The following is a 144,179-nucleotide window of genomic DNA, read 5'->3' on the forward strand; positions in this document are numbered from 1 at the left end:
ATAGAATGGGGAGCAGGAATATATGTGCTAACTTTGAGCCTGGGCCTTAAGACGTAGGACATTTGAGTTTCCATGCTCTCTTTTACTTCCCACAAGGTAGATCATGGAGTTCCTTGACCCAGGTTCAAACATGCAGTTGAGAATAAAGCCATGGTGGATGGTCGAGCGGTAAGATACCAGGCACCTGAGCCCATGGATGATGGCCTCATGGAGTAAAGCCAGTCTGATAACTTGGATTGCTTACTTTGTGCAAGCCTTGTGAGTGAGGGAGGAACACATTTCAGTATTCTTTAAACCATAGTGTTTGGTGTCTGTTTGTTACAAAGGTTTAGCGTTACCCTAATTCAGATAGTAGATATGCATTACTGAATAATAGCAGGGTGTTTAAGAAATGATGGTAGGGAAACCCACCTCCCTGTTGTGCACCTTCCAAACCCTTTAAAATGCTTGGTAGATCAATATTAAACTCTTTGCACCTATTGATTTTTTAATTTTTGTTTTTTGCCATTTTAAAGTTGTGGAAGAGTTTTCCTCTAGAAGAAGCACTAGTAGTAAAATGGTCATGTTTCACATAAACTTTTTCATATCTATATTCTTTTTCTCATTTTGACAAGGACAGCCAAACTTTCTTGTGTACTATACCAATGTTTCACTAGAAAAGCCCAGAAGCTTGTAATTATTTGGGCACAGTTAGTAGATCTTAAATTTTGGAAGCACAGAGCTCACATTCCAATATTTACATGTAGACAAATTGTACCGTCCAGAATCATCAGAGCCTGCCTTCTAGGTTAGGACAGAATTTCTCAAAGAGGGTTCAGGGGGTCTGTAATGTCAAACCTATTTTCATAATAATGTTAAGAAGTGACTTGCCTTTTCCACTCTTATCCTCCCACAGGTATAAGATAGAGTTTTTCAGAGGCTGTGTGACATGGGAAGAGGTCATGACTCTGAGGGCTAATAAAATATGAGTTTGTATATTCTTGAGTTTCAAAAATTCTTCTGTTTTAACTTCTAATACAGTAAACATCAGAAGATATAACCCACATAAATAAAAGTTCTTTGGATTTATAATAATTTTTAAGAGTATCAAGGGATACCAAGGGTTAGAATAAAAAGTTTAACTTCTCAATGGTGGTTAAAACATACTTTCCTTTTATTTATTCCAAATACACAAAATTCAAAATGTTACCGTTGGGGCAGACGGGTGGCTCAGTTGGTTAGAGCGCAAGCTCTGGGCAACAGGGCTGCCGGTTCGATTCCCACATGGGCCAGTGAGCTGCGCCCTCCGCAACTAGAATGAAGTCAATGAGCTGCTGCTCAGCTCCAGGGTGGCCAGATGGCTCAGTTGGTTGGAGCGCAGGCTCTCAACCACAAGGTTGCTGGTGGCCACTGGACCTGGAGCTGAGCTGTGCCCTCTACAACTAAGATTGAAAGGACAACAACTTGACTTGGAAAAGTCCTAGAAGTACACACGGTTCCCCAATAAAGTCCTGTTCCCCTCCCCCCACCCACCTCCCCCCAAAATGTTACCATTCATTTCATGATTATGTACCAAGCTTGGAAAATGGTATTTTTTGGCATCCCTTTCAGGAGAGCATGTATGTTTTGGGGAGAAATTTCCAAACAATCTTCTTTGGAAGAAGGGTTGAGAATCAGAAGAAGCTGACTACAGTCAAACTGTAATAGCCCAGGAAACGAGCAGGATTTTTGCTTGTTAATCTAATGAAGGTGGAAATACAGAGGTAGATTCAGGATAAAAGGCATCGCATGCTATAGTGTGACCACTCCTAAATCTTTGGTACCAAATTAATGAAGTCATAAATGCTTGAGGACAGTTGGTATCGGGGGTAACTGGTCACACGTTGAGCTTCAGGTCTATATCAATATAGGCAGGACCAAGATACACAAGCCATAGGGGAGTGTTTGTGGAAGGAGAGAGAAGTCCAAAAGACTGGGTTGGGGAAACAGAGGCTCTTGACTTTTGAGGCTACAAAACTAGGCATTCAGGGCAAGCTTACCTAATTTTCCAAGGGACAGGGAGTCCCTCGCTGACAGTTATCCTGAAAATGTCTGTAATACATAGAGAAACACACACACAAATAATATCTACTAATAAGAGACACTATACTAGGCCATATAAGATTCATGTACCCTCTCTATTGGCTTTAAGTCTAACAGGAGAACAATACTATGTACAAGACTTCACAAAGAAATACGTACTTGTTGTTTATAATTTGTATATTTGTTGGTGTTAGAATCATTTGGGACTGACAAGTAGACTGGATAGAGAAGGAGTCATTGAAATAGGAAACAGCACTAGTTAGAAATGGTCAAGAGTAGATTGGGGGAGAAAAATTAGAAGATCATGTCCTGGTCCTACCTATTTCTACCCTATTGTCAAAACAGTGGTGTTAGTCTTTCTCTGTTGGTTTTTTACCTGGCTGAATGGCTTACTTGGAGCTGTTTATTTAAGAACATGAACACAAACTAACTCTCTCTCTCTCTCTCTCTCTCTCTCATTCTCTCCGAGATGAGCTTAAGCAAAAAGGGAGACTTCTTAGGGGAACACAGGGAACCTAGGAATAAACAGAGAATAGAGTCGCCGGACTTCGCAGAAGACTGGAACCAGCAAATGGTAAGACATCAGGAACGAGTTCTGCGACATTGCTTCCACCATCCTGGGACCACATAGTTTCTCACCTCTGCTTCTCTTTGTATATCGGTAGATCCTCCTAGCATTTAAATCAACTGGCTTCTCTCCATTTCCAGTGCCATGACCCTAGAGTAAAGTACTATCCCTTTTTGCCCTGAAAACTAAAATGACCTTCTAATTTTTCTCCCCCAATCTATTCTTGACCATTTCTAATCTGTTGTTCTCCTCACCATGTCCAGAGTGATTTGTTAAAAATGGAAAAGGTATTCAATGATTTTCCATGGCTCCTATGGTAAATTCAAAATCTTAAACATAGTGTGGAACTGGATTACTATTCACCTACATTCAGTGCCCTTCATTGTGGTATCCATCTCTGTTGGAGGATTATACAGCCGTGCCTCTTGTTTTCAGGCATGGCAAAGGTTTGGCTGATGAAAAGTGAAATGTGAGCACACGCTTTAAGAAACACCAGGTGATTTACCACTTTTCTTTTCCTTCTGCACTGACAACGGCAATATTCCAGATAGACACTGCTCTGTCAGCCTGAGTCAAGAGGGAACGTGACATGAAGCAAAGCTATGGAGAGCATGTTGCATGAGAGATAAACCTTATTGTAGGCCACTAAGATTTTTGGAACCATTTGTTACTCAGCATAACCTATCCTATCCTAACTGATACACATGGTTTATAGGCTCTTGCTTATTGCTCCACCTCATTGCTATAAGCCCATTGGCCTTTTAGTACTTATACAAGATGCTCTCTTCCATCTTAGAATATTTATCTATGTTATTTTCCCTACTTGGAAAGTTCTTTACACCTGTTTTTGCCTGGTTAACATATACTCACCAGTGAGATCTCAACTTAACTGTAAAGTACTCAGGAAAGGATTACCTGATCTAAGTTCAAAGTACCTGAAATTCAACTTCTTTGTTATTATGTCTCTTTAAACTATATATTTCACTAAGACAGAGACCAGGTGTGCCTTGGTAAGCATTATATTCCCAGTAAGAGGAAGGAAGGACTTCTTTTCCAAAGAGTAGCTTTTTCTGCATCTTTGTCCATTTGGAAGAAAATGGCCATTCTAGCCCTAGAACCACAACAACTCTCCCCTTTAAGGCCACCAACTGATCGGCATTCCAATGTTCTATTTCAGATTCTTGGAATCAGAATCTGGTTGGCTAAACTTGGACATGTTCTATCATGGTCCACCCAGAGTTTACTGAAAGATCTAGGCCAAGCAGAATTAACTTGGCTACAGAGACCTGTTCTCTGGGGAAAGGGACAATTCTCAGAGAAAGGGAGGTGGACTGAGTAGATATCTCAGAAAATATCTGCTACAGTCACTATAACTGAGTTCACTCTTCTGTGTCCTTGACTTTGTTTTAATAATCTTCTCAAAACTATCCTCACACAGTATACAAGGGAACAGTCCCTATAAGCAATTTCTTAAGGAAGAAAAGGGTGGTGATCAAGTAGTTCTGAATCTGTCTCTCTGAGTTTTGCCTCTCCTTTGGTAGCCTGTTACTTTGATGACCACTGCGACTTCACTGTGATCTCTCAGGGGTAAAGGGCTACTCTTTTAACACTAACATTGTGGGGACAGAGCTCCAGAAAGTAGTTTCCAGGCTCTCAGCCTCACATAGACAGGTGCTGGATCAGATAGTAAATGGCCATCAACTGTGATTGGATGGCCATCAGCTGTGGCTAGTTGGCCGTCAGCTGTAACCAGTGAACCATTGGCCACTAATATAACTGCTGTGGCTACGCTAGCAGAAAATGGGGGCTAGCAAGAAGATGCTGGCTGAGCCTGCAAACGGAGCAGTGAGGGTTGCGAACAGTGTGGCTCCTGCTTCCTGTGTCTCGGATCCAGCCGCCAGCGAGAATATAGTGGTATGACTCCCCTACCTATGGCTCCGTGGGTGTTCCTTTTTGGCCTCACCATGTCCTGCATTCTTATGTGGGGAGCGGGAGCAGGGACCCCGCATGACACCCTGCACGACAAATGGCGCAGCGAGCAGGGTCTCCCGCACGACAAACATAAAAACAAAACAAAAAACCCAACCATAACAAAACAAACACAAATAAACAAACCCTTTCCTCAATTCTCCATAATGCTTTTGGGATAAGCTAGAATTAAAAAAAAAAAAAATTACTAATATTAAGGAAGAAAGGAAACAAAAACTGCAAGGCAATAAAAACAGTGAAGTTTTTCACAAAGTGAAGGGTTTTTTTACCGTTTCCCTGGATATATAGTCCTTGTCTCATTTTACTTGGGACCTAGGGGAAAAGAGGAACTTTATCATTTGAAATTGTGAATCTGTTTCTCACCAACAACAGAGAAAACAAAAACAAAAATGAAGTTCAACTCTACCAGGATTTTTTCCTGTAATATTTCTTTGGCTTTAAAAAGGAAAATAGAAGATAACACTGTCCATCTAATTTTTGTTAACATTTTGAAACTATTTCTATATGTTTGGTGATTTCTACTTCTTAAAGACCTTTAAAATATCTATGAAAAAATTTAAAGGTACCTGCATAAACAGTGATACAATCCAGATATTTTTGAGGTCTTTAACTTCTTACATGGACATGTGTAAAAAAAAGGTCTTTCATCTTTTTTATTGTTAATACAAATTAGAACATAACTTCAGGTGAACTATATTTAGGATTCCCTAAAAATATTTGCAAATTGGGACTAAATATAACACATCTGAATCAACATGCTATGGGTTTCCATAAATCTTTTTCAAGTTGCTTCGTTCTGATAAGTATGTTCCATGTTCTATTGCTTTTCACCACCCTAAACAGAGACTATGAGTTCGGTAATTGTTTTTAGCTTAATTAAACTAATTTACTACTTAAACCATCACATTTTCCAGGTTATCATGCAGTTTTTATTTTTTCTTGGTCTCCCTTTTGTATTGTATTACTTTCCCCAGCATAACTAATCTCAGAAATAATTTCTATACCTTTAAAAATGTTTTATGTTTGTTGTTTACACTTATGTATGATATATAAAATCAAAACTATTATCAATATTTTCTTTAGAACTATGTAAAGTTAGAAGTCTTTTTCTAAGGTAAAAAAATTGAGGGACCATATGCTTTGAGTCACTTTAAATGACGATTCTATTTTAAAGTATTTATAGCAGCATGATGTAGGTTAAAACTAGCATGGGGTTGGCAATTAGGAGATTTAGGTTCAAGGCTCTATCTCTGCCACTAAGTTACCATGCTCCTAATTAATTAAGTAAATATGGCTTATTTTTTTCTACTTGCAAGAGTTAGGCTAGATATTTTTAAGTCTCTTCTAGTTCTAAAATTCCATGGTGCTAAAATGTGAATGTTTGTCAGGGAGGGCATTTACATCCTGGCTTTTCTAAGTGTTATTTCATATATTTTAATTGTCATTTTCAACCAAGGCAATGCACTAAACATATAAATAGTTGTAAAACTTTTTGTTATATACACCAGAAAAATTCTTTATCACACATCGTGAGTTGGAGTTCAGAAAATGTGTTCACAGAACTCCAGACCTTCAACAAGTGTTTGTCAAATTAATGCGTAATACTTCAGAAGACAAAAAGATAAACATAAGTGCCGCATCAGCCCAACAGATCTTACATAGAATGTAAGAGAAGTACATAACAGTATACATGCTTTTTATATATGCCAGCTAAGCCACTCTTCGAGTAGCCATCAAACCAGATATTCCCTACCACTTTCTCTTAAGTAGCTCTCAACAAAGTCATTGTATTTCAGCCTCAAATTATCTAAAAGTAGGCAGTTGCCTAGAATATCCATTCACTGCTCAGAAAAAAGAAAAGCTGTACGTTGGAGACTTGATTGGCATTCATGAATACTATAGTGTCAATTTTAAACCTACAGTTACACCACTTAGCTATACGTTCGTTACTAATAGGTTAGCTTGCATGTTGACTACACCAAGCAAAGTTGGCTTTTTTCCGTTAGTGGGGCTGATTCTGCCCCACCTCCTTCAGTTTAAATTCAGCTAAAACAATTCAAGAAGCCAGTTAATTAAATTTTAAACTCTGGAGTTCCATAGACCAAGCCATAGTAGTTCAGCGCTTGGGAAGAGGCATCTCTCAAAGGCTGGGCGTTAAAAGTTACCGGGGATCGTAAGCCGCTTACATTTCTTAAAAAGAACAGACCACACCCCAGTGGAGCCAGCTGTGCACCTTACTGGTCCGAAAGGCGCGCTGGGGGTGGGAGGAAGCAAAGGGCACGATTAGTGTCTTGGGTTGATGGGGGTCAAGGGAATAACTTATAAAAGTCTGAGTTCCGAAACTGTGGGTTGTAGAGGTTAGAAAGGGGCTGGTTTACGTTAGGCCCAAACTTCGGCAAGAAAAGTTTCACTGGGGAGAAAACGAAAACAGCGAGTGGGCTCCCGAGTTCTAGCGTTCACAGCGGGGCCGTTAAACGCAGCAGAAAAGAGGGCGTGTCTTCTTCTTCCTCTTCCCGCCTCCGAGACGCGAGCCTAGTCCTTTCCCCTCATTTTCACTCCAGCCGGGTCCAACCCGCAGGCCCCACCTTAGCCGGGTCGGAAGCCGCCCCGCCCCCCGCCCCTCTCCCTCCTCGGGTCCCCTCCGCCCCAAGTCGCCCGCCCGCCGAGGGGCGGCGACCATGGCTGTCACGTGTCCTGGCAGCCGCCAAGTGAGGCCGCTTTTGCGACGCAGTGACAGCCAAATGGTGCGACAGGAGGAGCCTCAGCAGCGGCCGCTGCGCCCCTCACCGAAAGGCTTGAGGCGGCTCCTGGCGTCGCCCAGAGGGAGCGATTGAGCGAACAGAGTCCCGCGCGGGCGGGCGGGAGGCGGCGGCTGTGGCGGGCGGGCGGCGAGGGGGAGCCCGCTACGAGTACCCTAGCTCCCCGCAGCTCTTCATGAACTGGGCGAAATAAGCCGCGCCTCCAGCAGGGGCTGCGCCTCCATGAATCCCTAGTTTTTTTCTTTCTTTCCCGGCTCCTCACTCGCCTCCCCGGGTCCCGTCCCGCCTTCTCCCTTCGCCAGTGGCGGCCGCGTCCAGGTGCGGAGTCCAGAGCGGAGCGCAATGGCGTCCAATCCCGAACGGGGGGAGATTCTGCTCACGGAGCTCCAGGTAAGGGCCGCGGCCCGGGCGGGAGGATCTGGCAGAGGAGAGAGGGAGAAAGTGGCGCGGGGTCGGGGACCGAGGGAAGCGGTGCGGCCGCCGCGCCCCTAGCCCGCTAAGTGCGGAAACTTGGGGATGTCACTCGGGAGCCGCTTCCTTCGGGAACTGGACCCTCTCCCTCCTCCAGAACCCTGGCCTGCCACTGCTTTAATTACCTACCAGAGGGACCCCAGCTCTGCTTGCAGCCCGACTCTGCTCTCTCCTTGTCCCCGGAGCGGCCAGCTCACCGCCCCCTCCCTGGGTGTCAGAGCCGCCGGCGGACGCCCCTGCTGCCCCCTCTCGGACTGGCCGGGCCCCGCCCCGCCTTCGCTCGTACTCTGCTCCTCTAACTCCTTTGAATGACTCCCAAGTTGTTTTCTCGTTCCTCCCCTTCCCCTCAGACTCCGCACAAAGAGCGCCCCCATAACTTCCAGCCCCCAGACAAGTTTTTTCTTTCTTTTTCTTTTTTTTTAAACGTGTCTCACAAATGCTGGCTTCGCTTCACCAGCCCTCTCCAGGTGACTGCATTTCTTTCCTCTAATGCGAGGGCTACCTTTCTTTTTTTTTCCTTTTTCTTTTTTACCAAGTGATATATATGGTCCCCCTTTTCAGCTACTCCGTGCTCAGATTCGGAAGCTCAGATACTGATGCTTTTCAGACTTTCATTTTCCCTCCCGTTTGAACACCAGAGAAAGCTACAGAAGTTGTTTACAAATGAGAAAGCAGTTGACTGAGGGAAAATGTTGGGCACCACATGCCTGCAGAAGATGAGAACAAATTGGGTTCCTTAATTAGTTAAGCCTATGTCGAGTAGCAATATTATTGTTAACTACTTCCAGCTAAATATTTGATGATGTAGACACGATTTTTGTTTTTAGGTCTCTATGATTTACAGGGGGTACCTGCGCTACCCTTTTGGGTTTATATTTTCATTACTTTGGAGTGTTACACAGATGTTTACATCTGGATTAAAATTTTATACTTGTATTTTGACTTAAACTTAATTTTGATTTTTTTAATATAGTCGTCTCCTACCTTCCTAAGATTGGAGATAGGAATTTAGGAAAAGAAAAAACATACTTACGTTTCTTTAGGTGCGTTAGGGAGTTAATTTTAAAAGAGACTGAAATTAGACACTGAGGTATTGATCCTTGATAATGTCAATAATTTAAGTATTGCCACTGTTTCTAAGTTTTTGCCGTTCAAATGTTCTGTTCGATAGCTCCATATAAAAGATTGCTTTATTGTGCTGTAAACTTGAAGGCATTGTTATAATACGTGATATTTCCTCCACAAAAACAGAGACTTCATCAAGGTGTACCAATGCACTGTTGCAAATTTGAAATCCTTTGGAAGTGCAAAGCTGAATTTCTTATCATTGCACATGTTGCTGTATTTTAATTACTCTTAGCCATATTAGTATTTTAATTACTTTTAGCCTTTTATAAGGAGGTCTTACAGCATACATTTGTTAATGAATGGAATTTATTGTTTTATTAATTTACATGAGCTTTTAAAATGAAGTTTGAGGCGCAATCAGAAATGTTTTCCATTGCTTAGTCTTGAAATATGAAAGACATACTTTGGTTCTGACTGAGAAAAAGCCATGAAAATAGCAGGCGCATTTTCCTTTGAATGGAGTGTCTTCAGAATTAAAAAGATTTGGCATCCTTTTTTGTATTTTATCAAAAGTTGGAATAAAAGACACTTATTTTGGCACTGGACCTGAAAATATATTTTCATGTGTATTAAAATGTAGCATTTAGGGACTTTTAACAACATCAGTTTTGACAATAGCAAGGAAGCAAGTTAGAGAAATAAGGAATTTTAAATATGACTATTTTAAAAATGGGACCCAAGGTAAGGAAACACAATCTAAAGATAGACTTTTAAATAAACTAAAATGTAACCTCTTCCAGAAAAAAAATTGTTTTTATGACGTGTTATCTTATAGCTTGTCACATATATCCAGGGGATTTTTCTTAGTGTTATTTGATCCCCAGTGCTAATAAGTTAATGCATTTGAACTTTATCATGTTTATTAAAATAAGTGAGAATATTATTTGTATCCGTACTTAAGATAAATGGTGATAAAATTTGCCTCGCCGAGCACATCCATCTATTCAAACATTTCATTATTTCATTGGGTCAAGAAACTACTATACAGTAACTAAATATTTATCAAGCTTGCTGGTAGAACCAGTTTTTTTAAAAAACTTCAAAGTTTGGATTTATTTAAATTGAAAAGTTGTTTAATATGAAGTTCTTAATGCTTCTATGCCAAACTATTTTAAATATTTAAATTGTAATTTATGTAGCAAGTTTTAAAACTTGTGTTTAGATATTAACTGTTACTTTCCCATATCTTGTCTCAAGAATACCTGCTTCACTTTGAAAGTTACGTTACCTACTTTTAATGAAATAATGATAATTTATTTAGAAACATTATATGTCCAACATTTTAGAATTATTTTTCAAATTATATCGCAGAATTTGAAATACGTAACTACTTGAGCTGGAATTGGCTTATTGACCTTTAGTTGTGGGGAGACAAAGAAAATTTTAAACCGCAGTACTTTGTCTTGTTTCTTACTGTAATATTTCTATGGAGTAATGTTTAAAGTACACGCAAATATTGATGGCTAGAGGCTTCAAAGTGTAAGGAAGAATATTTACTGTAATTAAAATTAAAATTGGCTGTTTACAAATATCAACTTAATTGGCAATCTTAAATTTTTATCTCTTATAACAAACTTTTTGTGTCCTATTCATTTTATTTATTTGTTTAGTGTGAAACTTAATGAAATACTATTATGAGGCCAAAGAAATTAAAGTTTTTCTTTTTTTTTTAGTTAAATTTATTGGGGTGACAATGGTTAATAATAGTACATACGTTTCAAGTGTATAATTCTATAATACATCATCAATGTATCACATTTTATGTTCACCATCCAGAGTCAGTTCTTCCATCACCATATGTTTGACCCCCTTTACCATCTTCTACAACCCTCTCTCCCCTTACCCTCTGGTAACCACTAAACTGTTGTCTGTGTCTATGAGTTTTTGTTTATTTGTTTGTCTTGTTCCTTTGTTGCTTTCATTTTTGTATCCCACATATCAGTGAAGTCATATGGTTCTCGACTTTTTCTTTCTGACTTACTTCACTTAGCGTGATAATCTCCAGCCGTGAAGATCCAGCCATGTTGTCACCAATGGTAGTATTTCATCTTATGGCACAGTAGTATTCCATTGTGTATATATACCACATTTTCTTTATCCAGTCATCTATCGAAGGACACTTTGGTTGTTTCCATGTCATGGCAAGTTTATTTTCAAGGAAATTGGATTAATGAAAACTATATAAAGAATCTCAAAATGAAAATATTGACTACAACAGAAATTTTATAGACTGCAGACACTAATATTGAGTAGCATACTAATAAAATTACCTTGTCGATTATTACAGATTCTTCTTCATCAAAATGCCTAATAAAGTGTCACGTTGGGAATCTGAAATGCCATTCTCAGCAGAATTTATTTAGGGAGAGGTGATTTGCGTAATTGGAAGGTTGAAGTAGTTAGCCTTAAATTATAGAAACATTTATTTCAAGAAACATTGAGTACCTACTAAAGCTGTATTGGAAGATATAAAGATGAAAGATATAGTTTTCACTTTCTAGACAAGACTACAAATACCATTTATTGACTATTTGCTGTATGTCAAACATGGTCCTTCGTCCTCTACACCTTACTTAATCTTTACAACAATCCACTAAGGTGGGTGGGTGATTATTTCCATTTTACAGATCAAGAAATTAAGTTCAAGAATGTTTAATAAATTGTTCACGGTCGTATTAAGTCAGAGTTTGAATGTTTCCCACTACACCATTCTGTAAGCTACTACAGATCTGTGGACCCATAGATGTTTTGCATTCCAATGTTACAGATGTATGAACTTTCTAAAAATCGGCCAAAAATATAATTAACCAGAGTTAACTTTTAAACATCATATTACTTGTTAGGCTCCTCTGTAACAAGGAAAAATGATTTCCACATTCTATTTGGTAGTCTATAATTTAACAGTGCTTTATTATTGTGAATAAAGTGTAATAGTCTACAAAGAATAACAGTACCAGTAACCTTTTTGCAGGTTTTCTTCATTTAACAGTTATTGTTTCTGATGAAAGTTGTCAGATATTTGCCCAAAACCTTCCAAAAGATTTTACATTTCTCTGTAGAATATCCGTAAAATAAACTTTGCTTTAAAAATTAAAGCTTATGTTGAAACCAAGCTATGTGTTTGGCACTCAGTAGATATTCAATACATTGATGAGAAGTCCCCATTTGTCATCTAGGATTAGAAATGTCTTGACTGTTTTAAGAGAAGTTGGTTATAATCATTGACATAAGAAATTACTTTGTTTTCTTTAACTTACATTTCTAATCTCTTGTCCCAAAAATATTCCCTTCACGAGTTCAAAAGGGATTTCTGTACTAGTTTTGTTAAACCTATATACAGCAGACTGTTATTTTACCCATTTGATGGGAAATTAGGAGGTGGCATCTAATTTTGCAGTGATACTGGAAAGTGAAAGGTCTCTGTATTGGGAGGATTAAAATTTTCGGGTGAGTTGGAAGAATGTAGTATGAGAAAGGCTCATAAGCGGGATGGGTAAGATAGATTTTACAGTTTTTTTGAATTATAAAAGTGATACATGGTCATTGTAGAAAATTTGGAAAATGCAGAAAAGCACAAAAGAAAATAAAAGGTGCTCATAGTTCTGTCACTCGGCTGTAACTGACAAACTTGCCACTCACAAGCTCCATGGTATTTGAGTCTTTTTCCTTCCTTTTTTATTGGGATATATTTCATAAACACATTGTGTAATTTTAAGATGTACAACATACTGATTTGATTTTTTTTTCCTCCCTTTAGCGCATTTTACTTATTAGAGTTTTAGAGAGAAATGAGGTTCGTAGAATTTTAAGCTAGAAATAGCTATAGCTTGAAAAAGAATTTGCCACTAGTTCTAGATAAGTAGGTCTAACTAGTTTTATTGACTTTTATCTCAAAATATTTTGATTTTGAGTCATTACTTTAAGATACAGTTAAGAAGAGAACTGGCGAATACAGTATGGACTTAGTAATTAATAGACAATGATACATAACGTCGACTTTTTGAATAATATATCGATAAAATGCGGCCTTTAGCTTAGATTTGATTATTATAGAAATCTCCATACATTATTAAATAAGGTATATTTTAAATAACTTGCCAAATATTTATTGATGAGGTAAACACATCTGACATGAAACTAGTGTCATATAATAATGGCTCTTAAATGGATCATGTTTTTCTGTCATCTCTAATTTGTATAATAGAGATTAATTCTAATTTCCTACATCTCCTACTACTCATATATGATCAATGTTTAAATAAAGGTAGTAGAGGCACCTTCTAGGCATTGTGTATTTACCCCAGGGCTTTGCATCTGATTCCTTGGGTTATCTTTCTGCTTTTCAAATTTGGCAATGATTAATTTTCCTGCCATTTATCACTTTATGCCTACGTGCCTACTTTTAAACAAATGGGAAAACTGGAGTAGCAGTTTGTAGAGATAAAAATAATGTGACTTCCAGAAGCATACATGATATTTGAATAGAATAGTTAATTCTGCATCATTTCCTAGTAAAATGTATTGTGTTGAACAATTGTCAAATAAATGTCTACTCTATTTCAAAAACCAAGTTTACTCTAACTAGAGTATGAAAACATAATATTTAATATGATTAACTTTTGATATACAGCAGAGTTCAAACTTGGCAGCAGTTAGGAAGTTGAAGACTAGTTTAAAACTTTAAAAAGAATTTTAAAATTTTGAATGGGAAAACATACAAATGAAAAAGTAACTTCTACTATCTTAGAAAAGCAGAATAGAGAACATTTATTTTGATACATGTCTAGTTTTTCTTAATTTTATCTAATGAAATCTTACTTGAAACTAACTCTGTTGTCACATTCAGTTTTTCACAATCTCACAAAAATTAAATTTGTGTAACATTATACACATAAATATTGTCTGTTAAAAATAAAGAACAGGAAAGCCTAGAAGGAGTGTATTGATAATAATAAATGCCTTAGATTGGAAGGTAAATGTTAGCGTCACATTATAAAGATGAATTGAAATACAAGAATTACATAATATATACCATTATTAGTATTTATCTATTTTAGAATCTTGACGTGATTGTTTTTTCTCATTGGTTAATGCTTTACCACCCTTGCTCACAAACACCTTAATTTATTGGAAAGTTGTTATGGCAGCATTTGGAATTTATTTCCGGTTATAGAAGACACATTAACTTGTCTTTTCACTTTTTTTAGGGAGTTTGTGGGAGGGACAATTTTAAATGTTTTACCTTTTTGGCAAATATTCAGAATCATTTATATCCTTGTGATCAGCAAACCTGCACTTAACTATCTATTCTAGATTTGGAATCGAAAGTGGAAAGTTACCGAATTTATGATCCGTGGATTCAGTTATCCCAATGAAAGTTGTATCGCTTAACACATACTAGACACTCAAATTTTAGTTGACTCAATTAAGGAGTGAATTTAGAAGCAAAGAAATAATGAAAATTCTATACATAAATAGTTCATCAACTGCTCATTTTTCTCATTCTGTATCTCTTCAGTGAAAAATAGTATTAGTTATTTTTAATATTTTATTCATTCATTTGAGGGGCAATATATTCCAAGTATAGAATTATATGTGAATCGGGTTTTCAGTTATGTGGATAGCTTATCAGTAAAGCGTTGATTTACTGTTGGATATAAAATAGAAAATATTCTTCTTCTCTTGCAGAATTGACTCATATTGACAAATCTGGAATCCTAAATGCAGTTTTTGTTGTTGCTATGGAACCTTTTTATGAAAAATATTAATTTTAATTTTAGTTAAATTTGTTAATCTAGTTAGAATACTTTTGGTTTTTAGTACAGAAATATTTATGAATAGCCTTATTTAATTTTTCCAAGTTAGAAGTTAAGGTTGCACCATACTAGGTTATGTAATAAACTATACCTGAAGTTATTTTTGCTTAAATCATTAATAGTGCATTTTCCCCATATAGTACCAGTTTGTGATTATTCTCTTTTTTGTTGCATCCCCTGAAGCCTTGGGTCAATAAGAGCCTTGACTTAACCTCTTGTTAACTCCCCTTACATTCCCCAATTGTGGCTCAAACCTTTTCTGTTTTCTTAAGTGGTACAACCTATTCCCCCTCCTTAGTTCTCAGCAAATCACTCACCTACTCACTGCCTCTACTGTATAGTGTTCAATAATGAGAGTTTCCTCAACTTTTCTTCTCTTTAAGATATCTTGGAATTTTAGCCATCTTTTTTTTCTTAATTCCAGTTTTAAGGAAAAATTCTTTGACCTTGCTAAGGCTATACTCTCTTGGACTTCTTTCTTTGGAATATCATTTCATTCTTTTGCAGAATGGGGCTTTCATTCTTCCTTGATTCTGCCTGTTCTCATCTCTCCTTTTTATATTATTATAGTTTTTCTTTAATACTGCTGTCTCGTCAAATTTCTTTCTTTTAATCATCACACTCATTTAAAGAAATTTCTTAGTTGTATTTATTTTCTACCATTTATTTCCTAACTTACTCAAATATGACTTCTATCCCAGTTATTCTGTTGAAATTATTCTCTTAAATGCATCATTGATCTGCTTATAGTCCTTAGAGACAATTTATACCGCTTCAGCTTCCTAAAACTCTCGTTTAAATTAAGCTTCATGGACCCTGCACAGTATTGGTTACTTTTCTTTTATCATACCTGTCTAGATTTGCTACTATTGCTTTTGATAACTCCTTTCCTAGTTTAAATGTTCTATCTTTTTAAGCCTATTTTTCTCTTAATTCTGCAGATTAACCTCCAGAATTAATCACCTTTGTTTTGTCTCAGGGTTGCAGGGAATAGAAACCCATTTAAATTAGCTTAAACAAAAATTAGATTTATTGGAAAGCTACAGGGACATCTCACTTAATCAAAGGTAGAATATATAACCAAGTCCTGTGAGGACTAAATAGAAAGGTAGAGGCTTTCTTTTTCTCTAGGGTTACATGTTCTCATATCCCTTCTTTTAATATGTATACTGCTTTATTTTTTCCTTTGTGTACTGGTTCTCCTTTCATGTGGTCCCCAAGTGGCACTCCTAACTTGTGAATTTACATTAATCTACAACTCTGATGCCCACAGCTAACTTATTCACTTATTCTGTGCCACAATTCTAAATTCTTGGATAAGAAAATCTGGTTGACTCCATGCAGAACATGTACCCCTGATGCAGTCAACTATGGCAATGGAGGGATCGAGTTCTCAAGACCAGTATGTACCAGTATGGCTACAGGGACTCTCCTGTGAGTTAGGGGTGGGGCTGATCTCTGAGAAGGGAATATAGGTTATGAAAGCACTTCTCTACGTAAACCCTTTTAGTAACTTGCCATTTATTATAGGATGAAATACATTAGACCTTCCATCATCCAGTCCTTATCAGTCTTTTCAGATTTTTCTTCCTATGTATCTTACACTGTGATATTAAATTATTTGCAGTTCTTGGAACTACACTGCTTCTTTGTACTTCTGTATCTTTGCATATGCTATTTCTAATTTTAAGAATACTAATACTGATCTTCTGTCTGAAAAGCTTTTGACAAATTGGATACTCCTTAAAATTCCTTCAAGAAAAATGTGTTCATTGAATATATTAATGTATTCACATCATTTAATAAAGAAAAATTTTACTTAATATACATTTTTGATAAATAAGTAAATTTAGTGTTGGTTATATAGCATTTTAATCCATTGACAAATTAGCCTATTTCCCATTTTGCATCTCCTGTTATTAAATAAGTATACCCAGTATGGCAATTACTTGTTCAATTATGTGTATGTCTCCCACTTTCAGAACAGGAAATAGGTCTTACTCATCTTTATATCTCTAGTGCCTGGCATATGGTTTATGCTTGATAAATGCTTGCATAAATAAATGACCAATTTCTATGACCAATTCTATGATTGATTTACTACTTCTGACTTCTTGGATCTCTAAAGGTTATCATTCTATCCCTGGTTGTCAGTGCTAGTAATTTGCTGGTCATTTTTGACTACTGTCTCAGCCTCTTCTGTTGATTCTTCTAATTATGTAAGTTGAATTTATTGCTTTGCCACTGTCCAAGTTTGAGCTGTCATTATCATTTGGATGATTACAATATCTTGATACTCCATCTTTACCTCGTTAGTCTTATTCTGTTTTTATTTGGACTATGTACAACTGTTAGATTCAGAAGTTGTCTCCAGCATTCAGTGATTCCTTACTGCCTGTGAGATACAGTCCTAACTCCTTAACTCAGCACTGAAAGCTGTCATTGTTGTAGCCTCCAAATACCTTTTAATTCTTAGCTCTTTTCATGCAAGCAGACTACATTGTAGTCACACCATGACTGGTAATTTTTCCTCACTATGTATTTTTTCTGTATTCTGTCAACTGGAATGCTTCTTTAAGACCCATTTCAAATTCTGCTTTTTTCCTTATTTTCTCCTAGCCATTATAATCTCAGTCAAAATCTAAGGATATTTTCTATCTCATGACTTTTATCATATATTGCATTGCACTGTAGTTGTTTTTATCCTAGTTCATTTTCACTCCTAGGTTGAATGCTTAAAATCTTTGAGGGAAAGGACTACTCGTATGGGCTATATTCTTCATCTTTTACCCTTTCAGTCCTGAGCACAGCAACTTGTACATAGTAGTTACTTATTAATGTTTGTTGAATAAGTAACAGTCTCATGTCTGAAAATCCCCAGATTTTACATTTATTACTTTAAACTTTTTTTCTGCTTTTTTGGTATTTATGAGGGAACAGAACTGCTTTACGTGGTTTTTCTTTAGGTAGGGCCACTTGACAGTTACATAATTTTAAGTTTATTACCTTCAGTCATATAATTGAATTCCCCATTGCAGGCTGAGAATTTTCTACTGGCAGAAGGAGCTGTGTCTAGATACAGCTGAAGCTAGTAATAATAATAAAAGTAAAAATTTTGTTACTACAAACAAATTATAACCAGGTCATATTAATGTTGTTTCACTTAATCCTTAAAGCAATTCTACTGAAGTAGTGCTATTATCTCTACTTTATAGGAAAGATAGCTAAAATTTAGAGAAAGTAACTTCTCCATGGTCTTATCACTGGCCTGAACCAAGATGCCAATCCAGGTCTCTCTTCCTTGGGAGCACAAATTCTTCTTAACCTGTGTACTCTAGTGCGTCTTTTCTTCTTTCGGCATTTTTCTCTGCTCCTCCATTTCTCAGACTCATCCCCACTCCAATAACCACAGCCTGTCTCCTGTCTGTTCAGGTTCTTACCTTTTACCTTTTGCAGCGTCTCTTATTTTGTATTGTTCCTTCTCCCTCAACAATGCCAGTACTTGCTTTTTCATTAGGATCATTCTTGATAACTAGCTGGTTGATCTGAAGGGCAAATTTATGCTGAAGTCTTACCTTCAAGCTCTAGCTAGGTAAGATAGGCTTGAACCCGCAATCTTATCCCCTGTGGAAATCCCACGTCTATCCATATTTTGCCGGTGGTGGTGGTGGGGGGGGGGGGACTTAAGCTCTCAGGGCAGCCTCTGCTTCCTGCATTTCTGTTTCTACACATGTTTATAGAAATATAACAACTGGTTTCAGCAAGTATATCCATATTTCACTTAGTTCTCTCCCCTCCCCCAGCATTGTATACCTAGTTTCATATCCTGTGGCTGGCTCCTCTCACATCTTCATGTCTGTTCTTCAATCCTTTTTCCTTCTTGTCCATTGAAACTCCAATTCTTCTCTCTCTAAGGAAGAGGGAGAGTTCAGTTCCCTCAAATTGCTCCTGTCGAATGGCACCACCAAATTCCTCAAGTGTTCATCAAATAAAAGGAATATATATATTTAAGCGTGTTACAACCACTGGGTTCTGGACCCATGCTGTTTATGATGATATTTTCAGAAGAAGGAAAATGTTGTAAGAGTATGTATTCTATATACCGTGTTTCCCTGAAAATAAGACCTACCCCGAAAATAAGCCCCAATTAAGATCTCAGCCAGATGGATCTCAGCCAGTACGTTATCACGATGTTCCAGAAGAAGACATGAATGTATTTCAGTAGATGTAGATTGTTGTACATGAAAAAATAAGACATCCCTTGAAAATAAGCCCTAATAGAGCAAAAATTAATATAAGACCTGGCCTTATTTTCGGGGAAACACAGTATGTTGGTATAAAGTTACCAGTATATAGCTAAAGTGGTGGACTCCTCCATTCTGAGATTTTGCCATTACTGCTTCTCTTTACTTTCTTCCTTTCTTGATGTCAAAATGTACTTGCTTTTAAGAAATGATAAGGATAATTGATAGTAATATACTAATTGGCAAAAATAAATCGGTAACCGTGTATGTGTGTGTGTGTGTGTGTGTGTGTTTATAGATGTGCCAAATTTCTTTTTGGAAATTTACTGATCAATAATTTCAAGGCCTAGTTGAAATTACTGGTCTAGTAGATAATTCAAGTTTCGGAATCATATAGACCTACATTTAAATCCCATATTTGGTGCATATTAGCTGTATGACTTTGTGTGGATTATTTAATTCCATGAGACAAGTTTTCTTATAAAAATGGGGATAATTTCTGGCTCAGGGGGCTCTTGTATTTTTTAAATTATGTATATAAAGTGCCTGGTATATACTGTGTTTCCCCAAAAGTAAGACCTAGCCGGACCATCAGCTCTAATACGTCTTGGAGCAAAAATTAATATAGAACCTGGTCTTATTTTAATATAAGACCGGGTATAATATAATATAATATAATATAATATAATATAATATAATATAATATGAGAATATAATATAATACTGTGTCTTACATTAATTTTTGCTCCAAAAGACGCATTAGAGCTGATGGTCCGGCTAGGTCTTATTTTGGGGGAAACACGGTAGTAGGCACTTAGTAACCCTTCCCTCTCAGGTTTACATTTGAGGATTACTTCATTTTTCTTAAAATATTTCAGTTGTACAGTTGATAGGATGGCCAAAGTCGGGCATAAGAGACCTAGAGAACTGATCAAACTTCATAGGTTAATTGTTTGTTCCTTTTCTTTTTTGCTTTCTAATGGGTATAATGAGGATAATTGTCCTAAAGGTGTATATATCTCCATGATTATCTTTATTTAAAATAACACTTGGCTGAGATTGTGTGTAAGAATAATTAAAGAAATCATAGGTTAATATGTGATGAACTTCTAGGATTAAGCTTTCATTTAAGAATCTGGTGTGTCATTTGTTATGAGAAAAAATATACAACTCAGTAACATGGTGAAGCAGTTTAAATTCAGATTCTTATTTTGTCCTTTTCCAGAGGCTTTTGGACTTTTTATAAATTTAAACTCAGATTGTATATCTGCAAAGTCCAAAATGGTCCTGCACATTTCAGCACTAGAGAAACAGATTTTGGTTATATACTTCTGAATATTAATAAATAATATCAACTATATAATTGAATATGCTTGAGCTTTGATATGTGATTATAATAAATGTCAAGGTGTTTGTTGCTTATTGGTTATCATAATTGTCTTTGCATTTTGTTGCTGTGGAAACTATCTTTGCCCTCCATCATCAGGAGAGTGTTCATTTTACTATAAATTTTTATTCTGGTGCATGTTTTCATTGTGTTAGAACCTCATAAAACTGTACAAAATTCTACACTTAGTTTTGATTTGTCCTTTTAAAGATGGTATTATAACCAATGGAAACCTTAAATTCAGATCTAAATTCTTGCTTGACCAAATCCCTAAAAAATACTTTACTAAATCTCTTATATAAAGTAAACCTTTTCTTTTGTTTAGTTTGAGATTGACAAGATGGTGGATAATTCTTTATTACAGTATAGTATAATAATTACAAGAATTGGTATTGATTATAAAGATACCTCATACAAAATAAGAGAACCATGTTAAAAAAATATTAGTAGTATACTGATAGTAATATCACTCTATGTGAAGCATTTTTGACTTATAAAGCTCTTTCACGTGTCTTATTTCATTTGATTCTTAAAATGACCCTTAGAGTTAGGGATGGGGAGGGATTATTGTTCCCAATTTACAGGTGTTCATATTTACTCAGCCAATGTCAACTTGAACCATTATCTTCTCACTTCTGTTTCTCATTTTAGTACTCTCATGATTCTAGTTTTATTAACTTTTAGGATTATATTTTTTTCCTTTAGTGTACCTGAAAATGGTTAACGTTTTCAAAGTTGTGTTAAAAATGAGTGTGAAAAATATCATTTTTTCCCCAAGAGAACTAAGAATAACTGTAAAAGAAAATATATAATTTGCTACCAAGTTGTGAGTATTCATGGTAGTATCAAAATTTTTTGTAGTATTTTTATAACATAAAACATGTAGCTATTAAAATTTAAATTAAATAAAATTTAACATTCTTCAGTTACTCTAGCCACATTTTAAGCACTCAGTAGCCACATGTGTCTAGTGGCTGCCGTATGGGACAGCGTTCATATATGGAACATTTCGATCATTCAAGACAGTTCTATTGAACAGTCCCAGATAATGAGTGCATAAGTCTATTTTTTTTTGGGGGGGGGAAGGGGAACAGGACTTTATTGGGGAACAGTGTGTACTTTCAGGACTTTTTTCCAAGTCAAGTTGTTGTCCTTTCAATCTTAGTTGTGGGGGGTGCCGTTCAGCTTCAAGTTGTTGTCCTTTCAGTCTTAGTTGTGGAGGGCGCAGCTCAGCTTCAGGTCCGGTTGCCATTGCTAGTTGTAGGGGGCACAGCCCACCATCCCTTGCGGGAGTCGAACCTGCAACCTTGTGGTTGAGAGGATGCGCTCCAACCGCCTGAACCACTGGGCCGGCCAAGGTCTATTTTAATACCTTGAATTTAGAGAAGACAGAGAAGCCCCTTATATGGGCTATCGAAATATTTTATTTACATTTGAATAAAGAAATTTATTAATTTGTTTAATAAGTAATTATGTGTATTTATGTGAGTCCAGAGGACTTTGTTCACTTTGACTGGAAGGTGTGAAAATACTTTATAAACTGGGTAAATTTTAAATAAACTGTTTTTCAAGTGAAGTAAATGATAATGTCTTAGAAGTTTAATGTATTAAAAATATGTAAATCTTTGTATGTATTTGTATATATCAAAGATTTACAGAAAAGTAGTTTGAGTTTGAAGTCATAGTTTGTACCCATCGTTCTCTTAGTTATGGGCATATGTGTTAAATTACATTGTTTTTTGGGAGTTGGAGTTTGATCTCAGGTGTAGAAAACAGCAAATGATGATTAGTCGTAATTTGTCCAGTTTTTCTCATGTTGAAATCTTCAAACAACTTATCCTAGGAATGCTACTGGGGGTGCCAAGAAAATGTATACCAGTGAACACTTTGGTCAACATTGTTCAAGCAGTAGTTCGCAGTATCAGAAGTGTCTAGACGCTGATGGCAACCACTTTGAGCACTTCTTGTAATTGCAGAAGTCAGATGTGACTTGTATCCATCATTTGTTATTTTAACTTGCTGAATAATTGCTGGAGTTTGAAAATTCATTTAAATCTATTGGTATATATTGAGTATTACAATTTTAATAGTTTTTTCATTTCTTAAAATATGTATACTTTTTTTGGCATCTATTTTTTTATTTTAATTTTTTTATTGAGATATAATTGACATACAACATTGCATTAGTCTTAGGTATACAACATAATGATTTGAAATGTGTATATATTGTAAAGTGGTTACCACAGTAAGTTCAGTTAACATCACCACAGTTACAAATTTCTTTTAATGAGAACTTTTGAGCTAACTCTCTTAGCTACTTTCAAATTTACTATATCGTATTGTTAACTAGAAATTCTGTATTCTTAATTAAGCATTTTTACTTTCTCTGAGATTAGATGAAGCCTTTTGTTTTTTTTCTGACATCTTCAAATGCCATCTTTAGGGAATGACGGGGCAGGTGGTGGGGTGTGTGTGTGTGTGTGAGAGAGAGATTCCCTTTATCATTTGGGTTGTATGTTTTTATTAATACTAATTTGTTAACCTGTCTTTTAAAATTATTTTTTAAAAGATATCACAAGACATTTTTAATGCTTGGAACAGTTTTGAACCAGCTGACTATGTTTAGAAATTATTTTAACTTGCCGAATAATTGCTGGAGCTTGAGAATTCATTTAAATCTAGTATTTTTAGGTAATAACAAAAGCTATTGATTTTTTGAGTATAGTTTTTGAAAGACTTTAAGTTAAAATAATACCTCATTTCTAAGAATAGTGGTTTATGTAGTTTTCAAAACTGAATAGGAAATTGATCTAATCTCATTTTTAAAAAATCTCATTAATTTTTCCATATCAAAATTTTGACTGTTATTGCACTAATTTAAAAATCAATTTATAGTTAGAACTAATAGTAAGGAATAAAACATTAGGCTGTTTTGATCTTGTGAAAAGAGAAAGGAGTGATATTGATAATAAGCAACTCTGGAATAGGTATCTTTTTAGGCTTAATTATTGGAGTTGAGCTAAGAAAGGATACCATCCAGTTCATACTCCAGCTCTTTGTAAAACAGAAACTTGTTTTTCTGTTACTAGCTTGGCTTACTACAGTTGCAGTTGAAGAGCTGGTGTAATATTGAGAAGTGACTGAAGCTGAGGAAAGTAGATAATTTTTAAAATCTAGTATATATATGTAGATACCATAAAAAACCTTCAGTAACCAAGTAAGGTAGATTTAAATGAAAGGAAAATTGTTCTCTCACTATAGATTTTCTATACCAATAGCAGAAATAAATAAACATTGAGGTTAGGCTTTCCAGGCGGGAATTCCCGCCGGTTCTCAGGTATTTTTTTTGCTTTCCTGTTCCCGAATCCCGAGATATAAACTGTTTTCTGTTCTCCATGATGAATCGTTTCCACAAAGTGATGGCCGATACTACCAACCACCTGCGTTGGGGAAAAAGCAGGGGGAAAAATTCAGGTGGGAATTCCTGCTCAGAAACCCTAGTGAGAAGGAAATAAATAGGAAAAATGTCTAAGAGATACATTGTGAGTAGGATGTTTATTTCCCATTGTGGGTATCACTGGATTCAAGGAGCCGATTTTCCTGATTTTCAAACCAATTTTTCTTGGGGTTTGGGAACGGGAAAGCGAAGAAAATTCATGAGAAACGGGCGGGAATTCCCGCCAGGAAACCCTAATTGAGTTTAGGAAAAAGTTACCAAACCAGAATTTCACAATTTGCTATTTGAATATTAACGTTTTGTCTTTGTCTGATGATACTTGCAGCACATATTTTTTCATATCTAGGTAATGATATAATTCATTAAATTAGTCAATAGGAATTCCTATTGTATACCCACTATTTGTAATCAGATATGAGTAAATAAATTGTGGTAGTATTGTGAAGTTAAAATAGACACATTCTCTTTGTTTCAGTAATCCCTAGAGAAATTTTGTTTAAATTAATTTCAAAAGTCGCATCGAGACTTTTATGAAAGTCACCCTAAAAGGAGATCAGTTCTTATGATACAGGCATTGCCAAGTAGATACCAATGAAAGTTCTCATTCAAAACATTTCATGTGTATAAAAAGAGCAGTTAATTTAAGGGCGTGCATTATTGAAAGGATTCTGTATCAAAATGGAGCCATCTAATTTTAAGCATACTACTTACAGCTTTAGAAAACTGATAAAAAATAATCCTTACAGTACTTAAAAAATAATTTTTAAACATCCATAGAGTATGGAGCAGAGTCACAACTAACATGCCTTCAAGGGTCTAGGCAAGTAATATAAATTAATGAAGCAGGTGAGTGAGTGCAAGAGACATAACGTACGGTGTGGGATTGGCATTGACTGAACAGGTAAGCAGGTATAAAAGCAGCTGGTGGCAACCACTTCTCAGCTGTGGTCATTTGTGTCTATGTGGGGCACTTATTGCCTTTTATTGGGAGGTACGTTCTAAATTTTAAAATGTTTGTTCAAACTCTTAGAAGACTATAAACCAAATAAAACATGTCTGTATAATAGAACCATCTCTGCTACTGCAGTAATTTGTCTTTATTAAATATTGAAGTGCCTACCAAATTCAGTACAACATTGTTCAATAATACTTTCTGGGATGATGGAAATGTTATATATCCTTTCGGTATCTATCCAATATGGTAGCCACTAGCCACATGTGAATTGTGGCTAGTGCAACTGAAGAACTGACTTTTTAGTTTAAATTTAAATATACACAGTCACATGTGGTTAGGTACTACGGAGCTAACAGTGGCATTCTAGAAACTAAATTCAGTTGCTAAGACAATCATGAACAGTTACTAGTTCAAGATTTAAGTTATATTTCAGGATTTCAGTGGAAGAGATAGCTTGAGGTCACGCACAATTTCTAAGTGAATTGTACAGGCAGTTGGTATAGGACTTCAAAGGAGGGAGTGGTCATTTTAAGATAAGCTTTAGAGAGTAGGTAAAATTTAAACTGGCTCGGGGACAGGTGAAATTTTATTAAGTGGAAAAGATGTTCTAGGAGAGTGGGATAATGGGAATCAAATGCATGCAGGCAGGAAAAATTAAAGAAAACTTTTTCATTCATAAGGCTGCCCCAAATTATGTTCTTTCTGTTTTTTCCTATTTTGACAGGCAAATTAATAATTAAGGTGGCCTTGATGTATTGCTGGTTCTAAAGTTTGTTCAACAGAAAAATAAGGCATTGTGCTGTTTTTATTCTTTGAATACATCACCAAAAACGATGTAAAGAATGTAATTTTTTAAAAATAGCTTTATATCATACTTACTCTTTTTACTTGGAATATGCATATTTTACCACTTTGAAGTCTTTTTAGTCAGTTAATGTGTTTTTCTCTCTGTGTGATGAAAGATAACTCAAGAACCTATAGGGGAAAGCAAGTGAAAGCTCTCAACTGTATAGTTTTCATGAAGTATCCTAGTTTCAGTTGAAAACTTTTTCTGTTTAATAGTTGGATCTTTTCTTTGGGGGATTTATTTAATTTGCAGCATGGTGTTTGAAATATTTTGTATTCGGTTCATTCATACACCAATTTAAAGGAATGACTTCTTTATTAGTTTAGCTGGGGAAATCTTTGGCTAATGTTGCAGTGTTAAAAAATATTTTTTTGTGTTAAAAAATATTTATGAATTAAAATACACTAAAGTCCCTGTTAAAATGCTTCCTTATGAGATAAGAACATTTCCTTGATAACCTTGTATAAAAATAGCAGTACCTGTCACCCTATCTTTCAGCATCCCCTATCTCCCCTCTGCCTCCTTGTTTTACTTATGTAGATTAAATGAAATAAAGTGTTTATTTTATGTGGCTAATACTTAATAGGCACTCAAGAAATATTCTTGCCAAACCTTCCTCATTCATGGTGAACAAACAAATTCTTATCTATTAAAATTTATAGTGAGAGATAGTTTTTAAAGTGGTGATTGTTTTTTAACTCATGTTAATAATATGGTACTTATATTCATGTATTACCATGAAGTTTAAAATATGCAAATAGTGTTATAAGCACTATTTTATCATTAGTAGTTATTTTAATTACCACTTGTTGAACATCTGTTACGTGGCAGGCATCTGCTAGACATCTCACCTTTTTTATTTTACTCATCCTCACAGCAGCCCTAAGAGGTATTGGTTTATTTTCTTTATTTACATGTGAAAAACAAAACGAAACAGAGGCATAGAGAGGTGAAATTACTTGTTCATTTTACATAGTAAGTTAGCCTGGAATTTGAAATTAGGTCTGTATAAATCCAAGCCAATGCTCTTTTCACTATATGTTTTATATTTTTATGTTTTAAATGAGTATAGGAGTTTATTGTTGAATTTTGTAGTAAACATTCCCCCGCCCCCCCCATCGCAGAATGTGATTTGATTTACTATGGAGTCCTGGGAACAAATAATGTGATAAAAAGCCAAGGCTACTAGTTTATAGATCCATAAAATATTGAGTTGGACATGAATCAGTTTAGCCTAATCTCATTTTACAGATGAGAAAAATGAGACCCAGAAAGGTTAAGTGATTTGTCTGCCATCACTAAGTAGGGCAACTGGGACTAGAACCAAGATATTCTAACTCTTAATAGAGTATGATTTTTAATGAACAACCTTGAATTTAATAAAAGGAAAATATAACCATGTGTATCATTAGGAAATAAGAGAAAAAAGCTTTTTCTTTAAAAAAAAAAACACCTTTATTGAGACATAATTGTCATACATTGAACTATACATATTTTAAATATGCAATCTGATAAGTTTTGACATACCTCCATACCTGTGAAACCGTCACTGCAGTCAACATGGTGAACATATCTTACTCCAAAAGTTTGTGTCCCTTTGTAACCTCACTCTTGCCATCATTCCTGTCCCCCCAATTCTCAGGCAACTAACTTCTGCTTTCTGTCCCTATAGATTCGTTGTATTCTCTAGAGTTTTACATGGAAAGAATTGTATGGGGTTTTTTGGGGGGTTTTTTGTTTATTTTTTTTTGCATAGCTTCTTTCACTCTACATACTGATTTTGAGATTTCACCATGCTGTTGGATTTATCAATAGTTTGTTCCTTTTTATTGTTGGGTAATAGTCTATCATCTGGCTGTAAGAGTTTGTTTATACATCTAACTTGTTCATGGATATTTGGTTGTTGCCAGGTGTTTTGGCCATTGCAGCAAATACAGCTGCAATGAATGTTTGTGTTGCAAGTTATTTTTAGTGGATTTATGCTTCCATTATTCGATAAATGCTTAGGAGAGAAATAGTTTATTTTGGTATGAAAAGTATCTCATTTTAATTGCATCTTCCTAATTATAACAAAGGGTTGGTATATTTTCATTTGTTTATTGTTCATTCTGAATTCTTTTTCTATTATCTATTCTTTATTATTTTCTATTATCTGTTTTTCTATTATTGTATTTTGCTAACTAAAATATTGAGGGAAAACAACTCTAATATTTCACATTTCTTTATCCTCAAGTGCTCTCTCTAAACTGGCAAAACTAATCCATGTATAATTCATATTTGAATTACTAGGATACTTGGGTCCATAATTATTGTTGTATATTTATTTTGATGCGTTTTTACTTATTTTGTGTATTTGAAGAAAAGCCAGTCTTTTGGGCAGTATTAAATATAATGTAAGAATAAAACTGATTGCCATTTGGTTATGGTCAGTAGCATGATTAACACTAATGCTAGTTGCCAACTTTGGGGGGGACTCAAATTATTCATTATTAAGTGTTTACTTGATACATGATGCCTTAGTGACATTCTGTAGATCTGCAGTGCTAGCCTCCCTGTTATCCTCTAACTATGATTTTTGTGGTTCAACCTGTCTAACCTGTACTTCTTGTGTTAATGTGAATAGAAATAAGGAAACTAGTTATGGGTATTAACTGGTTCTCTGTACGTTTTTGTTATCTAACCCCACCCATAATGAAATGTCATTTTATAAACTTTGTTTCATTTGGTAATAAAGAATAAGATAGCTGAAAATCTTATGTGACTATTTATCTTCCTTTGGGATGCTGCTTATACCAGAGGAAAAGTTGGTTCTTCATTGTGGAGTATGTGACCTGATGTATTGTAATATAATAATAAGTCGTACTTGAAAATTATAGTTCTGAATTGTGATTAATATCTAGTTTTGTTTTATTAAATATTAAACCATATTATGCTTCATCAATGGAGGATGAATTATAGTTTCCAAATAAATTTGCTATGGGTTTTATAGCAAACGTGACAGAACAATGACTAAAATTTAGGTCTTCTTATAGTCTCTTTCTTCCCCTGTCCCCTGCTCCCCTCTCCTTCCCTCCCCTTTAATATGCCACCTTAGCTTAATCATTCTAGATATTATGGGATGTGAAACGTGTTTCTATGTTGGAAGCATGTAAGAGTCTGAAATTTGTACATTCTGTCTATTAAAATAGAGAAAAATTTTAATTATGTTTTTGATTGAGATGTCTTTTTTTACTAATAGTCATTTTAGTAATATTAAATGTGAGATGTGATTCGAGAAAAAATTATATCCATATTAATGAGGTGATTAAATCATAAGCATTTAAATTATTACTTTGGATATATAATGCATTTTAATAAATTACACATTTGGAATCCTTTTACAGGGCTTATAAGGCACTTTACAACTGCAGATAGATCATTTATAATGTGATCATTTATATTGGTTAATAAGTAGATAGAATCTTCACAAGTTTCAAACCTATAAGAGTAAAACGAGGTTTGAGGAATGGTAGTCAAAATTTGAGGAGGAAGGAACTGTATTTTATGTGATATTCTTTTGTTGCCCACTACACTTCTGATATAAAACATATATGATTTGGTTGGTGTATAAAATTATTATACTTGGTATATTTATCTCTGTGTAGGCCTGGTAAGAGAAACAAACAATGTGGAGAAATTATTTTTAACCTTCTTTTTCCTGAGCTTTTATAATACTGCTAAGATGATCAAATTTTGTGATACATGATTGGCTTAAGAGTTATTTCTGTTTTATGTAAATAATATATTTGGTGATACTTTATGGGCTTAAAATTCACGTTCTTCTAACCTGATCTATAATTTTTAAACAAATTATATTAAGTAGATATATAAGTAGGTCTCTGTAGATCTGAGCCATTGGATCTATTGACTTACAAGAAGAGTGGCTTAATCATCCTTATATCATCAGTGTCTGGAAAACAACTTTACACATAGTACGAGGTGTGACAATTAAGTTCGTGAACTCATCCTAGAAAAAGTGCTACATAGCTCATTGCTGAATATAACTATGGTCACCTTCGAAGTGTTCCCCTCGGGAAGCTATGCACTAGGCACTACCCTTCAAAGCAATTTTGGAACTTTTTCTGGAATGGCCATCAGAGCTGTCGTCATATTACCCTTGGTGTCCTGAATTTCATCAAAATGTCTATCATTCAATATTTTCTTTATCTTCGGGGAAAGAAAGAATTAATTGGGGGGCCAGATCAGGTGAGTAGGGAGGGTGTTCCAATACAGTTATTTGTTTACTGTCTAAAAACTCCCTCACAGACAGTGCCATATGAGCTGGTGTATTGTCGTGATGCAAGAGCCATGAATTGTTGGCAAAAAGTTCAGGTCATTTTCGTCTAACTTTTTCACGCAGCCTTTTCAGCACTTCCAAATAGTAAACTTGGTTAACTGTTTGTCCAGTTGGTACAAATTCATAACGAATAATCCCTCTGATATCAAAAAAGGTTAGCAACATTGTTTTTATTCTTGATTTGAACTGATGGAACTTTTTTGGTCGTGGAGAATTAAATTGACTGACTTCCATTGTGCACTTTGATGCTTTGTTTCACGATCTTATTGGTACATCCATGTTTCGTCACCAATTATAACACAGCCCAAAACATGGTCTTGCCTCTCCAAAAGGTCTTGGCAAACTTCGATTCTCCTTTGCTTTTGTTCATCGGTGAGCTCCTTTGGGACCATTATTATACACACCTTTCTCATGCCAAGATTTTCAGTTAAGATTTTCCTGTTTCTCTATCGATGTTTACTTGGTCTGCTATGCTTCTCACAGTCAACAGACAATTTTGACATACAATTCGATGAACTTTTGCAGTGTTTTTGTCAGTTCTACTCGTTACTGGCCGCTCTGACCTCTCTTCATCAGTGACGTGTTCTCTCCCCTCAGAAAAACATTTAACCCATTTGTACACTGCCGTTTGCTTCATGGCATTAGCCCCATAAACTTGGACTAACATGTCCCTGATTTCACTTCCACTCTTGCCGAGTTTAATAAGCAGTTTAATGTTTGTTCATTGTTCTAGTTCAAGCTCAGCATTCTCGCAACAGCACACAGAAACACGCAACAACAATAATGAGTGAGTGCCACTCAGCAAGGCACTGCCACACATCGACACAAACACAAATGTGAGACACTGAAATACCAAGGTTATGAAACCTTACCGAGATGTTTGTACAGTGCTGCCAGTGTAAGCGCACAGTGGCAAGTTCACGAACTTAATTGTTAGACCTCGTAGATATTTAATAAATTGTTGCTGAATAAAACAATTTTTTAAAGCAAACTTGTATGGTAAGTTAGAACAGAAGGTATATCAGAGTCCCTGTATGCCAAAAACTGAATTATTTATATCTGGCCTGACTATTATTGTAGGCTACTACTACCCCTTCCCATAGATATTTTTGTAGTACCTCATGGAATATGACTTTTGTAGAAGGAATGTGCTTGCAATTATGATTATTATATACTAATATAAAAATTTGTCAAGAGAACCAAGCACACCATATGCTGAATAAGAATATAATGTGAATGATTCCTTCAGGTGGGTAATAACCAGGGTTTGTTATAAATTATTTAAAACATTATATTAGCATAATATACCACAAAAAATAAAGGTTGTAAGTCAGAATCCATTAAGATACCAACTTGTGCAAATTTCACTTGACTCTTAATACATTTGTGCCATTTTACTTGTTTTATTCTGATATGTTAATATTTGTGGACACAATTTGAGAAAAAATACGAGGAAAAATAAGTGATCCATTACTAAAATGTAATTAAGTAGAGCTAGAAAAGTTTAATTTTTAGGAATTATAAAAGAAGCTTGTATATTACGTTGAGCGTAATACATACTTAATGTTTCTTATAGTGAAATATACCAAGTAGCATGGCATTTCAACTTAAAAATTCTTAACATATTTTCAAGGAAATATACTCAGAGTAGAACAATTTTAAGAGGTTGAGAGGCCATTACCTTCATCTGTAGTGTGTGTGAAATTCTACACAGAGGCCTGTCCTACATTAGATGACCATCCGTGAATTCTACAGTGTTCCTTAACTATTTCCACTGTAGTGAAATCAAGTGTCTTTGCTGCTAGATAGCTCTCTCCTTTTCTTTATTTTTTGTATCATTCCTTTCTCAATTTATTATATAATAGGCATACCAAATGGTACATAGAGTAATAAAGCCAAACACCACCATATTCACCTAGCTAAAGAAATAAACATTACCAATATAATTGATTGAAGCCTTCTTGATATCTCTCTGACATTTCTTCCCATCCTTATCCCTCCAACCCCAACTACTATACAAAATCTGGTAGTATTTATCATTTCCACACCAGGAATTATTTCTTGATGAAATTTCTAGCTCTGAATGGAACCCTCATGGTAATTATATTTTTCCTTGTGTCATCAGGAGACATGAAAACCAATATGAAGGACAGTAGAAAGGTTGTACTTATTTTTATTCACAGCATTTCTATCAAATCGCCAGTAGTATAATATTTTATCACTCACTCGTCTTTAACTTGTTTCAGCCAAGTCACATGGTTCTCTTATTGTTTGTAAATAGCTATTGTTTTAACTTGACTAATTAGTTTTACTTCCTTGGGGACTTTTTTGTATTGTCTATATAGTTTCATTTTTGCCTTCCCCACCTCCCAGCTCTGAGTAACTTGGCAACTTGCTTTCTATTTCTTCAACTTAACCAGTAAAATAAAACATTTAATAAGGGTCCCAAGCCTGATTCCCTCCTGCCCCCCTTGTTTTTCCCTGTCTGTCCTGTCCCTTCATTTATCTATCTGTAATAATCTTAGGTTGGTTGCCTTTTACTGTATGCTTTCACACAACAACAAAAGCATCCCTCAGCTTTTCCTTTGTGTTCTTTTAATATCTCTTTAAGCACCCAAATTCTTATCATTCATTATGCTTGAAATAGATGCACTACTATGTTGTCTATTCTGTTTATGGTTAGTGTTAAAAAATATTTAATACTTTAGCACATTGGAGGGTTTCGTGATAATCAGATCTCTAAATTAAGCATGACACAAAAGAATTTTAGCCCCATCTTTTCATTTTGATATCCTACTATCCTTTGCCTACTTTTTGACTGTATTTAGTAATAATGATAATGTTGGCTGTCCTGATAACTGAATAAGTGATAAATGCCAGGTACCGTGACAAATATTTTTATATTTTACTAATTTAATCATTTTATAATCTTCTGAGACAAAACCTTTGTTCATAATTGTTCTGATGTACTTTCAGGTTTCGTTATTTTTTTAGCGTATTTTGGCTATTATACAGAGTCTCTGTCTCTGCCTGTCACCTCCCTACCTGTCTTTATGTTATGGTCATCTTCACAATCAGAATTTCCACATATTTCCAAAATGCCCCTAGGAGGTGATAAAGCCCCTATTGAGAAGCTCTGGCTAGGGGAAATGACTTTTAGTTCACATTTAGAGATGATGAAAAATTATAATGTGTAAGTAGACCTTAATAATTTTTTACTCTTTGATTTTAAAAGTGTCAGTTAAAGAATTATGGTCAGTAATACTTAGCTATATGAAACTATTATCGTTATTTCTTGTATTGTTAGGACAAAGAACACGAAACAGGGCTTGTATGTTTTATATTCTGGGGGTTCGGCACTGGGGGAGGTTCAGAATGAAGATCCCCTGCTTTACCTTCAGAAGTATAAGAACAGATAGAATCTAGGCACTGAGGAAAATTTGTTTCATTGATCATCCAGAGCTCTGCTCAATATAATTCTTGAAGTTTTTAAAATTTTTAACATGGTTGATTTTGTATGAAGGAGGTATTCTAGGAAGTCAAGGTCTTATTGTGTGCTTTTTTATGAACATATTTTCTTTAAAAAGTCTTTTTTGCTTAGTTAGGCTCCTAAAAAAGAGCTGATAGCTAGAAGGTAACTGGTTGATGAAAGGCTAGGCTTACATGGGTTCTGAACTTGGGGTGCTTGGATAGCCTTAGGGGGTCTGTGAACCCCCTGCCACTGTGTGTATGTGTGTGTTGCATACATTGAATTTTCTGAGAGTCCATTGTTTGTGTCAGGATCCCAGAGTAGATCTGCAGTCTTTGATCCCACCCCAACCCCAACTCCACAGACACACAAAAAGTTTAAGAACCACTTCTAGAGGAAAATTGATAAAATTGGTCAGTGGAATGGTGATTACATGCTCCTAGAGTTGTTGGTAGTTCTGGTACCTGTTACTTGTTAGTGAGTCCTCTGGTTTAGAATACTGACAAGGTAAAATTACTTCTATTTTAAGCATATAAGTTACTAAGAATTTGGAATGTGATGGTAAAATAACAAAGGAAAATTTAGTCATTAAAAGGACAATTACAAAATTCAGGTTTTACTTACTGTATAATTTTCTCCTGTGACTTAATACAAAATAACAATGACTTGTGACTGAAAGCCCTTTCCATATTATAAATGATTGTCTTGATTTCTGACTCTGGCTATTTGTATTTCCCAGTACCTTCTTTTTCTTTTTGCCTGAAATTTTCTATAACTAGAGCTTTATTTGAGGGGAGGAAGAGTTTGGGGTTTGGATATGGGAGATTGTTCTTCTACCTCTGAATCTTGAAGTAGATTCTTTTCGAAATGATTCCCTTAAAAATATGTATTGATTGACTCCAGTGTGCCAGACATTGTGCTGGAACACAGTAGTGAACTGCCTCTGCTCTCACAGAGTTTGCCTTGTTGTAAAGCAGGGCAGACAAAGTCAAGTACGAAAAGGAACGTGATAGGGAACGTGCACAGGCACCTAAGCAATGATTGTAAATGGTATTGTGTTTTTCACGTCAGTGTCCACGTGGTCATTGTGAGTACATGGACGTGCATTTGTTTTTTGAGTTTTCTGTATCCTGTGATGTTGCTGTACTCTTTTATTCTAGAAGTTTCCGGTAAATTTCTTGGTGTTTTCTCTGTAGATGTCCCTGATAGGGACAGTTTTAGCTCTTCTTTCCTTCCAATTTATATGCCTAATTGTCTTATTGAACTGGTTAAAATGCCTAATACTGTGCGGAATGAGAGTGCTGGGAGCAAACATCCCCATCCTGATCTTAGGGGAAGGCATTTAGTCTTTCATCTCTAGAAATGATTTAGCTCTGAAGCAGATGCTCTTTATCAAGTTGAGGAAGTTCTCCTTTATTCCTAGTTTACTGAGAGCTTTTAATCATGAATGCCTGTTGAATTTTTTCAATTGCTTTTTCTGCATCAGTTGGTATGATCATGTGATTTTTCATCTTTATTCTGTTAACGTGGTAGATTGTATTGGTGGATTTTTGAATATTGAACCAGTCTTCCATACGTGGAATAAACCCTACTGAGTTTTAATGTATAATTTTCTTCGTTACTGGATTCAATTTGCTTATTTTTTGTTGAGGATTTTTATGTCTGAGTTCAGGGGAGAAATTGGTCTTTGTGTTCATTTACTGTATCCAAGTAACATTGATCTTATAAAAGCAGTTGGGAAGTATTCCCTCTTATTTTCTGGAAAAGATTATGTAATAGTTATAGGACTATTCAAATTATGTGTTTCATATTGGGTGAGTTTTGGTGGTTTGTCCTTTTTGAGTTGGTTCATTGATCTAAGTTGTTGATTCATATGTGTAGATTGGTTTTTAGTGTTCCCTTCTTATTCTTTTAATTGCAGTAGTATTTGTAGTCATATCTCCTGTTTTATTCCTGGTACTGTACTTTGTGTCTTTTCTTTCTATCTTTGTCAGTCTTGCTAGGGGTTTATCAATTTTATTGATCTTTTCAGTTTTTTCCTCTGTTATTTTCGATTTCATTGATTTTTGCTGTTATTTTTATTGTTTCCATCCTTGGCCTGCTTTCAGATTTATATTGCTCATCTATTTGTAATTTCTTGAGATGGAAGTTTAGCTACATCCCACAAATTTTGATACATTGTTTTTTCATTTTTATTCAGTTTTATGTATTTATTTTAATTTCCTTGGGGACTTCCCCTTTAAACCATGGATTATTTAGAAGTGTGTTTTTAAGTTTCCAAATGTTTGGAAATTTTCTTACCGACTTTCTGTTATTGACTAGTTTGATTCCTTTATGGTCAGTAAATATATGTTGTATTAATTCTTTTAAATTAATTATTTTAAATTTATATAGTTTTGTTTTATGACCCAGGTTCTGATCTGTCATGGTAAATGTTCCATGAGTGCTTGAAGAGAATATGTATTCTGTTCTTGTTAGATGGAATCTAGTTGTGGAGGGTGCAGCTCAGCTCCAAGTCCAATTACCGTTTTCAATCTTAGTTGCAGGGGGCACAGCCCACCATCCCATGTGGGAATTGAACCGGCAACCTTGTTGTTGAGAGCTCACGCTCTAACCACCTGAGCCATCCAGCCACCCCTCTGGGGACTCAGCAGCAGCTCGTTGTCTTCAATCTAGTTGTGGAGGGCACAGCTCACTGGCCCATGTGGGAATTGAACTGGTAACCCCGCTATTCAGAGCCTGCTCTCTAACCAACTGAACCATCTGACCGCCCAGTAAAGCCTCTTTTTTGATGGTGGTGTTTAGTTTTTAGGTGGTGTTTAGTTATTTTGTCTTCTTGCTGGTTTTCTCTCTGGTAGTTCTGTCTTGCTGAGAGAGGAGTGTTGAAGTCCCCAACTATAATTGTATATTTTTCTGTTTCTCCTCTCAGTTCTATCAGTTTTTGTTTCTTATATTTTGAAACTCAGTTGTTTCTACATTTAGGTTTGCTATGTCTTCTTTTGGATGGATCCTTTTGCCCTCGTTTGCTCTGATTATTTTCTTTGCTTCAAAGTCTATTTTTCCTGATATTAATATAGCCACTCTGCTCTTATTTTTGATTAATGTTTATATAGCATATCCTTTTCTTTCAATCTGCCTGTACCATGCTATTCTAAGTTAGGGTCTTGTAGATTGCATAGAGATAGGTCATATTTTTTTCAATCCATTTCAACCATTTACACCTAAAGTAATTATTGATATGTAAGAGCTTGATTCTGCTAGATTATTATTTGTTTTCTGTTGGTTTCCTCTGTTTCTTTCTCCTCTTTTCCTTTTCTTGCCTACCTGTGGGCTACTTGAATAGTTTTAGAATTCCATTTTGATTAATTTTTAGTGTTTTTTAGTATGTCACCAGTTTTTTTAAATGGTTACTTTGGAGATTACAATATGCACGTGTAACTTATTAGAGACTATTGCTATTGACATTTTGTTACTTCAGGTGACGTATAGAAATCACTTCTGTTCAGGTCCCTTTACTCTCCCCACTTAAAAATTAAAATTGTTTGTTTCCTGTACATTGAGTACATCAGATGATCATATAGAAACTCATGAGGAGAATGTTGTTCATTTTGTCTTCTTTCTTTTTGAAGTTGCAAGCCTACTTCAGTTATCATTTCTTTCTAGTTTTGAGAACTGCTTTTAGCCATCCTTTGAGAATAGGACTGCTGATGACAATTTCTCTTCGTTTTTCTTTGTCTGAGAATGTCTTTGTTTCCCTTTAATTCCTGATGGACATTTTCACTGGGTATAGAATTTGTGATTGATAGTTCTTTTCTATCAGCATTTAAAATGTTGTACTAGTTTTTTTCTGACTTTCATGATTTTTGTTGAGAAATGCATCATTACTCTCTAGCTGCTTTCAAAAATGTTTTCTTTGTTAGTAGTTTTCATAACTTTGATTTAATGCATCTGGGCTTTCTTTTGATGGCTTTGGATTTATCCTTTTGGGGGTTTGCTCAGCTTCTTGAATCCATAGGTTTATGCCTATTGCCAAATTTCAGAAGTTAGCCATTTTTTCAAAAATTTTTAGATACCTATTCCTTCTATTCTCCTTTTGGGACTCCAGTGACACAAATGTCAGATCTTTTGTGAATATCCTATAGCTTCCTGTGGGTTTTTCATTTTTTTAAAGTTGATTTCCTTTGTCTTGTTCAGATTGGTTAAGTTTTACTCATCTGTCTTCAAGTTTAATGATTTTTTCATCTGTTATCGCCAGTCTACTATTGAGCTCATCCAGGGAGCTTTAGTTATTATATTTCCTAGTGCTATAATTGCTTGGCTGTTTTTCATATCTTCTATTATTTGCTAACGTTTTTTTATTTATTTATTTTAAAAATGTTTATAATTGTTTGTTGAAACATTTGTATGATGATTGCTTTATATCCTGGTCAGTTATTTATTTTTAACACTTAAGTCATCTCAATGTTGGCATATAGTTACTGTCTTTTATCATTCAGTTTGTCATTTCCCTGGTTCTTGGGGGAGTGATTTTTTTAAAAAATTACATCCTGGCCATTTTGGCTATTAAGTTATGAGAGCCTGTATCCTATTTAAATCTTCTATTTTAGCAAGTATTCACTCTGTTTAAGTTTAACACACAGATCCTGGCCTACTATTGTGGGCTGTGTTTTCAATGATAACTTACTTTCTAGAGCCTTTGCATTGTTATTCTGGTCTGCTTTGTGTACTACCTGAAAGCCACTCTGAAAACCTGGGTTTCATGGTGTAGTTTATTTCTCAAAACTTTTTATTTATTAGTCAGCTTAATGGATGGGTTGGTTGTGGCAAGTCTGGGTGTTGCCCAGGACTTCTTACACATTTTTAAAGAATTCTTTTCTGCAGTTCTCTCCTCTTCAAGACCTTCCTCCTCTTATTCCACTCTCTTTTTGGGGTAGTGAGGCACACTGCGTTTCCCTGCTGGATAGGAGTAGAATTCTTGATGTGGTCTTCATTGACAACATGCCATTGGAGGAGGGGACTGCCACTTCAGTCAGCCTGACACTGCTAGATGGGGGGGTGGGACAAAAGCCCAGAATTTCATTCATTGTCTGATGACACCATGCAAGTGGGGGATAAGAGTGTCTCCCTGGGTCATGTACTGCTGGATATCGGGGTGGGTCTGCTGACACCACATTGTTGAGGGCAGGGACCATCACCCTGATCTGCTTACTCATGTCAAGTGGGAGTATAGATTCCCCATTTGGTCTCTATGTTGCCCTGGAAGGGAAGGAAAGCCACATACCAGGCCCTATGCTGTCTTAGTGTGGGGCGAAGGAGACCATGCTTCCTATTTGGCCTCTGTTGGTATCTCTTCATTGATAGAGAAGAGGATCCCCATTCTGGGCCCTGCTAGTGTCAGATAAAGAGCAGGAGTTCAGGATGCCCACTTCATCCCTACTGGACCACACTGGCAGGGAAGGAGAGCATTGACCCAGGGTACTACTAGTTGACTCATTACCGTGAAACACCTGATGCTGCCAGATGAGAAGTCCAGACTCTTCGCTCAGTGCCCTGACATGGCAAAATGGGGGAAATCCATGGTGCTTGCTGGGTAGGGTAGATGTTGTTAAAAAGGTTTATTTTTTGGACTTGGCCTTTGGAGGTTCTGGGTTGCAGGCTTCTCTGGCACCCAGTCTGGATAAGTCTGTGATAAAAAGAAAACCCAGAGAATTTGCCATCTTGTCTTCCTCAACCTGAAGTCCCTAACTGGTCTGCTTTCTTTCCACCTTTCAGTCTTATGATTGTCTTTTGTTTCATGCCTAGAGTGTTTAGTTGTAGTTATCGGGCAGGAATAGAGGGAAATGAGCCTATTCATCTTGTCTAGAACCAGAAATTTGACAGGTCTAATTTTTGTTTTAGTTTCTCAATCAGGAACAATTCTTTCTTTTTTCCCTTTTGGATAACTCTTAATCACCTCCTAGGTTTCAGAATAAACATTAACTTCCTCAGAGTCTTAGAGAGGCTTTCCTCAATAATTTCAATTATAGGTAGGTTTTTCATTGTTCTATCTTGTTCTTTTTTTTTATTGCAGTTACCACAATTTTTAATTGTGGTTTACTTGTTTAATATATGTCTTCCCACTAAATAAGTTCCTTGGGTGTAAGGGTCTTGTCTTTTTTTTTAACACGTTGCATACGGCGGGGTTTAAATCCCTCGTGAAAATTCTCGTGATCTGTACGCAACGTGTTAATATTTAACTTTTTTAGAACAGTTTTAGATTTACAGAAAAACTGAGAAGACAGAGGGTTCTTATATGCCATAGAGTTATTTTCTCCTATTATTAATATCATAATATATATATGGTACATTTGGTATAGTTAATGAACCTTATTAGGGACTAAAGTCCATACTTTACTCAGATTTCCGTCTCATTTTTCTGCTCTGGGATCCCATCCAGCATGCCGCCAGATTATATTTAATTGCCATGTCTCCTTAGGCTCTTCTTACAGTCTCTCAGACTTCCCTTGTTTTTTATGAACTTAACAGTTTTGAAGATTATTTGTTAGGTATTTTATAGATGCTCCTCTATTGGAATTTGTCTGGTGTGTTTTTCTTGATCAGACCAGAGTTGTGGGTTTGGGGAAGTACACATATCGAGTGTACATATATCAACATGATTTACCTAGCTGAGGGAGCGTTTGTCAGGTTTCTCCTTACTGTAGTTACTCTTTTTTTTTCTGCTTTTCATACTGTACTCTTTCAAAAGCAGTCACTATGTACAGCCCACACCAAAGGAGGAGGGAGTTATGCCCCTCTTCTTTGAGGGTGGAATATCTACATGAATTATTTTGAATTCTTCTGTACAGAAGATTTGTCTCCTTCACCGTTAATTTATTTACTCATTTATTTATATCAGTATGGACTGATAGGTCTGTATTTTATATTTTGTGTTACTAGGTTTGTGCAAAAGTAATTGCAGTTTTTGCAATTATTTTTAACCTTATAAGCCGCAATTACTTTTGCACCAACTTAATATAATCCAATACTATTTTGTTGCTAAAATTGTTCCAGCGTTGGCTAGTGGAGGCTCTTTCAGATGGCTCTTGGCTCCCTTTGACATATCATATCTCCATCAATGTGACATTTTTTGTTTAGTTTTGAGCACTTCCTTACATTCTTGCATTTTAAGGCTCATTTTGTATATTTCCTGCCCCAGTCCTAAAATGAGACATTTCTTCAAAGAGTCCTGTTTCATTTATTGGAAACTAGTGTTAGAAACCAAGATCTAGGTGCTGGGTGTATTTGTTGCTACTGAGGTATCTTTTCTTTTAGGCTCTCTTATCTGACATAGCAGCAAGATGTGTGTATATTAAGCTGTATATATATATACACATATAAATATTTCTGTATGTAACCTGCATGTGAATGCTCATAGCAGCTTTATTTATAATTGCAACAAGCTGAAAACAACCAAGATGTCTGTCAGTAGATGAATGGATCAATCATGTTTGCCCAGGATATGAGACACTGGTTTAGGTTACGAGGTGTCCATCCTGACATCATTCAACTGCGCTAGGGATATGGGATCATGAAAGAACATTTAAGACCTCATTAGAATCATATGGTTTGAGTGAGATTAGAAACATTTCCCAGAAACTCAAGGAAGAAGAGTGCAAAATAAGACCAAAAATTACTTGCGGCATCCTTTGGAACAAAGATGGAACTCTGACCCATTAGATTCAGTTTTGAGGTATAAAACAAGGTTATTTGCAGTGATATACAAACACTTTAAAAGAACACTGACCTTGATAATGGAAAACAATTATATATAGGGATCTGGAATTGCAGTTTTCATTACTGAATTAGAGAGATAAAATTTCATGTTTCAAAGTAAGAAGCTAGGTGTACCATATTATTTGGAACATTGATTTGTGATAAGAGAAATCTTAAGTCAAACTGAAGCCAAAAGGAAATGGTTGGCCTGTGACTAAAAAGTTTAGGGGTATAGAGTATGTTGGCTTTAAGCATGATTGGGTTTAGATGCTCAACCTGTTTCCTCAGTGATCTTTTTCTCTTTGTGTCTCATCTTTGCTTCTTTCTGGGTTAGCTTTGTTTTCTGGTTATCTAAGATAAGGAAAGCACTTCTCGTCATCAGTAGCTTCAGATTATTATTGTCTTTGCAACTGGTTTCTCAGGAGAAGGATTTCTCTATCAATCTCTGAAAAGGGCAGCTGAATGGACCTACTTTAATCACGTGATTATTCCTACCACTATCACCGAATCAAAGGATTGGGTGCTCTCACCTACATGCAGCTCATTCTTAGTTTTGTGACCGGAATGGGGAGGAAGCAAGACAAATTTTTTTAAAGCAACTATATTTCAGAAAGTAATGACTTTATGTTTTGCTTTTTTTTTAAGATAAAGGTTGTTGTCTCTACCTACATCCTTTTCAAAGTGAGTGTGTTTGGGGAGGGGGTGTGAAAAGTGGGAAAGAAAAGGAAATTGTTTTCTTCTTTTTTAATATAATGGTAATGTTATTAGCATCCCCATCCCTCAAATTAGATTGTTACCCTTTTTGTTTTTTGGGAGTCAACAAAAGGTAATTATTGCAATTGAAGAGAGTGCTTAGAGCTATTATCTCTTGCCTGGGTTACTACAGTAGCCTTTGTTTCACATATCTATTATACTCATAAATGTGTACCAAACTCATCTCTAGATTTTGTGGGTATACTAGTGTCTGTTCTGCTGGTCTTGCCTGCACTCATTTATGCAGCTGCATTCAGCTGGTGGCTGTGCTGGGCTGGAATGTCCACCGTGGCCTCACATCATCCGGTGCTTCCGCTGGAATGGCTGGAACAGCTGCAGTGCTTTGGTTCTCTTCCACATGGTCTCTCATCCTCCAGGGCCTCTCTCTCTAGCAGAATAGTCTGGACTTCTTTAAATAGTAATTCGTTTTTCAAGAGGGAGAACAGAAGCTACTCATATGAGTCCTTTTGAGGCCTGCGCTTGGAACTCCCTACCCATCATCAGAGTGTCACTTCCATCATACTCTCTCTCAGTGAGAATCAGTCCCAGAGCTAGCCTGGAGTCAGTGTGGAAGGGCTACATGATGATGTGAACACACAGGAAGGCAGGATTCATTGAGGCCATTTTGTAACAATCTACCATAGCTTCATAACTGGTTTCCCTGCTTTCCCCTGCCCCTCTTAAATCTGTCTTAACACAGGAGGTCATATCGTATCACTTCTTTGCCTAAGCCCTACCCCATTTCACTCAGAGTAAAAGCCAAAGTCTTTATTTATATTGATCTATAAGGCCCTATATGATCCTTAGTTAAATAGGGATTTATATTTTATCTAAAGCAGGAAATTCAAAGTAGGCAGTCCAGGACTTGTGTAGCAGTTTAGTAAAGCCATCAGGGTCCCAGGCTCTTTCTCTTTTTTTTCCACCCTTAGTGTGTTGGTTTTTGTCCTGCTTGCCCCTTTTTTGTCAGAGGATGGCTCCTGCACCTCTAGACCATGGGTCTGCATTCTAGGCAGAAAGAAAGGGAGAAGTGGAATCTTTTCCCCCAAATCCTGGGCTTCTCTTGGACAAGAATTGTCCTGTGGCTATTTCTAGCTATAATTAAATCTGGTGAAATGAGAATTTTATGTGTGCATTTTGTTGCATCTAACAAAATGGGAGTGTTTTTAGTAAGGATACAGGGAGGATGTATATTATGTAGCACCCAGCACTATCTGCTTCGGTGCTGACAGTGTGTCAGCCACAGAAAGCATACTTTTTGTCCTAGGCAGAGCCGTTAATGAGACTTAGAAATAATGCAGTCAGGGTAATTGTAATAATTCCATTTTACAGGTGAGGAAATTGAAAACTTTAGCAGGTCATAGTATTAGAATTTGTACATGGCAGGTCTGGCTACAAATGCTTGGTTCTTTCTATTCATACTATGTTCTATCTGAACCTTCTGTTAACACACACACACACACAGTATGACCTACATCTGTGTACAACTTTGCTGCTGCTTCAGGTTGTTTGGTTTTCATGTCTGTCTTCCTTAATAAACTGAATACCTGAAAGAAAGCAGGATTGTGTTATTTTGATTGCCTAGCATTCAGTGAATGTTTTGATAAATGAAACTTTAAAAAACTGAAAGTTAGGAAAGCCAAACATCATTTTGCAAATGAGCAAACAGGTACAGAGAGATGGACTAACATTCTTGAGTTGCATAGCTAGTGACAGAGAGCTGGTGTTAGAACTGGTTTCTGGCTTTCTAGTTGAGAACATTCACCCCTGAGACACAGAAGATTGGATTAGGGTAAAGTTAGAGAGTAAGAGGAAATATGTCCTGCCCATATCCCTGCTTTAAGGCTAATTAATGCAAATCTCAGTTGCAGTTGAGGTGTAGTTCAAATGTAGCGAAGTGGATACTGCAGAGGTCTCTTCTAAGAAGGCATTGTGGAGTAAAAACACCAAACTAGGAGTCAGGAGAGGAGTGTGCTAAACTCAGCCAGGTCGCTGACATTTCTTTGTGACCTAAGGCAAGTTGCTTAGCTGCTTTGAACCTGCTTTCCTCAAAACTAACATCAAGGGGGTTAGGCTACATGATCTTTGGAATTCCTTCTAGCTAAAATGGTATGTGATTTACTGTACCTACTGAGTTTTTATGGGTGCTCTAACATTTTTTGGCATCTATCAGGTTAGACTGTTTTATATTTCTATAATATAGAGAAAGTAACAGCTTTTTCACTTCTTCTCTGGGAACTTGGCCAGTGAGAAGTAAACATCCTTTCCTGTCTCTCCCTAAATGAAGTACTGGGTCATAAGTGACAGACTTTTTTCTTCATTTTGTTCTTTGAATCTGATCCTGTTCTTATTTTGGTGTTCTTCATTGTGAGTTTGTTGAAATGTAATAAATTGAAAATTTTAATTTATGTTTTAATCTATAGATCAGAATTTCATATTTCATAAAATAAAAAATAGTTGTACTTCATTATTTCATAAAATAGTTGTATTTAATAAATACGCATTAACACATTCAAATACGTGTATTTGAAATAGTTGGCTGGCATATGATGTGGTCTAGTTAGAGCGAAATGTGTAGTCTAATTCCTTGCAGTAGAATTGTATTGACTCTATAACTTAATCAAATAGCAAATATACTGTAGATTATAAGACCTCAATATAAACTTTCATATTTTCCAAATTGAAATAAAATGAGTTACTTTTGTTTTCCTTTAAATGTCTTTCCTTCCTTAAATAGGTAGGCAGTGTATATGCACTGCTTTAAAACAATCAAAAACTATACAAGACTTTGAAGAACAAATGAAAATTTCTTTTAAATTTTTTACCCAGAGATAATTATTGTTAATACTTTGATCTCTTTCCTTCCAGTCTTTTTTTTCCCCATTCTTATTTTAAACATAATTTGAAAAAAAACTGTGTACATAGCAACAGTACATCAGGCTAGACATCTTGCTGTGGAATAAAAAGGGCATAAATAAGAAAAACCTTTTCTTATTCTCTAGACTATTTAAAATTTTTTTGTAACAACATTTAATTAGCATCCTGAACTTCCTCTTTCTTATAAGTTTAAAGCCCTGCTCTTTCTAAGCTTTATAAGGAAGTCTGTCTCTGCTGAGCACAGTGCCTTCCACATATGAGTTATTAATTTAAAATTTACTGAATTGTCCATTCTATAGAGTAATAATTTCTGCTTATTTTCTTAGGTTATAGTTCTAGAACTAGAGTTACTGAGTCAAAGGGCATCATTATTTTTAAGTTTCTTTTAACATTTTTTACTTTTATAAAGGCTTGTGGCTTATAGCTCAGTTATTATTGAATATTATAAAATCTTTGTCAGTTTAAGAGGTAAAAAATCATGCAATTTCTTTCACCACAGCACCATTTTTCTTTCATGTAAATTAACATACATGATGAGTGAACAGGGGAATGATGTAAGTATAACACGGACTCTGTGTTAGTTCGTCTGTAATTTGCCCCAGAATGTTAATATTTTGAAGCACATTTTTTGTAATTTTAGAGAAAACCTTAGCAATATATGAAAACCATAAGATAAAAGCTGAAAATCCTGTAGAAGTTTGATAGTTTTGGGCCTCAGTTATGACTAAGAAGTCTTCTGTTGATTTGTCATTCATTTGTAGATAAAATGCCTTTTATTTTCTCTCTTTATTTTTCTCTGTTTACTTTTGTTATTGTTATTTTCATTTATCTTATTTGCAACTTGATGTGACCTTCCAGTCTAAGGATTTATATCATTCTTCAGTTCTGGAAAATTTGTGCATATATTTCTCCAAGTAGTGCTTCCTCCCTATCTTCCTTAGTCTTTCACTCTAAAACTCTTACTAGATGTATCTTGGGTCTTCTCATTTTGTCTTCCAATAAGGTAAAATTTAATTTTTCATATCTCTGTGTGATGAGTTCAGAGTACTTTTCTCAGTTATCTGTCTGCCAGTGTATTAATTCATTGTCTTGGTCTAATTTGCTGTTTAAGCTATCCACTGAGTTTTAAATTTATTTTAGTTCCTTTGAAATCCATCTAATTTTTACTCTGTTTCTTATTTATTGAGGTCTCAGTTCCTTCTTTTATTTATTTAACCACTTGAAAACCTAGTTACCGAAAAATAATTTTGATTGTTCTATAAATCCTGAGGGTATTAATTCCACTAATGGTTTCCTTGTGTTTGTATTTGACCTGTTTGATTGAATGATTGCATTAAGGATGTGGATGATATAAAATTTAAAGTACTTTAAAAATAGGTAGATAGGATTAATCATGAAAAACTTGAAATATTTTTTGAACAAGTGTTTTGTGCTCATGAATTTAGATTGACAGTGAAAGGAATAGGACATAAAAAACACGGTAAGAGAATATAAACAGCAAAGTGTTCAATTAATTTGACTAGAATAGAATGGATAAGCTTGTGATCTCAGTGATAAAAGGTATAAGAATTATGGGGTTTCTTTAATATATGGATAATTGATGGAGGAGCATGAATACTCTTAAGAGTTTAATTTTACACTTAGGATTAGTTTTTAAATCTTTTATCTATACTTTCCCAGCATATTAATGAATTTTAAAGGGAGTTTGTGATTAGAGGTTGGATCTAGCTAGCTTTGTTTTAAAAAGATGAAAAGAGTATCTACTGTTTACTTTTGGGGGACGCATGAAATTTTATAGAGTAGAAAAGATTGTGAATGGTAGATGAAAGTGTTAAGCTTGTAAACATAATATAATGTAGATTGTGTAGACAATTACCACAGCCTGTAATAGAACCTATTCAGGCAAAGATTATCTCTGCAGATTTTCACTGGTTACGTAGCTTTTCATTTTCCTGAGGCTAATTTATCTTCTCTATATCAAGAATATTATTTTATTGCCTACTACTGCTTCCTGGCATTTTTGAGAGAGAGAGAAAGAGAAAAATTGATTTTTTTGGGGGGGGGGGTTAGACTTATAATTTAATAGATGGAATATCTCATTTCAATTGTTCCAAATGCAAGAAAATTACATTTTCCAATAACTTTCACAATTTATGGCAACTGAAATGTTCAGGAAAGGAGTAAATAGAAGGTACTGTAACCTTTCCTATCTGCTCCCAAAGGGCATTTGTATATTATCTTAAATTACTGATTATATTGTACTTTAGCTGCTGCTCCTTTCCGAAAGGTGTTAGAGCCATTCCACAACAAAAGATGGGAGTAACATTCAGGAAATGGGAGTAAAAACTAAAAATTCAAGCCTATGAAAAGGGGAAGCAAACATGCTAACCACACTATGGTTCATCCAAGTCAGCTAATATAGTTGATGTGATTGAATATCAATTTTGCCCTTGAACTTTCTGGAATATGAATTCTCTTTATCAGAAATAGGAAAGCATGACTTCCTCAGCAGTGATGAATTCTAAAAGAAGGATATTAAATAGTGTAATAGACAAATCATTAAGAAAACAAATTTGCCCAGGCATCAGCCCTCTCCTCAGGTTGCTCATAGTCTTTGGAGTGGTCAGATAACAAAAGGATCGTCGTTCAGATGGGATCCCTACTGCTATCAGAGCACACAGGAGAAGTATTAATCTAAATTCTAAGAAAGGGCATAGTCTCTTCTTTCCTGAGAAGAACTGGGATGAACTTTGAGCAAAGTGAAAGTTAGCAAAGAAGAGACTAGGAAAGCAGAGTTGAAGAAAGAAGGAAAGTTGGTGGATCCCAAAGGTGCAGCATACATAGTAGCTGAGCCAAGAGAGATCGTCTTTGTCATTAAATTTCTGTAATTTGATTGGAATTTAGGGAGCAAATTGAAAAGAAATGGGAGTTGAAGTAGGCAAGGGCCTTCAAAGTATTCATATAAAAAACAAGCCAATTTCATATACTAGTTTTGTTCGTTTTGTCTTTTGTTTTAACAGCTTTTAAATCTTTATACCATGATTCTCAAATTATGCAGCAGTTCTCTAGGGTGCCTCAGCAAACTCTCAGGATGCTGCAGTGTATTTTAAGTTTTTAGGGAAGCACACAGTAACACCATTTGTTGGACACCATGTGAACTAACTGGAGTCAGTTAGGTTTCAATATGAGATTATTCTACATTCTTTTTGTACAATGAAACAGGAAATGAGGGTGGGAATATACAGTCTGATTTCAAGGTTTGAGAAATTGTGAAGGTACTCAACAGGCAGACACGTCACATTAATAGGTAACTGTGGTTAGTAAAGAATGAAATAAAAATGTAATTTTCTTTCAATTTGTATCATTTCAGACAGCTACTAAGTTGTAAGTATTTTTAGTTATTTGGACCTTACTACTTAATACATGGAATTGTTAGGTATTCCTTGTGGTCTTTGAGGCATAAAGGAAAATTTACTGTGACATTAAATTTAGGGAACCAAGAAATTTAGGGAACTTCTGGCTTAGTACAAAATAATACCGCACAAATTTATGAAAATTCATGCGATGTTTTCTAAATCTATAACGATAGAAATAAAAATATCTAGAGGAATGCGGTTAGCTTGAACGTTTTCGTCTAAGCATTGTTTGCCTCAGTCCACTTTACCTGAAGTTAGACAGCAGAAATTTGGGATTTTATTTGTTGGCAGTAGCCATATTTGCTAAGCCAAAGGTGGATTCATGAACTTTAGAAACTGAATAAATGGATGATAGGACTTATATTCTATTATAGATAGTAAAAAAACCTAGATAATATTTTGGCCCACGTAGAAGCTCTTTGTATATCCGTATAGATAAGAATCAGACATTTTAAATTTAAAAACTTATTTTTGAAATAAATGTTTATATATCAAATTATATATATATATATATATATATATATATATATATATTTTTTTTTTTTTTTTTTTTTTTTTAAGAGAATCAGACGTTTAAGGTCAGTAGATGTAGATCATCTATCCCAGGAATTCTTAATCTAAGATCTATGGAATCTGGAAATTGTACATACAAAGATGAAGTTTTCTTTGTTCTAGTTATTTGTTTGCTTATCAAAGTTTCAAAGGGGTTCTTTGGCCCTGAAAAGGTCAAGAACAAATTTATGGATCAACTACTTCATTTTTTGCTTAGTATGCCTATTAGCACAGGGTAAAGTGATACCAACGTCAAGACTAGATCCTGTATCTTCACATCTGTTAACTCTATTTTGCAAGATACATGTTTTTTAGACGTTAAGCATTAGATGACAAAGTATTTGCACCAAGAATGTAAATAGAACTTATTTATATGGGTGTAATTAATTCCCAAAGAAATTAAAGAAAATCTTTTAATTAGTTAGGTCTGTGGTTCAAAAGGTGCACAGTAAAATATGTCTCTCTTTCCTCTGTGCTTCACAAAATCAGTTGTTCTTCCAAAAGGTAAATGTTATTTCTACTTTCTTGTGTTTCAGAAATTAACAATTTAAAAACCAACAGTATTATAGTAATGGAGTTTAAAATAGTGAATGACATACAAATAACTAAAACATAACTTTGGTTGTTTTAAATGTAGATTAGATGTGCTTACCTGATTTAATTTTCATTTTAAGATGAATTACTTATACAATGTATTACCTTAAATTCTAACAGTAGAACATAATTTAGGTATATTTTCTAGTAATGATGTTTTTGTAGTGAGTCAACCAACTTATCAAGGTGGTTAGTTAGCCATGAAATATATAGAGTTCTGAATGCAGTCTTCCCAAGCCTTAATGCATTTAATCATTAACTAAAAAGTGTTCAAAAGAATATAACTTTATTTTTGCCAATAATTAGTTTATTTTAAGAGGTTTCTTATAGACGATAAAATGAAATTTTATCTTACCTATGGAACTTAATAATTTTCACTTATTAGGTGACAATAATGGGGCAAGAATTGTATTTGGAGCTTCACATATAATATTTTGAATTATCACAATATCTCCGAAAGGTGGCCAATATTATTATTTAAATTTTAAAGATGATTAAACTGAGTATTTGAAAGGTTAAATAACTTGCCCAAGATTCACAGTGTCGGCTTTGGGATCTAACTTGGGTTCATAGAATATCAAAAACCCACTATATACAATCCTAAGATGCCTGTATATGTAGATATGTTGTATTTATTTTAATATAAATTTGTCAGGTAATGCTATTTAGTGAGTGGGCAGAGTATTTGAACTTACAGTTTTGTATGGTTTTAAAGGTAAATAAGTAGTTTGCTGCTTATTAAGGAAAGAATTAAATGTAATGCACTTAATAAAGAATCTTTTTTTGTAGTTTTATTCTTATGCTGCACATTTTACTGAGCAGCTAACTTTCCTAAATTTCCATGTTTCTATGTTTATTTTTTTCTGTAGGGAGATTCCCGAAGTCTTCCATTTTCTGAGAATGTGAGTGCTGTTCAGAAATTAGACTTTTCAGATACAGTGGTGCAGCAGAAGTTGGATGATATCAAGGATCGAATCAAGAGAGAAATAAGGAAAGAACTGAAAATCAAAGAAGGAGCTGAAAATCTGAGGAAAGTCACAACAGATAAAAAAAGTTTGGCTTATGTGGACAACATTTTGAAAAAATCAAATAAAAAATTAGAAGAACTGCATCATAAGCTACAGGAACTAAATGCACATATTGTTGTATCAGATCCAGAAGATGTTACAGGTATGTTGTGTATTTTATTTGATGTTTTTATGGTATACTAATAAGAAATGTATCATTTTTTAAAATGGCAAACTTTGTGATGTATAGTTTTTAGCTTTTCTGAAAGAACAGGGACTGTGTTTTCTCTTACAGTTAAGGTCTTGTTTATATTGTATTCAGAAGTGTGTTGAATTGATGGATATGAAAATTGAAACGTTTACTTAGAGATGAGTAACTCTGCTGTCTACTCTCTTATCCTTTGTCAGTAAGGTATTACTTAGAGTCATTTTCCAATATTAATGTTGTATTGAGTCAACCACATGCTCTTACCTGATTCATCCTTGTGATCAGCAGCAGGAGTTTGCCAGATAACTTGCTAAAGTTAAAAATGCATTCTGTGACCAAGGGCTATTTTTATTCTTTGCAAATATAATTAATCAAACCTATGACCTTTGTGCTTTAAGCAACTGAATTAACAACTAAACCACCAGGCATATTGTTTAAAAAAGAAGATAATTTTTTTTTAAGAAGAAGAAGATAATTTTTAAAAGCCAAACATTACTTGTTTTTCTTAAATATAGAAAATAAAAGGAAAATATAACCTATAAGTCCATTCTAAGAGCATGATTTTTAAACAATAGGATTAACAAAATGTTCATGTTGGAAATTTTTTAGTGGTACAGAAAGTAAAAATGGAAACATTACCTCTCTCCACTCTAGGCCCTTTCCCTAAAGGTAGCATTTACTAACTTTTTCTGCTTATCCTTCCAGAAAAAAATTTCTGCCTTTGTACCAACATTCATATATGTATATATATAGATATAGATATATATAAAATATATACATTCTTTCTAAAGGTTTTTCTTGAAAAAAATCATAATACACATTTGATCTAATACTTTTGTCTTTGCAAAGATTATATTTTGAACAAGGTATTTAATCTCTTTAACCCCTGTTTCTTTATTTGCAAAGAAAAGGAGTGATGTATCGTTGAGTAGTAATGTATCTAGAACTGTAGAAATTGTAGAAGAACTGTGTGACTAGGTAATAAGAAATAACATATAAGTAAAATTAAATTTGATTAAGAAAATACATAGATTTGACTAAGAACCTCAAATTACCAATCTCAAAAGTTGCATAAAATACTTCTGATACTCAGTGTACTTGACAGAACTTCTTTTTAATGCATCAATTTTAACATCTGGGACTTAACTAAGGGATTTCATTTGGAGACACTATGTAGAGATTTCAGCCTTGTAAGAATAATAGAATCTTGAAAATGAAAGAAATAGAGAAACAAGCCTTCGTATTTTAGACCTTAAATAATCCCAAAGATGTGCATTAGTTTGCCCAGAATCACAAAGCTAGCTAAGAAGTCTTCAACTTATTTAGTATTCTCTTACCAACACATTCAATAATTACATTATAAGTAGAAATTTGTATTAAGAAAATGCTTTTTTTAGCAATGTCTTATAAACTTAGAAATAGCCTGTTCTGTTGGAACTCTGCCGAGCTCTACATTTTTTGCCCATTACTTCTTTAAGAGAGATCTAAAATAAGAAATGGCGCTGCAGCTTTAAACTCTGTTTATTTAGAGAAAACATTTTCCTCCTCACAGTACTGATAAGTACCTTGTAATTGGAATATAGAAGAGTTTTTGATACACAGAGTCCATTTGGTTTCCCCAGTCCCTTAAAATATTTTAACTTTACTGAAGTATAAATTACCTATTATAAAATAGACATATTTAAGTGTATGATTTGATGGGTTTTAACTCAGGTAATCAACAATATATCCAGTGGTCCTGAACTTTTCCACCACTTCAGTGTTTCTCTTGTATTCATACTTCTCAATCAGTCTCCAATTCCCATCTCTGGATTTAGGCAACCTTTTCTAACTTCTATCCCTTTAGATTAGATTTGTCTTTCCTAGAGTTTCATATAAAGAAATGACCTTTAAGTCCTATCAAATTCCTTTTCTCCTTCAAAAGCCAATTTGGGTTTTAACTGTGAAAGTTTCCCTGACTTTCTCTGATGATCTTCTTTGTCCATTCATTATTTTATTATGTTGTATTGTACATGTTTAATATCATGTACATGTAAATTGTATGTTGCTCTAGGGCAGGGATATGTTTTTATTCACCTATTTTCAAGGCTTATCATAGAGCCTGGAACACGGGAGGTATTTAGTTGTGAATATTGTATCTCAAAAAAACAAAAAACCCAGCAAATAAAAATCTTGTGTTAGTTGTTGTAATTAATACTAAAGCATAATTTATCAGGGAACTTAAAAAATTTAATGACTTGGAAATTTAGAGAAAGCTGGCAATAGTAAAGCTATGTTACAAGCCTTAAGGACATTGAAGTCATTAAGGTCCCAAAAAATGTTTCCCAGAAATTTTAATGATGGGAACCATTTTCATAATACATGAGCTAATTTTTAAAATCTTTTCTATAACTAATGCTAACAACTTGGTAAAATTTCTAAGTGTTAGTTAAAAAATCCAATATGACTTTTTTCAGGACAAAAATTTAATAACTTGGGGAACAAAGCCTTAAATAAAAGTTTTAAGATAAAGAAATCCAGAAACTTTCTTTACTGATTATTTTTAGTATTGACTTTTCAGATAATTTTGGGGCAAATGTTACATGAAGCAAGCTTTCTTAATACTTCAGCTTGTTTGGAATAAACTTGATAAATTGGTTAAAATTTGAATTTATTTAAAAAAAATACTTCTCTTTGCAAATGGCATATTCACACAGTTTGGTAATAAGGTTTTTTTCTTTTTCCCTCATTATTGATATGACAGCATTAAAACCACAACAGTACAAGATTAGAGGTACCGTGTTTCCCTGAAAATCAGACCTAGCTCGAATGCGTCTTTTGGAGCAAAAATTAATATAAGACCTGGTATTATGTTATATTATATCATATTATATTTTATATTATAAAGACCTGGTCTTTATTATATTAAAATAAGACCAGGTCTTATATTAATTTTTGATCCAAAAGACACATTAGAGCTGATGGTTCAGCTAGGTCTTATTTTCTGGGAAACACAGTAGTTCAATTTTAATTTTAGGTCAGATTACTATAAAATTTTATAGTTTTTTACGTTGTGCACTAAGGTAAACAAAATTATTTATTTTAGATTATATGTGACAAGATTATTCAAGGGTAGTACTTTACTTTTAGTTTTCTAAAGTACAGACATTCCCCAAAATTACAATAGTACAATTTATGTTTTTTTCAACTTTACGATGGTGCAAAAGTAATACAGATTCGATACAAACTGTACTTTAAATTTTGAATTTTGATGTTCTTCCTGAGCTAGTGATATGTGTGGTACGATGCTCCCTTGTGATTCTGGGCCGCGACAGCGAGCCACAGCCCCTAGTCAGCCATGTGATCACAAGGCTAAGCAGCCAATACTTTACAGTGTGTAGTGTTGCAAGCATTCTTTTGGATTTTGTGTTTTTATATCCCATCATGTCTATAAAGCCGCCATCTGAGTCTTCTGCTTCTGATGAGAAGAAGAAGGCAATTACTCTTGATATGAAACTCAAGATAATTGCCCAAATGTAGGCTAATATAAGTGTTACATTTAAGGTAGGCTAGGTTACGCTGTGATGTTTGGCATGTTAGGTGTATTAAATGCATTTTCGATTTAGGATATTTTTCAACTTATGATGGGTTTATCAGGATATGACCCCATTGTAAATTGAGGAGCATCTATATCAGATTAATAACAGAAGTATTTGGCTAATTCCTGTTATCTTGGGTGTATGTAAGCAGAATCAATGACTTAAAGGAAGAGGGACAAATTTTAAGTGCGTATTGTATAAATGATTACAATAAGTAGTAAGTAGTTAGGACGCCTGCTCTTATCACTCTGACAGTGATAATTAACTGTCAATCTTTAGTTTCTTATTTGTGAAATAAGGATTTTTATCAGATGATCTTCAAGACTTTTAACTATAAAACTCTCTGAAATGTTACTTATTATGTCAAGATCTGATGTTTTCGGACTTATTTGTAAAATATGTGTATGTGTTTATTATGAATAGTAAGAAATGATTTTTTTGATGTTCTCTTTATGCCCGTGATACTCTGAGCTTCTTGTTCACTTTCTTATTTCCCTTTCTTGTTAATTCTTCCCATTTCCATCTTCTCAGACCCAACCAAACTTAGACTGATTTTTACCTGTTGAGGTACTGAATATTTTCTTTGGTATCTAGAATACCTAGATGGGAAATATTAATTTAGTATAGAACTAATAGTATTGGGATTTACTTTTTGGAGTTAACCTTGGAAATTCTTCTAAATTCAGAAGATACAACTATATTGAGGGAGTTTTTTCCTTAATGACAAAAGTTCATTTTATGATGTCTGTCTGGAATAAACAGAAGAATTTAATTTTATTTTTTATTTTTCGTCTATCTACCTAAATGTGGCATAGAAATTATAGTTGAATTTTATATGTATTAAAATATAAGTGTGGAATCTGTGACCTGGTTTGTTACGTCATTTCTACGTATTCCTTATTTCTAATTGAATTTCCCATTTTGAGGTTAAATGTTTTGTATTAAGTTGTGAACTCTTAAGGAAAGGATTGCCATTAATTAGCAAGTGACCATTAATTGGCAGATCACTTTTAACACCCCTGGATTCATTTCCTTATCTTTAAAATCATGAGATTAAATGATCTGTAGATCTCTGGCACTTGAATTCTTTGATCATAGACCTTTTTTTTAATGTTAATACACAGTAAAATGGATTCTTTTTTGGGACACCTTCCCATGAATTTTAACATATGTAGAGGTTCCTCTAACCACCACCACAATCTGGCAAAGGAACAGTGCTATCCTTTGGTAGTCACCCTCTCCCCACTTTATATCCCCTGGCTACCACTGGTCTGTTCTGTCACCATAGTTTGCTTTTCATATAAATGGAATCATAAAGTATATAACCTTTTGAGACTGTTTTCATTCAACATATTGCTTTTTGATATTCATCCAGGTTTTCGCACTTACCAATAATTCCTTTTTTTATTGCAGGGGAGTAATACATTGTATAGATGTACCACAGTTTATCCATTCACCAAGGACATTAGGGTTGTTTTCCAGTTTTTGGCAATGTTCAGTACAGCTGCTGTTAACTACCCATGAATAAGTTTTTGTGTGAACATGTTTCGGTTCACTTTCGTGAATACTTAGAAGTGTGATTGCTAATTCATATATGTTAGGGTATGTTTAGCATTACAAGCAACTGACAAAATGTTTTCCAGAGTGACTACTGTTTTTTATTGTCACCAGCAATATGTGAGAGTTCTAGTGTTCCATATCCTCTCCAGCACTCGGTATTGTTAATATATATTTTTAGCCAGTCTAACAGGTGTATAGTGGTTAGTGATATGCATTATTGTAATCGCAGGGAGGAAAGAAGAAAAATAAAGTGGCGTCAGGTTAAGAAGAATTTACAAAAGAACTATGTATGCCCTAGGTACTGAGTTATGTACAGAATGACGAAGTCTTATCTACCATGAGATAGATACAAATGTGTGGTTTTCAAATATTAAGATCTAATATAATAAGTACAAGCAGTTCTGAAATTTTTAATGCCTAAGTTGCTTATTTCACCTTAAACAAAAAATGTTACAGCCAATAATTTTCTCCATGCTTTTTTGGTAAAATATTTAAAAAGCTAAACCAGAGGTTGTACTAGCAATAAAATAGTTCAGCAGAATTGCTTTACTCGGTGACATCTGACAAAGGTCATGCTGATTAATCATCAAAATTACTGATTAAGTATCCATTAATAATAAGTGAGCATTCATTATAATCTGAACAGGTTCCAGATGACTTTATAATGTAAGCATTATCTGTTTAGGATTTCGGGGGAAACATAAACAGTTAATGTAACTGTAACAAATGGCAAGATTCTGGAGTTTATTTTTAAAATACCAACTTTTAAGTACCAAGCGAAAACCAAAATGTTGACCAGTGAGCAGTAACTGAGAGACGTATAGATGAAAGTTTGTGAAGGAGCTAAATAATTAGTACTTCAGCATACTACTACTTTTATTAATTTAGATTTGGCTAGGTTTATTTCAACTTTCTTTATTTGCTTACTTTTAGTGCAGTAAATAGCCTTGATACAGAAGTAAAAATCTGGCTGTTTAAGGTACCACTTTATGAATATTGAACATTGGGAGTCAGCTGGCTATAAAAGAAAAGACCAAAGGTTTTATGATGAGATCTCATTCCAGCTGAACCATTACATAGTTGTGTGGTTGTTCACCTCTTGCAACCCCTTCAGGCCTTATTTTTTGTCATTTGTAAAACAAGGAGGATAGACTATGTATGTCCTTTCTAGACTGTTTTGTGAAAAAAGGTGTTTTAATAGCTTGAGGATAGATCAAGTGTGAGTCATCTAAGCTCTTCCAATTTTGAACAGAAACACCCCTCACCCCCATCACCCCCACCCCGTTGGAAGTAAGTAAAGTCTGAGGAAGGTTTTTTGGGGCTGGGCAATAAAGCCGTTAAGGTCAACTATATTACTAGCCTCCAAGAGAATCAAGGAACCAGTTTAAGGTTGGGCCTTACATAATCAGGAGCCTTTGGAGGACCTTGATTGCTGCTATGTTCTAGAACTAATTCATCTTGAAATCCAGGTAGTCAGTTGTGGTTTTGGAGAAACTACCAAAAGCATCAGAAACATCATATCTGTTGCTCTACAAGGAGACTACTAACTAATTCACATTTTACTCATCATTATGGCCTGGAAAATCTTATCCTAGGGGAGATTTTAAACACATCATATTTTCTGGTACTAACAACATGGTATCTCAAGCCAAGATGGGTTTTCTAGCCTTATAGCCTTACAACCTTCTGGATATTACCTAAATGTTCTATTGGCTTTTCCTCTCATTGTGTTTAAAATTGAACCCTTCTTTCCTGGAAAACAACCTCTAAATCTTTCCCTTTGTTTTCTTTCCTGTCAATGGCATAACCCTAGTAATCCATAACTAAAACCTGACTTTTACTATAGATGCCTTCCTTTCTTTTTGATTTTCACTCTAATGTAAATCTGTATGCCAAGTCACCACGCCCTGTAGATTCTACCTCTGACATAGGTCTCGTATCTCCATCTCTTCTACATTCTTACTGCCAAAGCCTACAAGTCCAGTATTGCTCTAATCCAACCTAAGCACTACTACCAATATTTTTACCTAATATTCAGATTTGATGCTGTTGTTTTCTTGTTTTAAACCTTTCGGTGGCTTTCCATTCCCTGCAAAATACAGTACAAATTTGTAGCGTGACAGAGATGTGCTTCATGTAATCTGACCTCTGACTGTTTCTTCAGCTTCTCCTGCTGCTACTTCCTAATCTAATTTTCTCATTTTTCCTCTTACCATTTGCTCTTTTTTTACCTCTACCTGTGTTTGTGTTTAGTTGGCAGAATGTAGGTGGTGGATATATAGGTATATTGATATATTATTGGTGTGTATATAGTATATTGAAAACTCACCTTTCCAGTGTATTTGAAAATGTTCATGTAGACACACATATACTCTTGAATATATAGACACACATACCCGTGTATACAGGTACATAAAGGTTGCAAACTGTATATGTATATAAATACCTGACTCTAAGCTCTTTGGAAGAATAATTTTGTCACTATTTTGTCCCCAGTCTTGTCCACAATACCTGGATATATGTGATATAATCAATTCCCTGTATTAAATTCCCTCTGTTGAAAATATCTAGTGTGGTTTCTGTTTGTCAACTAGATTCTTCACGCCATACAACAAACTTAGAATACTTTAACTCCAATCTGCTTAACTCCATTTGACTTTTATGCTGTTGCCGTCCATATTTTAGTTCTATTATTTTATCTTCAGTTCCACACATTAGATCTATTATTTTATGTAGTCATTGTTGGTTTATAGTTACTCACACGTTTATCATTTTCTTTGTTCACCGTTTCATCATACCTCTCAGACCTTTCTTCTAGAATCATTTTGGTTTTTCTTTTTTCTTTTTTTTAAGGTATATACTGTAGAAAGATATTTCCCCTGATATACACTTCTAGGTTAATATTTATTTTCTCTCAACACTTGGAAACTGTTATTTCATGGTCTTCTGGTTTCCACTGTTGTTGAGGAGGTAGCTGTCAGTCTAATGGTTGAAGCCATGTAGATAATCTGCCTTTTCTCCCTAGCTTCTTTTAAGATACTCTGCCAGCAGTGTTCTGCTCTTTGAGAATAATTGTATAGATTTCCTTTCATTTGATCTGCTTGGTATTTGCTGGGTTTCCTGAATCTGAGATTTGTATATTTCATTGATTATGGGACATTCTTAGTTTCTATGTCTTTGAGCATTGCACCTTCTGTATTCTCTCCATTCCTTCATTTTGGAACTCTAATTAGATGCATGGTAATTTCTTCAAGTCTGTCTCTATTTTTCTGCTACTCTCTTTGCCTGTGTCCAGTTCGCTCTTGATCACATATATTGTATTTCTAATACAGATGTTTTAATATATGTATTTTAATACAGAGTTCTATTTTGTTAATCTCGGTAATTTTTCATAGTCTCTTACCCCAGTCATTCTTTTGCTACTTCCTGTATTTAGTTTTAAATGTTAAATACGCTTTTTCACATTCTGTATAAGATAATAACAATAGGCAAAATCTTTGCTACGCTACTCCTGTAGTTTTTTTCTCATTCATGGTGATTTTTTTGTTTTTTAACCTGGGCTGTGTTATTTCTACTTGTGTTTATATTTTCACTGGAACTTTTCCTATGGGAATTCTTTTAGGTCTAGATTTAAAGTGCCTTCTTTCAAACAGAATTTGCATTTGTTTTTGTAATATACCTGGAAGCAGTACCAGCCTGAGGTCAATTAAAATAAAATTTAAACTTAAGTTTTGGGGGGCCACATAGGTAGTGTGATTTCCTGCCTCAAACTTGTACGGAAGCAGTAGGAAGTTTTAAAGAACATCCATTCCCACTCCCTCTAGTCATCCTAAGCCAAAGGCAAATCAACAAATAATTCATCCATTATGGATGGCACCTTTTGAGGTTTCTGTCTTTAATTAGGTTTCTCCTGGTCTGATTGTCCACTCTGTAGGAGTCCCTAGGCCTTTTCTTGGGTCCTTATTAGAATCCAAGCTTTACTCCACCAGGATGATTAGAACCTGTCGAGTCTCTTTTTTTAATCAGAAAAGCAAAACGTTCTCAGAAGCACAAAGCTGCAGATGTGTAGTTATATCTTTCCTGGGATTGCGTTACATTCACCATGCACTGCCCTCTCCTAGCCCCAACTGCAAGTGAGACTGAGAAATCTTGTGGGTTTTTGTTTTGTTTTGTTTTCTTTCCCCCATTAACCTGCCTCTTATTTTAAGAAAGAGAATGACATTGAGCATGGGGGTTTTAAGTTAGTCAACCTGTAGTGGCAGGTACTTAAAGATTACAAATATCGTCTACATTCGTCTACAACTCTAATTTTATTTGAGATATCTTGTAACACTTTGAAATTGATTGATAATTGTTATTTTTTCTTTCATTATTGGTGAAATTATAGTTTCTTGGGATGTTCTCCACTTTACATAGTTTTCAATTTATTGACATAATTTATAATATCTGTGTATTATTCATTTAAAGTCGGGATATATCTGTAGTAGCAGCATTCCCTATTTCAGTACTAATATTGGTATGTTCTTCATTTTTCTTCCTTGACCACTTTTCTTGTCATATTATTTTTCTGCATCCTTCATAAAAAGATAGTTTAGCTCTAAAATAACTCTACTAATCCTTTCTTTTGTGCATTTCTATTTTGTTAATCTCTGCCCTAATCTTTATTAATTCCTTTTTCCCATTCTCTTTGGAATTATTTGTTTATTTTTTTAACTAACTGATGTAGATGCTTAGCAATTTACATTTGTTGTCTTCTAATATATTCATTTAAGGTTTATAAATATCCTCTAAGTAATTGCTTTACCTGCATAACAAAAGTTTTCATATGTAAATGTTTTTAAATGTATTTTTATTGAAAATATAAATATGTAACATTGTGTAAGTTTAAGGTATGTAACATACTGGTTTGGTACATTTCTATATTGCAGTGTGATTATCAATAGAGCAAACGCCTCTATCATGCCACATAATTATCATTTCTTTTTTGTGGTGGGAACAATTAACATCTAGTCTCTTAGCAACTTTGAAGTTTATAATACAGTATTGTTGTCTATAAATCACTATGTTTTGCATTAGCTTTCAGCACTTATCCACTAGTTCCAAGTTTGTACCCTTAAACAGCATCTCCCCAATTTCCCTACCCTCTAGCCTCTGGTAACTGCCATTCAACTGTCTGTTTTTACAAGACCTTGGCTTTTTTTAGATTCCTTATATAAGTGGTATAGTACAGTATTTGTCTTTCTCTGTCTGATTTATCTCACTTAGCATAATGTCCTCAAACTCTCCTATTGTTGCAAATAGCAAAATTTCTTTCTTTCTGATTACTAAATAATATTCCCGTGTGTGTGTGTGTGTGTGTGTGTGTGTGTGCATGCGCGTATGCACGTGCACGTGTGGCACATCTTTATTCTTCATCTATTGAGGGGCACTTATGTTGTTTTCCTATCTTAGCTATTGTGAGTAATGCCACAATGAACATGAGGGTGCATGTATCTCTTTGATATCCTGTTTCCATTTCCCTTAGATATATAGATACATACTCAGGTGTGGGACTGCTGGGTCATACGGTAGTGCTACTTTTAATTTTTTGAGGAACCTCCATAGTGGCTGCACCAAATTACATTCTCACCAACTGTATACAAGCTTTCTTTATCTCTGCACCTTTAACAGCACTTGTTATCTTTTCTTGGTGATAACCATTCTAACAGATGTGAGGTGACAAATCATTGTGGTTTTGATTTGCATTTCCCTGATGATTAGTGGTGTGAGCTCTTTTCTTTGGGAAAATGTTTTAGTTCCTCTGCCCATTTTTCAGATTATTTTTTATTATTATTATTGAGCTGTATCAGTTCTTTAATATATTTTGGATATTAATCCCTTATCAGGTAGATAATTGGCAAATATTTTCCTTCATTCTGTACGTTGCTTGTGAATTTTGCTGTCAAGAAGCCTTTTAATCTGATGTAGATAGAGGTTATTTTTGCTTTTATTGCTTGTGCTTTTGGTGTCATATCCAAAAAAACATTACTGAGACCAATGTTGAGGGCTTCTTCCCTACATTTTCTTCTAGGAGTTTTATGGTATCAGGTCTTATTTTTATGTCTTTGATCCATCCTGAGTTATATATATATATATATATATATATATATATCTGCCTGGAATTGGTTGGATATCTTGAATCTATGGATTGGTATCTTGTATAAGTTCTGAAAAAATTGTAGTCATTGTCTCATCACATTCTGTCTTTGCAACATCATTATTCGCTTTGTCTTCCCAAACACAGTAAGATGTAGTTACGATTTTTTTTTTGCCTTCTGTGTCTCTTAATCTCTCATTTTCTGTCTTTCCCCCCTTTCTATACTTAACTATTTTTCAGTACTAATCTTCTATTTTAAACTCATCCATTAAAATAATTAAAAATAAGTCCCAGCACTCAAGATGCTTATAGTCTCAGAGGGAAACTAGATATGAAATACATCATTAAATACTATATGATGGATATTTCAATGGAGGGAGGAAAATGTGTTTTGAAGACATATTAGAAAGGGCACCTGATTAGATTGGGGGATGGTTAGAGGTTTCCTGGAGCAAGTAATGCCTGAGATGAGTTAACAATAGTATGGAGGAGGAAGGCAAGTGCATTGCATTTTTCAGAGGTAGAGAGATACTGATTTTTTTTTTCTTAACCGAATGTAGAATTTGACAGAAAAATAATAATGGAACGTTAGCTTAGAGCAGGGGTGTCAAAACTTTTTTCAACGTTTTTTACCAAGGGCCACTTGCGGTAAACAGCCGGGCCACTCACTCGAGGTAAAGTACGTATTGCCTCACCTGGTTTATTGAGTACGTATTGCCTCACCTGGTTTATTTAAGTAAACTAAATATATTTTTGGAATTTGCTGCGGGCCAATTAACAAAGGATTGCGGACCGCATTTGGCCCGCGGGCTACAGTTTTGACACCCATGGCTTAGAGCTAGTCAGCATAAAGCCTTTAATCCCCAACTATGAAGGTGGGACTTTATTTGAGGCCTCTTTGATATATCCTCTAGGATATAAACAATATATACTGTATTAAAGGCTTTTTATTGAATTTGTGTAACATACATTTTGGAATTGTATAATAATGTTTAGAAGGTTAAAAGTACGAACAATTCTTGTAATACACCCCCAGCCCCCTCAAAACACTGATTTGGTGTTTAGAACAATAGACGCAGCAAATGTTGAGTTGTCTTTAGTCTTAATCATGAGGTGTAGTTTTTTTAAGTGGCAAAGTATGTATTTAAAGGTAAATTCATCATTTGTTCTTATAATTTAAATGGAAAAATAATTTCATCTTACAGTGCTGTAACTGACCATAACCTATAAGAAAGAAAACTGGAGAGAAGAAGAGTATAGCAGGTTAAAAGAGAAAATAGTTGAAATCTGAAGAAGACACCTAAGTGGTTCTTTGATTTCCAAATGAGTAAAAAGTAGGCTTTATAAAACAAGATATATCTAAGGCTACATTTCTGCCTTGGCGCACACACTTTTGAAACCTTTGCAAATTACTTAACCTCTCTGAGTTTCGGGGGCAGGGAGATTGTTTGGAAAATGAGGTTATATTACAACCTTTGTGAGTTCTTTATGAACAGAAATACCAGCTTCTTAACTTAGCCCTGATATGTAATTTTATTGAGCCCTAAACATTGGCCTAAGCACTATACAGGGTTTTTCTTCACAGTAACACCCACTTTGTGACTGACAAAACTGCAACACAGAGATGATAGGTAAGGATATGATCAAGATCACACCAATAAGTAGCAACCACAGGATTTTAACCAAGGCATTCTGACCTCAAAATTCATTACCATTCATTTTTATTTCTTATGTTCTTGTAATCCTTACTAAAACTGAGAACATCTTTTTCCGTAAGAACAGTGTTAGATATAATTGTAGATATTACAAATTCAGACTATTAGAATCAATAGACATTTAATGTCTTAGTACAACCTGCTTCAATGTGTAAGACTTTCTTATATAGCATCTTTAATAGATTATAATCTGGCTTCTATGTAAATGCTTTCAGAGACAAGGGATTTTATTAATTTTAAGGCAAATCATTTCATTGCTAGATAACTCAAAATATAAGGAATTTCTCTTTATCTTGTAATAAAATTTTTTCCTTCACTACCTTTACCCATTGATTGTAATTCTCTGCCATGTGAAGAAATAGTCTAAGTGGACAACTTCTCTTTCATAGACAAATGTTTAAATGTTTAGGCAAGAATATTTCTCTTTCTCATCCTAGGATAAGCACCATCAATTATTTTGCAAATAACACATTTCCATACTCTTCTCAACTGAGGGCCATCTGCTCTAAATGCGTTCCAGTTCTTTTTTAAAATATGCTTATTATAAATTATATGCCAGATTTTGTGTGATTTCGATTTCTTATTCGAATCTTGTATCATTTATGTAATAATAAAGGAAGAAGACCTTACTGTGCACAGATCTGAATACACTTAGCTGTTCAATCATTCGTAGAATGGGCAGTTAATTTATGGACTCAACAGAGATATACTTAAACTTCCTACAGTGACTACTCCTGGTTAATGTCTATTGAATATTTAGCATGCACTATATATGCCCTTTTCTAAGCTCTTTACACATGACTTATTTAATCACAACAATCCTGTGAGGTAGATGCTATTTTCAGTATTTAAAGGATGAAGAAAATGAGACACAGCACTGTTAAGTAACTTATCCCATATTACATAGTTTGTACTGAATCTCTGCCAAAATTGAGATTGAAACCTAGGCACTCTTAACTACTTACTGTAGCACTGTATATATACAAGGATGTGTGTGTCTTAGTTTGGGCTGCTTTAACAAAATACCATAGACTGGGTGGCTTAAACAACAGAAATTTATTTCTCAAGTTTCTGGAGGCTGGGAACTCTGAGATCAAGGTGTCAGCATGGTCAGAATTCTGGTGAAGGCCCTCTTCTTGGTTTGTAAAGGGCACCTTCTCACTGTATCCTCACATGACAAAGAGGGACCGCCCTCATGACCTAATTATTTCCCAAAGGCCTCACCTCCAAATACCTTTATATTATGGCTTCAACATACGAATTTTGTCCATGGCAAACATTGTATCCATAGCAGTATGTTAAGTAGTTCCTTTGTGAGCCTGATCTGAAATCTTACCTACCTTTTATATCAGTTTTCTATAAGAATATGTCACTTAAAAAATCAAGTTCTGTAATTTGGGGGAATTCCATTGTAATAGAAACCTTTCCTGATGAATCCCAGCTAATAATTTTGTGACTTTGCCTGTTTCCTGATGTGTAAAGTATGGATAATATCTGTCTCAAAAGGTTATTTTAAGGATTAATATGCATCCATACATGTTTGTATGTGTATAATTATGTTGTTATATATGTAAGTACACACATGCACACACAGAGTCTAATACAGTTGTTTACAAGTCTTTTAAATGGCAAAAAGGCAGCATAGCACAGCAGTTATTAAGGTAGACTTGGTAACAGAATTGACTAGCTATTTCACCTTGGGCAAGTTACCTAACCGCTCTGTGCCCTGGTTTTCTTTCCTGTAGAATAGGTGTAATGCTCATTATAGGGCTGTTGTTCATGAGGATTAATGAGTTTATAAAGCACTTACATCAGTACTAACACCTTGTAAAGTAGTATATAAATGATAAAATAGTATTAGTTTACATCAATATCTAGCATTTGTATTTTTGTAAGTTAATTAATAAATTATATTTAAATATTTTTGAACTAGTGAATTTTTAAAAGGAGTATAAAGCCAAATATGCAACATATCATTAAAGTCAGTCAGTCACATCATCTTTTATTGCAAGGAGAGGAGGAACCTTGAAGCACAAAGGTTAAATAATTTACAGTTTAGGCAATTTTCCAGTGATTACCAAGTTACTTACAACTAAACCAGGTCTAGTACCTGGTTTAGTTATAAATAACCAGTCTTCTAGCTTTTTTTTTTTTTTTTAAATAAATGAGACCCAGTGGAGATAAAACACAAAATGATGAACTTCAATATGAAGAATTTTGGTTACATGGTAGGATTATTAGAAGTGTTTCAACAAAAATTCTACTTGAAGTTTTTGTATTTGTTTTAAAATAGAACCATCACAGTGTGCTTTATGAGACTTGAATTTTTGGTTTTCCTGTACAACCTCCTACCATCAATGAGATACCAGTTAATCAATATCCTTGAAACATTTTCCATTGTGACTGAACTTCCCCACAGTAGAAAATGTGATGGCTTTTATGTGTATGATTAGGTTACTACTAATTAATGCATTATATTTGAAGTACCCTTAGTTCTATTTACCAAGCAGTACTTTAGAGGATTTTGTAGGATATTTGAACGTGCTTTGTTCTCTAACCAATCAGGTAACAAGTAGGGAATTTAGTTTAATTATTGAATTGACTAGTAAAATTGATTTGGTTTAATTTAAAAATTAATAATGTTGGAAGAACTCTTGGCAATGATCTGTCTAACTGAGCTTCAGGCTCAATGTAATCACTTCTGTGGTATCTGCCAGATAGTGTTGCAACTCCACTTAAATATTTTCTTGACTTGAATTCTTGTGTTATCTGTACGCATAAGGAAATTCCATTTAGGTGACTTGAAGCTCATCTCAAACCCTATAATTCTTTATTCTTTGCAAATATTAGCTTCCAATTTTAAGCAGCAGTTGGTCCTAGTAAGTAATTTTAACATACTGTTTAATTTACAGATTGCCCAAGGACTCCAGACACTCCCAATAGTGACCCACGTTGTTCTACCAGCAATAATAGATTGATGGCCTTGCAGAAACAATTAGATATAGAACTTAAAGTAAAACAAGGTGCAGAGAACATGATACAGATGTATTCAAATGGATCTTCAAAGGTAAGTACAGTAAATAAATGTCAGTGTACGCAGTCCTCATTATTCATAGTGTGAATACTGTGAATTCACCTACCCTTAAAACTTACTTGTAAGCCCGACATCAGTACTGGTGGTACTTGCACAGTCTTTCGTGAACATGTTACAGAGGGTCAAAAAATTTGAGTTATATGGTGTACGTGTTCACAGATGAGGTTGAACAAGGTGACACTCCGCCTTCTTGTATAAGCTCTTCTACTGTAAACAATTGTCCTGTTCATGGTCTAGTTAATACCAAATTTTTTTTGCATTTTTGTGCTTTTGGTGATTTTGCTGTTTAAACACTATATTTTGATTTTTGAGACCATTTAATTACAGCTAACTTTCAATATTATTATATTAGTTTCAGGTATACAGCATAATGGTTAGACATTTATATAACTTATGATGTGATTCCCTCCAATAAAACTAGTACTCACCTGGCACCATACATAATTATAATATTATTGACTATATTCCCTATGCTGTACTCTACATCCCCATGACTATTTTGTAACTACCAATTTGTACTTCTTAATCCCTTCACCTTTTTCACCCTGTTCCCCTCCCCCCTCCCATCTGGCAAACATCAGTTTGTTCTCTATATTTATGAGTTTGTTTCTGTTCTGGTTGTTTATTTTGTTTTTTTAGATTCCACATGAGTGAAATCATATGGTATTTGTCTTTCTCTGTATGACTTACTTTTTAAATTGCTTTTTTCTACCTAAACCAATCAAGAAAAAATGTTGACTGTATGAGTAAAGGGTATACAGGAACTGTCCATATTTGCAACTTATCTAGAATTCTAAAATTGTTCTAAAACGCAAAGTTTATTTTTAAAAATTTAGCTTCTAATGAGTTTTCTATCGATACACACAGGATTTTAGGAAAGGGCAAATGAAAAGGCAGGACATTCTAGCACTGGTGATTGTTTGGACCAGATCTGTGGTGTGGGTTCTTGGGGAATCTGTTATGGGTATATAAACGCCTAATTGAAAATCAGTTATGGGGAGCAGTTGTTACTAATGCAAATGTGTCCTTGTTCTGAGGTATAATGTGGAAGAGAAAATGTTGAGAACCACTGAGTCAGATTATCATGAAGATCTTTAAAATCTGGCTTCTATAGTTGTTTAATTTCCAAAAAGGCTTAGAAAGGTGGATTTTATAATAAATAAATTTTATAATAAATCCACCTTTCTACTCTCCGCTCATTTAGTTCAAAGATTCTCTGCATATCAATGTTTCTTCCATATTTTAATAGATATATTTCTTAAGTAATTACAGAATAAAAATTGAGGTGGGGTTTTTGTTTGTTTTGCGGTTTGTTTTGTTTTTAGTTTAGGAAAAATTTGAAATCGGGATGAGGGGGAATCTTTGCTTGGAGCCGTGAACCATACCTATCACCCAAATGAAGTTTGGGAAGCTGCAGAAGAGAGAAATGCGTATATGTTATCCATAAGATTTTTAAATCTTAGTTAAAATTAGATTATATGCTGTATTTCAAAATAAATTTTAAATTATTTTTAGAGGAACACATTTGTTTCTACTTGATACATATATGATACAGTACTTGATAGCATATTATTTCACTAACTTTGAACATTTATTATGTGTGGTAGATTAGTTTGTCTGTGTTTTTATTTTTAGTATTGACTTTTAGTTTGATGATTTTTTTTAAATCTTTATCAAATGTTATTTTGGACTTTTTTAAAAGGCAAATACTGTGTTATTGGAACTGTGAATGCACCATATTAAACTAACTGAGTGTTTTAAAACTAGAGTAACCCAACTACTACCCTCTGGTGTAAGGTTTTTAAATTTCGGGTTGCTTAGATTGAGAGGTTCATGAACCCTTTGAAGTTATAGGAAAAGTGAGTGTGTATGTTAATAGATGGATGAATGAGAAGGCCATAGGTTTCACCATATTCTCAAAGTGGTCTGTAATATTGGCCCCCAAATTGAGTGGAGTTATGGACATATTAAAAGTAAAACAGATAACTTTGATAACCATAGGTCCAAAATGAACAGAGCTGTGAGCAGTCTGCTAAAACAAATAGGCATTTTTCCAATAGTTTATATTTCTAATTAGGAGATTCATTAATTTGAGAAGGGTCAAGTGGAGGTCCAGAGTATATTAACAGCTGCTATAGTTCCTGAGGTAGGTAGGCCTGCTACTTATTTCTGTCTATATTTGGACTTAACTGTTTTTGTTCATCATCTTTAAATCTCTCAAAGGGTCATAATGTATCTTTATGAGATATGGGATAATTGTAAATTGTAGTTATGTGGGATATTTAATTTTTTTCATTAAGAACTTGACAGTTTGATAGCTGTTATGCTGGGCTCTGGAGTATGAATGAATATGAATGTAGTATAGTGCCTTATGTGTAGTAGGTACTCAACAGATAATATCTTGCTTTCAAGAGACTCACTATCTAAAAAGGAGGCATAATATGTAAATAATTACAGTATATAATACTGGTATATGAATATACAAGTTACTTTAGAAGCACAGTAGAAAAGAATTGTTTAACTGCCATAGAAATCATTAAATCTCAGTATATGATTTTAAGGATGATTTGGAGTTGAAGAAGGAATTACCTTCTAGGGATGGTGATGTGGGTAAACCCAGTATATGCAGGGTAAGGAACTGTGGAATAGCATGGCTTATTGTAAGAAATGGAAGTATTTTCATATGGCTATCGCAGAGGCTCTTGACTTATTTCTTTCTTATCCAGCATATCTGAGGATAGGTAGAATGCACTTCTAATGGAATACACAGTCATCAACTCTAGTAGTCATTTTCAATGAGAAGGCCACGCCCTACGGGAGAACAAATCAGAACCTCCAGAAAGGCACATTTTATTTGAGAAAAATCTTCTAGGTGATTCCAACAGGACTTTTTATTTTGTTCCCCACTGGTAGAGCTTTGAGTGAGGTATATAGTAAGAGGTGTAGCATAATTGAACGACAAACCAGATTATAAAGTACTTTGGGCAAATTAAGTCTCTGAGATTCTGTTTTATAAGATATAGAGCTGCTGAAAGACTTTTAGCAGAGAAAATACACGACCAGAATTAAAATTTAGAAAGTTCATATTCATTTTCTTCAGACTTGAAGAATTAATTGGAGAGGGGTCAGTCTACAGGCAGCAAGTTTAAATAGGCTTTTGTAGTACTCCAGGTTAAATATGCTTCATCCTCTTGCAACAGCAATGAAAGCAAAGAAGACAAGGTCAAAGCTATCAAGATAGAATAAATGCATGGTGTTTAGATCTGAAAAAGAAGGCAGAGTCAAAGATGATTCTAGGTTGGTTATGTGGTGAGACTGGTGAATGGTAGTGCCCTTCACAACAATAGGTAATTCCCAGTGGGGAGTAAATTTGGAGACAGGGATGATTCATTCAGTTTGGTAGTAAACAATCTTCTTCAGAACTCTGGTTATTGGATCCTCTGTGACAAAATTATTAGGACCCCAGTACATGTTATAGCCAGAGTTGTTTTAAAAGGTAAGTCAGATAGATTTACACTCCTGTTCAAAACCCTCTGGTGGCTTTCTAGCATGCTTAAAACAAAATCCAGAGTCCTTACTATGACTCTGCAAATTCATACATGATGTACCCCTGGCAACCTTCTGATCTTTCCTTCTAAAACACTTCTGTTCTCTCTCCTTACGCTCTGGCTGTATTGGCTTCTTTGCTATCCCTTGAACATACCAAGCACACTCTTACCTCAGGGCCTTTGTATTTACTGTGTCTCTGCCTAGACATCTCTTTTCCGAAGTACCTTCATGCCTGTCTCTCTAACTTCATTACAGTCTCTGCTCAGATGCTACCGCGTTAGCAAGCTCTTTATGATTACACTCTATAAAATAACAAACCCTGTCTTTCCCTATCCCTTTTACTGAACACCAGTATCTGAAATTATAATTTATACAATCAATATTTTTTTATTATCTGTTATCAACAGAATGTAAATTTCGTAGCTGTTAAGTAGCACCCTTGGTTTTCAGAAGAACCTCTGAGGGCTTGATAAGACATGTGGAAGATGTTCCATTCATACATTCAGATGACAAAACAAGCTAGTTATCAAAACTTGAGATTCTTACTACCCTCTGGGACTTTTTTCCTCTTTGTAAATGCTCCCAAGTCTTTTCATACTTTTTCCTCATTTGAAAATACCTGACCATCTATCTCTCCAGGCCTCCCTCACCCCAATCTTCCAATCTCGACATGTTACAATCTTATCTATATAAATAGCCCACAAAACTTTTCTGGATTCCTTCAGCTAAAATTGATTCTATCTTTCTTTGAATTTTTCTTTGGCTACTTATAACCTGCTGATACATAATAATGATCTGTATCTCTTAAACTATAAGTTTTATAGGGTAACATTGTAACTGATTAATTATTTTCACTGATGACATTTAACACATGCAAAGTAAGCCTTACGTATGTGATTGAAAAATAAAGATAATGTTGGTTTATTTACTTCTAAAAGCTATATGTGTGATACAGTTCATTATAATATCCCACTATGATTTGTAAAACAAGTATTATTATAAAATAAATATATCATTTGAAAATATTGTAAAATCTATGCTTTCTATTTATAATTATAAAATATTGTACATTCAAAGTATAACTGTCAGGCATTGTAGAGTGCCAATTAACAATAGGTAACGACTTTATTCTATTAGGTTGAACCATATGAAATTGCTATTCAAAATCAGTCAGACATTGGCATTTTCATATGGTTCAACCTAATGTATATAAAAATCTTTCCAAACTCTTAGCATAGAACCAGTATTTATCTAATACATAAACCAGCCCATATATTTTGGACCTTATCTCTTACCTTGAACATATTAGGTGCTCAATAAAAAAATCAAGTGAATGCCTGAAAGCAAAAAACTGACAATAAAAATTCATTGAATTCCGGGAAGTATAAGACTGACATGTCGTAACTGTAAATTGCCTTTGACAGGTAATATCCAATGTTAGTTTTAAAAGCCTTCATCATACTTTGACATCTGTGCACATCTTCCAAAATCTGTGTGGGAAAGTTCGTTTACTTTTTAAATGAAATACAATGCTCTTCCTTGCATGTTGAATTGAAATAGTTAAGAAAGGAATATTTCTAAAGAAGTAAATAACAGGATTACTGTCTTTTCACGTAGTGATAAAATAATAAGAGTTGCTTAGTTGAAAAGTATAGTATTGTATAGTTTACTGAGTATTTATACTTTCACATTAGAATGTCATTAAATAAGGTAATCATGATTTTTATTGCTCTAAAAGAACATTTTAATGCCAATCGTGCTAGGCAGTATAATTTTAGTTTTATCTAATGCGTGCAAAAGCTCTATATTTTAGAGAGTGGTATCTCCATTTACATAATTTTTTCAAGAAACCTAAATCTTACAGAAGATAGGTAACTAACCCAAATTTACAAATATAATAAGATTTGGGTCCAAGTCTATCTAATTGCAAAACGTATTTATCCCATTAAATTTGGAGCTTTGGAATACTAAGTTTTTCTGTTACTCTGATCTGGTCTCAAAGAAATAGAAAAGTTATTTCAAATCTTCAGTTTGTCTAATGTTCCTAATACTAGATAGAAGGAGGGATTAAAGTAGAAGTATTTTCATTTTAAATTCAAAAGGTGAATAGGTGTATTCATAAAGGCATGTGTAATAAGTCATAAACACCAAATTCAAGATAGTATCCTTAATGGTAAAGCATAATTAACAAGTGTGTGTGTGTGTGTGTGTGTGTGTGTGTGTGTGTGTTCACGGTATAAATTAATATTTAAGGGACTTAGTAAACTAAGAGTCCAATTCCTTAGTATGAAATCTTAATACTTTATTTAATAAAGAACAAAATCTGACTAGAAGCTCTTAAATGACTGACTTTGGGAGCAAGAAAGAAATGGAAGAAAATTTCACAAATTTGGTAATTGCTTTTTCCTCCACTGTATAGTAAGCTAGTTTGGTGTTTTAACATAATATAGTTTAGCTCACTTCCTTTTTTTTTCTTATATAATAGCAATATTGTTTTTCTCACCATATATGTCTCCCCATCCTGCCCTTTATTCAGTGTCATAGTCTTGTGTGTGTGACTTGCTGAAATGACTCTGCATCTGATGCTTGTCTCTTAGCTTCTGGTCTGGAGTATCCTGGCTAATACAGGTTGCTTGTGTGTTATTTTATTTCCAAATCAATACTGACTTCCTTAGTAGTGACAAAAGTAGATGCTAAAATAATATGCAAAAATTGTCCTTTCTTGTGAATAAGAGTTTCCTAACTTGATGCTGTTTTATCATTTTGTTTTTTGTGGATTGAAGCCTACTAGACTTTGACAACTAATGTAACAATCTAAGCAGGACATAGCATTAACTTCTGTTACTTCTAATACAAAACTTTTGAGAAAAAAATTCCTATATTAGTTTTCTATAGCTGCTGTAATTACCACAAATTTAATGGCTTAAAACAACACAAATTTATTATGTTACAACTATGTAATTGAGAAGTTTGAAATGGATCTCACTGAGCTAAAATCAAGGTGTTGACAAGGTGTGTTCCCTTCTAGAGGATGTAGGGGAGAATTCCTTTCCCTGTTCTTTCCAGCTTCTAGAGGCTGCCCACATTCCTTGGCTCATGGCCCTCTTTTGGCTTCAAAGCAAAAATAGCAGATTTAGTTCTTTTCATATCACTCTGACCTCTTCATCTACCTCCCTGTTCTACATTTAGGAGCTCTTGTGATTACATTATGCCCACCAGAGTAATCTCTGTATTTTGAGATTGGGTGATTAACAACCTTAATTCCATCTGCTATCTTAATTCCCCATTGACATGTAAAGTAACATACGCACAAGGTTCCAGAGATTCGGATATGGACATCTTTGGGTTGATCATTATTTTGCCTACCACAGTTCCTAAATAGTAAGTTTTTTGTGACTCTAATATTCAGTGTTACTGAAACTAAACTGAGATAAAACAGTAACATTATTTCACTTAATTCAGGACCTTTCTTAAAGTCTTAAGAGATGACAAGTTTATTCACTATAACTTCCAATCCAGCTTGGTTGAGAAGGTCTCATTTTTTGACATTCGGGAATTTCTAAGGACCTTTCTCATTATCTCCAGTGTTGACAAATGCTGCTTCTTTTATCAGAAATTAAGAGAACATGAATATTATCTATGATTAACTATTTTTAAAATGTGCCTACATATGTGAAGCTCCATGAAAATTTAACTACAATTACAGTAATAGGATAGGAAGAGATTTTCTAAAATTTTTGGCTTAGTCACTGAAGCATCCATCCATCATATATAGTGCTTCTAAGTAGGAGAGTTATTGACCATGGTACAGGAAAATTCTTTGTATTTTGCATAAAGCAAAGAAAGAAAATTACAAATATGAATTTGGATTTTTTTAAAAACAGTAATAAGATTCACTTGCTTTCTTTCACATTGTCTTAACTAATGGAGTTGCTTTTCTCTTTTATCACCGTATCCACTTGATGGCTTTTTAAAATAAATGTATCTACAGGTATATATATTTTAGTGCTCATAGTGTTCTTTTAACTGTTGTTTTTCAATTGTTGATCTCAATTGATCTTATTTAGAAGCTATGAAAATGTTTTGTCTTTTTATCGATTACCTTTTCAAACTTATTTTTAATAGGATCGGAAACTCCATGGCACAGCTCAGCAGCTGCTCCAGGACAGCAAGACAAAAATAGAAGTGATACGAATGCAGATTCTTCAGGCAGTCCAGACCAATGAATTGGCTTTTGATAATGGTGATGGAATAGAAATTGTCATTCTTAGTATTATGGGCATATGGTACTAAATAAATTTTATATAAGAAAGAAGCAGTGGTTTAAAATTGAGGAAGCATTACGGGTTGTTGTTGTTTTTTATCTTGAATTGAGTTTTGTTCTAAAAAAGACTATCTCAGCATTGTATCTGTTAAGTATTACTTTAGTGTTTATTGCTTTAAGGACTAACTTTTAATGTTGTAAGAATTTATTTTTCTTTTTCGTGAGTTTTAATCACTGCCTATTAGACAGTTGAGTAAATGGTTCAATTACATTTTTGTTTTTTCTCCTGTAGCAAAACCTGTCATAAGTCCTCTTGAACTTCGGATGGAAGAATTAAGGCATCATTTTAGGATAGAGTTTGCAGTAGCAGAAGGTGCAAAGAATGTAATGAAATTACTTGGCTCAGGAAAAGTAACAGACAGAAAAGCACTTTCAGAAGTAATTTTAAAACATTTTTAACTTAATATGTTATTCAAAGAATGTAGTTATTTAGGTGACAACAATTGTCTTTTCCCTGTTTAAGGCTCAAGCAAGATTTAATGAATCAAGTCAGAAGTTGGACCTTTTAAAGTATTCATTAGAACAAAGATTAAATGAACTTCCCAAGAATCATCCCAAAAGTACTATCATTATTGAGGAGCTTTCACTTGTTGCATCTCCAACACTAAGTCCACGTCAGAGCATGATTTCTACACAGAACCAGTACAGCACGCTGTCCAAGCCAGCAGCACTGACAGGTACGTGGCACATAGCTCCTGATTACTTTGGGTGCTTTTTTGGCTATATCTGCTCCTGGTTTAATAAATGAATAAAAATTGCACAGATTTTTGAAATGTTGTGGCAAGATACACATAACATAAAACTTATTATTTTAACCATTTTAAAATATACAATTCAGAGGCATTAGTATATTTACAGTGTTGTGTAACTATTACCACTATCTAGTTCCTGAGCATTTTTATTACCCCAAAAGGACTACTCATTAAGTAGTCATTCCACATTCCCCGCAACTCCCGGCAACTGTTACTGGCTTGTCGTTTCTATAGATTTGTCTATTCTAGATATTTCCTATAAATGAAATTATATATTTATGACATTCTGTGTCTAGCTTCTTTCATTCAGTGTACTGTTTTCAAGGTTCATTCTTATTGCAGCATGTATCAGTACTTCATTCCTTTTTATAGCTAAATAATATTTCATTGTGTAGGTATATACCAGATTTTGCTTATCCATTCATCAATTGTTGTTTCTACCTTTTAACTATTGTGAATAGTTTTGCTATGAACATTTGTGTACAGGATTTCAGTTATTTGGGATATAGGATAGATGACCTAGGAGAACTAGGTCATAGGGTAATTTTATGTTTATTTTTTTGAGGAACGGTCGAACTGTTTTCCACAGAGGCTGCATCATTTTATATCATCAGCAGCAGTCTGTGAAGGTTCCAGTTTCTCCATGTCTATAATACGTCATCTACATATTGCATTGTGTGTTCACCACCCAGAGTCAGTTCTCTTTCTGTCACCGTATATTTGACCCCCTTTCCCTCTTCTACCACTCTCTTCCCTCCTTACCCTCTGGTAACCACTAAACTATTGTCTGTGTCTATGAGTTTTTGTTTGTTTTGTTCATTTGTTGCTTTCAGTTTTATATCCCACATATGAGTAAAGTCATATAGTTCTCAACTTTCTCTGACTTATTTCGCTTATCATGATAATCTCAATATCCATCCATCCATATTCTATTTCTTTAAAAATGCCATTGGGATTTTGATGGGGATTGCATTAAATCTGTATATTGCTTTGGGTGATAGGGCTATTTTATGCCTTACACTTAGCTCTGCCCTGAGACATTTCATAGTTGGGTGAAAAAAAGCCAAGCCCTTTGTGTTAGTTCTTCAGGGAGCACGTAGACAGGTCAAAACAGGCGACCACAGTTGAGAAAGAGGTCTTGTGTGCTCCTTCAGGCATGAGGAACTACACAAGGAATGCAGGCTATCTTAAAGACCATCACCAAGCCCTTGGGGGCGAGGGTGGAATGAGGCAAAGGTACGATAAACTGCCGATAAACCTTAACCGCCGCGAAGCACGAAGCTATCTTACTGTGTATTGATAGCCTTTTTTGGTTAAGTATTTGCTTGGTTGCAGTCAACTTTTGACTGTTTTACAGATTTCTGATAAAGATTGAAACAGCTTTTGTTTGTTGTTTAAGTACTGTTGGTATACAGTATTCGCTTCAGATGCACGATACAGAGATTGCACGTTTACGTGGCTTACAACGTGATCACCAGCCTTGGTCATGTTTCTCGTCACTGTACAAACTTACCACATAATTTTTTCCTACTGTTGTCTACTGATGTCGCCGCCAGTGGCGGCGACCCAAAAGAAAGCGATTAAAGTAAAATTGCATCATTCTCAAAGGGTGCCGCTCCGATTGATCTATTGACCGAAAATGACGCAGGAGGGATGTTTTTCCATTAGTGGAAATTTCTACATCTGCCGCGAAACAAGTCGGGCCGGGTGAGTGGGTGGGTGAAAGGGCGCCTCAGAGTCGAAATTTCCAAGTCCACTCTGGGGACCCCTAAATCGGAAAAGGAGGAGTGTGGGTTAGTAGGCCCGAGGACGCGGCAGAACGCCCCTGTCCCATAGGCCGCGTTCCGCAGACGCCGTGGTGTCCAACTGCCCGCTGCGCTCTGGTGGTGAAACGCATAGCGCGTTGAATCGGGAGGTGGCTGGACTCCCGGGCCGTCGGCCGTGCGTGTCGGCCGTGAGTCCCGCCGCCCGGGGATCCCGATCCCGATCCCGATCCGTCCGGCTAACCTGGCGCTGGCGGTCGGTGATCAGGCGCCACTGATAACAGTTTGTGCTAGGTTTTTTGTTTGTTTTGTTCCTGTGTTTCTGTGGAGAAACTGCCTTTGGACTTTGCCACTCCTCCATGTTCTCTGACCATCACCTACAAAGGTTTTTATGGCCTATTTGAATATGACATTTTTTTGTTAGGCAGATTTCTCTCACTTCCAGAAATCCTTAAATTATCAATCTGAATATCTACCAGAGCTTTGCCTTAAAAATAACGTCATTCAATATTTTAAAAATATGAAAGTGTTCATACTACCATACCATATTCTTCTAGTAACTCTGGTTGTTTTATACTAATCAGTTTTATACTATGGCAAACTTATACATTAAAACTTGAAGGACAGATTTAATAGTTAAACTATACTGTTAGCACTATTAGGCTCTGTCTAAACCTGCAGTTACCAAATTAAGTTTGTAAATCTGAAACACCCTGGGATTCCAAAATAAATTCACAGGGGTACAACAGGATACTTTAAGTTGTTGAGGAAAATACAGTGTTATTTCACTTACTAGTCACCATTTTCAAAGGAGCTTAGGGTATTTACAGTTTTCAGCATTAGGTGGTGCTACATTCCTTTCATTGATGTCATGTTGATGAAGCTGGCTTATCCTTCATTGCTGTCATAATAAATATCATGTGAAAAGCATTGTGGAATAGGAAATAAGGGTGGCAGTTTTTCCAATCAAATTCTGAAGTCTGAGACATTATACAGTACCCAATGAGTATTCACATCCCATTAGAAAGTAACCGTGCTTATGTAAGAATGAAAATAAGGTTACTTTTTCTTTCCACTTATTTGTATGTATTTTTTCAAATCGTTATTTGTTATATCCTATGAAATAGAACGGTTAAGTATATCAGACTAGGAGCATAGTGAAAGAATTGAGACACTAGTATACTATGAAATGAGAATGCTTGGGAACCTCTGTTTTAAACCTTCCGTTTTATTTAAAGCATTTTAAATATTTATTATTTAATAATAAAGTGTTTTATCTTTCTAGCTGCATCTTTTATAATTCCTACCATGAAACTTTTATCATAATTAAACCAGTTTGTGCACAGTGCCTGTTTAATGCGTTTGCCTTAGTATCTTTTTATTGTATTTTTTAAAATTAAAAGTGGAATATAGACCTGTGAAGAGCAAAGACCTATGATCTACCTACATGTAATACTAGCCCCTAGCACAGAACACTACACATTCAGCAGATACAGTAGTCCCCCCTTATCTGAGGCAAATAACGTTTCAAGACTTCCATTGGATGCCTGAAACCACAGATAGAACTGAACTCTAGATATGCCTTTTTTCCTAGACATACATACCTATGATAAAGTTTAATTTATAAATTAAGCTTAGTAAGAGATTAACAATAAGTAGTAGTAAAATAGAACAATTATAACAATATTCTTTAATAAAAGTTATGTGAATGTGGTATCTCTCCCTCCTCCCTCTCTCATTCTCTCTCTCTCTCTCTCTCTCTCTCTCTCTCTCTCTTCCTCCTTCCCTCCCTCCCTCTCAAATTAATCTTATTGTGCTGTACTCATTCTCTTCCTGTGATGGTGTGAAATGATAAAATGTCAAACCTGTTCCTGAATGTGTATAACTATTCCTTGTACTAAGTGGCTTGGTGTCACTTATTTCAGGGGATCCCTTGCTGAAGTCTTCGTGTAGGCTCAATACTTTCTGGTGCAACATGTTGCTTATCAGTCGGAACATGTTTTCTGTTCATGTCTCCGCCCACAAATTTAACTTCTTTTCCATCTTATCTAAGCACTTATCATGCATTGTAGCAATAACTTGCAATGTGATGTGCAACAGCAAAACTAGCACGAAGTTCTTTTTCCTTCTTCACAGTGTTATGGATAGATTTGTTCTTAACCATAGATCTTAACTTTAGCATAGAATCTTTTTTATTATTCCTTGCTAAGTTGAGAATTTTCACCTTTTCACTTAAGGAAACATTTTACAGGTTTCCTTTGGCATATCCGAATTGCCGACATCACTACTCTTGCACTTTGGGGCCAGTAAGTAAAATAAAGGTTACTTGGACACAAGCACTTCGATACCATGACAATCGATCTGATAACCGAGACAGCTATTAAATGACTATGAGGTGGGGAGCATATGTAGCATGGATACACTGAACAAAAGGGTGATTCACGTCCTGGGCAGGAAGGAGCAGAATAGTGCGAGATTTCATTAGGTGACTCAGAACAGAACACAATTTGAAATTTACGAATTGTTCCTGGAATTTTTCATTTAATATATTCAGACTGAGGTTGATGAGTGACCAAAACCATAAAAAGTGAAACTACAGACAAGGGAGCACTACTGTACTTGGTAAATACGTATTATTTAATAATAAGGCAGGGACTGTATTTATTATCTAAGTTCCACCATCTTATGGTTCAATGCTGAACGTAGGAATATTCAAGGATTTCTGAATGATTCATTGATTAAAATATGGTTGTCAATATTTGGAAATTAATATTTCTAGAAAAGTAATAAAACCATGTTTTAGGATGTCAGCTGATATGACTAGAAATTTTTTTTTCTTTTCTATTCTGGTTGGCTCCTCTCCCCAATTCTTAACCTCTTGTCAGTTCTCTCTTTCCCTGTTCTTCATTCTCTTAGTGAACTTGACTCAAAGTGATTTAAATTGTTACTTTAAAAGAAGTTATAATTTTTAAGACATTTTGGTTTTTTTAAAAAATCCTTTAAGTTTCTACTGGATCTTAAACTAAATATTGGTTAACTAGGAAGAGAAATAGTACTGGTATTAATAAAGGACTAGACATAATGAAGGATAAGCGTGGATAAGTAGTAGGAGCACTTACTGTCAGTTTTTCACTGAAGGCTATTATTTATGGTTTGTCTCATTTATACTCTGGTTTATTTTGTGGTCATGTGATTATAATATTGCAATTTGTATATTTGTTGCTACCGTGTTTACCCGAAAATAAGACCAGGCCTTATATTAAGTTTTGCTCCAAAGACACATTAGGGCTTATGTTCAGGGGATGTCCTCTGAAAAATCATCCTAGGGCTTATTTTCCAGTTACTTATTTTGGGGGAAACAGGGTACTTTGATATAAGGTGTAATTGAATCTTGTTGACCCACTTTGTGAGACATTTACTAGTTTTTGTAAAAGATTCCCTCAGAATTAAAAAATGTTACTGAGCTGAAATGCTGAATTAGTAAAATGGATATAAACTAGTTTTTCTAGAAACTTAAATAAAAATACATTTACTTGGTTTAATGGAATTCATAGGTACTGCTTATGAAAATAAACAGTTACTTCTTGGGTTTGCTTGTTTTCATATTGTGGGTTATAAAAGTAAAAAAATATAATTTTAAGCTATTTCTAATATGGTTATATGCAATTTCAATTGTGTTACCTCATTAAAGATAGAAACTTCTAGATACTTAACAAAGATCTTAAATCCCTCCAGATTTGTTTTCCAAATGAAAGCAGGTGTTGAACATAGTCATCTCCTAATAGTATAATTATTAAAATATTTAATAAGCTACCAGGGTTTGAAGTAGTAACCAGATGTTTACAGTTTCCCCAGGATGACTTTTACAGCTGAGCATTTACAGTGAAATTGAGCTAAGTTTGCCAGTTTAACAACAAAAAAACAAAACACAAATATAAGTTGTTTCTTTTGAACTAAAAGTAAAATGAAATCTATTGTACTTAATCACCTTAAAACTTTATAGTTAGATAAGATTTCTGTAGACTAACCAAACATAAGATTGAATCTTCCCCCACCCCACCTTTACCAGCTTTATTGAGACATAATTTACATGCCATAGAATTGACTCATTTTAAGCATACAGTTTTACAATTTTTAGTAAATACGTATAGTTGTGCCACTGTAGACGTTTTATTGAGGTATAATTGACATACAATTAACTATACATATTTAAAGCTATAATTTGAGATGTAATTTGTCATATAAAGTCATGAAACCATCACCACAATCAAGATAATTACTATATGCATCATCCCACAAAGTATCCTCATGTTCCTCTATATAATCCCTCTTTCCTACTTTTCGTCTTCTCCCTTCTCACAACTGTCCCCAGGCAATTGCGGACCTGTTTTCTGTCATTACATAATAGTTCGCATTTTGTAGAATTTTATATCAATGGAATCACAATATATACTGTTTTCTTTGTGTTGGGAGGGGGCTAATCTGTCCTTTTTCACTCTGAATATTTTGATACTCAATCTGTGTTGTGTGTATCAATATCAATATTAGTAGCAGTATTCGATTCTGTGACGACACCATAATTTGTTTACCTGTTCACCCATGATTGATATTTGGGTTGTTTTCATTTTCTACTTTTTCAAATGTAGCTGCTAGTAACATCCATGTACAGTTTTTGCATAAACGGATTTTACCTCACTTGAGTAAATCCCTAGGAATGGTATGGCTGGATCAGACAAGGTGTGATCAAAATACATTGAGTGTTTAAATAAGAAATTTATTACAGTGAAAGACACATTGCCATTAATCCCCCTCAAAATAATCCTTTCACTTCAAACACAATTATCCCATCATTCTTGCCACTTTCTGAAGCAGTTCTGAAAGTCCTCTTTCGTGAGTGTCTTTAGTTGCACTGTTGTGGCTGCCTCAATGTCCTGAATCGATTCAAAACATTTACCTTTCATGGTCATTTTGACTTTGGGGAAGAGCCAGAAGTCGCACGGAGCCAGAAGTCCAGTGAATACGTGGATGAGGACACACCGTAATGTTTTTATTTGAAAGAAATTGCCGTACCAGAAGCAATGTGTGACACAGAGCCTTTCCGTTGTGATCACAAAATATGATGAATACTGCTGCCGAGTGCCATCCAACGGAAAGGCAGGATTTTCAGTACAGGAAGGAGCGTGTCAAACCTTAGTAACCGTGTGTGACAAGTTTCAACTTGTTTGGTGCAGTCAGTTGTGTGTGAGCTATGGTTGAGAGAAAGTGTGTTTTAAAGTGTGCCATAAATCATCCTCCATCATTACAATGTTCCGTGTTACACATCGCTTCTGGTACAGCAATTTCTGTCAAATACAAACATTGTGATGTGTCCTCATCCACCTTTTTTACTGGATCTGGCACTGTGTGACTTCTGGCTCTTCCCCAAAGTCAAAATGAGTTAGGACATCAAGGCAGCCACGACAGCACAAAAGACACGAGGACTTCCAGAACTGCTTCAGAAAGGAGCAAGAATGATGGGATATGCCTGTTGAAGCCAGGGGGATTTTGAGGGGAATTAATGACAATGTGTCTTTTACTGTAATAATTTTTTTATTTATTTAAACATTCACCATATTGTTTGATCACACCTTGTATGGAAGTTTGCTGATAATGGATTCTTTATCCATTTTTATATATGAAAAGTCTTCACTTTTGAAAGATATTTCCAGTGGATTTAAAATTCTGACTTCACAGTTTATTTTTTTTCTCAGTACTTTAAAGATGTTGCTTTTCTGTCTTGTTTCCATTGTTTCTGATGAGAAATCCGCTGCCATCCTAATCTTTGTAGATAACATGGCTTTTTTCTCTGGCTGCTATCCTGTTTTGAGAAATTTGACTATTGTAAACTTTGGCGTAGCTTACTTATTTTTCTTTTGCATGGTGTTCATTAAACTTCTTGAATACTTCTTGGGTTTATAGTTTTCAAAAATTTAGAAAATTTTAAGCTATTCTTTCAAATATATTTTTTCTTCCCTCTTCTGAGGGACTTCAATTATACGTATATTAGGTCATTTGAAGTTAAACTCACAGTTCACATATGTACTGTAACTGTTACTTTCCCCTCAGGTCTTTCTGTCTCCTGTTTATCATTTCTATTGCTATAGCTTCAAGTTCACTAGCCTTTTCTTTTGCAGTGTACAATCTACTACCAATCCCATCCAGTGTATTTTTCTTTAAATCTCAGGTATTGTGGTATTCATCTCTAGAAATTTGTTTGGGGTTTTTTTTTATTTCTTTCATGCCTCTATTCTGTATTTTTGAACAGATGGAATATAATTCTAACAACTATGTGAATGTCTTTATCTGCTAATCCTAACATTTAGGTCAGTTTTGAATTGGTTTTCATTTGATTTTTTTTTTCTTATCATGGTTTTTAGTTTTCTGTTTATTTGCTTGCCTGCTGTGATAGGGAGAATTTTTAAAAATGACCTTCGGGACACCTCCCCTATGAATATGATGGGACATCACTTCTGTGATACGTAGTATGTCATATAGAAAGGGAATTTTCCTTATGTGATTAATACTAATCAGTTGACTCTGAGTTAATGTAAAAGGCAATTATCTGAGTAGGCCTAATATAATCACATGAGCCCCTTAAAGCAGAGAATTTTCACCGACTTGTTGCAAAAGGAGAAGTCAGAGAGATCTGAATTGTGAAAAGGATTCTATATGCCATTGCGGGCTCGAAGATAAATGGAGACACATGAGGAGAAATGCAGGTAGCCTCTAGAACTTAGAAACAGCCCCTGGCAAATAGCAAGAAAATGGGTCCCCAGTTTTATGGCTACAAGGAACTACAGGAACTGAATTCTGCCAACAATCTGAATGAAGTCGAAAGCAGATTCTTCTTCAGAGCTTCCAGATAAGCGCCTGGCCTGGCAGACAAGATGATTTCAGCTTTGTGAGATCTTTAGCAGAGAGTACAGACCATCCCACCTAGACTCTGACCTACAGAACTGTGAGATAATGGGTATTGTTTCAAGCCACTGTGTTTGTGGTAATTGATAATGCAGGAAGAGAAAACAAATACAGCTGGAAGTCTCTGATTAGATGCCAGACTTTTTGAATTTTAGCTTGTTGGTTGCTGGATATTGTGTATTACTATAAATATTCTTGAGCTTCGTTCTAGGTCAGAATTAAGTTACTTGGAATAGGAAACAGTTTGATCTTTTGGGTATTGCCTTTAAGATTTGTTATGTGGGAACAGCATTATTTAGTCTAAAGGTAGGTATTCTCTACTACTGGGGCAAGACTGAATACTTGGTCAGGGGCACGCTCTGTTCATCTCAGGAGTTCTGTCTCTGGTCAGTTGTCTACTTTTCCTTTACTCTGCCTGTGAACTCCAGCCGCCTTGGTCAGTTCAGTCTCAGTTCTGTCTCATTACTCTCAATTCTGTCTCCTTAACTCAGGTAGTCCACTTGGCTCCACCTGAGATTCCCACTGCCTGCACTGTGTCCTGGATATTCTCAAGGCAGTAAGCTAGATCAATCTTCGGGTTCATCTCATTTGTTTTCCATATCTTGCAGATCACTGTTTTCATTTTCTGATACTTTCTGATACTTCCAATATCTTTAATACTGTTTTTTCAAATATTTTGTCTAATTTTTCTAGTTGTTTGAATTGAAGGAAAATCCAGGCTTTTTTTACTCTTAAAAAAGTCCTTTGGTTACTTTTAAATAATTAAAGACTTTAAATAAAATTAAGCTTAATCATGTAAGTGTAATGGGACAGCTTTTACCAGGAAATACTCTTCCTAAAGTGTCATGCTATGTGTAACGTCTAAAATTTTAATACTGAAGCACCGTTTTTAAATTCTAGTACTCTAAGTCTAGCCCAAATTATTAGAAAGCCATATCTCCAGATGCCCTAATTCACAATTCCTCATTTTCATTTGAACACCTTTAGTGTTTATTTGCCTAAGGAAATTGCAATTATTTTGTGCTTGGATAACTACAACCCATAATTATTTGAATAAACTATTAGAATGGAAAGATAATGTTATTTTATGTCTCCAAATAGAACAGAAACCCATTTATTTATGCTAAACAAACTAACGTCATTTTCTATATTAGCTACATACCTATTAAACACAGCTGTTGTTCACATAGTCAGACTTGTAAATTCTGTATGTTTATTTTAATAATTATATTATTTAGCTTTATATTTCCCCTCCCATATGTTCTATCCACATAATTCTGTAATTCTTCCATGTGATTATAGAAGTGAGTATTCAAATACACAAGAAGTTTATGTAACTTGTTATATGCTCTACAGTTAGTTTTTGGGAGCTGCTGTTCTGTGAAATTTATCGTAGTTGTCTTAAGAGTTTTTAATAGGTTTCTCTAATTAAAATCGGAAAGATGATGGTTACCTCACAGATCCTCTGGGAGAAGAGATTTTGCTATTTTAGCAGATCTTCCCTCCCCATCCCACCCCCATTTCTGAAATGGTAACAAAGAAATTGTTCTATATATTAAAAATTGATGTTATTTGATACTTGTTTATGTTAACAGGTACTTTGGAGGTTCGTCTTATGGGCTGTCAAGATATCCTAGAGAATGTTCCTGGACGGTCAAAAGCAACATCGGTTGCACTGCCTGGTTGGAGTCCAAGTGAAACCAGATCATCTTTCATGAGCAGAACGAGCAAAAGTAAAAGTGGAAGTAGTCGAAATCTCCTAAAAACTGATGACTTGTCCAGTTCAGTAACCAGATTTTTTAATAATTTATAACAAATTAAAGGGCCTATACAAAGGACTCAGCACTGGGGACAGAGTAGAATGAGGAGGGTCAAAGTTGGACAAAAACCTTTAAAATTATGATTTCCATAATTTAATTTTTAAGTATTAAGAGCTATAATGACTTTGTTGAAAATATACTAGAAAACTCAATGACATATAGCATTAATTCTTTTAGAAGAATTAATGCTATATGTCATTGAGTTAGGAGTTAGGAGTTATTTGTGGAATTTTGACTGTGCCAGCATCCCTAACCTCCACATTATTCAAGGGTTAACTCTACAAACATAGCATACACATACATTATGACAAACAGCTACTGGTCCCGTTAGTCCTTTTAATATAAATGAAAATAGATAGGAATTAATATTTTTGTTTTTGTCAAACACAGGATAATTTGTGAGCGTCTAGTGGTTTTATATATTATATACATATATATATTATATATGTATATAATATATATACCATTTAATATTTGAATATTAAATGGTAAATTACCATTTAATATTCAAAAGCTTCAATGTTGAGTAAGCAAGAAAAACCTTATTTTCAAAAGATTGTAAGACTTGTTGCTATTTAAGCAGCAGTGTTTCTATTTTAAAGGTTTTAAAATATTTAAGCAAATTTATAAATTCTAATTACAGATGACGTCTGTGCAGTTTTGAAGCTAGATAATACTGTGGTTGGTCAAACTAGCTGGAAACCCATTTCCAATCAGTCATGGGACCAGAAGTTTACACTGGAACTAGACAGGGTAAGATAAGAAACTTTTTACTTAAATTTTCATTATATGTATTTATAGTTCATTTTGAATTTATGTTTTATAAGACTTTGAGAAGTTTTATTTTTAACAGAATAGAAGAACTTAGTATTTTTGACATTTCTCATCTGAGGAGTTATACGTAAATCTATCTACCTTAAGATAGAGGTAAATATCAGATTGCTTGAGTAGCTTTCATTTGTGCAGTGATTTGAAAATGTGTGGTTTGCATTGGAGTAGCTTTCATTTGTGCAGTGACTTGAAAATGTATAGTTTGCATTAACCTGAAAGATCAACAACCAGGTGAGGTCTAATACTGAAATATATTTATTTAAATAATGGACTCTCTAACTACTAAGGTGACTCTTCTGACTCACCATTTGTAGGTTATATTATCAAAGCTGGATTTGAAATGAGCTATTATTTTTGGTCATCCACCCCTCCATGTGTCTCAGTGGCTTTCGCTAATGATGTGAAACCTGTAGCCATAGACGTTAACTTGGTTCACAATAAATTTATATCCATGATGACAAATAAATTTATTATTTAGATTTTAATACATCCACCGGGGTGTAGGAAGAAAATATTAAAATTTAATTATAGTTTTATCTAAAAAATAAGAAGCAATGCTTTTTTTATCAGTTAATATTCAGATTGGTTGTACATATGTCATTTTTAAAAGTACATATAGTAATGAAAGCAGATTTATGATGTTTAATAATGCTGTGAGGTGGTGATTACTGCTCTAGCCTCTACTTTTAAAATATTTTTCCAATTTATTATTTTTTTCTGTCCTCACAGCCAGCATTCTAATCTGGCTCTCATCATTGCTTTTCTTGGTTCAAATACTGTGTCTGCCACTTAACTGTTGTATATACTTGAGCAAAACACTTAACCTTTTATGTATGCCCATTTATTTATCTTTAATAGTACCTACCTCACTGAGATGTGTGAAGGTTAAATCCATGTAAACATCTTATACTAGTGGTAAGAATTCAATTAACGTTGGCTATTTTTATTAAATTAGTTTACTAACTACTTTCCGAGTATCTAAGAACCAGACTGATCTTCAGAAACACTACCTTCATGTTGGCATTCATTCTCTGGTTTGGGATCATTTATTCATGAAAAATTATTATGAAATTATTCATTCATTTAATCAGCATATATTCATTGATACCTACTGTGTTCCAGGAACTTCCAGGTGGTACATGAGCAACAAACAATATAAACAAGGTCTCTCAAGTTTCCTTCAATGAACTTGTACTTCAGTGGCTTTTCAGTATATATCTGATTAGTTGCAGAGTTTATACCATTACATCTGAAACTGTAAGAATCCACCATCTCATTTCCCATGCATACCTTTATTTTGATTTCAGTGAAAATCATATTGAGGACTTCAAATGCTAGGCTAAGGTGTTCGTACTGGTTGGTAATGGGGATGGGGGAGATGTAACAGAAAAAATTGATACTCGGATTTGTATGAAGAATGAGTTTGAGGGAAGAGAGACTACAGGCATATAAATTGGCAGGAGGCTACTCCAGTACTATAACTGTATGATTATGAGAACCTGAAATAAAATGTTACAGTAGAAATAGAAAGATACATGATGTAGGCAATAAGGGAAAATTAGTGTGACTTAGTAACTAATTGGACGTGAGTACAGAGGAAGGAATTTATAATTTGCCAAAAAAAAATGCCAAAAATGCCACAGAAGTTAGAAAATAACTATCTTGGAGGGTGTTGGGTTCTATATACCTAATTCTTCAGCAGCTAAATAAAGATGTGGAACTAGAGGTCAGGGCTGGATAAGTGGATTTGGAGGTCATCTGATTAGAGGTCACAGTTAATGCCATCCAAGTGGATAAAATCGCTCCATTTATTTCACACATACTTATTGAACATCTTACATGTACCAGGCATTTTACTAGATTTATAGAAATCATCTATACTTACTGCTGTAATTGAACTCTTAAACTTAATAATCATTGATTTTCCGTTCTGTACCAAACATCATGTCTAGATGCTGATGATGATTGATCGAAATATTCCAAGTCCCTATATTTATGGACCTTATATTCTAACAAAGTAAGATAAATAATAAACAAGCTTTTAAAAATCTACACGTGCAATTAAGGAAGTAAATAGGGTGGTATAATTACATTAGAAGGGGACTACTTTGAATAGAGTAATTAGGGAAAGTTTCTGTGAAGGCTTGGGACCTAATAGGTGAAAAGTTGCCAGACTTGCAAAGATACAGGGAGAGTGTTCCCAGCAGAGGGAACCCGCTGAGGTAGGAGAGAACTTGAGGTGTTACAAGAATAAAAATAGTGAGACAGAAGATCATTGTGAAGTAAAATAGCAAATATAGGTAGGTGCCACAAGACTGCTAGGGTCTTTACAGGCTCTGAGTTGGAAGACAATTGAAGGGTTTTTAATAGGGGAGTTAACATCATCTGATTTATTTGTGGTAAAATGATCTAATAGAAATAAGTACCATGTATTATAGAAGTTAATAAAAAGAGTTACTAACCATAATGGGAAAGAGTTTATGAAGAAAGAAAACAAAGATCTAACAATAAAATCTTAAGCAGTATCCCAAGGGTAGGAGAAGAAAAGTTTGCCAAAAAGAAATAAAAAACTGACTTGGATCAGATCATGCTTTAAGTTCAGATAAGCATTATAAAAGGTTATCCAGTAAAGAATGCTGGAATGGTGAGATGATGAAAATCCTGGTTACATATGGAACAATGGAGGAAAATGGAATTTTAAGTCTATTAGAGATTTAACAAAGATTTGATACTATCTTTAAAGTTAAAAGGAAGAATGTGCAAAAAGAATTAGAGTAAGGATAGCAATGAGATTTCAGCTTGCATGTGTCAACTCTAATTGGTTAGTAGTGATTTTCTGGAGTTCAGTGTTAAGATTTACTGTGTGGGTCCTGATTTTCAGGGAAAGTTATACTGACCGAGGAGCAATGTTTACCAGATGCTTGGAGAAGGGGCAACTGGTAAGCTGTAGTACACATTCCATCCTTGGATTGACTGTATATTTCATGTGGCTGTGAGGACAAAGCAAAAGGCAGTGGATGGCAGATTTCATTTCAGCGCAAAAGAATAATACTGTTAAAAAAATGAAACTAACTGCTATAGGAAATAGTAAGTTCTCTCTCGAAGTTGAATAAGCAACTTATAAGAGAGACTTTAAGGGAATTCTTGTATCAGGAAAAGGTTACACTTCTAAGACTTTTTCAAGTGATACATTATTTTTCAGGGAAGGAGGAGAAATTTTTGTTACATGCTATAAATTAGTGTTTGACTAAATAGTTGAACCAATATAATTCTGTCAAGTCCACCAGAGAGAGAAATATAGTTGAGGTTGTAAGTGCATAGTCTTCATGTCTCGTTATACCTGCGTCTTCTTTCTAAACTGTGTGAATACATATAAATATGACCATAAAATGTTTCTTTCAGTTTTCATTCATTTTTAATGTACTAGGTTTGCTATAACGTTGGCTTTGAAGCCAAACAAACTGGGTTCATTGTCTGTCTGCTACTTGTTAGCTATTTGATAGTAGAAATAAATACTAGCGAGTATTTATTTCACCATTTCTAAAATAGGGGTAAAGTGTAACCCAAAACCTGAGATAGTGTATATAAAATGCCTTGCCTGGCACATTTTAGTCACTCTATGATTATAGTTTTTTCTGAAGCCCTAGGCTTTGATGTGTGGCTATGAATTTGAGTATAATAGAACAGCATGCTAGGTAATGGGGATTTAATTGGTTGAATGTCATTTTCTTTCATTTCAGAGCCTATTTAAAGTAATTACAGGGTTTTTGATGAGTGATATGACCAAAATGAAACTTAAGAAAGAGAATTATTGTTAGAGGGGAAAATGGCTGGTTAGAAAATATCTCATAGCCAGGTTATTGCATTATATAGTTATATATTTAAAATAGAACCTAAAAGTAATTAAATGTCTTGTGATCATTGTATAGTTAAGGAAACTGAGTACCAGAGTAGTTACATAAAGATATTTCACAGCAGGTACTAGACTTTCAGTGTCCTAAATGGATGTTCTATCCTCTGTGGTTACTTACTTGAATGAGATAGAAAGATAACTGGCACAGAATAGGATACAGAAAACCTGGAAGAGAGAATATATCATGTTTCCCCGAAAATAAGTCCGGGTAGTATTATATTAAGTTTTGCTCCAAAAGACGCATTAGGGCTTATGTTCAGGGGATGTCCTCCTGAAAAATCATGCTAGGGCTTATTTTCTGGTTAAGTCTTACTTTGGGGAAAATATGGTAGTTTAAAACCACACAAACTACAAGCTTAGAGAGCTAGATAGACTGATAACTGTTGATTGGTTGGTCTTTACTTGCAATTGTAATCTTCACCTAAAATTGTTTTCTTCTCCATGGCATCAGACAGTCTTCTCAATTTGGAGTAATCTCTGAAACTTTGAAGACACTGCATAGCTAAGTAAAGCCATTCATCCCTCAGGCCAACTAGACCTTCGAGGTTCCTAATGTGCACATTACTTGTCACTAATTTGATTGTAAACTTCTCTTTGGCAGAAACCAGATTTCTTATTATGATAACTCTTTCTGTTTGCATAGTACATTTTACTTTTTCATGTGTTTTTTACTCTTTTATTTTATGTCTTTTATTTATAGAATATTTATTTATAAAGACGTTTATAGAAAATGTTATTTTGAATTGACATGTTCATGCCCAGCATTTTGCTTCAAATGCCAAGTTTCTTTTCTAAAGCATCTGGAAAAAAATAGTACTGTTTCTATCCATTTCAAGATACAAAGATTCATTGGTCTTTTTAGAGTTTTAAGATATTATAGAAATGATATAGATCTAGAATGATCTAGAAAAGTTCAAATTATGTTCCTGAGAGGTCAGGGCTCTGCAGAATTGTCTCAGGAGACAACACAGATACTTTTGTTATTGGGATTCTGGGTAAAATGTCATTTGGAATTTGCCACTTAAAATAAAGGTTCGAAAATTGCTGATGTAATCCAGCCCCATCATTTTACAGATTAATAAGGAAATTACGGTCTAGCAAATAACTAGCCTCTAAGTATAACCCAGGATTCTTAATGAAGTCTAGTATCAGTTCTGTGCTCTTTCCGTTCTTAATCAAGTCAGCCTTCTATATTTTCTTATAAATGTTGGTATTTAATAATGTTCATTGTAAACATAATAGCTGATTTCCCATTTTCCCAGAATTCCCCCAGCTCTCCTGTTATAAAAAGTTTAATTCTCCCATGAGACATAGAGATTGAAATAAAAAGCAAGAGGGTACACTAAGCCTTTATGTCTAACCTTTTCCCTTTCACATGTCATTTTGATTACCTTACTAATTAATGTAAAAGAGAACAATCTTTATCAATATGAGAAACAAGGATGGGCCCTGTCCTTAGAACTGAAACTTAGAAAAATTTTAGCAGGAGTAACATTAAATGTTCACTTAATGATCAGAAAGGAAGAAAAGAGAAAGGACATCAAGAAAATGAGAGCCAGTAAAAAGGTAGTAGGATTAACAGATTGGAAGTAACAAAGAGGCTGAAGGATCAGTGAATGTTGAGGTGTGCTAGAGAGAGTGAGCGAGAATGTTAGGAGGTGATAGAAGAATGCAGACAGCTGAAATTGTGGAAAGACTGCAGTTATTTGTGTGGCACTGGGAGGAGAGGCAGAGGTATAGGATAGAGCACAGATTATTAGAGAAGATCTCACGGTATTCTTACTATTTACTGGTTTCAAATTTTCAGAAATTATCTAGTCATACTACATTAAAGAAAGTTAGAATTTAACTCTCTTAAACTACCCATACTCATATCCTAGTCTCCCAAATAATTAGTTTAAATGAATAATTTAGTGTTTATATTATTATGACTATATAAATACTGTTTACAGATGAAACATGTTCTGTATTGTGATTACATTCCCTTTTTAGTACTTTTTTCCTTCCTTTGGCCTAGTGTGTCTTTTTTTGGTTTTGTATTGGTGGTTTTTATTTTTCTTGTTGAGAAATCAATTGTTGAAAACCCAGTTTAACAAAGATGCGATGTCATCAAAAGCAATGTGGTACATTCTGGTGTTGAAACTGCACATACAGTGTCGCGCAGATGTCAGTGTGTTTCCTTTGAAAAGTGAAAACATCTCCATTGCTGCCGAGTTCCTCGGGAGCAGTTTGGGAACCTCCGCTTTCGTTGGCTTCAATTCCTTTTATGCTAGAAGTATACTGGGTTTTTTTAAATTGCAACACACGTTTTAAGTTGTTGCTCTCCTCCTACATGTAGGACCGATTCAGTGTCTCTTTTTTATATTTACTTTCAGGCGTTGCAGAGATTTCAGACAAACCATACAGATTTCTTAACTCTACCACAGTTTTCTCTTTGATCCTACGTTCAAATTCATAATAAGACAAAAGGAAACACAAGTTGGAAGAGTTTTCCAATACTGTCAATCAGTACCTAGCTCAGATCATACTGCTCAACTATTTTAGTGATTTCACTCCCGCTAGAACTTTGTTACTCTTAGAGTTTGACATTAACCTACCAGCATGCGCCTGCTTTATAAAACTGACCTGCTTCATCTGGAAAATTGCCAGCAAATGAGCAGTCACACATGAAATTTAAATTCAATAAATGTTAGTGACATCTCCTTATATAGAAGGTACTTTGCTTTTCAGATGCAACGTATATCCCTGCTCTACCTATCCAGATCATACTGGATGTTATGTTAGGGATTAAAGTAAGATTGGGCTTTCATGAAACAGTGTTATAAGTACTGACATGAAATACCTCAGTCTACTCTGTCTAGCTCGGAGCTAAATTTGGAGAGCGTGATACTGACGGAACAATGCAAAGGAACAAAATTTGAAGGATTTTAATCCTAAAACCTTAATATAGAATTCCAAGAAAGCTAGCGTAAGGCTTTGAGACACCCTTCCATCCCAAATCTCAGATCTTTCTAACATACTTCAGTTTGAAGCATGGAATGAAGAGAAAATGGAGAAATGAGAATTTTACCAGAGTTGGTTGGGTTAAATACAAATGAGGTGACTGCACCTCCTGTCATCCAGAGAAAAGTATAATGTTATTGTAGCAATGTGAAAGTATAACTTTTACCAAGTGCTAATTCTATCCCCAGCATCTGTACCCCTTGCATGTGCCTAATCCATAACAAGTCTTCCTCTCCAATAACAGTGGAGGAAGGTAGGAGAAAGTAGACCACTCCTACCCTAGTCTAAAACAATGTAGTCTAAATTACCAATCCCTAGTTTAATTATTGATTCTGTTTTTTCCCATAATAATTATTTCCAAAATATTTTAACTTTCAACTTGAATATGATAGCATTCACACCTACCCTTTTTATATGCCATTTGCTGATCTTAAAAATAATTATACTCTACTCATACTTTCCCATTCCAAGTATTCTCTCCCATATTATGTGTGAGAGAAGAAATGAAGTAGGAGGCCCTGGACTCCCGTAGTGACTGCCATAGATATCTTTTTCTAGGCCTTTACCTGATTGGCTATGAGACCTTCTGGCACATTGTGTTCTGAATCATTTTTTTATGTTCTATTTTTTATAAATGTCATCTGTGTTCATTTACATCAACTGGTTTTATTATTTAAAGTCAAAAGCTTTTTTACTATGTATACTAGGAACTTACATAATAAGATTCATAAGTTCATAAATTGAAAGTTGTTGTATGAAACAAGTAATTTATTATTTTGTTGAGCCTGAAGGGGAAAACATTATTTTTTGTGGATGGTCTGCATAATTCTGAAAAACAAAATAATGGAGAAATCTGGTGATTTATAATTAAAATGTGTGTACATCTTAACATACATGTAGCGGTCAGTTTATGGCTTGCCTCCCTTCTTATAAACTGGGTTCTTCAAGTATATTTAATAATTGATTGTTAAAACCTTAAATATGTTTTTCTTTGTAAGAATTATTTTTAATGACTACAGAGTATTCGCTCATGGTGTAATCTACTTGTCCCTGGTTGTTGGACATTCAAGGTCTTGCTTGTTTGCCTTTATTTTTAAAGTTGTGATAAAAGAACATCTTTTTGTATAAAACTTAGTCTGAATTTCCCTTTTGCTCCCTACCTACACAGGCCCCTGCTATCACTAGTCCTATTACTCGATGGTATTTTTTTAAAGATCAAGGTACCTACTATTTTTTAAGTGCTTAGCACAGTGTGTGGCACACTGTAAGTGCAGAATAAATGCTATTCACAGACCTTTCCCTGACACTGAGGCAAGGAAATAATATTTGAAATGAGTCTTTGAGGTGAGGACCGATGTTTTCTAACAATAGCACAGCAAGTGATGCCAAATGGAGGAGGAAAATCTGAAAGATTGAAGCTATAAGATGGGAAAGAGTTTCTGTGGTCATTCATTTGTATTGGTTGTTCCCAAGTTGTGTATTATTTGTATAAAAGAAATACCTTAGCTGGAAACTGTCAGAATTTAATTTCTTCCTTTGAGTTAAGATATGTGTTTGTTAAAGTAATATTATAAAAGAGAAACATTAAAAAACACTTTTTATAATAGTGCAATCATTGTGTGTGTTATCTTTGTTTATTTGTATTTTATATTTTTGTGATATTTTATTCAAGTGTGTGTCCAATGATGTCTTCTCTGTTTTCTTTATTTTTTTTTTAATTATACTAGTCACGTGAACTGGAAATTTCAGTTTATTGGCGTGATTGGCGATCTCTGTGTGCTGTAAAATTTCTGAGGTTAGAAGATTTTTTAGACAACCAACGGCATGGCATGTGTCTCTATTTGGAACCACAGGGTACTTTATTTGCAGAGGTAATAAATGTATTTTATTAAATGTGCATAACTACAACTGAAGGTAAATTGATTCTAAGTGGTGAACACACAATGCATAGAGATGATGTATTATAGAAAGGTATACTTGAAACCTATATAATTTTACTAACCAATGTCACCCCAATAAATTTAATAAAGATAAAAAATTAAAAAAATAAATTATATATGTAGGCAGCATGATGTAGGAGTGGAAAAAGTGTTAGGCTGAACAACAGACAACTTGAAATCTTGGCTCAATTCTGCCACTGAAAAGGTATATTACCTTAAAACAAAGAATTTATCCCTGCTAGATCTGCTTTCTCATCTAGAAAATGAGGGGGTTGGACTAAATTGTATCTAAGATTCTCTTAAGTTTTCAAAACTTAGAAGTATAGTGAATTTCATGAAATATAAATCCAATGCTATATTCATATCAGTTTGAATTTTCTTCACTGCAGGTTACCTTTTTTAATCCAGTTATTGAAAGAAGACCAAAACTCCAAAGACAAAAGAAAATTTTTTCAAAACAGCAAGGTAATTACTAAGAACTCAAATAACTATTTTGGTGTTTTTTTAAATATAGAAAATTTACATACTATTTAAAAAGTGATATCCATCTTTGTTTTTGTTATTGTTCATTCATTTCTAACTTCTTATTAAGGAACATTTCAAACATATCCATAAGTAGAGAGACTCGTGCAGTGTGCTGTCACTTAGCTTCAACAGTCAACTCATGGCCAGTTTTGTTTTACTATATTTCATTCACTCACTGCTTCCTCAGATTATTTGAAGCAAACCCAGATATCATTGATTTATCCTTAAGTATTACAGTTAGTATCTCTAAAAGATAAGAATCCTTTTTTTTTTTAATCTTAACCACATATATTATTACTAGACTTTAAAAAACAGTTTCTACCTATTTATCTTTAAAACGATTTTTTGGTATTTTGCACTAGCCTTTAATAAATAGCTAACTGTTTTTTAAGTGCCAAATTTTGTTTGTTCTTCATAAATTATAAACCGATGAATTTTTAAATTATCGCTTTTGGTCATATATATAAATATTATTCTATTTTCTTTCTTCACAATATCCACAGGCAAAACATTTCTCAGAGCTCCTCAAATGAATATTAATATTGCCACTTGGGGAAGGCTAGTGAGAAGAGCAATTCCTACAGTAAATCATTCTGGCACCTTCAGCCCTCAAGCTCCTGTGCCTGCTACAGTGCCAGTGGTTGATGTACGCATGCCTGAACTAGCACCTCCAGCTAGGTATGCATCTAAGATTTTTTTAAGCATCAATTCCATGAAATAATTTTTTTGACATTGGTACATATTGCTTACAGAGGGTATATTAAAAGTCACATTTTTTTTCCAAATGGTGTTTTGAAATTAGTGTGGTGCTTACTTTTAAAACAATAAAATTGTTTGTCTTAATTTTAAAGCTATTTAAAATACATATTTTTTATTACTGTTTTTGGTGAATTACTCTGTCTTCTATAAGTGATTCTACAGTAACCAAATTGGACTTTGATCTTGAACCTGAACCTCCTCCGGCCCCACCACGTGATTCTTCACTTGGAGAAATAAATGAATCTGCTGCATTAAGAGATTTGGATACACCAGGACAGGCAAGACATTTTAAACCTTGTATTTTCACCATTTGAATTCCCAATAAAATCATAGTGAATGAGGTATACATTTCAATTAATTAAAAGTTGCCTGTGTTTTGTGTTTCTCATGAGTGAAACAAAATCCTTTGGATGCTCATGGGCCCGTAGAGATGAAATAGGCTACTTAAGATAGAAGGAACATAAGAACATGGTTAATATTATATGACATATTGCCTGAAACACTCTTCATCTTCTGACTTGGTTAATATTTATATTGACTCTTGACATTTTTTCTTTAACTTTATCCTTACCAAACAAGTTGTTTCCTGAATGTTGCTATGATTTCATGAGTATTTAATATTTTACAGGATTCAGAAACTGGTTTTGATATTGAAAATGACAGAAATAGTGTACTTCCAAAATCTCAATCTGAATATGAACCTGATATTCCTCAATCAGGCCTAGAATATAGTGGTATTCGAGAACTTGAGGATAGAAGGTAAAGAATATGTACACAGCTTTGTTACTACATGTTTGGTCCCATACTTTTGGCTTATTTTTAATTGACATTACTGTTTTCAGATCTCAACAGATGTTCCAGTTTAATCTACAAGATTTCAGATGTTGTGCCGTCTTGGGTAGAGGACATTTTGGAAAGGTAATCTTTTACATTTTCTTGGAATACCTACAAAAGTAGTAGCCCAAATAGGAAATAATTATTTTAATCTCATTTCAGGTGCTTTTGGCTGAATATAAACACACAAATGAGATGTTTGCTATAAAAGCCCTAAAGAAAGGAGACATTGTGGCTCGAGATGAAGTAGATAGGTTAGTTTTTTTTAAACAAAATTGTTTATTTTTATGAAGTTGCGACTTAATATGAAAATCAATGTGTAGATTGCAATAGCAAAACTTTCTATTTCGTAATAATATGTGAAGAAACTATATAAATTAATGTACCTATACTTGACATATGGCAGGCATTAATTAAATACTGTTTTTCTTTTGGGCCAACTCCTTCTTTCCCTTCTTACAATTTACTGATTAGGGATACCAAGGAAAGATGATGAAATATTTAACCTAATTCTGTTAAGTTTTTTATGCTTGGAGATATTAAAGTGTTTATATGGAATAGGAACTGTTATTTAATTGTTGTTGGGTGAGGCTATTTCCCATTTCGTCTTACAGAAGTTATAAAATGTCATTTACAGATAATCTGCAGTTAACTGAATGGTTAATACATTCTGCTTTATACAATGCACTTATATTTGTTTTTTTCTCTTTCTTAAAATGATATTTTTGACCATAGCATCTTACCTTTCTGGGTTTAATAAATATAAATTGATATGGATACATCTATATATTATAATTATTAAAATGCCGGGACTTTGGGTATAATATTGTAATTAGGTTAGAGAATGTACTTTTAAAAGACTATCTTAAATAGGGTGATAAAATATGGAAATTATTGTATAACAAATAGCATACTTGTTGCAGAAAGAGGCTATCATTTGATATTTAGAAGTATTTTTCTTAGACCACTAGGAAGTATCAATTGATATTAATGGAAGACAGCCCTGTAAAATGAAAAGAGCCTACGGCTGTGAGTGAGAAGACTGATTTCTCTAGTCCTGATTGTTTCTTAATTAATCATTTGACCCTAGGGCAATTCATTGAACATCTGTGAGCCTCAATTACCCCACATATTTTAAAAAATATATTTTTTTAATACTCGGCCTACTGAATTGTATTAAGTGCCATATAGATATATCAAATTACTACTTTTAATGTTTTCTTTTTTCCATCGTATGGGAAGGTCTCTGAATTAGGATAGATCCTAAAAAATGAGGGTTTCCTTTGTATACAAATTTTTTTTCTTCTAGATTTGCCTATTTACTTTTTACCTGTTTCTCATACTCCTCAATTACATCAAAATAAACTCTTTCTTGACATTTAAAACTACTTCCAAAGGATTTTTGCTGAATATGCTTTAAAAGTATATTTTTATATGACATAAGTAGTTAAAACAAACCTTTAATCGCAGTGTCACTCTGTTTATAATTTCGCAGTGTCACTCTGTTTATAATTGCAATAATAATACAGTCAAATGTTCTTCTTTTCTGGAAAAATGTTTGCTTTGTTCCGAATCCGTCAATGGTAAATTCATTTGTTTCCTAAAATAATAGGAAACTGGTACTACCTCTGTTAATCCTGGTGTTTTATGTAGTTTATATAGCTTTCTGCTACATTGTTACCACTTTTTGCCAAATCTCTGTAGGAAACACTTTCTAATTAAATCTAGACAGAATAATATTAATATTGCTGTTAAAGAAGAATGTCCAGATCAGAGGATGGAGCTTTAGTTAGAACCACTCCTGAAAATTAATCTAGCTTTGGTGTAAAGTTTATGAGTAATCTTCCTCATCTAACTTTAGTTATGAATTCACATATTCGGTAACGTAGAAGTAAAATAATCTCCAGTAGAACTGGTACAGAAACATTTCAGAAATGGAAAATTTGGAGGGAGAAATAAAAATTGACTCTTAGAGAAGTTTAAGGAAGGCAGGAAAAAAAAAAGAAGAAGAACAATTAGAGGAAGGCAAGAAAAAAATTCAGAAAATAAAAAAGTAGACACTCAGGGCCGGCCCGGTGGCTCAGGCAGTTAGAGCTCCATGCTCCTAACTCCGAAGGCTGCCGGTTCGATTCCCACATGGGCCAGTGGGCTCTCAACCACAAGGTTGCGAGTTCAATTCCTCGAGTCCCGCAAGGGATGGTGGGCAGTGCCCCCTGCAATTAAAATTGAACACGGCACCTTGAGCTGAGCTGCCGCTGAGCTCCCGGATGGCTCCGTTTGTTGGAGTGTGTCCTCTCAACCACAAGGTTGCCTGTTCGACTCCCACAAGGGATGGCGGGCTGTGCCCCCTGCAACTAGCTATGGCAACTGGACCTGGGGCTGAGCTGCGCCCTCCACAACTAAGACTGAAAGGACAGCAACTTGAAGCTGAACGGCACCCTCCACAACTAAGATTGAAAGGACAACAACTTGACTTGGAAAAAAGTCCTGGAAGTACACACTGTTCCCCAATAAAGTCCTGTTCCCCTTCCCCAATAAAATCTTTAAAAAAAAAAAGTAGACACGCATATTTTTTTAAGTAATATACATGTATTACTTGCAAGTCTAAATAAACTAATTATCACTAAGCAGAATCGTTTATATTTACTTTCTAAATTTTCTTTCTCTACTCTGGATTTTATTAGTTTACTTAGAAAACTGCCCTTTTTTTTAATAGATCATAGAAAATTCCAAATTAACTTCTTTTTAAATGAACACAAATTATGGACTAACTCCAAAGTAATGTAATTCATGTACAAAAAGATCACATTTTCCACCTACAAATTAGTACAATGTTGTCTCTTAAGTCCCATCTTTCCCCAGTCCAGAGTGAGAATGTTAAATTTATGTTATTGTAATAGCTTCTCACTCAGCTTCATTTTCTTACTAGTTCATATTTTGAGACAATAGAATAGGGTTGGAAGTATGTGTTTACAGTCATACAACAAAAGCACAGCTAACCAGATTATACACATATAGAGAATTCAATTCTAAGACCTTAGCCTTATTAATGATGTGGTTTTCCACTGACCAAAATAACTGTTAAGTTTCTAGCATGTCTAATAATGTACTACACTCTAACGGAAGTGCACAAAAATAATGTTAGAATGAAACTAGTCACTTAATCAGAGACATAAGACAAATACACTAGTTATTTAAATAAAAGAGGTTACGTATGTTTGAGTTTAAAATAAATAATACAGAGTATAGCAGCTCACAGAAAGGGAACATCATGGTGTACTGATGGATTTAGGTAAGACCTTGTAAAGGAGATTGGATGTTTGCTATTATTGTGACAATTTGGGTCTATAGGGAGCCTTTCTCCTCTACCTAATAGCCTAAGATATCTATCCAGTCCTCATCAAAGAATTCCTAAGAATGACATTAAAACCACTTTAAGAGGCATTCTGATCAGTGATTCTCAATCTTTTACAATATTTACATGTTAAATACAAGTCTAACCTAATGTACATATAGTTGAGAATTAGTGATTCACCTATACATTTACCCATAGTGAATTAGTAATTCATCCATAAACTGTAGATAATGAAGAGACTATGTTTGTCATCTACTTGAGCCCAAAACACCTTACAGTTTGTTTTATTTCATCTGAGTATTTTATCTATATTACCCAAAATTTAGATTGACTTAGTAAATCAGTTGTTTTAGAATCCATCACATAGATCTTGCCCAATTGGACATTATTTTCCAATGCTACATTTAAATGGTGATAAAAATCAAAGCTATTAACTTTCTTTTTAATTTTCTTTTAGTTCCAAGTTGTATTTCAATATTTGATCTGGTTTTCTTCTACTTTGGATTTTAAATGGTTGGTTTACTAAATATTTTCAGAAAAGGAAGAGTAAAATTTTTTGCTATTTAGGCAAAATTAATGTTGCAGAGTCAGTAAATTTGAACATTGTTCTTTCTCTAGCAGCTTGTAAGAGTTCTTACAGGAAAAACCTGTAATTGCTTCTTGAAACATGTTATATAGAATTCTCCACGTTGCCTCTCTGTTTTCCAGTCAGCCTTCTAAATTAAAATTGTATGCAGCATATGTTTACATCTCAACTTCATGTATTATATGATAAAATATTTGAATACTGTAACTTATGAATTAAAAATACTGTCTTTGAAATTACCTTGGTCACAAACTATATTTTTAAAATTATGCTTCAGGTTGCTAAATTCTCTCACCAATTCCTGATAAATTTTCACAGTTCACCCTAATTAAGCCTTTTTTATTAACTATAACCACTAGCCATATGTGTGCTATTCTGATACAGTCATTGTAAACTATGTAATCTTTGTCACATTAATCACGTATTTTAGTTTGCAGTAATATGTTTCAATTAAAGTTATATGTGTCAAGTAGACCAAATTTTTGAAAGCCTTTGTAGCAAAACTAAGACACATTTATGGTTTTAAAATTATAATAGTTAAGAACTTTGCTTATTTAGAGTTCAGTAATTTTTAAAGACTATTTACAACTAGAATTAAAAATGAAACCTTTTGACTTTTAAATGTTTTCTCTTACAGCTTGATGTGTGAAAAAAGAATTTTTGAAACTGTGAATAGTGTAAGGCATCCCTTTTTGGTGAACCTTTTTGCATGTTTCCAAACCAAAGAGCATGTTTGCTTTGTAATGGAATATGCTGCCGGTGGGGACCTAATGATGCACATTCATACTGATGTCTTTTCTGAACCAAGAGCTGTGTGAGTATGCTTTAGAATTTCTCTGAGTGGTTCATGACTAATTTCTTTCTGGGAAGGAAAAAAGCTCTCTGAATTAAATTTTTTTTCCCCAAATGGAAAATAGATCTCCGTAAGGACTGTTAAAGCTCTTTACTTACCTTTTCACAATATATAAATATATCTATTTTACTCTATTGTCCATGTTGAAAATTTCATGGATTACCCTAAATCGCACTTGATAATTTAGATATACCATTTAGGTTCAGTTTAGTAAAATATCTTTTTTTATTATTATTATTATTATTATTATTATTATTATTATATTTTCTCCCTAGGAATACCATCTAGGACCATGGCTTTAAATACCAATTATACTCAAAGTACATTGTTAATGAAAAAAGTGTAGAAGAGTCTCTGTCATGTGTTTGTATGAAATATTTGTATTTGCATTTTAAAGGGTAATTTTAAAATATATATTTTAAGCCTTTGTATATGTTTACAATATCTCAAAGAATATAAAAGAAACTGGTATGCATATTGCACCCAATGAAAGACATAGAAAGCAGACTTCACTAGAACCTTCTTTGTAGTTTTTGAATTTGATATTACATGAAGGTTTTGCTTACTCAAATGCATAACAATAAATAATAGCAAACATTTGAGATTAAATATATATGTATATATATTTTTCCCCTAGTGTCATCTCAGTTATAGCTCTTAAGTGGTGGAGCTAGGATTTGAACCTAGGAAAGTGCTCTTAATAACTGTATTCTACATGCTGGTATTTACCAAATTTGTATCTCCAGCCCTGACCTCTCTCCTAAACTTCCTACTCTAACAACATTCAGTGGCCAACTGGACTTTTCTCTCGTGTGGCTAATAGCATTTCTCATTTAACTTCTCAAACTGAACTACTGGTTTTTCCCATTTTCCCCCGACCTCACCTACTGCTCCCCAGGCCTCTCCTCTCCTAATCTCCATCTTATTTATTGAATGGCAGTACCATCAAAAAGTCTTTTCAAGCCGAAACACAGGGTGTCATTCTTGGTCCTCTTTCCCCTCACAGGCAACATCCAAATTACTAACAAATTCAATTAATTCTACCTCCAAAACATATCCCAAACCAATAGTAAACCTTTATTGGGTTTATTCTTGAGTTTTCATCACTTGTCTATATTCTGACAACTGACATTTATGTAGCATTTTCCCTTTCACTCCTTTGTTTGATTCTCATCATAACCATTACAGGTATATGGAGCAGATAGTAGACACTGTCATGCCTTCAATTTTCAGATAAAGAGATAGGTTAGTTTTGAAGGATACGAAGCTTTCAAAAAGCAAAAGCCAGAAAGTAGTAGAAGGCTATTAGTAATTCTCTGAATATTTAAAAATTAATATTAATATTTAAAAATTAAAATCAGGGCTTCTAGACCATGCTTCACCCTGTGCTGCCATTGGAATTAGTTTTTGTTTTGTTATGTTTTTGTTTAGTTTTTTTTAAAAAGAGAGAAATATAAAATTCAGCTCTGCCTTAAGGAACTTTTATTTTTTCTGAGAATACAATTGATATACATAAATGAAACAAACCCAATGAAACACAAGAATAAAATACATTGCAGTAGTTCAGATCTGAAGTACCTCCCTCTAATTATTCAAATCTCACCTCAAATGCTGTTTCTTTGAAGGTCATTTTCTGAGTACCCTGTATAAAATACCACTATGTCACTAATGTCCAGATCAGGTCTCTCTATTCTGTTTTTCATTTTATTTTCTCCATATCACTTTATTTCTACCTGAAATCATCTTACGTGTTTATTTTTTACATTTTTATTGCCCGTCTCCCCTCACTCAAAGGGAGGAACAAGGACCATTTCTATTCTGTGTACTAGTGGAACACCTAGAAGAGTGGCTGGCACATACTAGGTGATTAGTGAATTTTTACTGACTGAGACAATAGAATCAAAATTAGTTTGATTCCTAGCTTTGCTGTTTTCTAGCTATGTGACTTTAGATAAATTACTGTCTCTGAAAGCTTCATTTTTCTGCTTCTGTAAAATATTTATCTTAAAAGCTTGATTTGAAGATTAAATAAGCTGATAAATGAGAATATTTAATAGTACCTGACACATAGTAAGCATTCAGTCAAATACATTTTTTAAACAGTATTACCCAATTATTTGTTAAGTTCAGTATCATTAGGACAGTCTGTTAACAAAGAATGAAACAAGAGAAATCAAAAGCATTTTTATAATTGTTACAATGTTTGTTTTACCACCAAAGTGAGTTCACTAAAAATTTACGTATAACTACCTTATTAATTTTAGAATCACATTTATCTTAATGGACTTTAGTTATAACTTTTAAACTTCTGATAAGTAATTATATAAGATCTAATGTATTATCAAATAAACATTTCTAAATAGTTATGTTTTAAAAGTCTCCCAAATTATGGTCCCATTTTTCATAAAAATAAACACAAAACTTAGCTCTGTTATCTACATGTGCATATAAATGCATTCTAAAAGTTTGAAGATCATTCACCAAACTGACAAGAGTAGTTATCTCTATGGATGTTAGTGGCATTAAGGTGAGATAAATAAATGAAATATTGTACTTTGTGCAGGAGTATTAAATGTATTTTATAGAGAAAATATGCATGTATTATATGTATAACTAAAAACTGATTTTCCTATTCAGCTATTCTACACTGAAGACAGATCTGCATTTTTAAATTTACTCATTTATTACCTACCTCCTCATTCAGTACACCTGCTGTATGTCAGGCATTATGCTAAGCATTTCATACAAACAATGAAAAAGACAAACATGGTCCTGTTCAAGAGTTAATATTCTCACTGGGCTTAAGTTTTCCTAAGATACAAACTCATTTATCCAATTTCTAGACCTCTTCACCTGCCCCAAGGCAATTCAGAGTCAACATGTCTAAAGCCCAATTCATTTTTCTCCACAAAAGTTTGGCTTCTTCTGTATTTTTTTTTTACCTATTCATTACATTGAGAAGGAAACCTTGAGAGTCGTCTTCAGCTTTTTTCTCTCCCTCATCCTCTGCAGCTAATGAGATACTAAGTCATGTCTTGCTAGTTTTCAAGTTTCTCTTGACTCCATCTCTTACTGTCTTTGTTGGCACTACATTGGAGATTCTCATGGTCTTCCACCTACACTGTCATAATAGCCTTATCTGTTATTTTTCCCTCTGGTATCTACCTACTTCTACTCCAACCTTTATACTACTATCAGAATAATCTGTCTAACATAAATCTGATCATCCTGCTCTGATTAAAATGGTTTGATTCTCTATCGCTAAGAGAAAAAATTTTGGTTTCCATAATATGACATTCAAGGTCCTTCACAGCTTGACACTAGGCTGTCTTTTCAGCCTGTCCTCCGCTACTTCTGCCCCATTCTTTATTTCAGCCACAGCAAGCTTGTTATTGGTTGTCAAACATTTTACGCCTTTCATACCTCAAATCCTTTCCCTCTTAGGGATTGCCTTGTATTTCCCCCATGAAAGTTCTACCGTATTTTGCCGCGCATAATGTGCATGTTTTTTGCCCAAATTTGTGAGGGAAAAACAGGGTGAGCGTTATACATGGGTAGTACTAATTCTGTATCTATATAAATGTTTTTAATTCTTTTATTTATGCTTATGAGTTACAAGTGTAAGTGTAGAAATCAGTAGTGAAATCCGTATGCAAAATAATACCCTGGAATACTATAATCACTTTTGTTAAACTTATGATGAACTTGCAATGAAGAAGAGTTCTTGGCCTTCTGTGATGCATAAATATTGTAAATGTATTACCAGTACATAAAATTTCTTGTACTTTGTATCTGTTCTTGTGTTTTGTAATTATTTGTTACATAATCTTATACCATAATATGTTTTTTAAAAATGCTAAAATTATTTTGTAATACAAAAAACAAATACCTAAATGTAAACAAATAAAAATTTGAATTAAAAAATTAAAATGAAAAATATTTTCCCTGAACATTTGGGCCAAAAATGTGGGTGCGCATTATACAATATATGGCAAAATACGGACTTTTCATACTGTCATTCTGCTCTTAATAGCATATTGTAATTTCTCCTACAGAACCAGGTCAAGTGTCTAGTCTAAGAACTACAGTGACTCCATCAGGCAAAGTTAATGGCTTCCATTGTAGAGATTGTATTTTCCTTATTTTTTTTTACCTCCAGTATTTAGCACATCTTACTATGTCTGGCACATAGTAAGAACTAAGTAAATATATGTGAAATTAGTTTACTACAGAATTCTGCTTTGAATCATAAAAAAGTAGTGGAATTTATTAAACTTTTTTAAATTTAATTCTTCAAACAGATTTTATGCTGCATGTGTTGTTCTTGGGTTGCAGTATTTACATGAACACAAAATTGTTTATAGGTAAGTAAAGTTTGGTACTTTCTAATGGCTTACTTTGGTATAAATTAGAATTAAAGATAATTAAGAAGGATATTTTGTGTTTAACCAGCTTCTTAATTTTCATTTAAGTGACCTCTAAAACAGTTAAACTCCATAACTTTGAAAGACATGGTTAACACAATACATATGTGATGAACCATTTAGTTCCTGAACCTCTACCCATTAATCAGAATAGTGAAATTATAAGTTGGCCTGTGATAACACAGTTTACCAACAATATTCATCCTGGTGAATATTTTACATTCAGTTGATCCACTGCAGAAAACTTCTATAGACTAGTGCTACTCACAATTTGTCCATGATAAGCTAAATAGCTTAGGCCAGAGTGTAAAACATTACCCTGCTGCCTTCATTAAGTCTTGCTGTCAGCTAAACAGTGTACTTGGTGACATAGCTGATTTATGTATGGCACAAGCTCCTTATCAGATTGCAGATCCATAAAGTAGCTCATAGCCCAGCAGCTAGTCTAGGGGCGACACTTAGAATAGCATTTCTCTAGACTAGACAAATTATGGGAGGGCTAGTCATAATTAGGAGACTATGAACATTAGTTTATTCAAACTTCTAACAATATTTTCAACGTGTTTCCTTGTCCTATTTTACTCAAAGGATAAAATATTTTCAACTTAATTTCTCATCAGTATGGACAGATAGCTATCTCTTTATTTTGAATTATTCTCTTAGAAAGTTAAACCTGCCCCTCCCCATACCTTATTTATACTGTTAGACATCTCATGGGTGATATGTAGGCAAACTTCAAACTTAAGTCAGATTATCGCAAATAACAAATTAATAAATTCTGAATTAAAGATTCTTGACCTTTCATGCTTTAAAATACATGTTTAAATCAATAAAAACAATCCTTTTTTAATACATTCTTCCTTTCTGTAGAACAGGGAGGAAATTATTCAGAAAATGTATTATGCAGCATAATGAAGTTTCCAAAAGGAAGAAAAATTAATGTTTGCAATGCAGCATTTAAATCTCAAATTGTAACTTGAAAAGTTGTTTTTAGTAAAAAGAAAGTATAGCTCTTGATGAAATGATTTCATTACTATATCTACTGATTTTATTGATTTTTTTTTTCATTGTGCATTTTTTTATCCTAAACAGAGATTTGAAGCTGGATAACTTATTGCTAGATACAGAAGGCTTTGTGAAAATTGCTGATTTTGGTCTTTGCAAAGAAGGTAATTAGACATCTTAAAGTTCCGTTTCTAATAGATTATTATTCCTTTGTACTTTTGTAGTTTTCAGGGTTGTCTATGGAAAGGAAAATTTATTTTTAATTTTAATTTAGTCTTTATTAAGACATTACAGATTGTTCATATAACCTAATTATGACATTAAGAATTCTGTGAATATGAATAAGGTTAGGTTTTCAGAAATCATACTATGAAACTAAGATTCTCCTTGATTAATATAATTCTATCACTACTCTAAGAAAACATTGGTTTAGTACCAAAGTTTTCACTTCACTGGGCCTGTACAGAGTGAATTACATAGGTCTAATAACTTCTCTCCAGCTTCTTAAGACTTTTAACATTCTTAAATAGAAAAAAAATGCATATATCTCAAGAATCCTTTCAATATATTCAAAAGTCAATAAATAAGTAAACTGAGGAATTATGAATCAGAATCAGTATAAGAAAGTGTAAAGAACATGGCCATAGGTACCAGATAGTCCTAGGTTTGAATTTCTGGCTCTGCCACTTATTTGCTCTGTGTCTTTGGACTAGTTACTTTTAACCTCATTTGGCCTATTTCCTTGGCTACAAAATAAATATAATCCTTCTTGTTTAGGAGTATTATGAGAATCAGAGATAAGTATGTGGCACAGTGCCTAACATATATTGGTATTCTTTACATTTAATATATTGTATTATAATGAACATTGTCTGTCTCCTCTACACTGGTAGCTGCTTGTTTTCATGGCACATAGTATACTGCTTGGCACATCTTAAGTATTCAGTGAATGTTGAATTAATAAGTGGATGGATGGATAGATGGATGGAAGGAAGGAAGGAAGGAAGCTCTGTAAGTGTATGTCCAGTAGTTAGCCACTGATCTCTTAATTACTGAATCCAGTAAAAGTTTTTTTCCTCTTATTGGACTTTTCTGTATTGGACATTGTTGATTTAAATGCTCTTGTACCTCAGAGTCTCTCCTTAGTCCATTGCTCTTCAGTGCTAGTTTTTAAATAGCAACTATATGCAAGTGATTCCCAAATCTGTTTCCTTTCCTAGCATATATATTCAACTGTCTACTAGACAGTTCTGCCTGAATAATCAGTAGGTACCTCAAATGCTATACAAACAAAAGTAGTTTCTTTTCTCAGATAGTTTAGTTCATACTTGATGGTGCCACAATCCTCTCAGTCTCCCAATTTGGAAATGTGAAATTATGGACTCTTGTCTTCTTCTCTACTTTCCACATCCAGTCAATCGTCATATTGTGCTGACATCTACCTCCTTAATACATCTTAAATGTTTTACTTCCCTTCCATTACTGCCAACCATCATCTCGTTTTGACAAGACTAATAGCCTCTTAACCTTTCCTGCCTCTAGTCTTTTTCTCCCTCAAATCAGTCTACCATGTAATTGCAAAAATTCTAAAGGGGCCCACATAAATAGAAATCTGACTATGGCATTCCTCTGCTGAAAATCCTTCAATGGCAAAGATGTGATATGCGATGCCCTTCCTGATCTGCCTGCCAACCTACCCAGCCAGACCTCTTGCTGCTGTCTGCCTAGTACTTTCTGCTTCAGCAGCGATGAACTGCTTAGTCTATGTCTCTCCACCACTGTCACCCATCACAACTCTTATTTTCTGACTAATGTCTTCTCGTCCTTCAGACTCAACTCAGGTGTCACCTGCCTGCCAATAAAGTTACCTGAGACTCGGCTCCTCTCCTATTCCAATCCCCAAGTCAGCTTTAGGAATCCTACTTTGCAGTGTTTCTATAATATCTTGTTCTTACTGTATCGTTAGAAAATTATAAATCTATGTCTGTTTTCCTCCAGTTTCATGGAAGCTCCTTAAAAACAAGAATTGTGTCTTACTCTCCTTTTTATGTTCTCACCCCTTGGCGTGGATGCCTAGGACGTAATAGGTACTCAGAAAAATACATATTCAATAACCAGACTCAGTAAATGTGTTTTTATTAATTATCAGAAGAATATATGCAGTATATTATAATAATAGCTAACAATTTTTGAGCACTTACTGTGTGCCAAGCACTTTACCAAATCCTTCTTATGCTTCATAGTCATCTAAATAACACAATCTTGTGAAGGTAGATAATAGTGTTAACCCCAACATATAGATGAGGAAACTAGGCTTTGAGGTAAGACAACTTTCCCAAGCTCTCATGGCTAACAAGTGGCAAAGCTGGAATTTAAACCCAGATCCTTATGACTCCATAGCCTGATGTTAACTACTTAAATGGAGTTTACCAATTTGAAATCCTAGATAATTGGGCCTACTTTCAACTTCTCTTAAAAACATCAAAACAGGAAAATTTATCAGAATAAATGTATTTATCAGAATAATTGTATTACAATAATGAACATAATATACATGCATTACATTAAAATGTCACAGATGTATAATATTACTATTTAAAAACCAAGGGGAAAAAAGTATGACTTACGAGTCGTATGTAACATGTTCTAGTTGTGATCAGGGCACAGAATAAAAATCAAGAAACATTAGCTCTGTTTCCATCTTTGTTAACTTTTTCCTAATCTTGATCAACTCATTTAAAAGGGTTTTATAGAGCTTACATAGATATTGCATCAACTCTTTTTAAAAATAATATTCTACTGAAGAAAAAACAATATGACATTAAACAAATTTTGCCCCCCCCCCGAAAAAAACACCCTCACCCTAATGTGCTAATGTATTTAATTATGCCCTTCAGTCTTGGTATATAGACTTACAAATTCATTTAATATTTCAATCATTTAAAATATATATCTTTTTAAATTTAGAATGGCTAGCTTTTCTTTCAAGTTCTTTCATAAGAAAACACTTATATGAGCTTTTAACACTGGAATACATTGACACATTATCTTCAATGTTTAGAATATATATTTGATTAACATATTACTAAATTATGAAGAACATATATTTGAAAACTAGTTAGCTAAAATATTAATACCATATCTATATTATATGACACATTGGTGTCTTGATTTTCCAAGGGTTGCTATTTGGTATTTTCCAAACTATATTTAGTGTTATTTTTATAATGAAGCAAATAAAGTTACTTAAAAGATTGAATTGAAAAGATGATAGAAATTTAAATTAAAAAAAGTATGGAAATTTTATTTCAATTTACCTATTAAATAATAAAGTTGCTATTGCACAGTCTTCTCTATATCAGTCCTTAACATTTTCTTTAAAAATCTTTGATATATTTTGACTTTGATCACTATGCACTAATGTGCAACTTTAGCTTTGCTTCCTAAGGATATTTTCTAATTTTTATGCTAGATTTTTTTCTTTGCTAACAAATATTTAAATTTTACCTTTTTCAGGAATGGGATATGGAGATAGAACAAGTACATTTTGTGGCACTCCTGAATTTCTTGCCCCAGAAGTATTAACAGAAACATCCTATACAAGGGCTGTAGATTGGTGGGGCCTTGGTGTGCTTATATATGAAATGCTTGTTGGTGAGGTAAGCAGTACAAAATAGGTGAGAAAAAAAGAGGAAAGATGACTGAAAGAACAAAGGATGTCATTTATAAAACAACTTAATATGTCTCCTGTGTAAAACTTAAGTTTTATATATATACTAATAATTGCCTATGATTCTATATTACCATCACTGTCTTTTTTAGATTTTTATATTATCTGTGGAATGCATTGCCAATGCTTTGAAAATAGTTCCTTATATCTTGGTATTGCTATGGTTTTATGATTTTAAGATATACTAACATAACTGATCATTTCATACAAAATAGAATAACAGGAAGACTAATGAAAAAAATGTCCTCTATACCTGTAAAGAAAAGTCAGCTATATACCTTGGTCAAAAATAAATGTTACTTTTAATGTTTTCTTTAGATAAACTTGAAATAAATTTCTGGATATAACTTAGTTGTACACAGAAATTTTTACCACTTAGGAAACAGTGAATTATATCTAATAAATAAAGCAGTAATAAGAGGCTAATCTATTTTGTTACAAATTGTTGGAAATTATATAATACATGAGGGTGGAATTGGGAAAGAGTCAATATTTAGACAAGTAATTGAAAACTATTTAGAGGGGCTTGATAATCTCGAGATGCAAGCAAAATTATCTTGTGGGATTGGTTCATTGTTCTGCAGTTTCCCCAGTGCCAACAACCTTTCTTGGGCATTCTTGGCTTGGATAAATTAGTAGCTCAATGAATGAATAACTAAATTATTGAATGTCACAAATTTCTAAAGTTTTGCTATGTGCTTGTCATGTAGTGGCACTTATCACAAACAAATAAATGATTTCAATTCATCCAGTTGACAGCCCCTTTTGATATGTCAAATTGGAGTAAATAAATACTTGGAAAAGGCGGGAAAGAAATAGCTAATTAAAATATTTATCATGTGCGAAGCAATGTACTGTGTGCTTTATAAATATTAGCTCATTTAATTTTTTAGCAATGTTTAATGAGCTCAATACTAATTTACTCCCATTTTTAGATGTACAAATGGAAACGGAAAGAAGTTTAATAACTTGCTTAAAGTCACACAGCTATCATGTGGTGGAGCTTGGATTTTAAACTCTGGCTCTCTGGCTTCAGAACCTACCTCTAAACCATTATGCTTTGCTGCCTCCAGGGCAGGGTATTGAATCCACACTACCCAACCTTGTTTCTATTCTTACCGTGCGTGGTCGAGATGGTCGAGATCTGAATTTTTTACCTCTGTTTAGAAAAGCTGTTATATGGTGTTTTAGGATGGAAAGATGTATTTTATCCATAATCCACAGTTGTCTTTATTTTCTAAGAGTGCCATAAGTACTCGTAATAGTTGTTTCTGTAAGCTTTGGCATACTCGAAATCCCTTTTCAAAAAAGTAACATTTTTGTTGGTTTGTTTTTTTTAAGTGTGGTATTCAGTTACGTGTGAGATTTAACTAGGTTACCAAAAATTATATGCTTACTTAAAATTTACCCTCCATATTATAGATGACATACAAAGAATATGAGTTTATTGCAAACTACTACAGAATTAAGAGCCGATAGAGTCTACTTCCTCCTATTCTAAAGTGACTGGAGGATTGGGCAGTGAACAAGTGAGGAAGCTCCTATACTATATTTTTTTTTAAAAGAGCTTCTAATTAATTAAGCTCCAATTACTAGGAGATAAAAGACAATGAAGCCAGCTATTCCTTCAGAAGTCCTTTATGCAATTCCATTTTTCCTTAGCACCTCCATAAGAGGGTAGTTGGGAAAAGAACTAAAAACTCATTAGTATACTTTATAATTTTATAGCATTGGTGAAATTTTTGCAATACTATTTAACTATAATAAAAGTGAAGTTTGGCTAAGGTTTTATGTCTCATTTCTATATTATTACAAATAATGGAACACTCACTGGATGTATCATGCATATTCAAATTTGTGTAAGTTTTGAAAACTAGAAAGACTCCAGGAATAAATTAATGTACCATGTCACCTTTCCCTGTGCCAAATGAGAGTGAAGGTATCAGAGAAGTTTAAAGGAACCTTAGATCCTGAATTTAGATGCTTGACATCTGAACAGACTATTGCATTTTTCTATGTGCTTCAGACACATTTGTTAGCCTTTTGTTGTTAGTCCTGTTCACTTATAATCTATTTGCATAAACAAGGAACTTTAACATCTTAACGAATATGAAGATGGATCTTCGCTATTTAGAGACTTATGGAATGATAGTTTTCAAATACAAAATTGATCAAATAGGAGACAAAAGCACTTTGTATTACCACGTGAAATTCTGATTGAGAATCCTTGTGAAATAGAATTTTCCCCAATTTGTTACTATCCGAGAAAGAAATTATATTGTCCCATATAGTAGGTATTTGATTTACGTGTTTTGAATAAATGAATGAATAAATAAACCAAAGTTTTTATAACTGAGAAATTTGAAATTATGTTAGATATGAACAATAGGATGGGCAGCTTCAGCTTCCGGAAGTTGAGTTCTGAATTCATTTTCACAGAATCCTCCGGTCAAAGATCCCTCTCTTTGCATTGATAACTGTTTGCTGCTTGGTCCTCATTCTTTAATACCTTACAAAAAAGAAGGAGTCAAAAATCTAAGCCATCTGAAATTCTGAAGTAATAAGTCATATTTCATAGCCCCGTTTTCCACATGGTTGAGAATGTATCCCTTTATACATCATATTGTTGTACTGAATGTAATTTATCTACTTTTTTATGACTCAGTCTTATTGTCATTATGAGTAATAATTTTAATATTCTGCTTACTAAAATGCCCCGAGATCTGTTGCATATAGAGCATTAAATAGGCCTAGAAATATGTGCTTTTTGAGTTCCTTTCAGTTTAAGTTTTTTTGGCAGCTGCTGCTTAGTGCAGTCATTATGTCTGCAAAATTTCTAATTGTGTTTTGCAACCATTAATTTGCTATTGACTGTGAAATTTAAAGCACATCCATATCTGATGTATTTCCACAAACTCTGTGCTTTCCTCTGTAGTAATGCTTATTACCATATTCCCCTTAACAATTTCCTTCTTTCTTTCCACAATACTGAGCTCTTGAGGATTGTATCTAGTATGTAAATATTTCCCACTATCTGTTAGGTATTCAAAATATTGACTGGCCAGATAAATGAATAAATGGATGAAATAAAATAGAATGGAATTAAATTATATGAAAAACGATATTATATAATATAATCAAATTTGTTATTAAGGTCCGTGAAATAAATTGAAGGAAGATTGCAGTAAGAATGTATGGGATATCCTCTGGGTAATAGATACATGTCTGTTTTGACTTCTTATAATCCTTGTATGTTTGGTGTTTTGGTGGGTTTGGTTTTTTGTTTTTGTTTTTGCTACCTGGTTCTTGATTGTACTTTGGATAGGTTATAAGACTTTACTGTATTGAAACTTATTTTGACTTACTCAGAGATATTTCTTCTAGTCTCCCTTTCCTGGTGATGATGAAGAGGAGGTTTTTGACAGTATTGTAAATGATGAAGTAAGGTATCCAAGGTTCTTATCTACAGAAGCCATTTCAATAATGAGAAGGGTAAGAATTAATGGTTTATAAACTACTTAAACTTTTTATATTGAAGGACATTTCCCAAAAGAACTTTAGAAATTTTTCTGTGAATAGATGTTGCATGGTTTAGACCAGGGGTGTCCAAACTTTTTTCAACGTTTTTCACCAAGGGCCATATGCGGTAAAATACACAAACAGCCGGGCCACTCGAGGTGAAGTACGTATTGCCTCAACTGGTTTATTTAAGTAAACTAAATATATTTTTGAAATTTGCTGCGGGTCAATAAAAAATGGATTGCGAGCCGCAGTTGGCCTGCGGTCCACAGTTTGGACACCCCTGGTTTAGACAAATACCAAAAATTAAAATCTAAATCTTTGCAAGTTAAGAGAATCCTTATCAGTGAATTCGCTGGTTTTAACTTCTTTATTTTGTGTTAGCTATTAAGAAGAAATCCTGAGAGGCGCCTTGGAGCTGGTGAGAAAGACGCAGAGGATGTCAAAAAGCACCCATTTTTCCGGGTAAGTATGAAAGTTTAAGTTTTTTTATGGAACTGTAGCAATTGGGAATAGGAAACTCAACTGGTCTTTTTATATTTTGTAATCCAGCTAATTGATTGGAGTGCTCTGATGGACAAAAAAGTAAAGCCGCCATTTGTACCTACCATTAGAGGACGGGAAGACGTTAGTAATTTTGATGATGAATTTACCTCAGAAGCACCTATTCTGACTCCACCTCGAGAACCAAGGATACTTTCAGAAGAGGAGCAAGAAATGTTCAGAGATTTTGACTACATTGCTGATTGGTGTTAAGTTCCTAGACACTGTGAAACCAAGCAGACTGACTCACACGATGACCTCTTAAAAATAGCAACCCTTCATTTGCTCTCTGTGCCACCAATAGCTTCTGATTTTTTCTTTTTCTTTTTTTTTTTTTAACACACAAAGATTTGTTTGAAAAGTACTTTTAATACCTTCTTGAAAAGTGGCTTCTCAATGTATTTTCAACATAAATCTGAGCACTGGAAACAGTTTCATGGAGTTTAAGCTGAATGAGCATCAGCCATGAAAATCGATCACAAGTTAATGCTTTTGGATCAATAATCTATTGTTTTTTAAAAAGAGGGAAGAAAATCACTCCTCTGCAGTCCCTGTCTTTGCCGTATACCTGCCTTAAGTGAAAGGAAAATTAATCAGTTAACTTCACTTAGCTATATTTTTATAAAGAAAAAAAGGCTTGGGATGCTATTACTATTCACACATAGTATAATTCTGTTTGAGTAAGGCAAATGCTCTTATTTTTTTAAAGAAATTAGTGTAATAATCAAAAATGTAGTGGTAGTTGTGCACATTTTCAGGCTTTTTTGTAATGAAATGAATTGATGTTTTATAAATTTTCTATATTTATTAGGAGAAAATTTTTTATTGCCTTATCTTTACCAACCATGTAACAGAACCTCACAGTTTTCCAACAGAGCTACTTGCCAAACAATTTTTTGTTTATTGAACCAAGCTGAAATGAACAGGAACAAGCAAACATCAGCATTTACTTAAAATTTTAAGAATGAGGACTTCTGATTATCCTGAACCAAGATACTGTGTTACCTATATGCATTCCCAAAGTCTAGACACTCAGTGTGTTCAGTCATACCTTCTTCCAAAATCAGTGAACTGATTACTCCTTTTTTTGTATTGTACGTTTATCAACCTAGTTCATCTTGTTCTGTGTCTACTGTAGAAGGGAACTATATCTTTGTTAAAACGTAGGGATTATCATTGTATACATGCTGTGAACATGTATATGTGCAAGTTGTAATGTATTCTATGTTGTAGGTTTATTATTTAATTTCACCACTTCATCACTTTTGTACAGTGGCCAAGCAGACACCTCAAACTCCAGCATTTACATTAAGTGAATTTGCAGACTTTAGGTCACTGGATCCAGATTTTATATTGGCAGTTACTAAGGGCAAAAGCAATATATTGTAACAGAATGTATAAATATTTTTGATAAAACAGTCTATATTTTATAAAAATTACAACACTAAAACTGTACCTCAAAAGTCTCAAAAATAATTTGATCAAATACTTTTTAAAACTCATCAGAGGATCCTTTTGTGGCTTTTTTAATGTTCTTACAGGAAAGTCTTTTTGCAAGCCATGACTTTTCTACTTGCCTGGAGTTTTTTGGGTTTTTTTTGTTTGTTTGTTTTTCCCTTCTGGTCCATGACTTCATTGTTTTTCCTTAGTTCAATAATAACATCTTTGATTCTGTGCTTATTAGCATGTTAGGGTCATCATACCTCAGGAACTGAAATTAACCATTTAATCACAGTGAATTCATGTCTTAAAAATTGTTCAAGTTTAAATCCTATGAGAAACATGAAAGCACATTTGTTTATAGAATTGAGCTAAAAACATTTATAAATATTTCAGCCTTCCCAGGGTGTGTTGGCATGTTCTTTTTATATTCTAAGAACAATTAAAATTGTTCAGAGATAATTTGTATTTTCTTTCAAATTGATTATTACCCAAGATCCTTTGGGGGATAATCTCACAGAAGGAGCAATATGTTGTTTAAAGTTATTTTTAAATGCCAGTTAACTTTTGGTAAATGACAGTAGAAGATCTTAGATTAACTGGCTGGCTTTAATTTAAACAGTATTAACACAACATTAAAAAAACACTACATCCTTTTGAGGTACAGTCTGTTCACCTTTTCTGGTTCTCAGATATGCATAAAAAGCAATGTCTAAAATAGGCTTTTAGCATTAAAAACTGACATAGCGTTTTGTAACTACACAGTGTACAGAAATTTTTTTAATTGAAGTCAATCACTAAAAAAATTAGAGGGCAGGGTATATTCACACAATTAAGCTGAAGAAAGCACTAATTTTGTCTGTAGTTTTTAAAATATATATATTTTAGTCAGATTTTAAAATTTTAAACTCTATAGAATGTAAATATATTTTGCTATTACTGTATGTATAAGTGACTGCTCAAGCACTTTGTAAGGAAATTAGGATATTTTAGAATGGTACACTATGCATTCAAATGAATTGTGCCTTTAACTATGTCATTCTAAGAGAAAAAGTGTTTTGCAGTCATAAATTACCACAAATGCACAAATTAAAGTTTAAATAGATTGTAATTTGTAACTTTGTTTTTAAGTATTATTTCCTTTTGGAAACTTCCTATTGATGAAAATATGCATTAGCTTTACTATATTCAAGATTTCAAAGAGTATTTAACTTTAGTTAGCCTTCTTGCAAGCACTTTTTGTCCTGGGGAAAGGTAAAATCATGAAGATTCAAAGCAAGTTGTTCTCTTTGGTAATAATGGGAAAACTTTACCTCTTACTCCTGCAAGATCAGAAGCATCTTCATTCAATGGATATTTATGCCTTCTGTATGCTAGACACAGGATAGAAAGGTGGGGGGAACAACTTCAAAGTGTTCAAAAATAAAGAACTACGCATTAATGCTGAAATGCAAGCACCAGTATTATATGTACTTTTCTCTTGTTTGAGATTATTTTATTTTAGGACCTGACCTTTCAGAAAGTAGGTAAATGGAAACAGAGTACTAGCCATTTTATAGCCATCTTATTCAAAAATTGCAATGGAAAATTTTAGAAACATAATCCTTGTTTTCCCTATAACACAAATTGGGGTGATAATGGAATTATTTCCATTATGTGTTGACTAGGTGAATGCTGCATTATAGATTCAAATTAACAAAATTTTCACAGGTGCTGCTGATCTTCCAAAAAAACAGGGTATGACAAACCCAAAGGATCAAATGCCAATCCATAGATCATAATCTTAATTTAGAATTCTTATTTACCTTCTAGCTATCATTTGAGATCTAGTGTTTGTCTGAGATATTAGGTGCGCGTGCACGTGTGTGTATGTGTGTGTGTGTGTAAACATATGCGAATATGTGCATATATGAATAGAGAGGTTTTAAAAAAGTGTCAGAAATCTTCCATAATTCCCTCTTATAGTATCATACCTAAGTAGAAGCTCTAAGACCTCCTCAAGGTCTCATTAAAGGTACAAGTGGTCTCCAGCAACCTCTCACCCCAAAACAAGCAAAGAAATTTGGGCATGAATCTGGACAAGCTAAGGCTTCAGCACCAAAGAGTTAAGGAGTTCCCAAGCACCAGAGTGAGACTACTCAGACGTTGGGACTGGAAGCTGAGTCCACAGAGTACGCCTGAGAAGTAGGAAGTTGGAGAGGGTAAGAGTGGGAATGACAGGGAGCTGTCTTTGGAAGTGCAGGCACCCGGAAGAATGCCAACGATAGAGTCCTATAGCAATCCCATTATGAAGGTAACAAACCTTGCAATAGCTGTAGAACTTACATTCTGTTGTAAAATCCTCAAGTTATAGCTTGCAAGTCATTCTCTTTCTACAGTAGAATCAAATGCTTTCTGAAGGAAAGCTTCTCCAAGATGAGAACATAGGACTTCCACAGATTAAGTAATACACCTAGTCAAAGATCACCAAACCCATGAGAGAAAGCAAGCTACCTTGAATGAGAACCAACAAAAATAGTAAATTTAGACATCCCTCCAAAAGATTGCCAATATTAGGATTTTTAGATAAAATACGTAAAAAAGTTATATATAAATGTTTATATACCTAAAATTACCACGATAAACATGTAAAGTGAAATTTTAAAGATATTAACATTTTTTTAAATCCAAAAATGAAAAATATAATTGATCAAATTTGAAACTTAGAGGAAGAGTTAACAGTAGATTAGATAGCTGAAGAGAAAACTAGAGAACATGTCTGAAAAATCAATCCTATGTAAGAAATTGAAAATATGAAAGGAAGGTTAAGAACATGGATGATATAACAAGACCCACAAGGAAATCATTGAAGAGAAGCAATATTGAAAGAGACGCAAATTGACCAGAGATGAAAAAGAAGTAAAATATTCTCCATATAGGATAAATATAAATAAATTTACGCATGGAACTATTGTAGTGAAACTGCAAACCACCAAAAACAATATCTTGGATCTACCTGGAGAAAAGGGACTAATTGTCTATAAAGGAAAGACTAACAGCTGGCTTCTCAATAGCTACAGTAGAAGCAGTGGAATATTGTCTTCAGAGCATTGGAAAACAAAATGTCAACCTGAAATTGTGTAGATAGTAATTTTTGTTTTTTAAGGATGAGAGCAAATAAAAGATTTTTTTAAAAGGAGGTACCATTTCACATCTGTTAGAATGGCTATTATCAACAAGACAAGTAATAACAAGTGTTGGAGAGGCTATGAAGAAAAAGAAACACACTACTGGTGGGAAAGTAAACTGGTACAGACACTATGGAAAATGGTATGGAGACTCCTCAAAAAATTAAGAATATAATTACCATAAGGCCCAGCAATCCCTCTTCTGGGTTTCTCCCCAAAATACCTGAAAACATTTATCCTTAAAGATATATGTACTGCTATGTTCATTTCAACATTCACAGGACCAAGACATGGAAACAACCAAAGTGTCCTTCAATAGATGATTGGAAAGATGTGGTACATAAATACAATGGAATACTGCTCAGCCATACGAAAAAGATGAAATACTGCCATTTGGGATGACATGGATGGATCTTGAGATGATGCTAGGTGGAAAAAGTCAAGAACCATATGACTCATACATGGGATATAAAACTGAAAGCAGCAAACAAACGAAAACTCGGACAATAGTTTAGTTGTTACCAGAGGGTGAGGGGGGAAGATGGGTGCTAGAAGAGGTAAAGGTCAAATATGTGATGATGGAGGGAGAATTGACTTTGGGTGGTGGCCACACAATGCAATACATAGATGTATTTTAGAATTGTACCTTTGTAATCTATATATATAAATTTTACTAACCAATGTCACTCCAATAAATTTAAATTTTTTTAAAAGGAAGGTTTATTATCATGGTTTCTACTCTAAAGGAAGTGCTTCAGCAAGAAGTAAAATAATCCCAGAATGATGATCTAAGATAGAAAAAAAGGCTTTTGAATGAATACAGTGGTAAACTCTTGGTTAAATCTAAATAAACCAAATCAATAGGTAGGTTTTGTTATAGACGGTGAAAAACCTGAAATAGGGAAGATGTGAGCTAAAGTATTCCTATTGTTGGGGTGTTGAAGTATTGATTCACTCTAAGTGTACATCATAAAATGTCAAGGATATCAGAATGTAATACATACCAATTCCAAACCAAAAGCTAAGATGGTAGAAGTAAATTCAAATGTATCAATAATCACAATAAATGTAAATGGAGTAAACTCACTAGTTAAAAGTGCGGTATAATTTTTTTTTAAATCTGGCTTTAATACTTAAAAAATGATACATGAAAAATATAAGCACTTAGAGAAGTTAAAAGTATGAGGGAAAATGTATGGTGCAAAATGCTAAATCAAGCTATACTTATTAAAACAGATTTTAGGCCCATCATGAAAAAATATCACCAAAAGTAGAGTGTTTCTACATAATGATAAAAGTTCAACTAGCCAAAAAGATATAATTCTAAGCATGTATGTCTCTAATAAAATAGTCTCCAAATACATAAAGCAGAAATTGTTAGAGCTACTTAAAAAAGCTAACAAATACTTATTGGGGTGGTGGAAGATCTCAACTAGCTCACATTATTGGACAATGGACTTTTAAAAATCAGCAGAGATATAGAATGTTTGGAAAAAACAGTAAGCTTGATCCAATGGATATAAATGGAATTCAACAATGAGCAACTAAGATTTCACATTCTTTTGAAGTACACATGGAAGCATTTATAAAAACTGAGCCATGAAACAAATTGCAGAAAACAACAAAGTATAGTTAAGCCAATTGTATTTTCTAACTGGTTAGAACAAAGATTTTAAAGTATATATTTGAAAAAGAAATAGATCAAGGGAAGATATAATAGTGGTAATTAAATAGCTGAATAATGGTAAAAACATTACATACCAAAACTTGGGATACAGCAAAAGTGGTTCTTCTAGGGAACTTGATAAACTAAATGCTTATTAGAAAAAGGAAGGTTAAAAATTGATCAGATTGTAAAAACCACGTATGGTGTCAGATGGGTACTACATGTATCGGGGATCACGTCATAAATTATATAAATGCCTAATCACTGCGCTATATGCCTGAAACTAATATAAAATAATATTGAATGTCATATATGGGACTTAAATATATATATGGGATGAAAAGTACCGCATAGGGAAAATAGTGATGTATGATGGAATAGCTATGTATGATGCCAGATGGGTAATGAGCTTGTTAGGGTTATCATTTTGAGGGGTGTAAATGTCTAATCATTATGTTGTTTTGTACAACTGAAAGAAATTTTAATAATTGATCAAATTGTTCAGTTTAAGAAGCTAGGAATAGAACAAAAGAGTAAACAAAGTGATAAACAATATAACAAAACTCTTTAAGAATGCTAACAAAATAGACACAGCTCTGAAAAGATAAAAAAATGAAAGAAGGCATGAATACTGTCATAAGTGAAAATACAAATACAGCAAAGGTGTTTTTTTTCTAATTAAAAATACTTTCAAAGTTTTTAAACGGGATAATTTTTGAGAAATAAAAGTACTAACCTAGGAAGATGTTAAAGACTGAGTAAACACATAATTATTAAAGAAATAAAAGCAGAAGTTAGTCTTTCCACAAAGAAAATACTGGGTTTGGTTATTTTTGATGTAATGGGAAAAAGTTACATCTCCTAACACATTCTATGAATTCAGTATAATCTAGATAACAAACTATATAAGAAGAGTATGTTACTAGCAGATTTCACTCATGAATATTGATACAAAATACTAAACAAAATATTACTAAATCAGATTCATTAATGGATGAAAAAAGCTTAGTAAATTGGGTTTATCCTAGTAGTGCAAGGATGGCTTAATATTAGAAAATCTATAATTGTCATTTGCCATATCAGATTAAAGGAGGAAAAATAATCTAGAAAAAGCTGATAACAATCCTGTGGTTTTTTTAAAAAAAATTGGGGGTGGGGGGTGCAGGATACATGTAGGGTTTCCTTAAACTGATAAATAGTACCTATATTTAAAAAAAAAAACTAAAGACTATGGCATCATCCCATGTGAGGAAATACTAGAAGCATTTCCTTTAAAATTTGGATGCCTGTGACAGGATTCAATGCTTGCATTAATACTACTTTTCAACGTTGAACTCTGCTACTTAGTAACATAATTAAAAGGAGGAAATAAAATAGTTATTATTTGCAAAGGATAATGATTGTCTACCTAGAAAACCCAAAAGACTGCAATTTGGTAGCAATAGTAGTTTACCCAAGATGCTGGTTATAAGATGAAGGTAAGATAAGTTAGTGACATGTCTATGCTCTATCATCAAACAATTAGAATACATACTATTTTTAAAATACAACTTTTACAATAGCAACTAAGCTAAGTTATCTAGACATCTAACAAAAGATGTGTAATACCTACAATAGGTAACATTAAAAATTTCTAAAACTCAAGGAAAAGAAAATTGAGAAGTTCGAAAGATAATGAACATAGATTTCACATGGACAACAAACATGCCAAATCTCTACAGTAATCAGAAACTACAAATCAAGACCATACTGAAATTTTGCACACATTCTAATGGCAAAATTTTTAAATTCTGACTATTTGAAGTGATGGAATGGAACAGTGAGATCTTGTATAGATCATTGTGGGTAGTGTAAAGAAATACAACCACTTTGTGAAAACAACTTGGTATCGGTAAGGCCGAACATTTGCATACTTCGGCCCCCAGCAATTCCACTTGCGTGTAATGTATCCCAAAGAAACTTTATGTATGTGCACCTAGAGTCATGAACAAGAATGTTCATAGCACTGTAATAGCAAAACCTGGAAACGACCCAAATGCTCATCAGTGGAAGAAGAAGACTTAATAAAATATAGTATAGTTACACTGAAATATAAAGAACATTAATTGCAGCTAAGGGAACAATACAAAAGAAGAAAGTGATAGAAGCTAATCAAAGACTATGTACAGTTGGATGCCATTTTTAAAAATTTAAAACTAAGCCAAACCAAACAAATGTGATGATATATTGATTCTTTTCTAAGCAAGGGATTATAGAACAAAAATTAAGAGTGATTTTCTGATAGGGAGGCAGACAAATGTGGTTGTGGTATACATTGGTAGATAGAAATTATTGGTAGTATTTTAGGTCTTCAGTTTGGGTGGTGATTTCATCAGTATTCATTGTATTAATAATAAATAATGTACCCCTCACCCTCTTGAGTCCTCACTTTTCTCCTTTTCCAATTTATATTCCCATATCCATCAAGCCACTTATTCATTTGCTCAGCTCCCTGCCCCTCTTGCTTCTTTGTACAACCCTGTTCAAAACCCCCACCTCAACCACTGTTATATCTGCCTCTGCATCCAAACGACCATGCTAACTCCTCTCACTATCGTGAAATGAGCCAACTACATTTTCTTAGTCTTGTGGCTCTCAGACTTTAGCATGTGTCAGAATCACTTGAAGGACATCTGCTTCATCCCGTTTCTGATTCAGTAGGTCTGGAGTGAGGCCTGAGAATTTACATTTCTAGTACGTTTCCAGGTAATGTTGATGCCTCTCGTTTGGCCATAAAACAAGTCTCAATAAATTTTAAAAGATTACAAAATTTTAAAAATCACTATCAATATCTGAAATTTAACGTTTCACAATTATAACAGGTTTATGTGGGGATTGTCTTGCAGCAGCTGACTTTGTTGCTAAAGTAATAAAAATAAGAATATGGATTTCAGCATACTAATTATTAAATCATTATAAGGAAGCCAAGTGATTCATATAATAAGGAAAAGTCCAGGAAATAGACAACACTTTCCCTAATACCTATCCATATGTGTGGCCTGATTGAAAATATAAGTCACATATTATGCTTGCTAAAGTCAGCAAGAGAGTTAAAGTCATAAAAGGAATAATCAGACTAATATACTAATGTTTTTATGTAATTGTAAACTCTAAAAACACTTTTCTTCTTTTATGAAGCAATCAGTGCCGAAAGAAATACTTAGTAATGCTTTCATAATTCAGCAGCATTTGGAGTAGTTCACAATGTGTGAATCTGCATATACCTAAAGTTTAGTTTAATCTTTTGCAATAAGCTCATTTAAAAATTAAAGCAAAACTTGCATGTAATCATAATTTTCCCTGAAAATTTTTTAACTCAAAAGTATGGCCAACTTTGGCTTCTTACCAGAATTTAGAAAGACTGAAAAGTTCATTTTCTCAGAATGTGTCACCAACTACATCAACGCACATTTGCTGTTTGTGTCTTCCAACAATTTAATATAAGTTTAATACATTTTTGTCTTCTCTAAAGTCTTGTAATAAACTTAGCTCATCACATTATGGGACTCTGGATCATTTGGTGCCATGGCTTGACATTTTTTCTTTTTCAAAATTTATTTTTATTGAGACATAATTGACATATAATCTGTAAGTTTAAAGTGTACATGTTTATCTGATACATTTTTATTGCAATATGATTACCAATAGCATTAGCAAACACCTCTGTCATACCACTTTTTTTTTTTAGTGTGGTGGGAACAATTAAGGTCCAATCACAGCATCAACTTTTAGTTTGTTGTCTACAATCACTATGCTGTGCATTAGATCTACAGGACTGTTTACACACTGGTTGCAAATTTGTGCCCTTAAACAACATCTTCCCAATTTTCCCAGCCCCCAGTCCCTGCTAACCACCATTCTACTCTCTATGAGATCAGCTTTTTTATGTGGATATAAGTAACGTCATACAGTGTTTGTCTTTCTTTGTTTATCTCACTTAGCGTAATGCCTTCAAGGTCCATCTATGTTTTCAAAAATGGATTTTCTTCTTTCTCATGGCTGAGTAATATTCGTGTGTGTATGTGTGTGCATGCACGTGCATTCATACCTTTATTCATCCATTGACGAGCACTTAGGTTGTTTCCATGTCTTGGCTGTTGTGAATCATGCTGCAATGAATAAGGACATGCATATATCTCTTCAATATCGTGTTTTCATTTCCATTGGATAAATACCGAGGACTGGGATTGCTGGATCATATGATAGTTCTGTTTTTAATTTCTTATGAGGAACTTCCATACTATTTTCCATAATGGCTGAAACAATTTACATTTACACCAAGAGTGCACAAAGGTTCCCTTTTTTTTTGTCACATCCTCACTAACACCTCTTGTCTAGATGGTAGCCATTCTAACAGGTGTGAGGTGATATTGTGGTTTTGATTTGCAATTCCCTGATGATTACTGATGTTGAGCATCTTTTCATGTGCCTGTTGGCCATGTGTATGTCTTTGGGAAAATATCATAGTTCCTCTGACCATTTTTTATCAGTTGCTTGATGTTTTTTGTTACTGAGTTGTACGAGTTTTTTTCTATACTTTGGAAGTTAACCTCATATCTGAGATATGCTTTGTAAATATTTTCTCCCATTCTGTAGGTTACTTTTTCATTTTGTTGACTTTGGCTGTGCAGAAGATTTTTAGTTTGATATAGTACCACTTGTTGATTTTTGCTTTTGTTGCTTGTGCTTTTGGTGTCATATCTAAAAATCATTGCCTGGACCAATGTCAAGAGGCTTCTTGCTGTGTTTTCTTCCAGCAGTTTAATGGCATCAGGTCTTATGTTTAAGCCTTTAATCCATTTCAAGTTAACTTTTGTGAGCGATGTATGACAAGGGTGCAGTTTCATTTTTCTGCATGTTATTGTTCAGTTTTCCTAACACTATTTATTAAAGAGACTATCCTTTTCCCATTGAGTATTCTAATATTTGACCATAAATGCAAGAGTTTCTTTCTGGGCTCTCTATTCTGTTTCATTGATCTGTGTGTTTATTTTTATGCTAGTATGATACTCTTAATTACTGTAGTTTTAGTATACTTTGAAATCAAAGTGTGATGCCTCCAGTTCTTTCGGAGGATTACTTTGGCCATTCGGGATCTTTTGTCGTTCCATACAAATTTTAGGATTGATTTTTCTATTTCTGTGAAAAACACCATTGGCATTTTGATAGGGATTGTGTTGAATTTGTAGATGGCTTTGGGTAATATGGACATTTTAACAATATTTTTCCAATCTATGAATACAGGATAGATTTTTCCATTTGTGTCTTCGAATTTGTTCATTGGAGATTTGTACTTTTTATTGTACAGATCTTTCATTTCCTTGGTAAAATCCATTCCTAAGTATTTTATTGTTTTTGATGCTATTGTGAATGGGATATTTTTCTTTCTTTTTTTTTCAGCTGTGTGTTGCTAATGTATCAAAACACATCTGATGTTGATTTTATATCCTTTACTGAGTTCATTGATTAGTTCTAACCATTTTTTGGTTAAGTCTTTGTGATTTTCTTTACATAAGTTCACATTATCTGCAAAGAATGACAATTTTACTTTTTCCTTCCCAATTTGGATTCCTTTTTATTTCTTGCTAGACATTTTTTCTCATTCCAATTTTGATTGCTTGCTGACTTTGTTGCAGACTTATTTCCGTTACATTAGAGACAGAAATACTGTCTGTGTCAAAGGGGTCTGTCCTACAGCATTGGAACTCATAGCTGTTTCTTAGGTTGAGCATTGGCTTGCGTTTAGGAACTATGTTGTAAACGCCCATGAATGTGTATGTGTGCATATATTTACTTGTAGAGATGCAAATATATGGACATACATATCTCAAATCTTTAAGTGCTAGAATCACTTAGCACAGTGAGATATATACACTATGAAAACCGTGCGAAATTGAGTCCAGCTGAGGGACACTAAACTTGGCTCCCTTATCATGCTCATTCTTGAAAGACAGATTCAAAAGAGATAGAGTAGAACAAGAAGCAAAACTGGCTGTAAGATTTAAGTTATTTCTCTTTCTTATGTATGTGTGCATGCCAAATAGGCATAGTTGCATTTGTGTAAGGGAAATACCTGCTTGGTATTGTCAAGGTAATATAATTACGTGACGTAATTTGTAAACATCCCTCCTCCTTTTAAATAATCAGCACTATGTATATCTTAGGCATGTAAAACAGAAAGCCAGAATTCCAAGATACCAAGATCACTACTTTGGCACCAGGCTTTCTAGGGCAGCTTAAGTGTTCCTACTTTCAATGACTTTTTAGACCTTGCCTGATTTTCTCTTCTACTCAGATCTACTTTACTCGCTTGTCCTCCTATATTAATCAGGTCTCTCACTTGAAAACATTGCCTGTGACAGTACTACCAATTTTTTCTCCTTTTAGAAATACAATAGTAATATTTTATAATTTAGTAATCTCCCATATATGATCTCATTTAACCTTCAAGACACCCCTGTAAAGTTGGGAGAGTGAAGTAAGTTGCCCCAGCTCACACAGTTGAGTGGCAGAGCCTGAGCTATGACCCTTTCCTTGCCCAGTGCTTTTTCTGTTACGCTAAAAACCTTTTGTGTAAGTTGACTTTAAATTAGACCAATCAATAGTCAATTTCTCCTGAAAGTAACATGAAGATAGATTAAAGTTAAAACTCACACTCACACCCACACTTCCCAGGGATGCTACATTAGTGGTATTACATACTTACTTCATCACAGCAGGAGATGCATAATCTCAAATTTTTCTACTATCATTGATCTAAGTTTAATCACTTGGTTAAGGTGGTGATCACCAGATCTCTCTTTGTAAAGATATGTTACCTATGTAATTAATAGGCAATCCCAGATAATACTTGAGATCATTTAAATATTCTATTTCCCCAACAACTTTCCTTCCAATGGTCTTATCCTCCCAATTGTTTATCCTCATCTAAATAAATAATTACATTGGGAGTTGCAAAATAATTTTCTAACTCTAGTATTTCTTCTACATGCATTTTGTTTGTTTTAAGCTTTTCTTTTTTTCTCCTTCCCTCACTCTACCTTTTTTCTTCCTTAAGTATTGCTATGGGTACATGGATTTTTTTAATTCATTGTATTATAATCTATTACTATTATTACTTTTTTCTTTTTTTGTCCCAAAATTTAACTTCATTGGTCTTCGAGTACCTTCTTGTTTTCTTACATTATAAGATGTTCCAAGTCCACTTTATATGTTCCCTGAATATCTGAGGTTAGCCTTTTTTTTCTTTTTTAGCAGAGAAAGGATATTTAGAAACTAAAATCTGTTTGATGTTGTGAAATCATGACTTCTAGACCCTTTTAGCTGATAGAGCTAGGAAATAGAACTTCCTCCAAAATCATGAATTCATGCTTATTTAAATAAATCACAGGATTCTTTCTCAATTTATCCTCATTTCATATTTGCGTCTCTCTTCTGCCACTAAAGACCTCATTTACAATATTCTGCATTTGGTGATTCAATTTAATACTAGAAAGTAATATATTTTACTTGGTTTAGAAAAATTTGAATAAACATTAAAAGACTTCATGCATCGATGGGAACCAGGTGAATAGAACAGTGGTTCTAAAAAGAAAATTTTTTTTCAGGTGATTGTTGTCATAGTTCCTTATTTCTGTTTTTTTAGCTGTTTATGCAAAATCATCACACTCACAAATTTACTTATCCTAGTGTACAGATTCACATTTTAGATTCTCTGTGGAATCCAGTTCAGTATTTTTTTAAATTAACATTGGGGTGACGATGGCTAGTAAAACTATATAGGTTTCAAGTGTACAATTTTGTATTACATCATCTAGGTATATATACACGATGGAACACTACTCTGCCATAGGAAAAGATGAAATAGTGCCATTTGTGACAAAATGGATGGATCTTGAGATTATTATGCTAAGCGAAATAAGACACACAGAAAAAAGTCGAGAACCATATGATTTCAGTTCAGTAATTTTGACATCTACAACATTATACTGAATTATAGTGATTGCCTCTTCATGTTTTTACATTTCAGTGAACCAGTATTTTTTTAAAGATTTTTATTAAAAATATAGCCAACATACAATATTAGTTTCAGAGGGTACACCATAGTTATTTAACATACCTAAAGAACTGATCACCATAAGTCCAGCAACCATCTGACACTATATTATGCTGTCACAGTATTATTGACTATATTCCCTATGCTGTACATTACATCCCCATGACTTATTTGTTTTATACCTTGAAATTTGAATCTCTTATTCCCCTTCCCATTTTCCCCCTTTTTAGATTTTTCAATTACAGTTGACATTCAATATTATATTAACTTCAGGTGTACAGCATAGTGGTTAGACATTTATATAATTTAAGAAGTGATCCCCCTGACTAGTCTAGTACCCACCTGGCGCTATACATAGTTATTACCATATCATTGGTTATATTCCCTATGCTTTGTTTTACATCCCCATGACTGTTTTATAACTACCAATTTGTATTAGGTTGGTGCAAAAGTAATTGCCGTTTAAAAGGTTAAAAATAATTGCAAAAACCGCAATTACTTTTGCACCAACCTAATACTTTTTAATTCCTTCACCTTTTTCACCCTGCCCCCATCACCCTCACATCTATCACCCCCAACAAATCTAGTACCCATCTGACACCACACACAGTTATTACAATATTATTGACTATATTCCTTATGCTATACCCTACATGCCCATAACTACTTTGTAACAAACAATTTATAATTCCAGTGGGCTCTGGTGCCCGTTGAGACCACCTTTTGGGTATGCTGCTTGTGGGGCTAATAGGACAGTGCTCTACTGTGGTCTGAAGCCAACCTCCAAACACCCGTATGTTGGTTCTGGGACCTCTTGAGAGGGGCTCCAGTGCAAGTCCAGGTCAGCTATTGCCTGTGACCTGGCAGGGGCTACCCAGTAGAAGCTACAAAATGATCTGTAGTTGTTCACTGCCTGTGCTGGACCTGGGGGCATGTGGGAGAGGCCGCGGTGTGAACTGAGGACGTCTACCACAAGTACTGGGTCTGGGGTAGCTCTGCAAAAAGCCAGGACACCCCGAGGCTGCTGCCACTTGCCAGATCCCTTAAGGTTCAGCTCCTGCTAAAGCCTCATGTGGTACCTGAGTTGGGTGAGCCATTGTCTCAGGGAGCCACTAGAGTGAGAAGAATTGTCGTCACCAGGTTTGGTGCCAGTGCTGAGCCTGGAGTGACTCAAAAAAAGTCTCAGACCACACCAAGGCCAGTCAACAACCACCTGAGGCCTGCCGGACTCTGATAGTTTTCCAAGAAAGAGTGCAATGCGGGCGGGGCTGGCTGATCTCGGAGAATGTGCCTCCGACAGTGAGCAAGTGGGAGAGGCAGGGTCTGAGTGAGTCAGCAGAACAGAGCAGTGGAGCTCACCAGGCCAATCAGATTCAGATTTGGCCAAAGGGGGCGGGCTCAACACAGGAAAGATGGCACCTGCCTTCTGACCACACCAAAGGTGGATCTCTTACTGAAAATGACAACTGTTCTCCAGTCCTCCCCAGAAGCCACATACCACAGTCTGCTCCCCGTATGTCTCTGAGGCCCCCCCGGGTCACCATCCCTCCACTGGAACCCAAGGTGAGTGCCTTAGAGTGAGTCTGTGCGCAGGCCTTTTAAGAGGATGTCTGGGTTTCCTGCAGCCTTCCAGCGTACCCAATGGTTAGAATCCCCACTGTTTTTCACAGCCAGATATTGTGCGGGCTCCTCTTCTCGGCACCAGTACTTGGGGATGGGGAGGCTAGTGGAGGGGAGGGGTTGTGGTCCCTCACACCTCCAGGGGGAACCAAGAGGCCGAGATATCCCTCCTTATTCTCAACTACCAGACACAGGTGTGGGACCCACTCTGCATCTCTGCCCCTCCTACCAGTCTCAATGTGGCTTCTTCTTTATATTTTAGTTATAGGATTTCTATTTGGTTAGATTTCAGATGGTTTTCCAGGTTGATTGTTCTGAAATTTAGCTGTAATTTTAATGTGTTCACGGGAGGCAATCACAATATTCATTTATCTACTCCACCATCTTGGATCTCTCCTCAGTGAACAAGTTTTGAGTCATGGTTTATTTCTTGTGAAATATGATATAATGCAGCACAATAAAAATATTGGAAAATGAAAATTAACCAAAAGTAAACAATATGGCAAATGAAGTGAAAATACCCTATTGCCTTATCCCATCAGTGTAGTATGCATGAAATATTTTTTTAAGTGTGATTAACAAAAGAATTGAGTTTATGTGGAAATAGTAACCACTTTTACCTTTTACAAATTTGAAATTACGTGAAAAAAATAATCCTGTTAATTTTTCTCTGACCACCAAAACTGCTTGTAAGCCATTTAGCAGACCACCAAGTATTTCCAGCCGTCTGAACACTGTAAGAGAGAGTTGTGACTTTATTTCTCATCTACCATCCTAGACTCATCAAATCCAGGGTTCTTTTGGATAAAGTAAATAAATTGCAATCTAATTTCTAAGGAATACTTGATGCCTCTTTGGTACCTTTTTCTTTATACACTGTACCTGTTGCTTTTTCTTTATACACTGATGCTACAGACTGACTACTTCCTTGAGTTGTGTCATAGTCTAATTAAGATGGGTAGAAAATGAAGCCATTTGGTACCGCAGATATTGACATATTATGAAGTTACCAGAGATTCATAGTGAGGTCCTCAGCTGTAGGTTCAAATATCTTTATCAACTCATAGAATGATTGGACTCTGAATTAAAATATAGGTTCTGTTGTAACAGAAACCCAAAAGAGCAATAGCTTGAATAAAGGAGACGCTGGCGTGGCTGCTGTTACCACAAGTTTATCCATGTGACTCAGACTCCTTCTAGCTTATTGCCCTGCCATTTCTACGTGTCTTGGTCTGCACAGTCCAAGATGGCTCACTGCACATGTGCATTCCAGTCAGTAGGAAGGGCAAAGAAATTGGGACACTACATTTTCCATTACTGGGATGACCCAAAAGTTGCTTACACCACTTGCACAGTCGTCCAGTTGGCCTAAAATTGGCTACAGGAATGACTGACTCAGATCCTTCTTATCTGTTGCATATATGTGTGTGTGTTCTCTTACTGTAACAGGAGGGAAAGGCACATATTGGGTGCAATATTTGTGCAATCTCTGCCATTGTACATTTTTCCACTAGTTTCTAGATGCTAGTGTACCCTAGGACCCTGTTTTAAGCCCCTTTTTCTTTTCTATCAACACATTATTTTCTTATCTCAGGACTCAAAATACAATTCATATGTCACTAACTCTAGTCATATTTCCAGTCCCAACTCTTCCGGGAAATTTAGGCACCTATATTCAATTGCCTATGTGACCTTTCCACATTCACACATGGATGGCCTAGAGACAGGTCAAATTTTATATGGTTAAAGCAAATTGTCGACTCCCCCTTCCCACCCTTTTCTTATTATCACTCTAGTTCAAGCTGTCACCATCTTTCCCCTAGGCTTCTTAATAACTGGTCTCCCATCTTTCACTTTTGTCCACCAATGGTCTATTCCCCCATACAGCAGACATTATCTTTTAAAAATGCAAACCTTCCATTGGTTTTTCACCATTTTCACTATAAAATTTCAATCATTTACCTTGGATCATAAGGTAGGATATGGTCCAACCTACCTCTCATTCTTGCTTCATTTAATTCATCTAATACCCACCTATTACCCAAAATGACTGTAGCCTGTAAACACACCAAAATCTCTCCTACCTTAGGGCCTTTTCACTAACTGTTTTCCATTCCTGAAATGCTATTTCTTCTAATTCTTGCATGGCTATATTTTGAAATTCAGATTTTCGCTGTGTTACCTCTTCTAATTGATAAAGCTCCAATTCATTATTCTGAAAGTTTATAAATGAAAGAATCAAGCATCAATTCTGCCTTTCTTGTACCATACTATATTTCAGGGTAACCAAATAGTTGATATGGGTCGAGTCCTTGTTTTATATACCAGGATCATAGCTAATAAATGCAGTTTTCAGGATTAGAAAATTGGCTTTTTGCAACCCCTATTGAAATAATGGAATTTGGCAACAATTTGGCAATAGGTGCTAAAACTATTAGGCAAAAAGTTCACATGGAGTTTTTACAATAGATGGATCACTCTGGCAACTCTTGAACTCAATCTTATTATCACTAAAAGCAGAACAAAGTCTACATTCTGATTTGATGCAATAGATAGCACAATGCACCTTCTGTCCCCTTAAGCCCTCTGCCCCTAATTTGAACCTAAATCTAATCCAGCCTCTAGTTCGAACTACCGTGTTTCCCCAAAAATAAGACCTAGCCAGACCATCAGCTCTAATGTGTCTTTTGGAGCAAAAATTAATATAAGACCTTGTGTTATATTATATTATACCCGATATATATTCTATTCTATTCTATTCTATTCTATTCTATTCTATTCTATTCTATTCTATTCTATTCTATTCTATTCTATTCCATTCCATTATATTATACCTGGTATTATATTATATTATACCCGGTATTATATTATATTATATTATATTATATTATATTATATTATATTATATTACATGACCCGGTCTTATTAAATAAGACTGGGTCTTATTAAAATAAGACCGGGTCTTATATTAATTTTTGCTCCAAAAGATGCATTAGAGCTGATGGTCCGGCTAGGTCTTATTTTCAGGAAAACATGGTACCAGTTACAGGAAATACAAGGGTGGAAGAATATGTTAAATAACAGCATGAGGATATACCCGAATGTGTGAAATTCTTCTAAACAAGTGACCTAAGCTCTTTAACAAATAAATGGCTTGGGGGAAAACCAAACTACCCAGAGGGGTAGTATCTATTATAGATTTTTTAAAGATGCAAGAGAGATATAGTCCACATGCAATGTATAAATTTTGTTCCTAATTTGGAAAAAAATAATAATTTTGAGACCAAATGAGGAAAGCTGAATATGGACTGCATATCACATGGTGACTTAGTTGTGTTTGATAATTTTGTGGTCATGTGTTTTCTTATGAATTTCTTATCAGTAGATACTGAGCTCTTTATGGATGAAATGATATGATACCTGGTATTTGCTTTAAAATAGTCCAAAGAGGCAAAGAGTAGGTAAAAGAATTACACAAGAATTATGTAATGTTACTAGTGGACAAAGCTAGGTAATGGATATTTGAGAGACAGGGAAGGGTAATACAATATTCTCTTTGTGTTGAATATATTTGAAAATTGCTGTAATAAAAAGTTTCTAAAAACATTCCTACTCAAAGACTCCTTTTCCTATAGTTTATTTGAAAGTAACTATGTATTATATTCGGTCACTATCATACTAGCACATTTTAGTTTTCTGCTTTTACTTACAGTGACCTGATTTTTTCCTCATTTATGTATTTGTTTCTCCAGCTAGAATGATAGCAGAGGCCTTGCTTTGTTCAACACTATATCCTTAGTGCCTCACATAGTACCAGATACTATTAGTTGGTGTATAGTACTTGTTGAATGAATGAGTTAAATGTGGGACTGAAAAGGAGGTCATTTCACGTCAAACAAAATGGAACCATTTTATATAGTGCATGTACTGTATACCCTCTTAGGCCTGTTGGTCCTGCTGGCATTCTGGTCAAGCAATCCCATGACTAAAATAACCTGAAGCTGATGCTGGGAAAGTTAGGACCTCAGATTTCCTCCAGGCATTGATTCACAACTATATCACCACTCAGTCCTAGGATCCAGGAAACTTAGAGTCAGAACTTCAGATTTAAAATCACTCATTAGAATCAGCTAGTTGGGGAGCCGGATAGAATAATGGGTCAAAGTGTGGTCCCGGGAAGGTCAGTCTCTCTACTTCAATTTTTCTCATCTGTAAAACGGAAGTACTGAGAGTTCCTGTTCAGTAAGCTCCTCTGAAACTCAGTATTACAGCAACACTCTTGACCTGCCTTGGCCCCCTACATCTTAGGACTTGCAGAAGACAGAATTCCCTCTAGAAAGGAGTTAGTTCTGGCTGCTAAATGGCTAACAGAATCATTGGGAGGACTGAGGAGGCTGACTCCAGACTGAACTTCTTCTAGGACTGACCTCCAAAGCCCCAGGCAGGACTGGGCCAAGAAGGAGCCACTGTTCACACCACAACCTGGCAGTGCCTGGAGAACCGGGAAGCTGCTTTGGCTACACAATATACACTAACCTAATGGATGCCAGGTACCCTCCTGACTTAACTCCTTTTTGAATTCAAGTATCACATGGGTGCATCTGACTGGTAAGAACTTAATTTATATCTTACACTTCAACTTCAAAGATGTCTGGGATTTTGGTTTTTGTTTTTTTGGGGCTTTGGGGTTATTTTGCTTTCTAGCGTCTGCTGTTCAAGGAAGCATGCTAGAAGGAGGTTAGACCAGAGGTAGAGCAAGCCAGCCACACTATTTGCCTTAAAATGTTAGTGATTGCTATTACCTACTGTGTTTCCCTGAAAATAAGAAATCTATGTGCTCAGTTTTTTGTTTGTTTGTTTGTTTGTTTGTTTTTAAATTTCACATGTAAGTGAGATCATATGGTATTTGTCTTTCTCTTATTTCATTTAGCATGATGCCTAAAGGTCCACCCGTGTTGCAAATGGCAAGATTTCCTTCTTTTTATGGCTGAATAATATTTGTGTGTGTGTGTGTGTGTGTATACATACCACATTTTCTTTATTTGTTCATTCATCAGTGGACACTTAGGTTGTTTCCATGCCTTGGCTATTGTAAATAATGCTGCAGTGAACATGGAGGTGCATATATCTTTTTGAGTTAGTATTTTCTTTTGGATAAATACCGAGAAGTGGAATGGCTGTGTTGTATGATAGTTCTATTTTTAATTTTCTGAGGAATGTCCTTACTGGTTTCCATAATGACTGCACCAATATCAAGGAACTTACTGCCTGTGTTTTCTTCTAGAAATTTTATGGTTTCAGGTCTTACATTCAAGTCCTTAATCCAGTTTTGTGTCTGGTGTAAGATAGTGGTTGAGTTTCATTATTTTGCATGTGTTGTCCACTTTTCCCACCACCATTTATTGAAGAGACTGTCTTTTTCCCCATTATATATTCTTGACCATATATGTGTGGGTTTATTTCTGGGTTCTCTATTCTGTTCCATTGATTTATATGTCTGTTTTTATGTCAATACCATACTGTTTTGATTACTATAGCTTTGGAATATGGTTTGAAATCAGGGATCATGATGCCTCCAACTTTGTTCTTTGTCTCAGTATTGCTTTGGCTATTAAGAGTCTTTTGTGCTTCCATACAAATTTTACTATTATCTGTTTTATTTCTGTAAACAGCCAATTTTCAAAGGGAAACTTAAGGTTCGTAGAACTTTCTTCACAGTTAAGTTTCACGCTATCAAATATATAAGAAAATTTAATTGCTACTTTGTCCAAAGAGAAGTATTCAGCTTTATTATATATTGCTTGACCAGCATTTGGAATCAAGGTCTGATGTTTATTCATTCAGTAAATATTTATTGATCCCCTATTACAGGTCACCAGGCATTATGCTTGGTGCAGACAAGGAAGGGAAGGTGATGTCACTGCCTCCATAGAGACTACAACCAGTAGGAGTACATACAAGTCACTTAGCAATGACCTTATAGTGTGATCAGGACTCCTCTAGAGAGAGGACAAGGTGCTCTGGTAGTACATCTGAAATCCAGGCTGGGGGGTCCGCAAAGACTTTCGGGAGGTCTTGCTTGGTATTTAGGTTGACAACTGGGCACAAATGAAGAGGAAGCCAAGAAGGGTTCTAAGTGGGGGAGGCATATTTGAGTTTCCCACAAATGAAAGAATATGGCACTTTTGAGGAAATGAGACTTTTTCATAGCTGGAGGATGTGTATAAACTGCAATGGGGGTGGGTAGAGATTAGGAAAGGAAAGGTCATATTGTGACACTGTGTCTACAAGGTTTCTGAACACCTTGTAGACACTGTTCAGAGAGGGTTATTTATCACAGGGCAGATCTAGGTTTTATGGGGCTGGAGGTGTATACACTTTGCAGGCGCCCTCTTGAAGATATCCATGATATTGTGTTTATAAAAGTTAATTTCAGAGCCTTGGAAGGGACCTGTGCAAATGCACTTCAAGTTTCATCAGCATTCTGATAAATCACCTCTGCCTTGGCGCCACTGAAGCATCTTCAGCTGGGAGAGACAAGCTTAGATTTGCTGTGTGGAGAATGGGTCAGAGGGCGCAAGACTGAAGGCAGAAGCACTAGCGGGGAGACACCTCAGCAATCATGGGAGATGACAAACGCCTGAACTAGGACATGGCAGTTAGGAGCGAGCAAAGGGGGTAGTTAAGTAAGTGCTGTTTAGGTGGTAGAAACAGAAAACTGGGGCTGCCTACAAGTGGCCCATACGGGGCCACACACTGACCACATCATAGCAATGTCTCCATTTATCCTTCAAGGGCCTTTTCCAACTAAAATTTGTGGAGCTTTGGGGTTTTTTTGGGTTTGGGTTTTGGGGCTTTTTACGCTTTGTGCCCTGCTCTTTCCATACAGGCAGAATGAGTGTTTCTTCCTCTCTGACTCCCTTGAGCTCTCATTGTATCAGTGCAGGGCATGTCTTATTCACCTCTTGTATTTTGTGCCTCCGGAGTCTGCATAGTGGAGAATAAATGAATGGCTGCTGTGTTCTATGCAGACTTTACAATGATGTAAAATGTTAAGAAGTTTCTCTTAGTGATTGAGATCCAACCGAAGATCAGCTGTTGATAGGAATCGCGGTTGGGCTCCAATATACCCCAGGTGTCCCTCTGGCCACCACCACAAGAATCACTCCGTATTTAAGTTTAGTCCTTCCTAATCTACAGAGAACTTTCGCATCCGTGCTGTTACTCGGAACTTTTAAGCATTTTGAAAATCAGCACATGGAGGTACCAAGAGGCCTGGGACTAGTCCTCATTTAACTAGGAGTGTGAGCTTGGACAAGTTATTTCAGCTCACTAGCGATATGTGAACATTTCACTCTACTGTTTTCACCTGCAAAGTGAAGGAGTTAGGGCAGGTCATGCATTTTTACCCTCCTTTTCAAACAAAACCTTCAGTGTTACTCCAATACATAACAGATCATCAGAGCAGAAGCAAGCTGGGGGCTCAGTGTGTCCTCCCTGCAGCCACTTCTGAGGCCTACACAGTCTGATGTCCGCGCCAGCAGAGGACCCTTACAGTCGGTGCCTTTTAGGACTGTCATTGAACATCCAACAGCTCCAGTATGGAAAGAGAAGAAAATGGTGATGGACTCAAAGTCACAGAGCGGAAGTGTGGTATCAGGTCCAAAATCCAGGCCCCTATTTTGTACTGAAGAGCAGACCACCCCTCCGATTAACAAATTAGAATAGTGAGAGAGTTGACTGCATGGCAAATAACATCTGTTGGGCCACAGCAATGTAGGAGGAGGATGAAAGTTCTCAGTCCATCAGTAAATTCTCTGGTGTCTCATAGCCATTGAGCTAGAAGGAACCACAGAGGATTCTGAATGGAAGGTTATGCTTCTGAAAGGTGCTGGGGCCTCTGCGGCTTAGAGATCCCGCTAAGTGGTGCTTTTGCAGCGACACCTTGACAGGAGTATGTTTGTGTAATAATCTGGGAGGGGGTGAGGAGGTGTTTAGGGGGCCAGGGGATCTTTCAGTAGCTCCACAATTGACAGATGAGATTAAAACTCCAGCAACATGAAAAGTCAAGGCCATTGACAATTTAAAATATTGGCATGGGGAACAGAGGCCTCTTGGCTAGATTAGGACCAGATGGGTAATAGGCTGACCCCCTCAGCTGTTCATCTTGATAATTAAAGTAAATCTTGCACCTGTGATACAAAATTAGCTCAGAAACCAAAGACAACCATGGGCAAAGTACACTTGTTGCTTTGCACACAAAGGCTTACTATCAAGAGGCATCTAGTTTTAAGAAGCATTCAGTTTGGAAGAACTAAAGAACAATTTATAGCTATTAACTCCTTGACACCTGGGCTGATTTAAACATAATTTTAAAATTCACTCTGAAAACCTTCCCCAAGAAGCCAGACATAAGTGTTGCATTGAATAATTCTGTTAAGTTAGTAATTGAATGGAATTCTCTTTGGAAGCTACAACTAATGTCAGTCCTGAGGCGTCCTGTGAAATAAGCTTCAATAGTATGGTTTGGTGAAAAAGAGCATTGTCCTGAGTGATCAAAAGACCTGAATTGGTCCCATTTCTTGCTATGAGGTTAGGTTCGACATATCTTTTGGTTTCTCTCATCTCCAAAATGGGGATATTGGGCCAGAGGGCTCACACTTAGATTCCATGAAACTTATAATGAAATCCTTGAACTCACAGAGTAATAGCAGAGACTGTCAATGAAAGTGGCTTCCAGAGAGTCTTTGTTTTAAATACCTGGACGGAAGGAGCCATATAACCAAGATTTCAACCTCTTAAAGATGGGAGCATGCACAGACAGGATGGATCCATGTTCTCTTCATGGAAATTGCCTTGCAAAGCTCACTATTGTTCCTAACTTGTTAAATTGTAGATCCAAACAGAAGCTGGCTTTAGTTCCTAAGTATGATCAGCTCTCTGTGAGGTGGGTGTCCACCTATGTATGGGCAGATTTTCACATCTCAAGAGAGAAGTAAAAGTCATGCCCAATCTCTGGTTTAGAATCTATAGTTTTCAAAATACAACAGTCCCCCTATCTGTGGGGGATACATTCTAAGAACTCCACTGGATGCCTGAAACGTCAGATAGTACCAAATTCTATATACACCATGTTTTTTCCTGTATACACATATCTCTAATAAAATTTAATTTATAAATTAGGCACAGTAAGAGATCAACAACCATAATAAAATAGAACAATTATAACAACATACTGTAATAAAAGTTATGTGAATGTGGTTTCTCTCAAAATATCTTATTGTAATCATCCCTTACTTTCAGTAAATGGCTTGGAGTCACTAGTTTCAGGGGATCCCTTGATGAAGTCTTCAGATAGGCTCAATACCATCAATCAGAACACGTTTTCTGTTCATCTTCCATCCGTAAATTTAATGCCTTTTCCATCTTAACTAAGCACTTATCATGCACTATGGTGGTAACTTTTGCAGTTTAAGGTGTAACAGCAAAACTAGCATGATTTTCCTTCTTCACAATTTCAGATAGAAGTTTCCTTCTTACTGTAGATTTTACCAACATCAGGATGTAAAATAGCCATTCTAACAGGTGTGAAGTGGTATGTCATTGTGGTTTGAATTTGCATTTCCCTAATAATTAGTGATGTTGAACATCTTTTCATATGTCTGTTGGCCATGCATAGGTCTTTCTCTGAAAAATGTGTATTCAGATCCTCTGCTTATTTTTTAATTGGATTGTTTGTTTCTTTGGTGTTGAATTGTTTGAGTTGTTAATGAATTTTGGATATCAGATATGTGATTTGTCTTTTCCCATTGGTTGGTTGCCTTTTTATTTTGTTGATGGTTTCCTTTGCTTGTGCAGAAGTCCTTTAGCTTGATGTAATTCCATTTGCTTATTTTCGCTTTTGCTTTTCTTGCCTTTGGAGTCAAATTCCCCCAAACCGTACTGAGACTAGTGTCCAGAAGCTTAGTGAATATTTTCTTTTACGTATTTTATTGTTTCAAGTCTTACATTCAAGTCTTGAATTTTTGATTATGGTGTAAAATAGTAGCCTAGTTTCATTCTTTTGCATATGGCTGTTCAGCTTTCCCAACTCGAAAGGTTATATATTTCTATGAATTTGTCCATTTTGTCTAGGTTGTCCAATTTGGTGGTATATAATCCTTTGTATTTCTGTAATTGTAGCCATTGCAATTTCTCTTTCAATTCTGATTTTATTTGAATCTTCTTTTTCCTTAAGTGACTCTTGCTGAAGGTTTGTCAATTTTGTTTATCTTTTCACAGAAGCAGCTCTTTGTTTCATTAATTTTTTCTATTGTCTTTTTATTCTCTATTTCATTTTCACCCTGATTTTTATTTCCTTCTTTCTACTGACTTTGGGCTTCACTTGTTCTCCAGTTAGTTTTCCAGTTCCTTAGTAATTGGATAGTTTGTTAGTTTATTTGAGATTTTTCTTCTTTCTTGGAATAGGCCTGTTTTCCTATAAACTTCTTAGTACCGCTTTGCTGCATCCCAAATATCTTGGTATGTTGTATTTTCATTTGTCTTTCTATACATTTTGATTTCTTCTTTTATTTCTTCATTGACCCAACAGATGTTCAGTAACAAGTAATAGTAACAAATCTCCACATATTTGTGATGTTCCAGCTTTCTTCCTGTAGTTGATTTCTAGTTCCATGCCGTTGTGGTTGGCAAAGACACTTGATATGATTTCAGTCTTCTTAAATTCATTGAGACTTGTTTTGTGTTCCAATGATATGATCTGTTTGTTGAGAATATTCCATGGCAATTTGAGAAGAATATTCTGTCACTTTGGGATGGAAACTTCTGTATCGATTAAGTCCATCTGGTCTGATGTCATTTAAGGCTTATGTATCATTGTTGACTTTCTGTCTGGATGATCTATCTATTGGTGTACGTGGGATGTTAAAGTCTACTATTAATTTGTGACTCTCATAAATTAATAAAAGACCTGCTAATAATTACTTTATATCTTTGGTGCTCCCAGGTTGGGTGCACATATATTACTAAATGTTATGTCTTTTTGATGGATTGTCCCCTTTATCATTATGAAATATCCATTGTTGTCTCTTATTACCTTTTTGCCTTGAAATCTATTTTTCTGATGTGAGCACGGTTACACCCTTTCCTCTGGGTACCATTTGCTTGGAGTATCATCTTCCACCCCTTCACTTTGAGCCTATGTTTGTCTTTATTGTTGGGATACATCTTGTAAAGGTAGCATATAGTTGGATCTTTTTTAATCCATTAAACTACTGTGACGTTTGATTGGTAAGTTCAGTCTATTTATATTTAGGGTGATTATTGATATATAAAGACTTACTACTTCCATTATATCTTTTGTTTTCTGATTACTTTGTATCTCCAGTTTTTCCCTTGTGTTTCTGTATGCTCTTTTATAACAGTTTGGTGGTTTTCTGTGATGTTTTTCTCCATTTCCTTTTTTTTTTTTTTTTTTTTTTAATATTTCGTGTCTCAGGCTCTGGATATTGGTGTTGTGGTTACTATGAGGTTTATATAAAATGTCACATAGCTAAAATAGTTTTTTTATTCTCATAGCATCTTATCTTCATTCACCTATACAAGTTTCATCCTTTTTCTTCTTTCGTTTTGTTGTCACAAAGTATCCCTTTTTATGTTGTTTATGTTGTGTTCAACTTGCAGTAGCAAGTTTTTTAAAAGCTTTTTTCTCTTTAACTTTTACATTATAATTGTTTAATACCCTATTATAAAATAATTGCAATTTTCTGCTCTGTTTGTCAGAGCAGAATCAAAGTTTGTGTACTTTTGTCTGTTTCGGTTAAAATCTCCTTTCAACATTTCTTGAAAGCAGGTCTTGTGGAGGTAAATTCCCTCGCTTTTGTCTGGGAAAACCTTTATTTCTCCCTCATATTTAAAAGATAACTTTGCTGGATATATTATTTTGCCTGGTCGTTTGTATCTTTCAATGTTTTTAATGTATCATCCCATTGTAGGGTTTCTGCTGAGAAATCTGATGATAATCTGATGGGGGTTCCTCTGTCGGTTACTGTCTTCCTCCCCACCCCCATCCCCAGCTTTTTGAGAATTCCTTTATTATGAACTTTTACAGTATTAATATGTGTGTTGGAGATATTTTTGTATTGACATAATTAGGTGTTCTGTTAGCCTTTTGTATTTGAAGGTCTAATTCCTTCCCTAGCTATGGGAATTTCTCATCAATTACTTCCTTGAATAGGTTTTCTGTTCCCTTCTCCCTCTGCTCCTTCTGGGATTACCTTTATCCTTAGGTCGCCCTTCCTAATGGAGCCACATAGTTCTGATAGAGTTCTTTCATTTTTAAAAAAACCTTAATTCTCCCTCATCCAACTGAATTTCTAAATTTCTAGCTTTGAGCTAATTCTCTCCTCCATTTCCAGTGCTTTCTAATGTATTCTTCATCTCATTTACTGAGTTCTTCAGGCCCAGAACTTGTTTGGTTCT

The 144,179-nt window shown here is 34.6% G+C and overlaps 1 protein-coding gene across 3 annotated transcripts; it reads left to right on the forward strand.

The window, feature by feature from the left end:
• Window positions 1-7,117: 7,117 nt before the first annotated feature.
• On the forward strand, window positions 7,118-118,614 carry PKN2 (protein kinase N2). Of its 3 annotated transcripts, none has more exons than XM_074335098.1 (22): window positions 7,119-7,767; window positions 50,298-50,598; window positions 66,545-66,699; window positions 74,401-74,518; window positions 74,832-74,977; window positions 75,063-75,276; window positions 85,667-85,804; window positions 86,535-86,644; window positions 95,366-95,509; window positions 95,968-96,043; window positions 96,607-96,781; window positions 97,014-97,140; window positions 97,491-97,621; window positions 97,705-97,780; window positions 97,859-97,950; window positions 102,275-102,451; window positions 106,792-106,854; window positions 108,007-108,083; window positions 111,436-111,578; window positions 115,034-115,141; window positions 115,553-115,633; window positions 115,721-118,614. In XM_074335098.1, the coding sequence occupies exons 1-22, from the start codon at window positions 7,720-7,722 to the stop codon at window positions 115,922-115,924; spliced, it is 2,904 nt and encodes a 967-aa protein (XP_074191199.1). In that variant the 5' UTR covers window positions 7,119-7,719; the 3' UTR covers window positions 115,925-118,614. The 3 variants fall into 3 exon arrangements, with proteins under 3 accessions (XP_074191200.1, XP_074191199.1, XP_019607325.1); XM_019751766.2 differs by having other exon boundaries at window positions 7,121-7,767; window positions 85,667-85,852; XM_074335099.1 differs by lacking the exon at window positions 95,366-95,509 and having other exon boundaries at window positions 7,118-7,767; window positions 85,667-85,852.
• Window positions 118,615-144,179: the final 25,565 nt, after the last annotated feature.

This window comes from Rhinolophus sinicus, linkage group LG06 (genome assembly GCF_036562045.2).
Source record: "Rhinolophus sinicus isolate RSC01 linkage group LG06, ASM3656204v1, whole genome shotgun sequence".
In the NCBI taxonomy this organism is placed as follows: Eukaryota; Metazoa; Chordata; class Mammalia; order Chiroptera; family Rhinolophidae; genus Rhinolophus; species Rhinolophus sinicus.

Bases quoted from the DNA above. Each gene is read 5' to 3' on its own strand.
- PKN2 (XM_019751766.2), top strand. From the start codon at position 7,720: ATGGCGTCCAATCCCGAACGGGGGGAGATTCTGCTCACGGAGCTCCAG. The intron at 74,519-74,831 runs GTGATGGAATAG...TTTCTCCTGTAG, and splicing joins TGAATTGGCTTTTGATAATG to CAAAACCTGTCATAAGTCCT. The intron at 97,141-97,490 runs GCAAGACATTTT...AATATTTTACAG, and splicing joins ATTTGGATACACCAGGACAG to GATTCAGAAACTGGTTTTGA.